At 36.9% G+C, this 142,023-nt stretch overlaps 14 protein-coding genes and 1 long non-coding RNA gene across 17 annotated transcripts; 4 read left to right on the forward strand and 11 right to left on the reverse strand.

The window, feature by feature from the left end:
* Window positions 1-947: 947 nt before the first annotated feature.
* Window positions 948-4,624, forward strand: LOC135634260 (uncharacterized). The gene is made up of 5 exons (XM_065144605.1): window positions 948-1,622; window positions 2,233-2,700; window positions 2,820-3,197; window positions 3,275-3,342; window positions 4,198-4,624. The coding sequence occupies exons 1-5, from the start codon at window positions 1,050-1,052 to the stop codon at window positions 4,403-4,405; spliced, it is 1,695 nt and encodes a 564-aa protein (XP_065000677.1). The 5' UTR covers window positions 948-1,049; the 3' UTR covers window positions 4,406-4,624.
* A 403-nt stretch (window positions 4,625-5,027) lies between these two features.
* Window positions 5,028-17,963, forward strand: LOC103979120 (protein PSK SIMULATOR 1). 2 transcript variants are annotated; one of them, XM_009395163.3, is made up of 14 exons: window positions 5,028-5,485; window positions 5,618-5,819; window positions 5,896-6,514; window positions 8,819-9,144; window positions 9,341-9,433; window positions 9,521-9,611; window positions 11,767-11,860; window positions 13,112-13,209; window positions 13,474-13,543; window positions 15,532-15,635; window positions 16,596-16,712; window positions 16,850-16,926; window positions 17,020-17,064; window positions 17,193-17,963. In XM_009395163.3, exons 3-14 carry the CDS (start codon window positions 6,194-6,196, stop codon window positions 17,701-17,703), a joined length of 1,947 nt encoding a protein of 648 aa, XP_009393438.2. In that variant the 5' UTR covers window positions 5,028-5,485; window positions 5,618-5,819; window positions 5,896-6,193; the 3' UTR covers window positions 17,704-17,963. The 2 variants fall into 2 exon arrangements, with proteins under 2 accessions (XP_009393438.2, XP_018679098.2); XM_018823553.2 differs by having other exon boundaries at window positions 5,028-5,819; window positions 6,004-6,514.
* A 57-nt stretch (window positions 17,964-18,020) lies between these two features.
* On the reverse strand, window positions 18,021-19,035 carry LOC135634261 (uncharacterized). Its single transcript, XM_065144606.1, has one exon. The coding sequence runs from the start codon at window positions 18,993-18,995 to the stop codon at window positions 18,402-18,404; it is 594 nt and encodes a 197-aa protein (XP_065000678.1). The 5' UTR covers window positions 18,996-19,035; the 3' UTR covers window positions 18,021-18,401.
* A 6,177-nt stretch (window positions 19,036-25,212) lies between these two features.
* LOC135633939 (uncharacterized) lies at window positions 25,213-28,048 on the forward strand. Its single transcript, XR_010495174.1, has 4 exons — window positions 25,213-25,954; window positions 26,151-26,243; window positions 26,401-26,491; window positions 27,518-28,048. It is a non-coding gene; the product is annotated as an uncharacterized LOC135633939 (long non-coding RNA).
* Window positions 28,049-29,227: 1,179 nt separating this feature from the next.
* Window positions 29,228-35,484, reverse strand: LOC135633938 (probable magnesium transporter NIPA6). Its single transcript, XM_065143962.1, has 9 exons — window positions 34,945-35,484; window positions 34,790-34,846; window positions 34,622-34,712; window positions 34,359-34,519; window positions 34,087-34,214; window positions 33,869-34,006; window positions 30,691-30,783; window positions 30,485-30,602; window positions 29,228-29,792 (listed from the first exon to the last, which is right to left on the reverse strand). The coding sequence occupies exons 1-9, from the start codon at window positions 35,099-35,101 to the stop codon at window positions 29,662-29,664; spliced, it is 1,074 nt and encodes a 357-aa protein (XP_065000034.1). The 5' UTR covers window positions 35,102-35,484; the 3' UTR covers window positions 29,228-29,661.
* Window positions 35,485-38,575: 3,091 nt separating this feature from the next.
* LOC103979118 (amidophosphoribosyltransferase, chloroplastic-like) lies at window positions 38,576-40,610 on the forward strand. The gene has a single exon (XM_009395161.3). The coding sequence runs from the start codon at window positions 38,635-38,637 to the stop codon at window positions 40,372-40,374; it is 1,740 nt and encodes a 579-aa protein (XP_009393436.2). The 5' UTR covers window positions 38,576-38,634; the 3' UTR covers window positions 40,375-40,610.
* A 1,918-nt stretch (window positions 40,611-42,528) lies between these two features.
* Window positions 42,529-48,785, reverse strand: LOC103972748 (putative disease resistance protein At3g14460). Its single transcript, XM_065143960.1, has one exon. The coding sequence runs from the start codon at window positions 48,428-48,430 to the stop codon at window positions 42,614-42,616; it is 5,817 nt and encodes a 1,938-aa protein (XP_065000032.1). The 5' UTR covers window positions 48,431-48,785; the 3' UTR covers window positions 42,529-42,613.
* Window positions 48,786-60,033: 11,248 nt separating this feature from the next.
* Window positions 60,034-66,153, reverse strand: LOC135633940 (putative disease resistance RPP13-like protein 1). Its single transcript, XM_065143963.1, is given in 3 exon segments — window positions 60,034-60,458; window positions 61,213-63,194; window positions 63,196-66,153. Coding segments are annotated over 3 exon segments (5,100 nt in total). The 5' UTR covers window positions 66,051-66,153; the 3' UTR covers window positions 60,034-60,195.
* A 7,225-nt stretch (window positions 66,154-73,378) lies between these two features.
* LOC103975192 (putative disease resistance protein RGA1) lies at window positions 73,379-79,095 on the reverse strand. The gene has a single exon (XM_009390100.3). The coding sequence runs from the start codon at window positions 78,923-78,925 to the stop codon at window positions 73,457-73,459; it is 5,469 nt and encodes a 1,822-aa protein (XP_009388375.3). The 5' UTR covers window positions 78,926-79,095; the 3' UTR covers window positions 73,379-73,456.
* A 4,044-nt stretch (window positions 79,096-83,139) lies between these two features.
* Window positions 83,140-89,215, reverse strand: LOC103975160 (putative disease resistance protein RGA4). 2 transcript variants are annotated; one of them, XM_065144689.1, is made up of 3 exons: window positions 88,738-88,876; window positions 83,919-88,565; window positions 83,140-83,366 (listed from the first exon to the last, which is right to left on the reverse strand). In XM_065144689.1, the coding sequence occupies exons 2-3, from the start codon at window positions 88,546-88,548 to the stop codon at window positions 83,290-83,292; spliced, it is 4,707 nt and encodes a 1,568-aa protein (XP_065000761.1). In that variant the 5' UTR covers window positions 88,549-88,565; window positions 88,738-88,876; the 3' UTR covers window positions 83,140-83,289. The 2 variants fall into 2 exon arrangements, with proteins under 2 accessions (XP_065000761.1, XP_065000760.1); XM_065144688.1 differs by having other exon boundaries at window positions 83,919-89,215.
* Window positions 89,216-94,374: 5,159 nt separating this feature from the next.
* Window positions 94,375-100,229, reverse strand: LOC135634359 (putative disease resistance RPP13-like protein 1). Its single transcript, XM_065144776.1, has 2 exons — window positions 95,132-100,229; window positions 94,375-94,620 (listed from the first exon to the last, which is right to left on the reverse strand). Exon 1 carries the CDS (start codon window positions 100,140-100,142, stop codon window positions 95,166-95,168), a length of 4,977 nt encoding a protein of 1,658 aa, XP_065000848.1. The 5' UTR covers window positions 100,143-100,229; the 3' UTR covers window positions 94,375-94,620; window positions 95,132-95,165.
* A 5,022-nt stretch (window positions 100,230-105,251) lies between these two features.
* Window positions 105,252-109,191, reverse strand: LOC135633242 (putative disease resistance RPP13-like protein 1). The gene is made up of 2 exons (XM_065142474.1): window positions 105,942-109,191; window positions 105,252-105,480 (listed from the first exon to the last, which is right to left on the reverse strand). The coding sequence occupies exons 1-2, from the start codon at window positions 109,085-109,087 to the stop codon at window positions 105,468-105,470; spliced, it is 3,159 nt and encodes a 1,052-aa protein (XP_064998546.1). The 5' UTR covers window positions 109,088-109,191; the 3' UTR covers window positions 105,252-105,467.
* An 8,637-nt stretch (window positions 109,192-117,828) lies between these two features.
* On the reverse strand, window positions 117,829-121,293 carry LOC135632917 (putative disease resistance protein RGA4). The gene has a single exon (XM_065141786.1). The coding sequence runs from the start codon at window positions 121,276-121,278 to the stop codon at window positions 118,033-118,035; it is 3,246 nt and encodes a 1,081-aa protein (XP_064997858.1). The 5' UTR covers window positions 121,279-121,293; the 3' UTR covers window positions 117,829-118,032.
* A 4,429-nt stretch (window positions 121,294-125,722) lies between these two features.
* Window positions 125,723-130,596, reverse strand: LOC135586327 (putative disease resistance protein RGA4). Its single transcript, XM_065142506.1, has 2 exons — window positions 126,555-130,596; window positions 125,723-126,061 (listed from the first exon to the last, which is right to left on the reverse strand). The coding sequence occupies exons 1-2, from the start codon at window positions 130,435-130,437 to the stop codon at window positions 125,958-125,960; spliced, it is 3,987 nt and encodes a 1,328-aa protein (XP_064998578.1). The 5' UTR covers window positions 130,438-130,596; the 3' UTR covers window positions 125,723-125,957.
* An 8,115-nt stretch (window positions 130,597-138,711) lies between these two features.
* LOC135632775 (putative disease resistance protein At3g14460) lies at window positions 138,712-140,587 on the reverse strand. The gene is made up of 2 exons (XM_065141546.1): window positions 139,327-140,587; window positions 138,712-138,884 (listed from the first exon to the last, which is right to left on the reverse strand). Exons 1-2 carry the CDS (start codon window positions 140,424-140,426, stop codon window positions 138,872-138,874), a joined length of 1,113 nt encoding a protein of 370 aa, XP_064997618.1. The 5' UTR covers window positions 140,427-140,587; the 3' UTR covers window positions 138,712-138,871.
* Between the last annotated feature and the right edge of the window lie 1,436 nt (window positions 140,588-142,023).

Raw genomic sequence — 142,023 nt, forward strand, 5'->3', positions numbered from 1 at the left:
TATGAATTTGATGGTGCAAGTTGGTTCAATTTGCTTGTATTTTATTTTCTAGCAGTTTTCATTTCATTCACAGAAGAATAATGGTGTGTAATTTATGATTTGGAGTTTAGTTTTCCCAGCTCAAAGAAGCATTGCTCATATTTGGATAAGGACAAAATAAAGTCAACCCATTGGTTGGTCAGATGATGAAGTCAAACCCTTTCATAGTGTTGACTAAGTGTTTGAGAATGCCACTGTGCTTTTATCGAACAACAACAGAGACAAAAAAGAATGGTGCATAACTTGTCATTAGATGAGTCGTTTAGTGCGCAATAGACATTTTTCCAGATTTATTTTTTGTGTTTAATGCCAAAGTGATAAGCATAGAGATCGATTAATATTTATGATAATACAAACATATTACATCATGATTCAATTTTACGGGATAATTAATTTATTAATTCGATAGCTCAAGCTGAGTCTTAAAATCTCTTTCACTTCAAATATAACAAGATCAAACCTGAGACACAATTTCACATCATTCTTTCTCTCATATCATTTGTTACGATCTGATCTGATGAGATTATCGTATAGCTTGATTAAGATCTTCTCCACATCATTGTGATCAAAACATTGGTGTTTCATATTCAATCCCAATTAAAATTTAGGCTATTCAATGGATTCACAAGCTTGATAGGGTTGGACTTATAGTACTTGGAATGGGTTTAAATCAACAAGAATCTAATTCGTATGCAATTTTAATTGGCAGGAATAAAATATTTAATTTTGAGAAAGGCTTTTCAAACCCAACACAAGAAAAGCCCACAAAAGATACCCAGATGATGATTGGTTTGGAATTAGGGATAAATGGGTAATCCAGTGGGCCCCAGTTCTCCTTCTCTTTCCTAATCGTACCTACGCGGCCATCGTGTCCGGAAACTAATAAATATTCCCAAAACCCTAACCCCGCCATTTCTCCCTAAAACCCTAATCCCACGTCCTCCTCTTCATTCTTCTCCTTCTTCTGCGTGTACGATTCTTCATGTACTCCAGTCGCAGGAGTGGCAGCTATGCAGAAGTTCTGTCGTGGAAACCCCGTCTTCTGCAACGCCGGCTGGTTTGAGCCACGTGCCGCCCGAGCCCTCTTTCTCTCTTCGTTGCCCGCCCTCCGCCTCCCACTTCGACCCTCCGCCGCTATCCTCTGCTCGGGCCAGTATGCCCGCTTGAAATACGCCCCCGTATACCACTCCGCTGACGATGGCTCGTTCCTCTTTCGGCGGGACCGAGTGCCGGCCTCGGCCCACTCTTTGCGCGATTGGTGGGCGAGGGGCTTTAGGGCGGTCGAAGCTCTGAGGAATCGGGAGAAAGGCGGGGACTTGGAGGGTTCCGTCGAGGAGGACAGCGAAGAAGAGGAGGAGGATGGGGTTGCGGGTGCGGAGAGGAGTAGTGAAGTTCAGCAGAGGGCTTCTCTGGCTGGTGGCAAGTCAGTGGAGAGGAGGGCAAGGAGCGGTGGTTCTAGTGCGCCTCCAGCACAGGGCTTAGAACTGTTGGCGATTCCGGGGGTTGGTCCTCGGAATCTGAGGAAGTTGGTGGATAAGGGTTTCGAGGGCGTGGCCCAGCTCAAACAGCTTTACGTGGACAAGGTATATGATTGTGTTCCTGCATTACCTAATTCTAGCACTTGCATTATTTTGTTTAGTTCTCAAAGTTACCTTGAATTAGCACATATATATGAAATAAAGGTTAAAGATTGAACTAGAACAGTCCCTTTGTCGTTATTATTCTTGGAGTTGGTGTAGGTAGAGACAATCATTTAACTAATTATCTTTTATTTTGGGTGCTGGAGTTGTGGTTGATGGAGATAGTAATTTAACTATTTGTATTAATTTTTATAGACAAGGTTCAGTTGTTTGTTAAGTGGTAAACGAGAGAAACGATTTGGAGATTTGGATTGGTGCCATTTCATTCTTTAATGTTCCTTCAACGGGTAATATATGCTCCAAATTCCTATTTGCTCTAGTATTGGCGCATATCATGGATCATGTATTTTTTTTAATGTTTCCTAAACTTTGTGTTAACATGTCCATTTGCATTCTTTTTGTTTGATGGATCATGCTACTGCACTCGTATCTGCGACTTTGTAAATTGCTATGACAAATTCTCCAAATTACATAATTGAATTTTACATTTCTGGTCTGTATATAAGTGGTACTTTTCCATTCTGATATGACTTTAATATTGGTCCCCTCACAGTTTGTTGGCAAATCCAGCGATAAGATGATTGAATACTTACAGAGCTCTGTAGGAATTATCCATAAAAGCCATGCAGAGAGTATAACCTCCTTTATCAAGGAACAAGTGGATGAAGAGTTAGAAGGGGATACCATGGAGTCTACCATGAAGCTTTCACAGAAGAATAGGCTTACATTTTGTGTTGAAGGCAATATCAGTGTTGGGAAGACTACGTTCTTACAAAGAATAGCTCATGAAACAATTGAATTACGTGATCTTGTAGAAATAGTTCCAGAACCTATTGACAAGTGGCAGGATATTGGTCCTGATCACTTCAATATACTGGATGCCTTCTATGCTGAACCACAGAGGTATGCCTACACCTTCCAGAATTATGTATTTGTAACTAGGGTCATGCAGGAAAGAGAGTCGTCTGGTGGAATCAAGCCTCTTAGGCTGATGGAAAGAAGTGTTTTCAGTGATAAAATGGTGAGCATATATTATAATAGATTACAAACATGGGCATAACTAGCTTCTCCATCACACAATGTTTTTGTTTGACATGACATTTGTGTAATTTCTCTGCTTTTTAATGTCTTTATATGCAGGTCTTTGTACGTGCTGTTTATGAGGCCAAATGGATGAATGAGATGGAAATTAGCATATATGATTCATGGTTTGATCCTGTCATATCATGCCTTCCAGGGTTAATCCCTGACGGGTTCATTTATCTTAGAGCTAGCCCTGACACTTGCCATAAAAGAATGATGTCACGTAATAGAGCTGAAGAAGGTGGTGTTAGCCTACAGTACCTGAGAGATCTACATGAGAAACATGAAAGCTGGTTGTTTCCTTCTCAACATGGAAACAATGGTGTACTCTCAGTCAGTCAGTTGCCTCTGCATATGGATAGCTCTCTGCATCCTGATATAAGAGAGCGTGTTTTCTTTCTAGGAGGCGATCACATGCATCCAACCATCCAAAAGGTAGCTTTTTCATCTTGGCCTTTCCTTAATTATAACGAATTCATTGTTAGACCTAAGTAAATTTTATTGATGATTAGGTTCCAGCTCTGGTGCTGGATTGTGAACCCAACATTGATTTCAGCAAAGACATTGAAGCTAAAAGACAGTAAGTTAAATAGTCTCGCCCTCTTCCCAAGGATACTGGCGGTAGCTAAATTTTTGCAGTGTAGTTATTTGATTTTTTGTGTTTGGGAAAGGGTATACTTGCATACTGTCCTTTTATCTGCTCTTATAGATTTTGTTTGATATCTTAATATTCTTGTCTTGTGCATGTTTTTTTTTTTGTAGTTCTGAACATTCTCTAAGGTTTAGAGCTGAATTGCATTCATTAAATATTCTTAGGATAATATCATCAACTTCCAGTTGATGGAATGTTGCTTACAAGATAATTGAGAATTCAAGTTGACTGTATTTGTAGTCTTACATCCACAATCAGTGAAGATCTTGATGTTCAAACTCTTGCCCTCGAGTTGAACATAGCAATCTTACCTTTGCACTGGGACCTCTCTATCTTATTTAGTAGCATGTGTAAGACTAAGGGACTTTGCTTGGGTGAGATGATTTGGTAAAAGAGCAAAAAGTGAGAATTGCATCTAAGCCCATGTTTGGTTGTCTAACTGTCTTGAATCGAAGTTGTATCTTCGGAAGTACTTATTAATAGATTGGACTAAGCTTCAGGGATTGCATACGATGGTGTGATGTATGCTGGCGTCCAAACTAAATCTGCATCGGTTGGGTTTGGTTCAAGCACATGGGTTTTGGATTGCTGTACGGCAAGCACACCCTTGTATAGCTCTGTTATGCTGGCTGAACAATAAAATTCATCACTTTAGGGTATCTCCCTAATGCATTCCCTTCTGAGATTATCAGATGATATTAAAATGCCCGACCGATAACAGGTGATTTGTTTATCTTACGTCTATAATTTCTCATCCTCTGATGGTCCATTGTTTATATCCAGGTATGCTCGGCAAGTCGCAGAATTCTTCGATTTTGTGAAGAAAAAGAAAGAAACTATGGCTGCAGAAAATGTTAATGACAGAAAGGGCAAAGACCCAAAGGTACTGCTTCCCCATGAAAGGGGTTTGTGGATTCCAAAAGGCAGTGGCTTCCCTGAATCCACCCCATCTCTGGACTTCAGAGGAGCAATGTCCTTCCTCCCGGGTTAGCTGCTATTTGACCAAAACCTTCAGCTGTGGGTATCTGAAGTCTTTTAAGGAGATGCTGATTCTCGCCTACCATTGTACTTAATCCTGCTAGTTTATGATGGCACAAATGCTTCTGACATGAACAAGAATTTAGAATGTTGTAGTTTTATTGTCTGTAAATTGCATCTGGATTACTACTCGCTCAAGAAATCTGTTTGAACAGCTGGTTGCAACGGTCAATGCCTCTGCTTCCATATTCTTCCTGTCTCCCGGAAAGCTTTCTTTGGTCCCTGTTTCTGAGATCAAACCTCTGTTGCTGGCTGGAGAAGCTATCGAGTGCTTTGACTATTTGGAGGCCAAAATCCTGTTTCTTGGGGATCCTCGTAAAAGCCATTACGTGACGCCTCAGCAACGCTGCATCCCAAAGGAGAAATGATGAACGAGTGGAATTGGCGGAGTCAACAAGTTGTTCTCTCTCTTTTCTCAGAAAAGAAATACTTTACTCCATATTAACCCATACATAACACGGCAAGATGATGTTCCGAAATAACACGTTATTGGACCGAGAATTGTCTATCGTCACATAGTTGTTATGAGAACAAATAATATAACTATAGATCTTGCATAAGACAAGTCTGGGTAAACATTGTAAAGTAGAGACTGATATATGAGATTCTAAGCTTTTGCAAGGTGAGTCAGCTCAATGCCGATGCTTATGGAAGCTATTGCATGATAAAAATGGAACCTTTTCCCAACCCTAATCAAATTTCTATCTTCTGGAGTAATTGCGAAAGCCAAAGTCAGCGGTAGGACACAGTAGGCGAGCTTATCAAGGAGGGGAATTTGATGGTGTGAGGTCGGGGAGGAGTAAAGAAGACTCGGAGGGTTGACCAGCTCCGCGGCAGCGGATGGGTTTTGGCTCGTGTGTTTTCCGGTGGTCGGACTCCTCACTCGGCTGTCGCAGCAAAGCATCACAGGGATGTATTTGTCCTGGGTCCTCCTGATGCCGTGGGAAGCATAAAGATTGGATCTTGATCTTCCGGTCGATACATCGATCGATCAGTCACTGGATCGCTCTCGCCGTTTTCTTGCAGACCGAAGGTGCGGCATTTTTTTCTTCCCCTTGGTGTATGGGATTTTTTCTAATATTAAGTGCTTGGAAAAAAAAAATCCAAGCTTCTTGGCCTTCTTGATCGTTTTTATAAGACTTGGAGGGTGTTTGGGTTTGACCAGCTCCACTTCAGTGTGGAATTTAGCTGTGTTTCCAGTGGTTTGTCTCTCTCCCTTTCTCTCTCTCTCGACTGCTGCTGCTGCGACGCATCGCAGAAACCTCTCCCCGGTCTTTTTGCCAGCTCCTGGTGCCGTGGAAGCGTAAAGATTGGATCTTGTCTCTCGCCATCTTCTTTTTCTTGCCGCTTCGGATCGGTCCGCAAAGGTGCGGTCTCTTTTCTCCCTTGATATTTTGGATGGTTTTCTGCTGTTAGGTGCTTGAGAAATCCAATCTTTTTTAGGCGTTTCTTGATTCCGCACCGGTTTGGTTTCGGATCCGGCGATTGTTTCGGGCTGGGATTTAGCATCAGATTCTAAATCCAGAAATTTTTTTTCCTTTATGTCGTTAGGAGCTGCAGTCGGTGTGTTCCATCTGCCAAAGCTGTGGCAGGTATTTAAATCGGATTTGCTTTTAATTCTCCACGAGATCGGTGTCCTTTGAAGATCGCATATTGTGGCAATATTTGTTGGAAAATTGACAAAAAAAAATGTGTCTGGAAAAGGAAAGGAAGAATTGAGATTTGATAAGCGTTCAGAAAAATGGGTGGGCTTTGCTCAAAAAGGTCAGCTGTGGATAAATCGCCCAGCGATACTCTCGATCCTAGTGGATTCAGGGGTCAGCCAATACCGAGTCAATTCCATAGTAAAAGGCAGGAGGATTTGTCTAATTCTCTAGCAGAAGAAGCTATGGAGAAGCGGCTGCAAGAACAGTCCTTTTCGTTCCGTGATTGCACAATAACACCCACTGGAAACTTTTCAGACGCTGCCGATGCCACTGAACTGCAGTTTTTCAGGGATATCTCACAAAATTCTAGCTCAACGAAGTCTAAACCCTCCTCTGGAAAGTCTGGAACTACGAAGGCAAGTTAGTTTTCTTGTTTTTGATTGAATGATAAGGAGTACTGGTGTGTTTCTTCTGGATTATATGAGTTTGGTGGGATTGCAAATAATGCAAAATACTTCACATGGTGGTTGGGCCATGATCACTCAGTTGAGATGAATCAGTCCAAGAATGTCATGAATGTAGTTGAATTTTGCTTTCTCATCACTCAATTTTCTATTTGGTGCTCTAGAACAAGTATATTGTTTAACTTCATGCTGAAGTTGTTATTGTGATTGCAGAAAATCTTAAAATGGTAGTGCAACATGGTACCACTGATCAACATGAGCCATGAAAGCTCCAAAGTCTGTATGAAGTTTATCCTTGCTTCATCCATCTCCAAACAAAAGCTTCTTTTAGAACCCAAAACTATGATATAAGTATCTTTCCCTTGTTTCTTTATTTATAGGATGATCCCAGCAGGCTAATATTGCAGAGAACTTGAACTGAAGGTAGGGAAAAATCAGGTTTGTTTGCCACATGTCAAAGGGTTACAAGCAATGGTCAAGTATCCATGTTGATGCTGGACTCATATGTAGGCATTTTCATACTGCCATTCACATCGCTGATGTGACATTGCATGGTTCACATGTATTGCATGCCCGATACTTTCTCAGCCAAAATACCAGCTTGTCTTATGTTGCTACATGTAGAATCATGAGGAAAATAAATAGTGTACTTATATAAATCAACTGCCATCTGGATGCACCACCAGAAGGATGCTAAGTTTTGGAACTCTTGGGAAAGACTAACTATTTAATGGAGTTTATAATTATACATATTTTGACAAGAAAAGAATTATTATTATTATTTGCAATTTGGTCACCTATGATGATATGCTGGAGCTATTCAGTCTTTGTTCTCAGTTTCATGATCATTATGTGCCCCATTAGTTAAAAACCTCATATGGGTTCCAATTTTATTTGTTTATAGGTAATAAGATGTGCCGTCTCATGTACCTCATTAATTCATAAGTTACTTTGGGCATATATGCGATGGAATCTGAATTTTATATGTTCTTACGAGCAGACACAATAAATTATTTGAATATACAAGGTTAATGCTGGTTGTCAACAGCTTCACTGTCATCTTATATAAGACATTTGGTGTTTTTTGTTTTTTTGTCGGTAGTTTTGATATTTGTATACCCCTTATTTTTTTCCTCATCACTTGAGTGGAATATCCTTGACGAGAAGATTACATGGGCCTTTAATCCGAATATATAACTAATCATTTTAAGCAATCTAGATTCCCACTTCCATGCCAGATTGACTGCCTCCATTCTAGTCATAGACTCAGTTCATGTTTAGATTATGACACATGCTATTAGCACATACCTTGTTTCTTTGCTATAAACTTCATTGCACCTCAAGGGTAAATGCTGATGCTATTAAAGCTGCATTGCATTGTGTGTCTCATAACAATGACAGCATAAACAATTTCATGAGAGCCTATTATATGTTTTGTTATTTTAAAATCAACTTCACAACATAAAAGAGGTTCATTTCTTGAATGAGAGAAACTTGACTGTCTAAGAAAGAAATTCAAGAGTGGCATACTGACTTGCCAGTGTAAATGGTTAGAATGCTTTTTAAACTTGTCATATATGTTTAACCACTATATTTTTTTCTTCATGGTCCCTAGTTATACTACATTGTTGCCATTTCACTTTTAGTTTATAATCGATATATACAGTTAGGACCTTCTCATTCATGGATTTTTAATGAACCAACTTTCATGTATCTGGTTATAGTTATATGCTTTCGAAACAAGTTTCATCAATTGTGCTAGCTTAGGCTAAAAATTCTGCAGTAGGAATATGATCTTTGTGTATAAAACTATGTGTTACTATAAACTTCACATCCCGGCTAGCATAACTGAATTTGTCACAGTTAAGCAATACATATTCTACTGATTTGATCGGTGAATTTTTAGTGAGTTGCAGAACACATGTTCCCTTCTAATGTTATATGGAAGTCTGTTTTAGGAGCAACGAAACAAAAATGATCTAGCTTCTTGCATAAGTAGACTGGACATATTGGTCTTTAATGATGGATATGTACTTTAAAACGGTTTTTGCTGTCTGCATTTAACTGTATAATTTTTGCTGGTTCAATTGATCCTTTAATTCCTGTAGTAGATTAATAGAAAATGTTGTACTTTTTGCACTGTGCTCCATATGTACATTGTGCTTTATATATGTGTCATGTTTCTCTTGCAACTCATTAACTGTAGACTTCTAACATGTAAACTAGGCATATTAATTGCAAGGTATTGTATTTCAGGTCTCCGAAGTGGGCTTGGTTTTGAGCAAGGCAGGTAGTGTTGGGCTCGGCAAAGCAGTTGAGGTATTGGACACACTTGGTAGTAGCATGACAAATTTGCACCTTGGTAGCAGCTTTGTATCAGGAGTGGCAACTAAGGGAAACCAAATATCTATTTTATCATTTGAAGTTGCCAACACAATAGTTAAAGGCTCCAATCTTATGCAATCACTTTCAATGGAGAACATAAAGCATTTGAAAGAAGTTGTACTTCCATCAGAAGGTGTGCAATACTTAATATCCAAAGACATGGATGAGTTACTAAAGATTTCTGCTGCTGATAAAAGGTCCTTATTCTGGAACTGCATAATTCATTCATTCAATCAATTGCTAAGTGAGAAATCATATATTTTTGATGGTTTCTGATATTTTTATCTGTTTAACAAATAAACCATATACAGAATTATGATAGCATTGATTGATTGAATATCAATATTTCGTTTTATAAATAAAGTGTGTCCTTTTTTGATGTCATTTCAACAGGGAAGAGCTGAAGGTATTTTCTAAGGAAGTCATTCGCTTTGGAAATCGATGTAAAGATCCTCAATGGCACAACTTGGAGCGCTATTTTGACAAGTAAAATTCCAAACTTTATTTTATAGAATTACCTAGATGAATTCAGTTGTCCACATAATTCATAGATCTTATGTTCATTAATGTTAGACTAGCATCAGAACTTACACCTCAAAGTCAGCTGAAAGAAGTAGCAAAAACAGCGATGGAGCAACTGATGACATTGGCTCAGTATACAGCTGTGGGTACTTATCTTCACTAGTTGATTGTTGTAGGAAGTATTCTTCTCTTCCTATTAGCATAATATGATAGTTATCATTTGTTATCATGTATGCAAATTAGCTATGCCAACTATCATGCTCATGTCAGGTAATGGTTTATGCTTATTATGCTTTAGGTTTTTGTGGACATGCTTGAGATTATGTGCTTTTTTGTAGTAGAGGAATTGTGCACCGAAAGTAGATGGTTTGGGAACTCAAGGATTGTTAACAATTAAAACCATGAGCAAATTAGGTTTTCCACATATTTCTTTGTTTATAAAATGAGAAGCTATCAGCCATACATCGTTCTCTCAAAAGGATATTTCTCTTGGACTTGGTGTTGTGGTACCAAAATCTTAAAACCGTAGTCCATCAGAAACTATGCCATTGTGCTTCTGAAGAAATAAGTTATATTTTTCAAGGTATGCCCCTACCAAGCATGCTATATTAGTTTGTTCAACTTTTGTCATGGAAATTTGCATGCCTGTGCTTGTGGCAATGCGATTGGCATGTATCAGTCAGCAGAGTATCTAGTTCTTGGGCATCAGTCATGCAAGACATTTTATGATATTGGTACACGAAACACGATGATTCTTGGTCCTTTCAACTTTTGTCATGGAAATTTGTGTGTACATGCTTCTGGCAATTCGATTGGCATGTATCAGTCAGCACAGTATCTAGTTCTTGGGCATCAGTCATCCAAGCCATTTTATGATATTGGTGCATGAAACATGATGATTCTTGGTCTTCCAAGAAATGTCATTGTGATTATATATTTTTCTTTGGTAGTTGAAGACACAATTTTTCACTTACAAGAAAGAATGGATATGGCCTGATCTTGATCCTCTTCCATCATCCTGGGTTATAGCCAAAGCCTGAAGGCTTGAAGATTATTATTCTTGATCTTATAAAAGGCTCAACTATGGGTCAGCATGGGACAGTCTGTGCAGCACTTCAATTTATCAATCTGGTAGAATTTAGTGCAGAAGAGTCTAGTCCAATGTGGTAAGTGTTGGTATACAATCCCTTAGTCAAAGGAGAACTCCTACATGAACTGACCAACTCAATCATTATAAAAAATGAGGGTAGAAAAGAGCTTCCCAATCCATTCCCTGTCAACTTCGATAAGGAGAGAGTGATTAGGCCTCCTAACCAACTTTAATAGTAATATGATAGGGTATTCTTTTATTTGCTGGTTTTCATCATTCTTTTTAGTATCTAATTTAATTAGTTAAAAGAGTCATGTTTTAAGTCTAATTGTAACACTTTGATTAGTCCCACATCAAAAGTGGGCAAGATTAAAATTGACTTATGAGGATCTGATGAGTGAATTACTATTATTTTTAGTTTAAGCATTTTGATCAGTAGTATAGGTTAAACGAAGTTGATAAGTTAGTTAGCCCATTACTCTCGGGTTGTGACACTAATCAACATCTTAAAGTCCTAAAGTGAGTATAGTGCAGGTTAAGCTAGTTATTTCAAAATTAGGTTTTATATTTTGAGAAGTCTAAATGTTTGGATAAGTTTTTCTTCCAAAACTCCTATAATAGATTTCTTTTTAAAGGAATTTTGAAGGGGTGATGAGACAAACTTTTCTACTCACAACTCATATATTACGAGATCATGTAAGCCCTTTTGGGATGGTTGAATGATGTTTCTCCTAGCCCCATATTAGCCTAGCTTCCTCTCTCCCTCTATGGTCTATTTGGAGGAACAGTTTGCATGAAAAAGGCTCTAACTAGGAGGAGAGAGATCCTATCAGCAGACAAACAAGAGAATGTTCAATTTATGTCTAATAAAGCAGCTCTATAGCGTAACAGGAATTAGCATTGTATGGGATCCATACACAACCTATGAAATTCTACTTGTGTTTGCTTGGAAGTTGATTGAGGAATGCATTTGAGTTTTGAATTCTTTCAACACTCAATTTGACAAGTCAGTACTGTTGTTAAAGTTTTTTTAAGGGGTACTGGATCAGTGATCTCTCTTATTGTTATAACAGATGAGCCACAATGTGTATCTAAATGATTTCTAACTTGTACAATATATTCATTTTTAGGTGAACTTGATTATTATGTTTAGGTTTCTGCTTGATTCTTGAAACTATTCTTGCTAATTTCATTTATGTTTGTATAGGAATTATACCATGAGTTGCATGCCTTGGATAGATTTGATCAAGATTATAGGAGAAAAAATCAAGAAGAGGGTAGCACAGGTGGAGTTCAAAGAGGTCTATTTCTCTTCTAAAGTGTCATATTCTCATTTATCTTTTTGTTGCTAGAATTTTCCTTTTTAGATGAACATTTGGACAAGCATAGCTATCTTTGGGAGTGTTAGGTAATTCTTTGAAATACAAATTTGATTCTTTTTATTGCTTCCATTCACAATATCCATCTTCGCTGGGTAAGGACTTTGTTTATCTAATTTCTGATTATGGTATATGTTTAATGGTGCTAGATTACTTAGAGGTACTTGTATGCATCTGTTTATTTAAAAAGTATGATAGTCATATTAATATTTTGGATAACAGAGGGGGTAGTAGATCCTTTTATTTTGTCTAACAAATTAGTTCAGATATTCTATGTAAGCCCTTCTATATATCCATTAATCTAAGTTCATGATTTTTTTATTTAACATCACCAATCTTACAACCTGCACTGATTGAAGAAGACCAATAGTGAACTTCCATTCTGCTGGCACTTTGTTCTACTTCTACCTAGCTGCTTCATCCTCTCGTCTAACATCAATTATTTCTCTGCTTACTCTCTTCTGGCAATCGAAGGTCAGTCGAGATACTATGGCAGCTCCTGATCTCTTATAATGTTACATCTAATTACTCAATTTTGCAGTCCAGAGAACCTTCACCAGATGTCTAACAGTAACTTTTTTATATCTAATTGCCTCCATCAAATTTGGTGCTCTGCTCTGCAGAGTCAAAGCTCCAGCTGCACCAGTAGCTATTGTATGGTAAAAATATATGCCATGTAAAATTTATTATAATGTCAAAGCTCCATCTTCATCTGCATCAGCAACTACGTTAAATATATTCAGTGTCAATATCACTTTAATTATTATAGGAAATTAACTGAGAGTTGCCATCATGCTGAGTAGCTGCACGTAACACAGAAACTTGTTTACATGTCAATCTTCTTCCTTGCTGTCGGACATCGAGGTTTGCTTAGATGCATATTATCTGGGAGTGTGCCTTAAGGGACATTTGACTGATATCAACAATGACAACAGGAGAAACATCTATCTTTTTAGTTGGCAATATTATGCCTCATCAAGTACTGCAAAAATCTGGCTGATTTGAGATAACCTGATGTTCTGTAAGAATCAGATGACTTGGTGTTTTTAACATTTATTTTATTCGTTGACTAATATTTGTGATGATAATGTTTGGAGATAAAACCAAAAATTTCACAGGAAATGCTATATTCATAACCACCATTTAAATGTCATTTTTTTAATGATTATGTAGGTGATACTCTCCAAATGTTAAGGCAAGAATTGAAGAGCCAAAGAAAGCATGTAAAATCATTAAAGAAAAGATCACTCTGGTCCAAGAATTTGGAGGAGGTAAGTTGGTACCATTGACATAATATTATCATGAATGATTGTCAGTGGGTAATGTTATTGCTTATTGGTGGTATATCATGTTTTTTTATAATGACACTATTCTCTGCCCATATAATATAAAGAACCAAAGTCTTTTTTGTGTTTGGGCATCCATCTGCATGTACATTGGTGATGCTATTAGGGAACAAAAATCTGATGTTTGTTGTAGATGTTAGAAGTTATGTTGCCCTTTTGGGGGAAAATTTTGACATTGTTCTATTGTAGGTGCTGGAGAAGCTTGTAGATATTGTCCATTTCTTACACTTCGTGATTCATGATTCCTTTGGAAGTGCTGGTACTTAAATTTAAAGTTGTCTCAGTTCCATTTTGTATTTCCCTTCACTAGCTTCGACATTATTAACTTGCTTATTTATTTATTCATAAATTCTCTTGTGAATTAATTGTAATCTTCAAAAACATAGTTTCTCATATCTTTTACACATCTGCAGTTTTGTGGTAGGCTTTACTATATTGGATTTACAGGTTGACTTACCCGTAATGTCCAATTTATCATTTTGGGTTCACTTAGATTTTGTTAACAGTGAATTGTAACTAACTGATATGTTTCAATTAACTTCTGGCATGACCCACTTGAAATGAGAACAAGAAATCAGACTTTGAATATTAGTAATCACTGGACCCTGCTTGGATCAGTATAATACAGATACTGTGTCAGCACCTGGATGACCAGTGATATGGCCAGTAAGCTGACAAAAATTAAAAAAAAAAGGTCCAAAATCAGGAAGAAAACAAGCTTTATTCTCCATGAGAAAATAAGGGTCTAAATAAAACCATATTAGTTCCTCTGCTACTGCAGCAGCAGGGTGGTCATGCTTGACAAGGAGGCTAGGTCTTTTTCTTTGGCCTTTGCATCTCAGATCCTAGCCACTCTTTAGGAGCTGGTTGGTGTGGTGGTGAGGGATCGCCAGGAATGAGAGGGGTCAATGGAATTTTGGGGCCCTGCTGAAAAATGAGAGCTTGTTTCAAATAGTTTTGTGGCTTTTGCCTGACTATGACCTAGTGTTGTTGATATGGGTGCTATGGCTGGTACCAACCAACATACACAGTTTTACTACCAATATTTAGGTGGTGGTATGAGCAAACAGCTTAGCATAGGCCTGCCATATTGGAATTTATTTGGCTGTTAAATACTGGCTGGTAAATATGTACCAGCTGGTATTTTTATAATTGATAAGAAGTAATACTAATTCTTTACTATATATAAGTTGATGAGTTTGTATTTATTTAATAGAGCTAGTCTTGCCCTTGGTTATTATTTTAATATGGAGGGATTTGTTTCAGTTTTTATTATGCTTTATCTTGGAGACTGAATTGCTATGAAATCTATATTAAGGAAGAAGTTTGCACCAAGGAAAAATCTTAACTTATTAGGTACAAGGCAATCATATCTGATGCAAAATTTGGAGGACTACCACAGAGCAATTAGAAGAAAATAAGGATGAAGACAGAGTAAACAAAGACTTGAATTCACAAGTAGGGAAGCAGGTTTGTTATGTTTATTTAAGGTGATAGCCCTGGCATTTTGCAATCACAAAACAAGTTGATTGCAAACCTACCCTAGGTTATCCATATGAACCTCCAATATTAACCTAAGTAGATTGCCAGTTGGACCTCAAAGTTTCCTTAACCATGATTGCTAGCTCTATGCATGCACACTTAATGTTGGGCAGTATGTCTAACCTTTCTTGTAGACTATAATGCCCAGAGCCTTACGCACTGAGTGGCATTTTGTCTTTTGACACTTCATGATGGATATTTATCTTGAACTTTTGAACTATTCTAATCTAAAAGTCTTGTGTGGATAAACTCTTGTTTTTCAAGGTGCACTAGACATCCTTATGATTCTCATATCCTGGTACCTGGATATTCAAGTTAAATGTATTTCTTCACCAATGAAAATATCTCTTGGAATATTAGTTATAATTATCAACATAACTTTTAATGCTTTAGCAAATAAACAATTTTCTGTTAATTGTGCAAATATTTCAGGATGTTGCTTTAAGCATCATTCCATTTATCAATCCTTTTTTGGTCATTATGCTTGAAGTATCAAGATTGCTGGCCTTAGTTTCATAGCACAATTCTTTTCAATTTTCATTACTTGTTCAAGTAACATAGATAAAAAGGTTCTTTTGCACTAGCAACAAAAGGCTAAAAGGATTTACGACACCACTACTTCTAGTTCATGTGAGGTTGGTTGTTACTTGTACATGCTAATTGTTTGCTCTTGCTGAATATATTTTTTTAATTATAAAACTTTAGATACTGATAAACCAACAGAAGAGACTATGAAGAATCAAGAAAGATTGGGACCTGCTGGCCTGGCACTACATTATGCAAATATCATCACTCAGATAGACACCCTTGTGAGTCATTGGCTTCATCTGGATTCCTAAGACATCCAATATTGCTTTTTCTGCTTTACACTTTTATTCGGTGCTTAACATTTTTTTATTACATGGAAAATGTATCATCCTTTAAGTTCTTTCTTGAAATATTTTTGAAGTTGCTTAGAATCACAGTTGCCTATCTAGACCAGTGTTTCTTAATCTTGATACAGTTATTTTGTCAAAAAAAAATTTCTTTGTATACTTCCAGTCCAGCCATCCATGTTGGCTGAACACCTAAATGGCACATATTGTCATGCCATGCCAACACTTGGCATGCAGTGTTATGCTGGCCCATTGGGAAGCAAAAAAATACAAAATGAGAAAGAACTGGTCAAGATGCATCAGCCCTTTGGTTCTCTCCTCTGATGCTCCATTCTCTCTTCCGTCACTGCCTTCATGGTCAGACAGGTCGTGCTCATGTTCTCTTGGGAAGTGAAGCAGTTGCAGGTTCTCAAAGCCTATACTCAACTTGTCTCAAGTAAAATTTGGAATGGACTATTTGGTTCAGCCTGGGAGAAACCTGGTTCAGTTCCTTTGGAACTTGACACTAAAGATACCACTATGCCCTGCTCAGTACCCCTAGTTTTTCATGTTGCAGGTGTCGGACTGAAGTGGTTCGACTCATGACTTTGGTAGTGTTGAGTTACCATGAAACTTTATTCCTTGTTCACCTCCCAGTAGCTTTTGTAGACTATGTTCAAAAGATGAATTCCCCACTACAATTATGGTTAAACCATTTAAACTTGTGAATAGCCTATGATAACTATCTCTGTTGTGAACTAGTAATTGCTGACAAAGCACCATTTATGGTGCGCAAGATCTGCATCACAAAAATCATGAGTGTTGAAATTATCTTTGACAAAATGCATATGAATGTGATAAATGTTTACATGTGTTTTTAAACCTTGGTATCTGCTAACCATTAGTCATAAGTAGGTCTCTCGGTCAAGCTGTGTACCAACAAATACAAGGGAATCACTATACCAAGGACTGCCCCCAACAATAAAACATGCTTTCCGTTCAAGGTTGCAATCATTTCAAATCAAGGAAGAGGTACTTGATTGTTAAAAATCTGTAGCTCACTCTGCTAAAGAATTCATTATTAATTTGGTGGTTAGGCAGTAATACAAAATTTAGTGAAGAAATTATATTTTTTGGTTGCATGCTCATGTTTTCTTTAACTTTTGCAGCTTACCATTCCTCAAATCAGAGCAGAGATGGAAATATCTTTGCGGTGGCTTGTGCCAATTGCCAACAACACAACCAAGTAATTTAGTTAACCATGCAATTAATCCTCCGACTTCTAAACTTTCCTAGTGATGTGTGCTTATATTTGCATTAATTGCTGCAACTTATACAGGGCTCATCATGGTTTTGGTTGGGTCGGCGAGTGGGCTAACACCGGGTAAGATTTCAAAGTGTGATTACTTCCATCTCTGGTTTCTTTTATCAGCTGATCAGTGCTGGCCTTGTGTTACACAATTTTTCTGGCTCCTCCATGTTGGAAAATTTAGATGATTGCATATCTTTCAGGTCCGAGGTAAACCGAAAGCCATCAGGTCTGATAGAGTTGACGCGGATGGAGACATTCCATCATGCGGACAAGGACAAGACTGAAGCCTACATTCTCGACTTATTGATGCGGCTTCACCATCTTGTCCGTCGCTCGAAGCCTGGGAGTGGAGGGATCAGGTCTCCGATCAAATCCCCAGTTTGTTCTCCGGCACAGCTCTTAACCACAACGTCGCCGGCCACAAAACCTAGTGTGCCATCTTCCATGCTCACCCAAGAAGACCAAGAAATGCTGCAGTGTGTGAACTTCAGGAAGCTAACTCCTGGAATCAGCAGGAGTCAGGAGTTTGACACGGCGAAGACGAAGCCAGGCAAGCACAGCAGGTTGAGCAAGAGCAACAGCCATTCACCAACCAGCTGCAGCAAGAAGGATTTCTTCGTGCCATGGTTGCTTCCTGTCATCGACTTCGACATCGACAAGATGAAAGCGCTCGATATGATCGATCGATTGGACGACATCAGAAAACCATGAAGTATCAGCAAAACATGATCCCACGATCAATGAGGCCGTCACAATCCACAGTGGCCAGATGTCATCGACACGGTGGCCATGCAATAGAAGACTCGCACCAACGACGAAGATGGCGAGTACAGTTAGGTGGTACCATCAGAGTCAAAAATGTTTGAATTGGTGTGATATATTATATATTACATTTACAACGCTTCTAAATGTTTCTTAAGGACAATCTTGTCGGGAATTCACATAATAAACAATAATGATTAATAACTCCATTCACCACCGACAGAATCAATGAACAGTGGATGACCATATCTGAGCCATGACAAGATGTGGTGTTAATGATCCGATCTCCGACAAACCCACCCCTTATCTTGTGTTGTACTGTCTTCTATATAAAAAGCTTACCAGGCTACCCAAATCAAACCACTCCACCAATGATCTCACAACATTGCAATCCGCTCGAGGAATTAAAATATATATACACACACACAGGAGCTAATTAGACTACAGACAACAACAACAGTACATCAATCATCATGTGTTCCCAGTGATCTTGATCTCATCTCATGTGTTGACGGTTCTTGTTAGGCCAACTTATTCCTTCTATATCATATTAAGTTCCTAGCTATAGAGAAAGGAAACAAAGGAAAACGACCGTGATAGGGACAATAACTATTAATCACACAGTACATTGCATGCCTCACGAAGCATTATTTCTTTGGACCGGGTCGGTGACTAATGGGCCGGCGGTTCAATGGCCCGTACGAAGCGCCGGTTCGGATCGCGGGCCGGGGGACGTGGACGGCCGACTCCGCCACGGCGCACGTCGCCTTGCACGAGGCGTGGAGACCGAAGAGACCGAGCCGGTCGGAGATGGACGACGACGCGGGGCCCCTTCGGGGCCGGTCCACGGACGAGGCTCTCCGAGAGAAGAGCTCCTCGATGGAGGGCCCCCGCGGGGCCTTGGCGCACTCCGCGAGCGCGGCCGCGAAGGGGTCGGGTGCGACGGCGGCGGTGGCGGGGGAGGCGATGGCGCGCTTCTTGCGGGAGCCGGCGGGGGTGGGTCGGAGAGGGGGAGGGAGGGGGAGGAGGGGGAGGAGGAGGAGGGGGGCCGACGAGCGGGCGGGGGTCTTGGGAATGCCCGGCCGGTGCTCCCAGGAGAACGGGACGGCGGAGGAGGAGGGGCGGAACGGGGAGGGCTGGCGGCTGGCAACCGTCACCAGCGTGCTTCGCCGTGGAAGCAGCCGACCGAAGGGCGGAGATCCGGCGTCCAGGTCCATTGAGGCCAAGGGCGGTGACCACATCGCCGCTAACGTTGAGAAGGTGAAGAGAGAGGTAAGGGTGCGAGTACAGTTGCAGGGAAAATGGAGTGGGTATATAAAGACGCGGAAGAGGGAAACTCTGCACGAATCATGACGCAGGACCTTCACGTCGACATCACGTGGCAGTCGTCCATTGATTCTGAAATGAAGAATTTTTGGGCCCCACATAAGTTAATAAGTGAGGAAACACTACGCACAGTGACTCGATTTCCACCCTATCGTACGGGTGGGGACGAACGTGCATGGAGGTGGGACCACAGGGTCGGTGCGCTTAGTGACTTGTGTCTTAAATTGGGTCCTGCCTCACCGGTACATACATATTTAAAGCCAAATTGCATGTTTGATACCTATAAACTCAATGTTTTATTTATTTATTTGTTTATTTATTTATTTATCCTTGTAAATTTAAATTTTATTATATTTCCTAATGTGTGATTGTAGTCCATCTGAGATAACTACTGTAAGTTAATTATTAGTTGAAATTTACATTATATGATGCTAAAAGTGTTAAAGATGTTTTGGTAGTATAATAATACCTAAAGAAATTGACATGTTATGATGGTTGAAAGATAATGAATACTTCATGAGTTTTAACTCATATTTTTAGATGCAATTGTTTCAAATGAAATTAAAAAATACACTTTTCTACTTATATAGATTTCAAATCTATGAAGGTCTAAATACTCTTAATTTAACTAAGGCTATGATTTTGATGAAATATAATGTCAACAAAGAATCAGATAGCTGATCCTAAATAGTTCAAGTTATTATGATGTTATTATTGTAACCATCTCGAACCCAATTAAGAAATACTTTATAAGCCAATTGAAAAGTCTATGGATAATATATCCAATTCACTATCATCCACACTCAAATATATTATTTTAATTATCTCGGTGTTAAGTGCATAAGTATCAAATTTCATCAATTTGTCAAAAAAAGTATAGAATCACGCCATCCATTATTACTCTTTTTTAGCAACCAATTTAAAGTTTAATATCTATTGATACAATTTTTATTTTTCCTCTTGAGTAAGTAATATAATATAATGTTGTTATTGTAGAAAGATAATGATGTAGGACAATGGATGGTTACTATGAAGAGAGAGACGGTTAGGTGGGTGACAAATAAAAATAATAAAACAGAGAGAGAGAGAGAGAGAGAGAGAGAGAGAAAAGGTACTAAAAATCTGATTTATAGAAATATTAATTTAAATAATAAAAAATAAAACTAGAATTCAATCACATATCAAGAGATTGGTTTATAAAAATAATGCCTTTCTAAATGACTTTCGAGATTGGTCATTTATAAATCTTTGATAGGTTAACTAAGGATGATAGAAGAGAAAGAATATAGGGGATAATCTTGAACTCATTTAAACTCCTCTAATTCAAAATTATAGCAAATAAACATGCAAATTTACTCCATCAAAGTGTTTTGAGTCTTTTGGACAAGGATGATGCTAGGGAGGCAACAAACATGCAAATGTACTCCATCAAAGTGTTTAGAGTCTTTTTGGAGAAGGATGATAGGAGGGAGGCACCACATTGAGCCACGGCTAATGGCTACTGTTGAGAGGGGGAGGATCCTTATCAAGCAATATGTCAAAAGGTCTTCCAAAAGTGGTGATAAAATAAATGACGAGCTTTATTTGAAAGAGACTCTTCCTTTGTTCTACACCTTGAGGAATATTAGAATGGGAAAAACAACAATTTATCATGATAAATGTGCTTTTTTCTTTTTGTGTTATTTGCTTAAGCCTAAAGGAACTTGTTCAGGATATTACTTTTCTTTCAAGGTATATATATATATATATATATATATATATATATATATATATATATATATATATATATATATATATATAGTCTTTCTTAATTAAATGATTCTAAAATTTTAGAGAGACACTACAACTATTGTTCAGATATAGAATTAAAGGGTAATTTACTAAAAGAAATCTAGTAATGAGCTTTTATAAAATCTCTATAATACTCTTTAACCGGGCTATTTCAAACTATAGATCCACATTTCAATCCAATTCGATCTAGATATTACAATTCGGGTTAGATCAATTGTTTTGGATAGAGTGAAACTTTATTGAATCTGCAAACAGTATAACACTAGTGTATGTGTAACTAAGGTAATTTTCTGGAACTAATAATGTATGATTTAGGATATTTAGTATCAATTTTTCTAATTTTCTATGATTTTATGATGAATAAATTGTTAAATAGAATATTTTTGGGTTAAATGATTGATTGAATGTAACTCATTGAATTTTAACCAAATCTATCCAAACTTCACATAGTATCAATTTTTTATTTTTATATAAATTTAGGATGATTAATTTATAAAATATAATTTTATTGTTGAACTTATGAATAAGTATAACTTAATTGTTACACGAGTGTAACACGAGTATATTTTATTAAATTTTTATTAAATCTATTCAAACTTCTTCTCGAAACTACTAGGATGACATGCTAATATATTTAATATTTTTTTAAAAAAATTATATAAATTTAGGATGATTATTTTTTGAAATAGGATATTTTTATGTTAAATTTATGATCGGGCATAACTCAAGTGTAATTCAAATTAATTTTTATCAAATTAATCCAAACTTCTAATACGTTATTCTAAGATATATGGCATTATTTTTTAATTTTTAATGAGTTTAGGATGGTTAAGTGTCCAAATAAGATATTTTTTGGTTGAATATATAATCAAGTGCAACTAGAGCGTAACTCCAGTTAATTTCCAACAAACCAGAACTTCTCCATAACTATTAATACATTATTATAAGATATCTAGCATCACTTTTTTTTATTTCTTATGAATTTAGGATGATTAAAATTTACACGTATGGTATTAGCCCTTGGATAATCTAATTACAAGGATATATAGGTGATACCATCGTTCATTTGAGAAATTATTTTTGTTGAATCTATAATTGAGTATAACTCGAATTAATTTTCATCAAACCAATCCAAACTTTTCAAAAACTACTTAGACACATTTCTAATTTATAATATATTAAGAATAATTTATATAAAGATTAATATATATTTTTAATATATAATGAGTGTAACTCAAGTGTAATGATTTTTTTGAGTAATTTAGGATAACTTTATATAAAAATTAGTATTTTTTTGGGATAACTTTGAGTTATTTAGTTTTATTATAAATTTAGGATTCTTTTATATTGAATGGGTATAATTAAGTGTAATGGCTAATATAGGTAAATTGTGAGGAGAAAGAGAAGGGGAGGAGAGATGGAGTGAAAGGAGGAGATGGGGTGGAAAGAGGAGGCAAACTATAGACAGAGGAGGTGTGGGGTAATTTAAAAAAATCAAGAGAGGCAATCTATGGTTTATTAATTAAATAATTAAAATTTAGTTAAATTGATCTGTTCAATTCATCTTAGAAAATAATTTAGTTCCTAAAAACTAAGTCAACCCTAGTCAAAAGGATATTCACTATATAGGGGTGTCATAAAATCCCTAGAGGCTTTTTTTGGTAAATTATCTTAGAATAAATATAGATTAAAATTTAAATTGGGATGCAAAATAATGAATGTTATTTAAATCAAATATATCATGGTTACCTAATTAAGATGCTATGTTAATTATATCAATTGTATTGTAAATAAGGAAAATATGTAAACAAATCTGGAAAATCAAGAAAGATGAGAAAATTGGAAATATATTATATATAAGAGCTATGAAATGACATATGACGACTTCATGTTTATTTAGGTAAACATAACAATTTAAGTGATATTGAGATAATGGTATTGTGTTTTACCAAGATTATGATAATATTTTCTAAGGTAAAAATATATTAGGAAAATAGAAACTTTCTATGATGATAGATTATAATGAACATTGGATTTGTGTTGCTAATTATATATTAGAGTACCTAATATAACGATATCTCGATTTCTATACTTTTAAAAATATCATAAGTAAAATATTTAAGCTCGTTCTCTTTACGTCTATTCTACTAACAAAAATACTATACTTGTTTAGTGATAAATCGAAGTGAAGCAAAATCAGCACGTACTAAATTATAAATCCTATGATATTTTCGGCAACCGAATCACAACATGAGGAGAAACAAAATTAAATGTTTTACTTGTATAAGTATAAAGATCATAATGTAACTTTAAAAAAAATAAAAATATTAAAATTAATCAATTACAGAAAATAATTTATAATTAACTCTCAATAGAGGGTACATGACAGAATGTATAATCTTACAGTAACATCAAACCTACCCTCATGTGCACATCGTTATAATATAGATAGACAAGTACTCAAATAGGACCACATCATCTTGTCAGCCACCGAAGCTACAGGAATCACTGTAGATATTTTCCTTTGGTGATGGTAGGTGAATCCAACCCGATGCTCTTCCGCCACAAATAAAGGTTGCATGAGGATACGTTGGCTCCACCGAGAAGGAACTCAGAGAACAAAGTAATTGCTCGTTGCCATGGAATTTAATATCCAGCTAGATCATGCTCATGTTGTACCTGTCTCTGTGCTCTGTAAATTTCATTCGTCCCTCCCTACAAAACCAATAAGGGACGATGAGGAATTAACTGTATCTGCCTCTTTAATTTATGGTCTGATTGATGTCACATCTCTGTTTTTTATCTCCAGTTAACTAAAATTGTATTTAGAAAAGAAGAAATTGTTAATGTCACAAACCATCCGATAGGTAATTCGATTAATCTGAATATTTTAAATCTAAATTAATGATAATATATCTAAATAGTCATTTTATGTCCATTCAAATCTTATCTCAATTTCAACATGGGAGTAATTCGAGATGTTACGGTACTCTAATATTATTTGTCGAATCTAAAACTTTTACGGTTCGATCGAAATAAGATATTATAACGCTCTGATATCGTTTGTCATGATTCAAACTATTTAATTCCAAATTGATGATAATATACTTATTTAACCCTTACAAGTTTATTCGAGGTTTCTCCCACTTCCAATGTAAAACTACTGAGAGATTAAAGGGATTTTTTTTGAGACTACTGCTCCTTTAAAAGTTACAAGTCAATAGCTGAGACTCAATTTCCTCAATAAAGTTAATTTAGGAGGAATACTGAGTCTCCAATCCTTCAGCTAAGACAAAATCTATGCTTGCAAGCACTCTCAGCGCTTCAGTTGCAGTGGACAGCAGAGAACTGTTCTTCCTTTGTCTAGGCTATCGGACAGCAGAGAGTTGGATGTCTACAACTTAAATACCTTAATTCACAATCAATGAGATCATCCCTCAAATTTCTTATTGCAAGTCACTAGAAAACCTGAGCTTAGATTCATAGGCCATCTTGGGGAAGCTGCTGGGTTTTCCCTATTTAAATTCCATGTTGACCTTTAGTTGAATGGCTTTGATACAGAAATTTAGGGAATTGATTGGTTAAGAAACTTATAGTTAAATGGCTTCGATACAATATTTAGACAATTGATTGATTAAGAATTTATAGTTAAATGGCTTTTGATACAGTTGAGAAATTTGTATTCAAGTTTCCAATTAATTACACAACTAAGAATCCTGTGAAATTTTCGGAGCAACCTTTATCGGTTTTCTTTCTTTTAAAAAGTAGTAATCAAGATTGGGTTAATTTCTTGTCATTATCGTACAAAAAGGCCTTCCAATTAAAATTTAAGTGTTTGAAAGAATAATGAAAACAAGAGCAGATTAAAGTCCACAATTGCTTACTGGCAGAATTGTATTCCTAGTGAGGAAGCATTTGGAACATTTAGCACCTTTCTGATGTCTGTTCTATCAAAAAGAACTGTTTAATGTCAGCAAAATGATGAGATTTCTTCTATAGCAGCTTCTAAAGCAAACTTGTTGAGGGTCATGTATTGATGTGATATCCCCTAAATGTCACCAAAAATATGTCTTTCTTGCATGAAAACCCATGAAAATTAGAAATGGTCATCAGAATACAGCAAACACAAACTGGATGAACAAGAAAGAACAGCTGCTGATGCAGTTCATTCCACGAGTACTTTGAGTTAAAAAGCAGCAGCATTTAATTTGAGTTAATTCAACAGCTGAAACAGTTTATGGACTAAAACTGAAAGATCTATATCCCTTTGGAAATACTAACTAATATATACTTCAGATAAGAATCTTGGAATGTGAGTGATGACAGGATGCATGGTGTGTGTTCTTCACAATAGTTTTTGAGTGATAAAGATGTAACATTTTATCATGAGAATCATTAGTTAAAGATTAACCAACATAAAAAATGACAGAAATTGCAGAACCTCATTTATATTCAATGAGAGGTTAGGTGAATCTGAAAGCTGATAGACCAACAACCAAAGTCAAAGCTGATGGCAAATCAGAAACTGAAGCCACTAGCACAGCCAAAGTTTCTACAAAATTCAGGCTTTGCTTCTCTCAGATGATCAACTTGCTTCAATTAAATATGATTGATATGTTGTTCGATTTGTTACTTGTCTTGATCTTGAAAATTCTATGTCTCAGTGAACAAATCAAATTCTCATGTTAGAATTCTCCATCACAAACCATAAAGAAGACTCCTTTCTGATCTAAGGAAACCGGAACAGGTCTACTATGGAAAATGTAGGTAGAAAGAAAGAAAAATCCAACAACACGCATTTGACTAGTTCAAGGTCAGACATGCTCAGGCATGTGCAAAGAAGTAGAAATCCTGACGATGAAATTTTCAGGCATGCTAAGAAGACTTTCGAGCCCAACTGCACAGTATATATTGCCATGCTGCTGCCACGAAATATCATGAACAGTTCCGTATACTAAGAACTCTTTCAAACAAGGATCAGAAGAACTTACCATGAAGTTGAACCTTGTTCGTGCCTGCCGCATCCTCCTGATTGCAGTTGCCATCCTCCTTTGTCAGTTCTACTCGTCTGAAGCTCACAGAGGTGAGGTTTCTTTCTCCATTAAGCTCACCTCAAATGTTACTCTTCTAGCTCCAAAATGATCCTGACACAAGAAAAGGAGTTCTATGAGTTGACAGAAGTGAGGATTAGGATCAAATGGAGGAGGGATGGGAATCATGCTCTCAGACCAGGAAAGTATCGTCCAACTTATTAACAGAGCTTTTTCTTGTGCTTACAGGATTGTTAGTACATGAATTAAGAGCACCATACCGATCTCCACCGCCGCCACCAATTCGGAGACCACCAATCATCCCGTACTACAGTTATACCCGTAAGTTTCGCTAGATTTCATATCCTGATTCATGGCCTTCTAATATACCATATTTAGAGTGGATGTGGGATTCATGGCCTTCACTAGCTAAATTAGTTGCCGTCTCAATCCTAATTTAGTGGCTCCTCAATTATAAGTAGGATATTGTTATTTACAGGACGATCAGTAAATGAAGAAAGAGCACCATACAAATCTCCACCGCCACCACCTCTTCCGGCACAACCAAGTAAACCCTAAAATTAATGGAGGTAAGCTTCTTCTCTATGAGATAGTCTTGAGATAATGACTCATCACCATCTAATACGCTAATTAAAAACGTGAAGGTGCAACTCAATCCCAAGTCCTAATTACTAGCAAAGTAAGTAGACACCTCATTCATACTATCGCCTTCAATAATTTTTTTGGTTTCGTTCTCACCTTCAACGGAAGTTTTAGGTTGACAATTTAAACCCTTAGTCATAATTTGATGAAAGCAAATTTGATCATAAGATCTTACTATTAATAACAAGAAGTGCATAAAGATAATTGATAATGCTATCGAACATCCAAACTTCTACCAATTAAGATAGTCTTCAATACCAATTCGGATAGTTCGATCCGAAGCATTAAAAAAATTTTATTCAAGAACCTTTTTTGCCTCCAAACAACTCGGATAGTTCGATGGATATGCTTCCTCTTCTTCTTCCTCTTGAAACATCAGTACACACCGATGTATTATACATCGTGTGTTGGGACACAAGTCCAACATGCAAAGCAGTGTTCATTGCTAAAATGTGCATAAGAATAATTGATAATGCTATCAAACATCAAAACTTCAATCAATTAAGATTGCTGGTATCTTCACTTGATTTTTAAATAACATATGAATGAGTGATAAAGGTAATAGTCAAGAATTATGCTCTTTGTTCCTATGATGATATCTTTCAATCTTTACTTCTAGAGTCATCTGAAACTATTCTTGGTAGTTTTGCTAGACACAAGCATCGTGGCAAATCAGATATCAAAACAAAAACAATTGGAAGAACAGAAACTGAAACCAAATGGTTTACAACAGAAGAAAAATTAATGATTCAACTTTAGTTACCTTAATCCTCACTGCAAAGTTTTGATCCACAATGATCACTGTAACACTTGGGACACAACAAATTACACTCGATCAGCCAACTAACAGGCAAGACAATTGCTCTTCAAAATTATAACAGTGGTGCAATAGTACATACAATCTCTATTTTTGTGCATCTGCTTCATTCAACTTTCTTTTCCGTTTCTTTCAGCAACAGGATGAATCACATTCAGCAAAGAACCTCCCAGATTACAGGGTAAGATAAAATGGCATGATATGAGGAGTCAAGCATATGCAGACGGGAAAGAAAAGATCCATCCATTACCAACAAATACAAATACTACTAAAGAGAACTCTGCTTCTTTTCCTGATAAATTGTAATCAGTTAACCATGTTGCAATAAAGTTACACATTCTTAAAACTTTTGAGAGGATGATTTTTAAAATATCAGATAACATAATTTACCTAATCCACATTCAATGAGGCTAGCTTTGTTGATCAAGAAATCATGCATCAAGGCCTTGAATATTTTAGGATCTATTGATCCTGCAAGATGATTTCCAAGTCAGAGACACAACAGCAAAAATTGGTCCATACATAAGATCCAGAGAGATGATTTCTAGTCATAAGATCAACTCAACTGTTGAGGATGAATGGCATCAGTCCATGGAACTCTCTATAAGTGCCTGGACATGAAAGAGTCATGGTTTGCACAAACTCACGCACAAGAAAGAAGCATGCAAGTTCATCTCAAGAGAAATGGGTACTCAAGGTTTTAGTGACTTAGCAAAATTTGATGACTAAATGCCACCCTTGTTGTGCAACTAGTTACTGGAAACAATAAATTTCAATATATTTGCGGTTCAACTGTTCAAATGCACTGCAATGCAGTTTACTAAAATCCAATATGAAAACACAGTTTCTCAATGTGAAAAAGTACCAGGGCATTAAAACTGGATGAACAACATGAAACAGAAAAACAGTATGGGAATATCTTAAAATATCAAGTACTACATATCCTAAATAAGGATCCTGGAGTAAGAAGAAAAGGCTCACGCACAATAATCATTAAACCAAATGCGAAATCGATAATCCAAAGTATGAGAATACTAATCATGGTTACAACATTTGACATGATCTACAGATGGAAAACAGATTCCCTGTCCAAAAAGTTACCTTTGATCTTCTTTGTATTCTTCTGAGAGCTTGCATTAATTATCCTAAATACGGATTAAGGCCAAGTAAGCAGACATCAGAGCAAAACAAGTTCAGAATACAGTCAGCTTATACACAAAGTACTTCATTCTAATCACATAAATGACTTTGATAATAAAACAAACTAATCCTTATCCAACAGAGTTAATTGCAAGTCTAAATGCAAGAAGACTACATGTGGATTAGCATGTATAGCTTCCAGTCAATTTAAGATCAACCAGCCACATCACCACTTGCATATACCATCTTTCATGGCATTTACATATATATCCTGTTTGGAAACAGTATTTCCTCCAAATTTGATATTACATATCCCTCCAAAAGTTCAGATTTTTATATATATCCCTCCAAAAACTCAAAATCTTTTATTTCTGTCATCCCTGATAACATCAACCCAATAAACTCGAGTTAATTACTACTAATCATTGTTATCACTAAATTTGAATAATTCTGATTACCTAAAATGCCCTTTGTTACTCCTGTTCAATTAGATGATTCCTTATATCCACTAACATTTTTTAATGAGATATTAATGTCAATTTGAGTTTCAACCTCATTATATTAATGCTCAACTGACAGATTAACTACAATGACATACAAGTTTTCGAGCTTTGCTTAAGTTAAGATAAGGAACCATGAAAACCACCAACTTTGGAGAAAGATATATGTATGCAATTTTCTCTAAAAAAATTTAGGGATGCATATATGAAATAAATTAAGGAACTTCCATGATAAAGCTAAAGAAAATGAACTGTACAGTAGAATACACCAAAAGACCTGCAATCACCATCCTCTCAGTACATCCAGGGCTAAACCACATCCACAATACAGCCATTACCAACTAAATGGAAAACCAAGACTTGCATGGCTGCAACTATTAGCAACAAAAGACTCGAAGAATAATAGCTTACAGAACTAGAGCATGGAGCATGGAAGCATCTCCCAGATGACCATATGAAATGGGAACCACAACCAGAGAACATCAGCAATTTTGGTCCACTATATAATCTACAAAACTTCTATTCGATCTCCAGCCATCAATCATCAAGTTGTGTTTTGCATACGCCTGGCATCACATAATCAAAGGCAATCATGAAGCACATGAGCTCGTAAAATGATGCCAGGTATTATCCCCATTGCCTAAACGAAATAATCCTGTCGAACCACAGCAACAAATTCCCCAGACAACAAATCATCGTCCTTGAGCTTTCCCAGATCACCATTTCCTTGGATGTGCCAATATATTTTAGGAGAGAGTGGTGCATATAAATCTGCAAGGTTGCATAACAAACTTATATGATGATAATGAACTAAGAAAAAAATGTATTATGATTATACAGATTTCCGTCATCACAATCAGCATACAAATAAATGAGCATATATAACAATAACTACAAAAGCTCAATGTTTCTCTTTATGCAGGGAAAATGTTTGTGACCAGTTATACTGGGAAAGCTTGTGGTTCTCATATCTCAGCAATGTTTAGCACCAGAATCATGAGTGTATCAAAAACACAGATAATTATACATGACATAAAGAATATGATATATGTAAATGAAGAAAACAAAGAAAGTACAAGACTACAAGTCAGATGGGCTTCTCTCGCTGTCAAATGCTTAACTCATTTGATCAATTGGATTACAGTGACAACCTCCTCAATGTTTCAGAATATCCACTTATGGAAAATATCCAAGTGATTGAAAATACTAGTAGATGGAATTCAACAATCACCTAGAACATTTTTATGTTATATTTAACAGAAGTACTGTGAATATAAATACTCCCAAAAATGAGACAGAAACTTCACATATAATTGAGTATAATGTATATCCTGATATTCCATTCAAGTTTGAATCCTACGACTGTTTACTTCCCATGAAATTAACAGTGAAAAGAAAATTTTCTCACAGGCTGAAGTCACAATCATTGACGCCCATGGTGATCTTAGATGGCTTTGATTTACCTGAAGAGGAAGGTGGATCTGGTTCTCTTGTAGAATGTAACACTGTAGTCCCAGAAATTACTGTAATAAGCCCACAAATCTCTGATGCAATATTACTTGCACTCTGCCCAGACCAATCCTGTGCATGTACAAAGAAATTACCTCTAGACAAATATCAACATAAGAATAGAAAACTGAACATTGTTAATCATTTCTGTATTCAGTACCTTGAACATAATGGCACTTGCTAATATTGTAAGAATTGTGAACATGGCATAGTAGACGGGAGAAACAACTGCAGTATTGAAAGTATCCAATGCCTGGAGAGGGAAAAAAAAGAAAAACAGACAATAAGAAACATTCAGGGCCTTGAATTTGTTTTGGAAAGCCATTAAGTCGGGTAAGAGATAAAATAAAATAAAAAATTCTTGGTTAGCTCTTCCATTAACCTTAAAATCATTAATCCATGTGTAGCTAATTTCGACACAGAATGATAGGTTAAACTTAGCAAACTGACATACATGTAATCGTGAAACATGATAAGAAAGTGATTTTCAATGTGCATTAACCGAATAATTTGTCTCCAACAATGATTTTAATGATAACACCTGTCACAAAAATAATGATCTATTACTTCTGCTTCCAAACATTCTTTGTAATTTTAGAATATTAACTATTTGGCACAAGCATTTCAAAAATGCCAACCTGCCAGGAGACGAGTCATTGACCATATCTTGCCCTGGACAGCAAAATCGGGTCATTGGGAATCTTTATAGGAGCCAACAGCCCTACCTAACAGAGAAAGCGAGCGATATTCATGCTAACCATTCTCCCCAAGCAAATGAACAAGCAGGCTTTCTATTACAGTTTGGCCAAGGCTAAGAGAGGGCTAGGCACTTTCATAAACAATAGAAGATTATTAGCAAAGTTTACTAGTATATTTTATTGTATTATCAGCATAGCAATACTATATATAATTACAAAGTCTAAATAAGTAGATTTCAGATAAAATTATGGGGGGAAATAGTAGCCCTATAAAAGAAGCATCTTGAAAGGCTTTAAGAATGCTTAAATATTATTTCTATCTTTTTCAACAACAAAGTTAGATCAGTATAGTCTCATAGCACTTGGCAGGCTTTTCCTCTATCTCGAATCAGAGAGGCGCTTATTAATGGCAATACTCTAACAATTAGCCTAATGCAGTTTAGGAATGGGCATTGTACACCTCTGTGCGCATGAAGTTGGCTATTTTATTAGAACTTTCAGTAATACAACCCTACAAACCATCCAATCCTGGCCCACCTAAATTGACTGGAACACAATTTTCTGATGCAAACTTAGCAAGTTATAAGCCACAGTAATAAATCATTTAACTGGAAGTTTGAACCAACAACAGTTAATCTCCTTGTACTTTCATAAGAAGATAACAATCTAGCAAGTCAGCATACAACTAAAGTGTACTTCTCAGTGGAAAAGAAGTAACTGGAGATAGATAGTAAGCGGCACAATCCTTAAATAAAAGAGAAGACTTTGTTGCAATTTGATGATTATAAGTTCTTTGTCCCTAATAAAAGAGAAGAGAAGACCAGATCTCTATTGATGCAGAACTAATTAGTTTATCCTTTATTTAAATAAATTTAATTAGTTTAGTGATATTTTGCATATGTAATAAGTTGTCATATATCGGTATCTACTCAATAACAAGGAAAAAGGAAGCAAATGCAGAAAAGATGGAAGACATTAAATTTGTTTTTTTATTGAAGATCACAAATCTTGATTGAAGATTCATCTCTACAAAGATGAAAATCTATCAATCAAGAATATCATCAAGAGAGGAAGATTATTGCTCAAATCAAATTAGAAATATTACCTTCTTCAAAGGAAAAAGAATATCATACATCTGATTTGATGTGATTGTAATTTTTTTTTATTTCTGTAATTTTCTTTTTATTCTTGTACTTGAGCCTATAAAAAGGGGCAAGAACATTGGCATGCATGAATGAGAAATGGATTAATGAATTAAGTCCTTTCCCACCTTGTGTGTAGATGGTGCAAGGTCACAATTATGTTTCTGATGGTATGATCCCACCATCCCACCGTCTACATGCGAGACGTGTAGAGGTGCGAGGCCTTCATCCTAAGAGTTAGCTCCTAGAGCCAGAGCAAGTCTGGTAGTTATTCAAGCTTTTTCTATTATCTTTCAATTATTATATTTCTCTTCTTCCTTTCTATTCTCCATTTGTTGCTCATCCTACATCATCTATATTCCTCAAAGGCCATATCTAGAGAATGTCCATATAAAATCACACATCATAAACTCTATTTAACCCGATTGCTAGAAGAGACAAAGAAAAGATCATAACCACAATACTGAACAAATCTACATAAAGTTATTCTGAGGCCCAAGTTCACATTTGTCTTTTAAAAGGAACTGACACTGATCTTCCTATTTCTGGAGACAAATCCCACTTCTCTATTTCTGCATCTCCTAGATTAGCTAGGTTTTATTTACGAAATGTGACAACTACAGCTATCCCAGTTGCATGCAGCTTCCACTAACAAATACTTTAAGGAAACAAAATGAAATTTTCAATCAAATATACTTGTACAATTGTATTTAAAAGACAAACCTTTACTTGTTAAAAGCTATGTTATCAATTTCACAAAAGCTAGTCTTGAAGCCATTGCTGAAGCTATGTTATCAACATCACAGACAATAAACTATATTGAACAAATATAATATTCTAGGAACCATGAGCATGAAAGACTCATGTAATAGATCAAAGAATTAAACATACAAGTATGCTGTATCAAGAAGCCCAAAAAGGAATTCTCACATAGTTGAAGATAACTATAAATACCAGAAAGAGGAAAAGATAGAAACCTACCTTGATTGCACACTATTGTTTTTTATTTCGTTAGCAAACACAAAACATGTTCAACAATTATGGGAATTGGGATACAACAAATTTTCTTAACATAATTATTCAGAACCCAAGCAAAACTCATATTAAACAACTGTAGCTTTGAACTCCTAGAAACCTACCTTGATTGCACGCTATTGTGATTTACTTCATTGGCAAACCAAACATGTTCAAAGATCATGGCAACTGAGATGCAACAAAGTTTCTAAAATAAGTTATAAAGCAAAACTCATATAAAACAAGTGTAGTTTTAAAACTCTAAGAAAAAAACATTACATAATTGCAAAAGAACCTATATGCTATAACACACACACACACACATAAAATGGTAACTAATATGTTAGAAAAATAAATATGCATCTAATTGTGAATATTGCAGGATAGTGAAGTTGTAGCATCTCTCTGGGATATCCAGAAACAGGCAGCACCATAAGACACCTATGGAACTGCACTGCAGTTCAAGTTTGCTCAAGTCGCTAACCTTGTTCAAGTAGTTCAATTGAATTATGATGCAGGATATTGCCACCATCACAAATACCCATGTCTGGAAGTAACCAGCTTGATTGATGCCCTCCATTGTAAGCTTGATTGCAATTCCTACGGCCTTAATACTCATCACCTGAACAGTTGATAAATATAAGAGATAACAAGAGCAGAGCATTAACGGAAACAAACACACCATCATCACAACATCATTACCGTCAAAGATCCAATTACAGAGCATATGCCCAAGTACACCATTATGTTTGTCTGCCCAAACCGTGGAGAACAATGCAACATAAGCACCAGAGATACTGCAACTGCTGAAGCCGCATACAAAAGAAAGGCTGACAAACGCACATCAAGAAATAAATAACACGCATCAGAAACAAGATGACCAAGCAAGTTGATTAACTGAACAAAATCATGAATGAAAATGAATACGCCTCAAATGCACTAAATGAACTCAAGAATAAGCCATCATAGAATACCTGGCTGTGTCGCTAGATCCCATATCTGTTCAACAGAGCTCGGGGTCCTCTCCTCTGGTGCATGGAGCACGATAACTGTTGAACCCACCATGCAAAGCACGCAGCCCAACACACCCATCCTCTGCAATCTCTCTTTGAGAATAAAATGGGCCAAAATGGCACTGCAGTCACCATTTCTCAGCATTAAAACCAGTTAAAAAGACAAAATTTTGACTATTATATAAAATCTGCATCCAGCAAACTTTCAGATGCACACCTCTTACCTAACAATGATACTCAAAGCACCCAGCGGAGTGACAAGAACAGCTGGGGCAAACATGTAGGCCACAAAATTCGCAATTTCACCAACAATCACTGCAACAAATTCAACTTTCCTTCAGGATTCAAAAGACAAAAGAAATAGTAAATGAATCGACCAAAAAGGGGCTTACTTGTGACCATCCCGATCCACCACAGAGGCTCCAGTAAATATCCGTACCCACCTATGCCTGGAGAACCAAACAAAGCAAGCTATTCTCTTTGAACACAATTTGAGATTAGGGCTAGGGCAAGGAGGAGAGAAGGGGAGGGCGAAGGGGTGACGTACCGGCGCGGGAGCCGCAGGCTCCAGCGCGCTTGAGGCCCTTTTTCTTGATGATGAAGCTGGCTCCGATGAAGGCGCTGGAGGCGACAGCGAGGAGGAAGCCCTTGAGGTTGTCGGCGAAGAGGTGGGCGGACCGCGCGTCGGCCGGAGCTTGCTCCATCGGTCGGGCGGCGTCCTGCCGCTGCTCATCTACCAGCCCGCGGGCCTCATTCGAAGGCCTCGTGAAAGGCGAGAGGGAGGGAGGATGGAGGGGCGAAGAATAAGAATAAACATATACAATAAAGTAAAGTGCGAAGCTTTGTCTACAAATGGGACGGGCGGAGGTGAGAGAAGGTAAAACACATCATATTTCTCCTCAGAAATAGGATGATAGCAGTAAAAATAACAAAAAAGAACAATTTTTAATGCGGATTGGCCCTGAAACGAGGCCCCAATAACCAGTTATAACGAGCCACAGCCTCTTTGAACAACGGCTTCACCCGAAGACTGGGACCGAACTGTGTCTTCGTCTTCCTCCACCGCCACATATTAATTGCAGTATGTTTCAAACAGATACCTCTCGATTACAAGCGACCTAAAAAATGTTGGATCGGGTTGGCAACAAGCAATTATACGATACAAAACTCCAAAAGCCATCGACTTGTCTAAGGTCAGGAGCTTACTAGTCAAATTAACAAACAGCTTACGGGACGAGCTGGTGGTCCATAGTCCACGAAAGGAGGGCGCGGGCAGCGCGTCCCACGCTGTTGGGGACGGCGGGCAGGTGCAAGTTGTGTTCAGATCCCAAGCAGAAACGGATTGGAACGGGGGATGAAAAGGGCAAACCAACAGGAAGCAGGAGGGGCTGCGTCGCTCTCCGACTTTTAAATTGGCTGTCGGGGCATGGCAGGCATCTCGACACGCAGCAGCTTCGCATCTCTCTATCTGCTTCGCAAATCGGAGCCGTTCGATGGATGCTTTGACGCGTGTGGTCTTGTCAGAACAAGAAGAATACGAATTGAAGTGTGCCTTCTCAGGCAGCAAGAACAATCCACGACCCATCTTTGACCCTTCATTCCATCTGGAACTATGCTTCCGCGGAACGAAAACGAAAGTTGATTGTGTTTTGCGCTTTCACCGATCCGTCTTCTCCCGAGCTGGATCATATTTCGAAAAGGTTGATCTTTGGGAAATAGATATCACAATGACGTTGTGCGGTTTAGGTAAGATTAATTCGTGAATACGATCGTACTAACATTAGTGCATCGGATCGCATGAGAATTCTAAGGTTAAACGTGTGTGATAAGAATTATACTGAAAAAGATGCATTGGAAAATTGGGGGAAAAAAAAAAGAAAAAGTGCTTTCTTAGTGTAGAAGAAAAGAGTGGATCTCTTACCATTTCTTCTAGTTTGTGACCATGTAATTTGTTTCAAATGATTCCTTTCATCATTTAATTGTGAGGCCCACATGAGCGAATGGGTTAGCCACTTGTTCCTCTCTATCCTATTCATTTAAATTAAATTAAAAAATTTTATTAGTTATAAAATAAGTTTTAAAAATAGGATGATTAAAAAAATTCTTTATTTTTTTTCTAATTAGCATCTCATTTTTCATTTATTCTCGTAGAGCATTCTTATGTTTTAAAGAATAAAATTATCTCTGGCCTTTGCTCTGCTACGCTCACACGCTCTCATCCTTGTCATCATTTTTCCTCATGCGCTCTTGCTCTTATCGTCATCCTAACTCGCGTATTCTCACCCTTATCATCATCCTTATTGTTTTCAAGTACAAAATTAGAAGTGGGAGTATATGAATGAGGACAACAATAAAATTGTATAAAAGATGAGATTTGAAGAGTTATATGACAATTTTCTACTGGCAATCGAACTTGATCGGATTACACAATGTACTAAGTAGGCGTATCATATCAACATAATACAATAATAATAACAATAAAGTCTAAAGTTTTAACTATTTGGAATCAATCACATGCATAGATCCATATTTATGAGATTTAATATAGTTTTATATTGATTGTTAGTGTAAATTGTATCTGTAAACCTAAAAATAAGTAATGGATGGATTAGATGAGGATGGATCAGAGCTCAATCCAATGTCACTACCTCTCATAAGAGAGATCAACGCATGGACGCCTTGACGATGACCGGAAGCAACAGATGAGGCACAGAAGTCTTCGTTCCCAAGACGATGTCTCATCCTCCGAGCTTCGCCATGGCCACCACATCACAAACAAAGCCATCATCCACTTGCAGGTCAAAATAGCGCGTACGAACAAGAAGAGTCCAAGACAGTATATTCTCCGGAGTGGGCTGCCCTGCCCTCTCCATCACATGGTGGAGCCGGCGGCCGAACAAGATATCGGAAAGCCCCCCATATCCACTTCGCGCCGCCTCCACCTCTCCTTTCTGTGGAGGCCAAACGGCGGTCCAGATTGGGCTGTGTGGGTGGGTGGTCACAAAACCCCTAATCTATCTTCCTTTATTCTTTTTCCTTCCAAACCCCTCCTTTTTATTTTCTTTATGGATAATGATGACGATAATAATAATAATAATAATAATATGACGAATTTTTCATAAAAATATTTTTTTCTTTTTTTTTCCTCAAGAGAATGGCCCCCTATTCGATTTTTCTCCATTTAACAGAAATAATCATGTGGCAATTTTTTTCATTTAAATCCTCTTTTGAATATGATCTACAAATTATGAAGCATTTTAATACTATTAAAAAAATAGATATTATCTCGGTTAAGACATCTAGCAATAATATACTTTTAAAGTAGCATTTAAATCATCTCATGTTTAATACATTTGTGAAAATTATATACCATATTTAATGTAATATTTTTTTATTTTTTGAAATTAAGATGTTCTACTATACACTAAAAAAATATAGATTCTCTTAAGAGAAAAAGAATTATTTTATGAATTCAATATATAATATTAAACAATAATAATACAGCCTTTTTATTTTCTTTATTAATACACAATGAAAAATGATTATAAGGCAAATTTTTTAATTTTTTCTTTAAAGCGTCCCTTATTTTAAATATCTTATAGAATGCCTCTATTTTTTTATTTATAAAAATATCTGTAAAATGAGAGGTATTTTGACATCATTAAAAGAATGGGACACTCCGTGAGAATTTAAAAAAATCGAGGGTTATAATAAAAATTAGTCAATAGTGATAAATAATGATAAAAATAATGATAATTTGACCATGGCTGGCAAGTAATGCCACCACTTAAAGCAGATGCAGCCTCCACACTCCATGTTTGGTGGGCACAGATTCTTGGAAAGATTTATTTAGGTTTTGTTTTGACTAACTCGGTGCACGGCGGCAACGCCTCCGGCCGGAGGCGGTGTAGGCCGCTGACCCAAAACGGAAATAAAATTTTGCAGGTTTGTTTCCCTTTCTTAACTTCATGACTACAATTCTTTCCAAATTTAGAATAATCAAACGGTTTCTTTGGGGAATGCCTTGGAATTATATTCTCATAACACCTGAAAGATATGTTAACCTCCATTCTGGATCTCATGTTGTATATTGTGGCTATGGATTCGTAAGGTGCGGCTTTTAATGCTCTCGAGATATAGGAGATACCGTTGTGTGGATTCGATACATCGGTTCGTACACGCATCCCTAAAATGCACTCTTGATAGATTACTCGTCAATTTTACCTATTCGAGTCGGATGTTATCGGAATCTATAAAACCCCTGACCGTATCTTTCGTCGTCAACCACGCGCGCGGGTTTCGAGCGCCTCTCTGCTTTTGCCTTGCCTTCCCTCCTCTAATGGCTGCTGCCACATACCGCGCCACCGCTCGCCATCCATCCTCCTCCCCTGTGTCCTCTCTCTGCCCCTCCAAAGCCTCCCCCTCCTCCCTCCCGTTTCCCCTTAGACCATGCCCCAATCAGCCCCTCCTCCGCTCCCACCTCCGCCTGTCCTCTTCCGCATCCGTCGCTGCTGCTTCCTCCTTCGCCGACCTGCCTTACCCTTCGTCTGACGATGTTTTCGCCTTTGACGACAAGCCCCGCGAGGAGTGCGGCGTATTCGCCATCGTCGGCGACCCAGAGGCGGCCCAGATGTGCTACCTGGGCCTGCACGCCCTCCAGCACCGCGGCCAGGAGGGCGCTGGAATCGTCTCCTCTGACGGCGCGTCGCTCCACTCCTGCACCGGCCTTGGCCTCGTCTCCGAGGTCTTCTCCCACACCTCCAAGCTCGAGCCCCTCGTCGGTTCCGCAGCCATCGGCCACAACCGCTACTCCACCGCCGGCGCAACCTCCGCCCTTGCCAACGTCCAGCCCTTCGTCGCCAGCTACCGCTTTGGCCAGCTCGCCGTCGCCCACAACGGAAACCTCGTCAACTACCACTCGCTTCGTTACGAGCTCGAGTCCAGAGGGTCCATCTTCAGCACCACCTCCGACACCGAGGTCATCCTCCACCTCATCGCCACCTCCACCACCCGCCCCCTCCTAGCCCGCATCATCGAGGCCTGCGAGTCCCTCGAGGGCGCCTACTCCCTCGTCTTGCTCACCGCGGACAAGCTCTTCGCCGTCCGCGACCCCCATGGCTTCCGCCCCCTCGTCATGGGTCGCCGCCCCAACGGCGCCATCGTCTTCGCCTCCGAAACCTGCGCCCTGGACCTTATCAGCGCCGAGTACGTGCGGGAGGTGAACCCCGGGGAGGTGGTCGTCGTCGACGGCCACGACATGTCCATCATCACCTCCTGCCTCTTGCCCAAGAAACCCCGCAAAGGTTGCGTCTTTGAGCATGTCTACTTCGCCCTCCCCAACTCCGTCGTCTTTGGTCACCCGGTCCACGCTTCGCGCTACAACTTCGGTGCAGCGCTTGCCCGCGAGTCCCCTGCACCAGGCGCCGACATCGTGATTCCGGTCCCGGACTCCGGATTCTTCGCTGCGCTTGGCTTCGCCGAGGCCTCCGGCTTGCCCTTCCGGCAGGGCCTTATTCGCTCCCACTACGTAGGCCGCTCCTTCATCGAGCCAAATCAGGAAGAGCGCAACCTCGCCGTCAAGCTCAAGCTCGCACCGGTCTATGGCATCCTCGAAGGCAAGAGCGTCGTCGTCATCGACGACTCAATTGTGCGGGGAACCACCTCGTCCAAGATCGTCCAACTCATCAAGAACACCGGAAAAGCTCGGGAGGTCCATATGAGGATCGCCAGCCCACCCATCATCAGCTCCTGCTACTATGGCGTCGACACACCGAGGGCCGAGGAGCTGATCTCCAATCGTTTGGACGTCGAGGGTGTGAGACGAGCAATAGGGAGTGATTCCCTCGCCTTTCTCTCGCTCGAGAGCTTAAGGGTAGCATTTGGGAAGGAAGGCCACATGTTCTGCGATGCGTGCTTCACTCGCAGATATCCAGTGCTTCCAAGGGAGCACGAGGCTACGAACGTGGCAGAAGAGTGAGGCTTTCCGCTTCTCTGTTGAGATACCGATTCTATCCGAAGTCATACATCCAATATGGAAGAAGCTCAAAAGATTTTGATTTACTTACATTTTCTTTTGGTTTTAGTTTTCTTCTTCTACTCTTTCTATCTGTTCAATTCGAATATGATATATTGGCATTATAGTTCGAAGGGAATGGAACAATTCTTTAATGTTAGTTTCAAATCATCAAAGTAATTTAGTGGATTGAAGAGGAATTCTACTAGTCAAACAATTCTTTCCTCTGTTTTCTTTAATGCTTTACATGTGAGATCAGCTGAGTTTTGACTTGGTTTCAACACTGCAACTTTCTTTTAGGGGTTTGCTATGTTTGTTGAAGCTTAGCTATTCTGTTGATGACATTAGGCTTCCCAATTGTTATGCAGAACATGGTGGATTACAGGATGTCAAATACTTGACAAGGACTGCTTGTGTTGCAGTCTTGCTGGCCAACTACTCTGTTCATTTTTAAAATCATATACTGTAGGTTGTGTCTTCCACAATGGAACCTTGTGGTGTTTTAGAACTCGTATATGAGTCAGTCCATATCTTTTATCATTTTAAATGCATGGAAGAATAGAAAGATGGTTTTAAAAGTCAAGATGATTTGAAATTTACGGATTAAGCTTTTGCTCTGTATCCAAATTGTATTCTTAGATTCTGCCAAAGTTCAAGTTTCTTGATGCATCACATTTCAAAATTGGACCATGAGGGCACATAAGTGTATCATCTGTACTTACATGTCATTGCTTCTGAGCCTGTTAATGGTCTTGTTTGTAATACAGGGCTACAATACTGCTGCAACTCTGTTTACATTCTACAGAGAATGCATTTTGAATCAGTGAACAATGTTCTGTGAATGCAAATTTATCTACTTGAGATGTAATGGTTTCCAAAATATGTTTTCTGTTCATGTACAGAGTCTTGAAATGCTTTCTAAGTATGATGAAAGTAGTCGATCTATAGTCAGACTGCTATCTTCCTCTGGTTTCTTGCTGGTTAAAATATCTCTGCTTTCATCTCTGATCATCTTATGTTTTTGACATGCATAAAATGCAGGGTATTAAATCACTATTGGATGTCTTTGAATGTAGCAAAATAATACATGAAAACCGTGTTTTTTTCTACTTCTTTGGGTATTGGAAGAAAATTTTCCTTGATTTCTTATGATCGTAAAACTCTCAACCTCTGTTTCTTCTTCTGCACTGTGAAGTAAGTACGAGCTAATCGGGCATTATTACCTCCTTAGGATTCGTGCATCCATCTGATCAATGGTGCGTATATAGTGGAGGGCTGCGGTGCGTTGATCCTAATCTGTTCGTTCATCTCTGATGGCCCCGCTCCCACTTGAAATCTGACCCGTCCAAGGCTTCCCCATTGTTTAAAATGGAGAACATCCGCCACCCTGGACGTTCGTGTCGGCAGTCGTCTGCGGTGAGATTCATCTGCATTCATCGCTCGAAAGGTTTAGATCTTTTCATTTGCGCCATTTGATCTGCGGGTTTTGTTCACCGTCTCGATTTCTTTGCATTCGACTTGTTGTTTTCAGGCTTTGATTCTGATTCTTTATTACCAATTTTCATCCAAGATATATGGCGAGCGAGACATTCAAGTGCTTTGTTTTCGTGTTTTGTGGAATGGAGTGTGCCGGATTTCTAGTCGTAATCTAATGGGGAAATAGTTGGCGTTATTAATTGGTCGATTAATATGGTTATCGAGCTCATTCTTTTAATTTGTTGATAGAACTTAGTATATAGTTTGGAACTGATCGATAAGATGAGTCAATTGCGTTCTTTTTTTTTTTTTTTGGAATGTATACATCAGATCGACACTGTAATATGCAATTTCAGGTATGAATTATGAAATGAATTATACACCAACCTGCTCGAACATGTCAACTGCCTCTATTGATTATATCCATTTTTCTAACTTTTCGGATGTATGCTTGTCAACTTTAACAATATCTTGACCGAAATCAATGCAATTTTTTCCTATTTTACTTTGAAAAATTATTTAAACTTGTTTGCTTATAAATGTCAAATAGAAATCAAGCTGGACCTACTTATAGAGCTAATTTATATGGGCTGGGAATCACATTTTGAGTTCTGTAGAGCTGATATTAACACAATGTGTATCTACTCCGCTGAACTTCAAGAATGAGGTTAATTAATAAAAAGAAACCTAATATGATAGAGGAGAAATAATTGATAATACAACAGTTTTATGATATCTCATCAAGTAGTTGGAGAGATGGGAGATCATAATGGTCAACATCCAAAAATCGATCCGAACTCTTCATCTCGGCCAAGTGCTTTTGCAGCTGCTCCGTCAGCCTCGGATGGCAGTCTTCGAAATGTAGATTCCTGAGGGACGTCGGCAGCCCCTTCTCAGGTAGCGCCTGAATCTCCGGACATCCAATTATTGCTAGAATCCGGAGGGAGGGAAGGGCATGCAACTCTCTCGGTAGCGATTGTAGATTCAAGCAATTGAAGAATTCTAGCCATCCGAGAGCTGTGAGGCTTCCCAACAACTGCCCCTCCTCATCAGACATCGTCGCTCGACGAAAGTTTGAGATTTTGAGAATACGAACGGATGGAAGTGTCCTTCTTAAGAGCGGTAGTTTGAACAGGGCTGTGTCGTCAATGTATAATTCAGTTACTGACGAACCCTCCACTTGCTCATTCCCTTCATTCAGCAACAGCTTGGGACATAATTTGATGGTCAATTCCCTGAGGGATTCCAGAACTCGCAACCCGTCTATTGATCTCAACTCATCACAGTGCCAAATGCTCAGAGATTGAAGTCGTTTCAGGTGAAGCAGCGACGTTTCTGGAAGAGATTCTATGGACGGGCAGTCGCCTATTTCCAATCGAGTGAGTGAGGTCAAGTTGTGCAGGCAGCCCAGTAGCAATTTTCCCAGATTCCCACAGTCAGACAGCACTAGTTGCTTGATCGGGGGTGGAAGGAGGATGTCATTGTCCCCATCTCGCGTCATGCTCAAGAGATTCGGGCAACTGCGGATTGACAATGCCACAAGGGAGGTGAGTTCTTTAAACCCCTTCACCGGCTGCCACATGAGTTCCGCACATTCCGCTATCTCAATGTCACGGATATTTGGTAAGCTGTGCGATAGCAACCCTTCTTCCAGATTTCTTAGATTTGGACATTTTCGTATTGTCAATGTTGAAAGAGAAGCAGTTGTGCAACTGCCGCCTCCATGGATTCCTTCCCATAACCCTGGCAGTTCTGTCAATCCGACATCATCTATTTCTAATGTTTCAAGTGGAGGAGGGAGGGGAGGCAACCTCTTAAGCCTCGGGCATCTTTCAATTTCAAGTTTTCTCAAGCAGGGAAACAGCTGTCGGCCATCAGCCCAAGACCACTCTTCCCATTCTCGCATGTTCCTGAACGTGAGCTCCTCCAAGCTAGGAAAACACTTGTCTTGGTATCTAGAACCAAAGAATTCATCGCCCAACTTCTTCACTGCTGGCATTCTCTCGATGCGAAGAACCTTGAGATACGGCAGTCGTCCAAGACAAGGGAGTCTCTCACATTCTGGGATGTCCATCAGCTCGACCCTTTCAAGACTAAATTCTGTAAAACATGCAGTCATACTGTTGCTACTTCCGTCGATTCCTTCCCATAACCCTGGCAGTTCTGTCAATCCGACTTCATGTAAATTTAATGTTTGAAGTGGAGGAGGGAGGGGAGGCATCCTCTTAAGCCTCGGGCATCGTACAATTTTAAGTTCTCGCAAGCAGGGAAACAGCTGTCGGCCATCAGCCCAAGACCACTCTTCCCATTCTAGCATGTTCCAGAACGTGAGCTCCTCCAAGCTAGGAAAACACTTGCCTTGGTCTCTAGAACCAAAGAATCCATCGCCCACCTTCTTCACTGTTGGCATTCCCTCGATGCGAAGAACCTTGAGACTCGGCAATTGTCCAAGACAAGGGAGTCCATATTCTGGAACAGTCATACTGCTACTTCCATCGATTTCTTCCCATAATCTTGGAACTTCTATCGACTCGACTCGACATAATGACAGTGATTCAAGTGAAGGAGGGAGGGGAGGCAACCTCTTAAGCCTCTGGCACTGTACAATTTCAAATTTTCGCAAGCAGGGAAACAGCTGTCGGCCATCAGCCCAAGACCACTCTTCCCATTCTGGCATGTTCCTGAACGTGAGATCCTCCAAGCTAGGAAAACACTTGCTTTCGTCCCTAGAACTAAAGAATCCATCGCCCACCTTCTTCACTGTTGGCATTCCCTCGATGCGAAGAACCTTGAGACTCGGCAATTGTCCAAGACAAGGGAGTCCATATTCTGGAACAGTCATACTGCTACTTCCATCGATTTCTTCCCATAATCTTGGAACTTCTGTCGACCCGACTTGAGATAACAACAGTGACTCAAGTGAAGGAGGGAGGGGAGGCATCCTCTTAAGCTTCGGGCAACTTTCAATTTCAAGTTTTCGCAAGCAGGGAAAAAGCTGTCGGCCATCAGCCCAAGACCACTCTTCCCATTCTGGCATGTTCCTGAACGTGAGCTCCTCCAAGCTAGGAAAACACTTGCTTTCGTCTCTAGAACTAAAGAATCCATCGCCCACCTTCTTCACTGTTGGCATTCCCTCGATGCGAAGAACCTTGAGACTCGGCAATTGTCCAAGACAAGGGAGTCCATATTCTGGAACAGTCATACTGCTACTTCCATCGATTTCTTCCCATAATCTTGGAACTTCTGTCGACCCGACTTGAGATAATAACAGTGACTCGAGTGAAGGAGGGAGGGGAGGCATCCTCTTAAGCTTCGGGCAACTTTCAATTTCAAGTTTTCGCAAGCAGGGAAAAAGCTGTCGGCCATCAGCCCAAGACCACTCTTCCCATTCTGGCATGTTCCTGAACGTGAGCTCCTCCAAGCTAGGAAAACACTTGCTTTCGTCTCTAGAACTAAAGAATCCATCGCCCACCTTCTTCACTGTTGGCATTCCCTCGATGCGAAGAACCTTGAGACTCGGCAATTGTCCAAGACAAGGGAGTTCCTCACATTCTGGGATGTCCACCAGCTTGATCTCTTCAAGACTATATATTTTCAATTCTGAAACGATCATACTGTTGCTACTTCCATCGATTTCTTCCCACAATCTTGGAACTTCTGTCAACCCGACTTTACATAATGACAGTGATTTAAGTGGAGGAGGGAGGGGAGGCAACCTCTTAAGCTTCGGGCATCTTTCAATTTCAAGTTTTCGCAAACAGGGAAACAGTTGTCGGCCATCAGTCCAAGACCACTCTTTCCATTCTGGCATGTCGATGAACGCGAGCTCCTCCAAGCAAGGAAAACACTTGCCTTGATCTCTATAACCAAAGAACCCGTGGCCCACCTTCGTCATTGTTGACATTTGATCGATGCGAAGAACCTTAAGACACGGCAGTTGTCCAAGACTCGGGAGTTCCTCCAATGCCACCATGTTCTCCAGCACTAGCTCTTCCAGATTAGGCAAGAACTTGCTCTCTGTACTTAATCCATGACTTATTTGTTTCACTGCAGGCATTCCCTTCACGGAAAGTTTCTTGAGATTCTGTAGCTGTCCAATACATGAAATATCCTCCCATGCTTTGCAATTTTTCAAACCAAGAGTTATCAGGTTCGCTAACAATTGTGCCTGCAGCCAACTGGGTGATCTGACACCAGTGTACCCTCTGATCGTCAAACGTTTGAGAGCCTGATGTGGTTGGAGACCTTCCAGTACCTCCTTCGACATAATTAATTCATTGCCGTCATCCGATGTCCATTCTAAGACCAGTTTTTCAAGATACTGTTTGTTGTTCAGATTAGCCTTGCTTGCTTCTTGTTTACTCTCAACGTTCTCGAGGTTGGTAATTCGAAGTTGTCCATGAAGTTGTTTCAGACTGCCTAATTGGGCAACCTCGTGTCCCTGATCCTTGAGTACTTTAAATGAACACAGTTCTTGAAGAGAAGTCAGCTTCCCAACATCATTTATCTCGGAAATTATTTTGTCTTCTGCATTAAGATGCATCAAGTTGATCAACTTACCCATGCCGTGCGGGAAACCCTGTAGTTCACAGAACCACAGATCCAGTACTCGCAAATTGTAAAGACCACATAATGACTCCGGCAACCTCCTAATGTAACGGTTGTAGGATATGTCAAGGTAGCGGAGGTGTATCAAGCCACCAATTTTCTCATGCAACTCCCGCAAGCCACAGTTCTGCAATATCAACACTCGAATGTTTTTTAATTTTTCAAACTGAATGAACAAAGGGCTCTTGACTCGAAAGTCAAACCAAAAACTTTTGGAATTGATCTCGAGGGTCCGCAATTTATCATAACAGGAGAGCTCCATTAACTTAGTTCCATCGGTTAATGTTGCTGATAGATGACGAGTCGTATTAGGGATCTCTTTCGACTCATCATCATCGATCCTGCAAAACTCTCCCTTTGAAATAAACCGAGCAAGATCGTGTATCAAATCATGCATCACATATGTCGATCCCCACGGAGCTTCCTGAAAGAAAGACCTCTTCACTAAGTCAAAGAAGTAGCGGCTTCCTGTATCCTCCATCGTCATATTGTTGTCTTGAGCAATGTAGCCTTCTGCCATCCAAAGCCGGACCAAGTGCTCTCCATCAAACCGATGATCTTTGGGGAAAAGGGAACAAAAAACAAAGCACCGCTTAAGGTGTGGGGGAAGCCATTGATAGCTCAATTGTAGGACTGGCAGGACACCCGGTTCGTCTTGCTGTAGTTGCCAGATTTCACTTTCTGCGATGATTCTCCAGTGCTCCTCATTCATCCCGTCCTTCAACAACCCGCCTACCATCCTTGCCGCAAGTGGCAACCCCTTCAACCTGCTAACGATCTTCTTTGCTATGTCTTCTAGCTGTGGACATTCACCGGCGTATTCGGAACCAAATGCATATTTCTTGAACAATTTCCAATAGCTGGCCTCATCCAGAACTCCTAGAGGGATCGGATTGCCAACCATATCTGCAATATTTTTAGAGCGAGTTGTAACCAAAATCTTGCTTCCTGATACTCCGTACCACAATGGTGCACGAAATGTTGTCCATTTCTTGCTGTCCTCGTTCCACACATCGTCGAGGACAAGAAGGAACCTTTTTGAGGTCAAGTTCTTCTTAAGAACCTCTTGAAGTTTATTAAGGTTGCTGAGATCACACTTTTTCTCGGTTATGGATTCTATGATCTCTTTGGTAAGCCTCTCCACGTTGAAGTTGTCGGATACACAGACCCAGACCTTATGATGAAAATAGTCCTTCACCCTCTCGTGGTGGTAGGCATGCTGAGCAAGAGTAGTCTTTCCGACCCCGCCGATCCCAAAAATAGTCAAGGTAGAGATGCTTCTGTTGCTGGATCCGGATCCATCGGCCGGTTTCATCAACCGTTCCAGAAGGTGATTCAGCTGTTCGTCTCGTCCGAATACTTGAGTTTCTATCGGAAAGGAAGTGGTGGTTCGAGGCACTACTGACGTTATCATCTGTTTCTCATCATCATGTAAGTTATCAATGAAATGCTTGATCTCAGTAGTGTATTCATCTAACTTACTCTGATTTTCCCTCACTCTATCCACATCATCTTCTCTACCGAAGAGGCGACCGACACGTTCATGAAGTTTTCTTCTTTTACTCGGAGGGAGATCAGAAGAAAAAGATGATTGGTTACTTGCCTCATACCCCTGAGCTCTTTGTTGCTCGATCTGTCGCTTCAGAACCCGGAACTGGATCTTATCAAGCAAGTCGTCAGCGTCATAAACAGTGTCCTTCAGTTTCATCAGCAATTCCTTCAATCGCTTTTTCGTGCCTTCATCTTTAATCCACATGTTCTCGACTTCGCCGATGGTGCGCTCAGTCCTCAAAAGAGTGTCCTTCAGCTTGTGGAGGTCAGCGACTCCGGGATCCTTCGAAAATTTTTCGATCAGACAGTCGGTGATCTTACTGATCAAGCTCCCGATGAGGGACGATCCGAACGATCCCAAGCCTGCTAGTATCCACGACGACATCTCAGTGCAGGGCTGATCCTTCTTTCTCCAAGCACAAAGGTTAGAGGATTCTCAGAGAAGAAGGATATTTTCAGCCACAACAACAACTCCTCAAGAGGCAGCCCTCAAAAGTGCGGTTGGCAGCATCAAGTATTGGAGGCTGCACGTGCTACGCAGCAAACTTCTTCACTAGTCTGATCTAAGCCAATTCTCCACCACTTGGCTTTCTGGGAGTGTTTGTTTATTCCACCAGCTGTAGTTTGGCCTTTCGACGAAGCGAAAGCCAATCCCACCAATTTAGCCATCTCACCATCGAGAATCAGATGCCTGATATGATAACAACTTTTGTCTCCTCGTGAAATCTGATGAGAGTTTTTTCCGGTCGTCGACACAAGAATTAGTTTTATTTTCTGAAATGAAACTCAACTTTAGGACAAGAAACACATAAATAAATACATTTCTTAGATGGAAAGTCTTTTCTTTTATTTTATCTAAAAGTATGCAAATACTATGCTATATGAAAGAATTAAAATCCTAGCCAAACGTATTTGACAAGATTGTTTGAATTGAAAGATAAATTTTAACTGAATTAGTTCTGTGACTCAAATTTTACATATAGTATTCAGTGTCATCTATGTGCTTAGTCCTTTGGACATTATCTCACAACATAAAATGATATTAATATTTTATAATTTAATTTTAGATAATTAATTTTATCATGCATTGCTTTTAAGCTTCAACGATAAACTTCAATGTCTTGGAATAGGAATATTCCTCTACTTGCTATTGTGTATCGTACTTTACTTTTTCGATGCCATGGAGGTGTTTGACAAAGAAGTTTCTGTCCAAACCTCTTCTACCAAAAATTGAAACTTGTTTTGGCATTTTAATTTCTTTTAATGCTTCTAATTATATATCATCATTAACTCTTTGATCACACGTCCAATCTTGCACACGCACTTACGGGTAAAGAGAATGTAAATATCCTGTAATTATTTTCGACACTAATAAGATAAACATATTGTCTGAAATCAATTGTTATGCCCATGTGATTTTTTTATTTATAGTAAATCGTTCTTTTGTCATGCAGGTGAAACATTTGTTATGTGCTAAAAAAAGAAAGATGTGCTACGAGATATATATAGAAAAACTAATCTTTGTGTCACTTAAATGCAAAGTATGGTGGCGGCATAGAAGAGTGTGTAGCATCAAATTCTATTAATATAGTAAGTGGCACATGACAAAGTAGAATTATTATACATTGCATAATTGTTCCCAAAGCTTGAGAATCCTGATGAGTCAGACCAAAAGCTAAAGCTATTACTGATGTGAGATGTCTACTAGGAGTCCTTTGGATTGTGATCAGATGCCGACAATGGAAGCATACTCGTGCTGTCGAGCAACTCGAGGATTCGCCCGGATGCACTCATCTGTTTCTACTATTGAAGTTGGTGCAGAATATTGTGGTCATGTGGAAACATGACGTGGACCCTCTTGTTCACCATGATCAAAGCCCACGTGACTCAACGAGTCATGATCACCTAATATTATTAAAGTTATTTCAATATTTTGTACATTATGATTTAGTTTCAAATTTCTATAGATTACTAATATCATAAAAAAATTTCATATCCCAAATAGATGGAGATGTTATTGTATGATGTGTCTTATTTCTTCGAGGCTATGGAGGTGTTTGAATTAGTCATCTATGGATGGCCATAAGAAGTAGAAGTTTCTACCCAAACCTTTTTTAGTTTAGGATCAAAAACTGAAACTTGTTCTGGCATTTTAATTTCTTCGTGTGCTTCTAATTATTTAGCATCATTAACTCTTCAGTTTGATCACACGTTCCACACGCACTTACACGGGTAAAGAGAATGCAAATGTCCTGCAATTATTCTCGACACCAATAAGTTAAACACATCTTGTAAACATATTTTCTGAAATCAATTGTTATGTCAATGTGATTTTTTCTTTTAGTAAACAGTTCTTTTATCATACAAGCAAAATATTTGTTATGTACTAAAAAAGATAGATGTGATGTGCTACGAGATATACATAGGAAAACTTTGTGTAACCTAAATGCAAAGTATGGTGGAATAGAAGATTGTGTTGAACCATATTCCATTAATGTATTAACTGGCATATGACAAAGTAGAATTATACCTTGCATAATTGTTCCTAAAGCTTGAGCATCATGAAGATTGAGAGCAAAAGCTTGAGCTCGTTTTCGTAGTTATCCTCCGAGCTATTGCTGATGCTGAGATCTCTACGGGTAGCCCTTTTGATTGTGATCAGGATGCTGACAAAGAAACCACACTCGTCCTGTCAAGCAACACTAGGAAACGTGATTAGTTTTTCTATAATTAAAATATCTCACCGCGATATTCCCGGACGCACTCATCTTTTTCTACTATTGATGTTATGGTGGTGATTCTGGATGATGACGAGCCTTCTTTGAAGGTTCCCTATCCTGAAAAGTAGATCTCTTCTTTTATGATATGTTGACCAATGCTAGCGTAAGTCGATAACTAAAGGATGGCCACTCGTTTTGCACTAAAGAGGTGTCGGCTTTCGGTTCTTTAGCATCCAAATATTCTCAAAATGCCCACGCCATGTTATCGTTCCTCTACAAGCTTGGGGTAAGCACGATGCAGAATATTGTGGTCATGTGGAAACATGACGTGGACCCTCGTGTTTACCATGGAAATTCTTTAGTCTTCTGCTTTAAACTGCATCAAGTTGATCAACTTGCTCATTCCACGTGGGAAACTCTATAGTTTACGGTCCCGCAGATTCAATACTCGCAAATTGTAAAGACCACATAATGACTTCGACAGCCTCTAAATCTAATTTGACAGGCAACTCCCGCAAGTCACAGCCCCGTAATATCAACACTCAAATACTTTTTAATCTTTCAAACAGAACAAAAGGTAACAAAGATCCCTGCACTCTAAACCCATAACAATTTTTTTTATTGAGAGTCTGTAATTTGAGAACTCCATTAACTTAATTTTATCGATTAATATTGCTAACAGATGATGAGTCGTATTAGGTATCTCTTTGGACTCTATCATCATCGATTCTGCAAAGCTCCCCCTATAAAATAAATTAAGCAAGATCGTGTATATGGTCATGTATCATATATGCCCATCTTAAAGGAGCTTCTTGAAAGAAAGACCTGTTCACTAATTCCATCATTATATTGTCCCGAGCGATGTAGCCTCCTGCCATCTAAAGCTGGATCAAGTCCCGTTCATCAAACTGATGATCTTTGGAGAATAGGGGAACAAAATATAAAGTACCACTTAAGGTGTGTGTGAAGACATTGATAGCTCAGTTGTACGACTCGGAGAACACCCTCTTCGTTTTGCGATAGTAACCAGATTTCACTCTGAACCTTCAATAACATGTGAAAGAAAGGGAAGATGATATGCAAGTATAATCTTCTCTCAAATATTAATAATAAGGTACTAATCAAATTAAATAAAAAATTTATTAAACTTCAGAAAAACATCTTGAATAATTCTTAGAGTTAACTTGAATGCTTGAGGCTTAAATTAATTGATCTACAAATACCATCTATTTATAGATATAAAATATAAGAGTTCCTAATCTCTACAACTTTATCTACTCTTATTTAAAAAAAAAAGATATCAATTAAAAAAAATTAAAATATATTTTAACTTTTTAAAATTAAGAATTTCTGATCGCTACAAATCTATCTAATCTTATTTTAAAAGATAAAATATTAATTTATAATCTTTCAAAATATATTTTAATTTCTTAATATTACCCGTTAAAATATATTTTTGGAGATAACTCTAAGCTTTGATTCTGATTCTATACTATCATTTTTCATCAAAGATAGATAGCGAGAGAGACATTAAGTTATTTATTTTCGTCTTTTGTGGAATGGAGTGTAAGATTTCAAGTTGTAATCTAATGGGGAAATAGTTGACGTTATTAATTCGTTAATTAATATGGTTATCGAGCTCATTCTTTTATATACAAGAAAAAACATCTCTTTTCTGTTGAATTTATTGAAACTATTGCATTTAGGAATTGTTGATATTTCAAAATGTCAAAACCCTATTTAATCTATCAACTCAAATTTTTTATAAAATGGAAGTGGCGTAAAACTAAAGAGGTGTTCGCTGCTGATTAGGGCTCTCTTCATGCCATATGCTATATACAAGAGAGGAAGGCTCCCTTCTGGTTTCTTGTACGGGTTTAAGTAAAGAACATGAGATGATATTAGCAAAAAGTGTGTTTTTGAAGGGTCTTCTGAGTTGTCTTGATTGGTACGTACATAAAAAACACTTGTGTTATGAGGTATTGTGATTAGACAACAATATGGGTCATCTCAAGGGCAATATTTAATTTGTTGATAGAACTTAGTATATAGTTTGGAATTGAACAATAAGATGAGTCAATTGCATTTTTTTTTTTTGGAATATATACATTAGATCGACATTGTAATATGCAATTTCGGCTATAAAATGAATTCTACACCAACCTGCTCAAACATGTCAACTGTCTCTATTAATTAGATTCATTTCTCTAACTTTTCGGGTGTAGGCCTGTCAACTTTAATATTACCTTGACCAAAATCAATGCAAAAATTTTCTCTTTTGCCTTGAAAATAATTTAAACTTGTTTGCTTATAAATGTCAAATAGAAATCAAGCCGGACCTACTTATAGAGCTAATTTATATGAGCTGGGAATAACATTTTGAGTTTTCTAGATCTGATATTAACAATGTGTGTATCTACTCCATTAAACATTAAGAATGAGGTTAATTAATAATAGCATTAAGGAGAAAGAGCCCTGAATCACTGTCCACCAAAATCTTTTGCGATTGTCTAGATGATCTTTTTTATCTCATTGATGTATGTTGCTGTATTACAGAAGTCATGAGGAAAGATATATCTACTTGGTATTGGTTTATCATGGATACTATTAAATAACTCACTATAAAGGTTTACAGTGGCAGTGTCGTAGGAAATTTAGTTAATCATTGTGCTCCAATGTGAACTCAAGCATACAAGAGAAGTTTTCACAAAGATACCGGTCTCAGTTTGTGAAGCAAATGTGAAGTTCATGGATCACTCCTATAGCTAACAGTTGGGGAAGTGTTTGTTTCTGAGCCAACGGACCAATCTCTTATTCCACTCACATGTGTGCAGGAGGGTACGATAAAGAGACAGTCCACTCACCAAGAGAGAAGACCACACTCAGTAGACGAAGCTCGAACCTAACCCGATCCGATGCTCATTTCCACTAGAACATTCACGTGGGTAACCTTATGCATTCGAGATTGAATCGAGCTATGCTAATACTTCGGCCATGGCATAAAGGTTCGTATGATTAGAACTGATGTCCCTAATGGTCATGCTTGATCTATATGTTTTTAGATAAAGGCATGGAAAGGTCCATTGTTTTTTTATACTTATGTGTTATCAGATCAAAATGTATTTGATGCTGTTAAAACTATGCTTTCTTCTTTTTTTTTTGTTTACTTAATTCTTCTGTTAGAATATTTTGAAAATTATGATTTTTTTATTTCTAGACATTATAAATGTTGCAGATCATGTAAAGTTGAGCTGATATTTAATTTAAAGCTTCCATGATATATTTATAGATGTTAAGACTTAAAGCCTGTGGCCATTATTCTCTTGAAATATACACACATCAGCTACAGATTTTTGTTCTTTTATTTGCAACACTTTTTGTACATTTGATGTTTTGCAACAAATTAACGGTCAGACTTTACCAAATAATATTATCAGAGACATTGGAGTTTAGCTATACAACAACAATAAAATTGTAAATCATAACTATTTGGAGTCAACGATCTTTTATCGTCATTAAGGTAAAAAATCATATGTTATTTAGTTAAGTTCAAAGTGCTTAAATATAGTTTCTATTAAAGTCTTCTTAGGTCTTCTTCTATCTCTTTCTTCTATCTCTCCTGGAATCACTAACAAAAATTATTTTATCTCTTTTGACTATAGTAATATAATAACATAAAAAAAATATAATCATAATCATGATATTTGTTGATCTTATAGTTATAAAAAATAAAATTGAGAGTCGTTTTTGGATATTTTACAGTTACTCTGGTTCATGATGATGTCAGGTAGCAGCAATGTTGCATATTGTAAGTGATTATTTTTACAAATTTAAATTTAGCGGCATACATGCGGAAACACATTTTAAGTAGAAATAATAGTTAAGATCTCTTTTCAGTGTTTTGCACAAAACTATCATGCTAATTAGCATCATGCTTCTTTAATTGATGTTCATTTCTTGGAATGTAACCAACTTAGTTATGTAAGAAAATGGCAAAAGGGTACTACCGTATTAGAAATTTTTCTAGGAAATGTGATCTAATGGGTTTATCCTTTACCTTTCCTTTTTCTTGTGTTCCTGATGAACTGGCCTTTGGCTCTACTGAAATTGGTCCATTGTGATTGGGCTTCAATTTTGAGTTTCGAAAACAGTGTCACCATTCTCACATTAATAAGAGCCTCAAGTATCAGGCTCTGTTTCCCATGTTATGATGTTTAATCAACCATTTTATATTGTGTTTAAGGACTAAACACAATTAATTGCTTTTATCAAACTGTCATTTATTAGTTCCGACAAGTGCTTTTCTTTTGTAAGTTAAGGAGACATCCACTTTCTTCAGGATTGCTTTGTCCTTTTTTAACAGGTTTCACCTATAATACTTTCAATAGTTTTAATGTGGCATGAGGTGGTGTTTTTCTTTTTGATATGCATGCCACAGTTGCTTTATCTCTTGGTTGTAAGAAAAAGAATTGTGGTTGTATATGGTTCGTTATGCATTTAAATGCTTTGTACTCAAAAGTTTAAATTGGATTTCTTGAGTTCATGATCGAAGCAAAATAAATTACTTTTTCCCTCCAATAATTAAGGTAAAAGATTTCACCGTTTGGATCTTCAAACTGACTAGCACTATCGTTTACCATTTATTACGTGTCAATTATGTCAGCTGAAATATGATCTTAGTTTCTGTAACTGATGAATACATGTAAGAAATCAGAATGGACAATTATAGAATTGCAAGTAGGTCATCATTACCAAAAAGAGTTTGCTGCTTGTTTAGTAATTGTTATGTCTAAAGAGTTTGTGTTATCAGGAAATTGTATTATGCAGGTATGGGATTCTGGATTTGTCCTTCAGCCATGCAGATGTCCCCTCTGCCATCATCCTATAACTTTACTTATACCCGGGGCCTCATTAGATCAAGGCCATGATTGGGTAGCTTATCAAGTACTTCAAAAAATTGAGAATTACAATCGTCGATTTGGCAGAGTGCCAAGTGGCTTTATTCAGGTATATTTCCTACAAGTTTTTTGATATTAATGGAGTCCCCAAGGAGTTTCTTGTTTTCCAATTGCCTGTTGTTTGCTAAATATTCATTCATGTCTTGTAACTTATAAAATGCTTTCTAAGTGGTGTACATTCTGCTTTTACATTTCTCTTTTTGATACAAAACCATGCTTTAGAAAGATTTTAGTATGCTATCCTGAAATCAATTATCATTTATTATCTAATCCATATGTTGAGATAAGTGTGCAGAATTAACTATGATGGAAGTAAGACATGCAGGAGTTGCGTCGGAGTCAAGACTATGATTACGTTGGGAGTTCGAGAGTTCGACGGAAGTCCGGACGGTCGTCGGAGGTTCTGTAGGAACAAATCCGAGAAGTCCAGGAGCTTGCCAAAGAAGCTCGTCGGAACTCACCAAGTTGATCGTCGCAACTCCAGGAGTTTGTCGAAAGTCCGTCGGAGCATCGCTGAGGGTTCGTCAGATGTTCGCCGGAAGAAGTGATTAACGCACCGAAGCAAGTTACAGTATTAATGTCTTAAAATATCATAGTTTGCATGATGATTAAGTTAGGAATGAGAGATGATCCCATTAACTTAATTTGGGGGCAATTGGGTCCTTGACAGACCCAAATTGGGTCGAATGGATCAGCCCATTCGGACCCAGAATTCCTGGTCGACGGTGGCACCACCTAGGAGCTCAGTCTCCTAGGCTGGGTGGTGGTACCGCCCCTGTCAAGTGGTGGTATCGCCTGAGCTCGGTCTCCGAGCTCTGCCAAGCGGTAGTACCGCTAGGACCCCGGAAATCCGGGAGATGATGTTTCTGAGCTCCAAATTCAAACCAGTTTGAGGCCTATATAAACCCCATCCTTTCCTGCATGAAAGTGCACCGAAATCTTGATCTTATTCTGTAAATTTTAGAACTCAAAAGTATTGTAACGACCAAAAGTTCTTCTCCATCTTTTCTTCTAAGTTTTGATCATTCAAGAGATGAGTGAAATTCTCTAAGGGTTGTCTCCTAAGCCCGTCAAAAGGAGTAGAGCTGTAAAAGGGTGGTTGGCCTTCGCTTATTGAAGGAAGGCCTCTAGTGGATGTCGATGACTTTATCGGAGGAGGAAGTCAAAAGTGAATGTAAGTCAAGATTGACCGAACCACTCTAAATCTCGATTTGCATTTACATTATGCTCTCTATCTTAACTGCAAACTGTCTCAATTACTTTACTTCAACTGTACTTCGCTTGATCTTGAGTTAAAAAACTTTCCGAATCAGCTTTCGCATCGAAATCATTTTTTATCGTACGAATACAGCTTTAATCGTCGAAAGTTGATCCTAACAATCTCATCAGTCTAGTTCGCGAAATTAACCATACGCATTATGTTCATATCTACAAACATTTGGGTGATAGTAGTTATACTAATTAACTGTTATAAATCATGATGTTTGTTAACCAAATATCTGGCTTTGGGAAGTTTTTGACTACTAATCTACCGTCCATCCTGTGGATATATATATATATATATATATATATATTATAAATGATTTATATTTTTACAAAAGTGGTGTGTCAAAGATCTCAACACTGCTTCATGTTTTTCAGACATTAAAGGACCTTCCATTCTTCCTCAAAAGGTTGTGGAGAGAACTGATGGATCATGAGAGAACACTTCTCCTTGCCTTTATGGCACGAACAATTTTGTCCCTAAGTTCCGTCATTTAATATCCAGTGATCTTCTTGGTGTATTGCTTGCATGATTATTTTTACATTTTATCAATTTAACTGATATTTTTGGTTCTCTTTTTATGTTGATAGTCATGGTCAGAAAATTTATATCATATTTAATGAAAAATAGTAATCTTGGTCTTATATGAAAACGATGACTTCATTATTATGCTTTCCTAGTAACTTGGCGCCGACTTAAACATTTTGAGGTAAATATACTAGTTTCATTTGTTATCACTCACCCGAACTATAACTTCTGTGAAGCCAAATTTTTTGTTCAATATTCTTGTTTCTTTAACTCTATAAATGTTGCTCATATGTGTTGATTGTAAGAGATGTGAAGGTGTTTACATATTTGTGCTAAACAGGTTAATATTCCCATTTTTCTCTCTCAATGAGACAAAAAAAGAGGCAATCTTTGATGTACATCCAAGAGTTTCACCTGGAAGGACAAGACATAAATGGCTTAATATCTCATATGTACATTTGCTAATTAAATGGAGAAGCGTTTGTTAGAAAACTAAAGTTTGATAGGATAGTGAAAATAATTAACTACTTTAACTCTGTTTCTTGTGTCTATATTGCCAATGAGTTTTTAGCAAGTATATTCAGTTTATACTGTTTTTAAAGTACTTTAAGCTTCACATTGTAAATTGAGAATAATTCGTATCCAAGGGCATGGGTCATTCCTTACCTATGACCAGTATTTTAAGCTTTCACGATCTTGTTTCTTAACAAAGCGTTTCAATGTATAGAACATAGTTTTTATAATGGCAAACATTTTGGCTCATGGTGCATGTCTTTGAGTATGTATGCCACTAATCTTGGTTCATGTTACATGGGTCGGATTAATTGTTTCAATTGCTTACTAGCTCTTGTTCTTGTTGTTCATATATTATGGTATGAATATGGATAGAATAAATTTTCAAATTAGAAAATTAAATTATGTTGTTCTGCTGTCTCATAAATCACAAATTTTATAACTTACTTGGGACTTGGTAATTAAAAAAGATTCATCAGCATGATCATTAAATCATTGTTTTACCTGGATCAACTAATTTTCTTTACATGGACACATGAATATTGGACCACAGTAGCTTGACAATTAGGTTTTACCTCTGAATTGAAGCTATATAAATATATATAAATATATATATATATATATATATATATATATATATTTGTGTGTGTGTATTATATATAAATAAAAATAAAAATAAATAAATATGTATATATATATGTATATATGTGTGTATATATACATATTATATATATATACATATATATATATATATATACATATATATATATATGTATATATACATATATATACATACATATATATATATATATATATATATATATATATATATATATATATATATATATATATATATATATATATATATATATATATATATATATATACATACACACACACGCATATATTTGGAGGCTTCCACACTCTTCGATGATGCTATTTGGAACAATATAAACAAAATATCTGTTGGAACAATTATACTATATTAAAATGTGAATGGCCAAATTTGCTATTTCCAAACTTTAAAAGGAAAGGAAATACTTGTAAGTTTCTATACAAACCTCATACTTTAAAGCAGCATAAATTATGATCAAATAGAGTGGGAAATGAGAGAATATAATGCAAGGCAGATCATAGTCTAGACCTAGGTAAGTCAAGATTTAGTTGAACTAGGTTAGATTCAGTTATATTTGGGTACTAGTCTTTTCTTCCTTTCCTTTTCTTCTCTTATTTTTCTATTATTTTCTCCTCTTTTGAATCATGTTGTCGTTGTAGTTTTCTTACCCTATTGTTGTAATTTTTTGCCAATTTTTATAATACTACACTCTCCTTATTAAATCTAGGATTAAGTTAAAAGAGGGATAAGGTATGAGTTGTTAAAACCTACTATAGACTGAACTTGTCGGTTTATACAAATTTTTGGCCAACAGGTTACTTTATTACTTTAAGTTTATGCGCCTACTCTTATCATGCTAATATGTGTTCATAATTGGTACTAAAACATTATGAGTGATTTGTTTTATGTTTATCTTTTTCGTTTTAGAAATTTATAAAATAATCTTTTCATCATAAAGTGCAAAGTAGTGAATGACATTTAAATTCTAAAGGATGCAGGAAATATTTTGAACGATTTATATAGTTACATTGTTAACTCTTATAACACTTGAAATATGTCAAAACATCTAACTTTCAATAATTCTTACATATTATTTTAAAAATAAAAATAAATATATAGAATGCCGTATATGATGGTCACATATAAACTTTGACGTCGGTTCTATCACTTGTGCATAATACACTCATCAATCATATGCCTCTGTTCTTAACCAAGACGGTTTCTACATATTGCTGTAAAACAATTATATTTAGTAGAAAGCTTGCGTTGGTCGAACATAACAAAGTAATAAATTATTCTACAGAAATATAAGATAAAAAATATAAACAAATAAATTTCATATAACATTTATTACATATTTCATTCTATAATCAATCCACTCACAACACATACAACAAATTCAATAACTCCTTAAAAGTTCATAATATTCAAGTCGAAATAGCACATCAAATTCAATAACTTCTAAAAAGTTCATAATATTGATCTCTAAATAGCACATATACAAAGTAATCTAAATGTACAATACTGTTACTTGGACAATTCCTCTTCTTGTTACTCGGACAATTCTTCTTCTTCTTCTTCTTCTTCTTCTTCTTCTGAATAGTTCTTCTCTGAATAGTTCTTCAAGACATATCTAGAGCTACTCCTTTTATCTGAAAATTCTTCTTCTTCTTCTTCTTCTTCTTCTGAATAGTTCTTCAAGACATATCTAGAGCTACTCCTTTTATCTGAAAATTCTTCTTCTTCTTCTTCTTCTTCTGAATAGTTCTTCTCTGAATAGTTCTTCAAGACATATCTAGAGCTAATCCTTTTATCTGAAAATTAAAAAAAATATTATATGAGCAAAGAAAACATTGTAACTCATATATAGACAAAATTTACCATAGTTAAGTATTTTTTAAAATAAGAATTTTTTAAACATTCAGTGCATGCGTCCTAAAATATACATAAATATCAATTTTTTATACATATATAATTTACAAAACTTAAACTTTATATTTATTTTAAATGTTAAATAAAATGCTTATCATACTTTTTCTTAAAAGCAACATATATTTAAATATATTTTCATAGCATAAGAGTAATACAAGTAAACTCATTATAGTATAAAGAATTGCCAATAACAAGTCATAAAAACATAAATATAGTGAAATAAATTGTGCCTTTTACAATTAAACCCTTACTAAGTCTTGTATTTAGTTTTATGTGTTGGGTTCGTGGGCTTGGATAAATTGGGCCGTTTGAGTCCAAATCAAAGAAAGTAAAGAGAGAGAGAGAGAGAGAGATAGGGTTGTGAGGAAGAGAAAGATTAAAGCGTGCAGCTGGAGGGCACAAAGAGGAGAGAGAAATATTAGGTTTCTAAGTTTTGACGATCGGCGTCAAACGTTGTCAGTTTTAATCTAAATTTTATGTGAAGAATCCTTGAAGAAAAAAAATATTCTGATTTAACAGATTTTTTTTCAACATTATGTTCTTAGATAAAAAATCTAGCTATTCCAGAGTCGTAGAGACCACTCTGTAATAGCCAATGGTATCGATGCGGAGAAGCAATGGTTGGATGTGATGTACCTTCATGTATCTCCAATCGGTCAAGAGCCAAAAATCGACCCGAGCTCTTCATCTCGTCCAAGTGCTTTTTCAGCTGCTCACTCAGCATGGGATGGCAGCCAACGAAAATTAGATTCCTGAGGGACGTCGGCAGCCCCTTCTCAGGTAGCGACTGAATCTCCGGACATCCAATTATTATTAGAAGACAGATGGAGGGAAAGGCATGCAACTCTCTCGGGAGCGATTGTAGATTCTTGCAATCCTCGAATTCTAGCACTCTGAGAGCTGTGAGGCTTCGCAACAACTGCTCCTCCTCATCAGACATCGTCGCTCGATGAAAGTTTAAGATTCTGAGAGCACGGACGGATGGAAGTGTCCTTCTTAAGAGCGATAGTTTGAACAGGGCTGTGTCGTCGATGCATAATTCAGTTACCGACGAACCCTCCACTTGCTCATTCCCTTCATTCAGCAACAACTCGTCTTTTGATCTCAGCTCACCACATTTCCAAAATTTCAGATATTGAAGTCGTTTCAGGTGAAGCAGCGACGTCGCTGGTAGAGACTCTATGCACCGGCAGTCGCCTATTTCCAATCGAGTGAGTGAGGTCAAGTTGTGCAGGCAGCCCAGTAGCAATTTTCCCAGATTCCCACAGTCAGACAGCACTAGTTCCTTGATCGAGGGTGGGAGGCAGATGTTAATGTCCCCATCTCTCGTCATGCTCAAGAGCTTCGGGCAGCTGCAGATTGACAACTTCTCAAGGGAGGTGAGTTCTTTAAACTCCTTCACCGGCAGCAACACGAGTTCCGCGCATTCCAATATCGCAATGTCACCGATATTTGGGAAGCTGTGCGATAGCAACCCTTCTTGCAGATTTCTTAGATTTGGACATTGATTTATTTCCAATGATGAACGAGAAGCAGTTACACAAATGCCGCCTCCATGGATTCCTTCCCGTAACCCTGCAACTTCTGTCAATCCGACTTCACATAATCTTAATGTTTTGAGTGGAGGGAGGAGAGGCATCCTCTTAAGCCTCGGGCATCTTTCAATTTGAAGTTTTCGCAAGCAGGGAAACAGCTGTCGGCCATCAGCCCAAGACCACTCTTCCCATTGTGGCATGTCCCTGATCGTGAGCTCCTTCAAGCTAGGAAAACACTTGCTTTGGTCTCTAGAACCAAAGAATCCATCGCCCACCTTCTTTACTGTTGGCATTCTCTCGATGCGAAGAACCTTGAGACTCGGCAGTTGTCCAAGACAAGGGAGTCCCTCACATTCTGGGATGTCCTCCAGCTTGACCTTTTTAAGACTATATATTTTCAATTCTGAAACGGTCATACTGCTACTACTTCCATCGATTTCTTCCCATAATCTTGGAACTTCTGTCAACCCGACTTGAGATAATAACAGTGACTCAAGTGAAGGAGGGAGGGGAGGCATCCTCTTAAGCTTCGGGCATCTTTTAATTTCAAGTTTCCGCAAGCAGGGAAACAGCTGTCGACCATCAGCCCAAGACCACTCTTCCCATTGTGGCATGTCCCTGATCGTGAGCTCCTTCAAGCTAGGAAAACACTTGCTTTGGTCTCTAGAACCAAAGAATCCATCGCCCACCTTCTTTACTGCTGGCATTCTCTCGATGCGAAGAACCTTGAGACTCGGCAGTTGTCCAAGACAAGGGAGTCCCTCACATTCTGGGATGTCCTCCATCTCGACCTTTTTAAGACTATATATTTTCAATTCTGAAACGGTCATACTGCTACTACTTCCATCGATTTCTTCCAATAATCTTGGAACTTCTGTCAACCCGACTTGAGATAATAACAGTGACTCAAGTGAAGGAGGGAGGGGAGGCATCCTCTTAAGCTTCGGGCATCTTTTAATTTCAAGTTTCCGCAAGCAGGGAAACAGCTGTCGACCATCAGCCCAAGACCACTCTTCCCATTCTGGCATGTCCCTGAACGTGAGCTCCTCCAAGCTAGGAAAATACTTGCGTTGGTCTCTAGGAAAATACTGGCATTCTCTCGATGCGAAGAACCTTCAGACTCGGCAGTTGATCAAGACAAGGGAGTCCCTCACATTTTGGGATGTCCTCAAGAACTTCTGTTAACCCGACTTGACATAACGACAGTGATTTAAGTGAAGGAGGGAGGGGAGGCATCCTCTTAAGCCTCGGGCATCGTACAATTTTAAGATTTTGCAAGTAGGGAAACAGCTGTCGGCCATCAGCACAAGACCACTCTTCCCATTCTGGCATGTCCTTGAACGTGAGCTCTTCCAAGCATGGAAAACACTTGCCTTGGTCTGGCATTTCCAGATTATGCAAGAACTTGCTTTCTGTACTTAATTCATGACTTATTTGTTTCACTGCAGGCATTCCCTCCACATAAAAGTTCTTGAGATTCGGTAGCTGTCCAATGCATGAAAGATCCTTCCATGCTTTGCAGTTTATCAATCTAAGAGTTGCCAGATTCGTTAACGATTGTGCCTGCAGCCAACTGGGTGATCTGACACCATTATACCCTCTGATCGTCAAACTTTTGAGAGCCTGAAGTGGTTGGAGACCTTCGAATACCTCCTCCAACACAACTAATTCATTGCCATCCAAACTGGAGCCATCATCTGATGTCCATTCTAAGGCCAATGCATCAAGGTACTGTTTGTTGTTCAGATTAGCCATGCCTGCTTCTTGTTTACTCTCAACGTTCTCGAGGTTGGTAATTCGAAGTTGTCCGTGAAGTTGTTTCAGACTGCCTAATTGGGCAACCTCGTGTCCCTGATCCTTGAGTACTTTGAATGAAGACAATCCTCGAAGAGAAGTCAGCTTCCCAACATCATTTATCTCGGAAATTATTTTATCTTCCGCATTAAGATGCATCAAGTTGATCAACTTGCTCATGCCGTACGGTAAACTCTGTAGTGCACATTCCAACAGATTCAGCACTCGCAAATTGTAAAGACCAAATAATGACTCCGGCAACCTCGAAAAGAAAATGTTATGGGATATGTCAAGGTAGCGGAGATGTATCGAGCCACCAATTGTCTCGGGCAACTCCCACAAGCCACAGCTTTGTAATATCAACACTCGAATATTTTTTAATCTTTCAAACCGGAGGAACAAAGAGCTATCGACATACCAATGAATTTTATAATTGATCATAAGGGTCCGTAATTTTTCATTACAGTAAAACTCCAGGAAATTAGTTCCATCGATTACTGACAAATGACGAGTCGTATTAGGGATCTCTTTCCACTCATCATCATCGATCCTGCAAAACTCCCCCTCTGAAATAAATTGAGCAAGATCATGTATGAGATCATGCATCACATATTTCGATCCCACAGGAGCTTCCTGAAAGAAAAACCTGTTCACTAAGTCGAGGAAGTAGCGGCTTCCTGTATCCTCCATCGTCACATTGTTGTTTTGAGCAACGTAGCCTTCTGCCATCCAAAGCCGGATCAAGTCTCGTTCATCAAACGGAAGATCTTTGAGGAAGAGGGAACAGAAAACAAAACACTGCTTAAGGTGTGAGGGAAGACATTGATAGCTCAATTGTAGGACTGGCAGGACACCCTGTTCGTCTTGCTGTAGTTGCCAGATTTCACTCCCTGCGATGATTCTCCAGTGCTCCTCATTCATCTGCGTCTTCAACAACCCGCCTACCGTCCTTGCCGCAAGTGGCAACCCCTTCAACCTGCCAGCGATCTTCTTTGCTATGGCTTCTAGATGTGGAAATTCACCGGCGTCTTCGGAACCAAATGCACATTTCTTGAACAATTTCCAATAGCTGGCTTCAGCCAGACCTCCTAGAGGGATCGGATTGCCAACCATTTCTGCAATCTTTTTAGAGCGAGTTGTAACCAAAATCTTGCTTCCTGGTTCTCCGTACCTCAATGGTGCACAAAATCTTTCCCATTTCAGACTGTCCTCGTTCCACACATCGTCGAGGACAAGCAGGAACCTTTTTGAGGTCAAGTTCTTCTTAAGAACCACTTGAAGTGTATCAAGGTTGCTGAGATCACACTTATTCTCGGTTATGGATTCTATGATCTCTTTGGTAAGCCTTTCCACGTTGAAGTTGTCTGATACACAGACCCAGACCTCATGCTGAAAATAGTTCTTCACCCTCTCGTGGTTGTAGGCTTGCTGAGCAAGAGTAGTCTTTCCGACCCCGCCGATCCCAACAATAGTTAAGGTAGAGATGCTACTGTTGCTGGATCCGGATCCGTCGGCAGATTTCATCAACTGTTCCAGAAGGTGATTCAGCTGTTCGTCTCGTCCGAATACTTGAGTTTCTATCGGAAAGGAAGTGGTGGTTCGAGGCACTACTGACGTTATCATCTGTTTCTCATCATCATCTAATTTATCAATGAAATGCTCGATGTCAGTAGTATATTCATCTAACGTCATCTGAATTTCCCTCACTCTAATCACATCATCTTCTCTACCGAAGAGGCGACCGACACGTTCAGAAAATTTTCTTTTTATACTCGGAGGGAGATCAGAAGAAGAAGATGATTGGTTACTTGCCTCATACCCCTGAGCTCCTTGTTGCTCGATCTGTTGCTTCAGAACCCGGAACTGGATCTCATCAAGCAAGTCGTCAGCCTCATAAACAGTGTCCTTCAGTTTCATCAGCAATTCCTTCAATCGCTTTTTCGTGTTATCATCTTTAATCCACATGTTCTCGACTCTGCCGATGATGCGCTCAGTCCCCGAAAGAGTGTTCCTCAGCTTGTGGAGGTCAGCGACTCCGGGATCCTCCGAAACTCTTTCGATCACATAGTCGCTGATCTTACCCATCAAGCTCCCGATGAAGGACGATCCGAGCGATCCCAAGCCTGCTAGTATCCACCGCGCCATCGCAGTGCAGGGCTGATCCTTCTTTCTCCAAGCACAAAGGTTAGATGATTCTCAGAGTAGATGGATATTTTCAGCTGCAACGACTTCTCCTCCTCAAGAAGATGGTTTCGAAAGGGCGGCTGACGGCATCAATTATTGGATGCTGCACGTGCTACGCACATGAGGAGGGGTGCAGCATCAATTATTGGAACCAATTTTCCACCACTTTCGCTTTCTGGGAGCGGGAGTTCGACCAGTTGTAGAACTTCCGAGGATGAGAAAGCAATTCCACCAAATTTTCTTCTGTCCACTTTAGCCATCTCACTATCAAGAATCAGATGGCTGATACGAGAACAAAGTTTTGTCTATAAGAGTCGTTTTGTTTTCCGGTCGTAGACACAATAATTAGTTTTATTTGCTGAAATTAAACTCAACTTATAGAAAATTATCACTTTGATGTTTATTATGATAATTTAATGTGTCTTGTTATTATTTGGCGTAGGTGCAATCAAGGTCTGCTGTATCGTACCGTACCGACGTTTCGACCCGGGCTTGGTACCGGTACGGTACTGTGTACCGAGCACTGTAGCACTGCTTCAGTGCGGATCGGTACCGGACGGTCCGCGTACTGTTGGCCTGTCGGACCGGTACGTACCGCCCGTATCGGACGGTACGATTCGATATGACAAACCTTGGGTGCAACAATAAAATAAATATCCACTAAAATAGATGGTACACTCTGAATGAATACCTTTTTAGGATGTAATAAAACGATTTGCATGTAAATTATAACTTAAGAGGGATCAATATAAATTATTAGATTATTTCTCTTACAAAAATTATTTTTCATTATCTCATACCAAGTGTATCATAGATTTTTTCCCTTATACTATCTATTCTTTTATAAAATATGAAAATACCTTTGATATTGACCTAGCCCTATAAAAAAAATAGTTGGGTCAATAGTGGTTAAAACAAAACAAAAAAATCAGTTCAAAGTAAATCGATTCTTTTTTTCTCTCTCTTCTCTTGTTGATGAATCAATTTGTCGATATCTCTCTTTCTCCAAACCTTATTAAGTCAATTTTATCTTTTTCTTTTTATCTTAATTTTTGCCTTCTCGCAAACCGTCTCGATGAAAAGACTCCCACAAGGAATCCTTTTGAAGTTCTCTTTACAAAAAGTATCTATAAAATATTTATTATAATAATTTAATATGTGATACTATTTGGTATTTTTGTAGAGTTAAAAATAAAATAAATGATTACTAAAATAGATGATATGCTCTAAATGCTTTTTAGGATGTAGAAAATGATTTATATGCAAGTTTAAACTTTGGAGGGATGAATATAAATTTTTAATATGAATTATTGGATGAGTTCTCTAAAAAACTATTTTCCCTTTTCTTAATAAAGTGTCTCATGTTTTCTTTTCCTCATATAACACTTCTTCTTTTATAAAATACAAATACTCTTGACACCGGTCTTACAAAGAAAATGACTGAGGCTCTCTCGATGAGATATGCCATAATGATAATAATTCTTCTTTTTAATTTTTTAAATTAGAAAAAAAATTCAATTTAAAGTGAATCGATTTGATGCGATTTCTCATTCTTCACGCGCTAATGATAATAATTCTTCTTTTTAATCCTATCAATTTTGTCTTTATCTTTATATCTCTAGGTGCATACCCGAAAAAAACTCTCCTGAGGCTCTCTCGATGAGATATGCCCCATAAGAAACTCTCTAGGTTTTCATATTGTTTCCTATAATCTTATATTGATCACTTTCTAATACTTTTTGAAGCACTTCAAATAATATTTTTATCAAAAATATAAATTTATCTTATAAGTATTTCTGTTCAATAGATATTTCAAATTTAAAATTTTTAGGATTTGATCTATTCTCCAATGAAGGCTTAATTTAGAATTACATTGATTGTTTAGACGATAAAAAAAAACTTTCCGGAAAGGTACATAATGAAAATCTACCTTCTAATATATTTTTCTAGCCATTTGTTTGTGAAAAAAAATAAATATTTTTGTTAGCTTGCTTGATGTGAAAAACAGAAAATTTGTTGTTTGGTTAGAAATGAAAAAAATTGGGGTTACAATGATTGCTTAGGATGGAAAACTTTATAGAATTCTCTCATGTTCTTATCTCATGCAATTGAAATTATTTTTGATCTCAAAATATTGAGAATGGGCTATGAAGTGAATTTTGAGCACTTTTTTGTTCATTTAAATTAGGAATTAATAATTATTTGATTTAATTTAAGACTGATATTAGTAAATTATTGGTTTTTGGGTCAATTAGTGTTCTATTTTCCTCTTCATTTTACTCTGACAATGTTTTCCTATGAGGCTAGATGATTTTTAAAAAAAAAAAATAGGGTCTCAACTACACTGATTTTCCACAAGATTATATTGATTTGTTTAAAATCAAGAAAATCTTATTTAAAATTAGAGTAAATCAAGCCTTTTTTTTTACTAACTCACCCTCCAATCACCTTTAAACTTTGAGAATCAGTTAAGCGAAATTTGATCACATTTTTTCTTTTTTATTTATTTAAAATGTGAATTGACAATTATTTGATCCCACTTAAGGTTGAAATTTTTTTTTTTTGGTCAAATAATGCTTTGTATACTCTTTTTTTCCCTCAAAAACCTTGTACTTTACATTGATATCCAATAAATCTTGATGATTTTTAAAAAAACTTGAGTTACACTGATTTTTTCTTTTACATGGTTAACATTATTTCTGGTCCTTTATTAGAAAGCAATATAACCCTATTCAAAATAGTATAACTCATGTATCAAAAAAATTATTTTTTTTTCATGTTAGAAAGCAATATAAACACATCTTGTAAACAACATTTTTCTGAAATCAATTGTTATGTTCATGTTATGTATTTTTTATATATAGTAAATGGTATAGGCAAAATATTTGTTATGTGCTCAAAACGCAAGATATAGAAAAACTTTGTACAAACTTAAATGCAAAGTATGGTGGAATAGAAAAGTGTGTCGAATTACTATTACACATTGCATAATTGTTCCCAAAGCTTGAGCATCTTGATGAGTTAGAGCAAAAGCTCAATCTTATATGTTGATAATGGAAGCGTACTCATCCTGTCGAGCAACTCGAGGAAACATGATTAGTTTTCCTACAATTAAAATATCTCACCTCATCTTTTTCTACTATGGATGTTGTGGTGGTGGTTGGATGGTTGCAGGCCTTCTTTATGATTAGTTTATGCTACCTCCTCCTCTCACAATGCAGATGATAATTTCATTATGATTTTTGACATGATATATTATGTTCATTGAAAAGTTCTATGATACAGTGCTATAGTATCAACTTCATAATCAATTACATGCTTAGAGATCATGTTGCGTGTTCTGAAATGTTCCACATTAATAAAGAATTTTGATTCGTAAGAACAAAAGACAAATTCTTATGAGAACCTACTTAAGTTTTATGACAATTATTCTATAATTAGAATAATAACGGTTTCCCTAATTAAAGCTTTTATTGGACAAAAGATAGATATAGGAACTTAAAATTGACGACATACCATACCAAAATATCTAATTTTCAATAGTTTCTACATTCTACAATAAATTCAATAACTCCTTAAAAGTTCATAACATTCAAATCCAAATAGCACATTAAAAAGTAATCTAAATGTACAACACTGTTAAAGGTACAATCCTCTTAAATAGTTCTTCAAATGATTTCCAGAGCTACTCCTTTTATCTGAAAATTAAAAAAATATATATATGAGCAAAGAAAACATTGTAACTCTCATACAGACAAAATTTATCATAATTAAGTTTTTTTTTAAAACATAAGAATTTTGTAAACATTCAATGCATGCGTTCTAAAATATACATAAATATCAATTTTTCATACACATATAATTTACAAAACTTAAACTTTATATGTGTTTTAAATGCTAAATAAAATGCTTCTCATACTTTTTCTTAAAAGCAACATATATTTAAATATATTTTCATAATAAAAGCGTAATACAAGTAAAATAATTGTAGTATAAAGAATTGCCAATAACTAGTCATAAAAAACATAAATGTAGTGAAATAAATTGTGCCTTTTACAATTAAACCCTTACTAAGTCTTGTATTTAGTTATATGTTCTTGGATAAAAATCTAGCTATTACCGAGTGGTCTCACAGACTAGGAAGGAAAACCATCCGAAAACAACGAAAAACCAATGGTATCGATGCGGAGAAGCAATGGTTGGATGGGAGGGATATGTACCTTCATGTATCTCCGATTGGTCAACAGCCAAAAATCGACCCGAGCTCTTCATCTCGGCCAAGTGCTTCTCCAGCCGCTCCGTCAGCCTCGGAAGGCAGCCCAGCCTTCGACATGTAGATTCTTGTATGGGTTCAAGTAAAGAACATGAGATGATATTAGCAAAAAATGTGTTTTTGAAGGGTCTTCTGAATTATCTTGATTGGTACGTACACAATTAGGAGGTTTTGTGGATCGATAAGATGAGTCAATTGCGTTCTGTTTTCTTGGAATATATACATTTGATCGACATTGTAATATGCAATTTCAGGTATGAAATGAATTCTACACCAACCTGCTCAAACATGTCAACTGTCTCTATTGATTAGATCCATTTTCGGGTGTGGGCTTGTCAACTTTAACAATGCAAAATTTTTCTATTTTACCTTGAAAATTATTTAAACTTGCTTGCTTGTAAATGTCGAATAGAAATCAAGCTGGACCTACTTATAGAGCTAATTTATATAGGCTGGGAATCACATTTTGAGTTTTGTAGAGCTGGTATTAACACATTGTGTATCTACTCCACTGAACTTCAAGAATGAGGTTAATTAATAATAGCATTAAGGAGAAAGAGCCCTATATATATATACATATATATATATATACATATAAATAAATAAATAAATATATATATATATATATATATATATATATATATATAGTAATTGATATTTGGAGGCTTCCACACTCTTCAATGATGTCATTTTATTAGTCTCCAATTTTTCTAATATTTGATATCGTTCTTCAAAAATTATTTTATTTCGATGTCATGAGAGGGTAAGTGAAAAAGAAAAAAAAAGAAACCTAATATGATAGAGGAGAAATAATTGATAATACAACAGTTTTGTAGAAATTTAAAAATTTTATATATTTTTTAATTCAGACTAACAGTAATTTGGTCTTATTAGATTGATGTCAATGGGAGTAACATAGGTGGAGGAACAAAATATATCGGAACATTTATGCTATATTAAAATGTGTATGGACAAATTTGTTATTTCCAAACTTTAAAAGGATATATATGTAAGTTTGTATACAAAACTCATTCTTTAAGGTAGCATAAATTATGACCAAATAGAGTGGGAAATGGGAGAATATAATGTAAGGTAGATCATAGTCTACACCTAGATAACTAAAGATTTAGTTGAACTATGTTAGATTCTACCAAATTTGGGTCCTAGTCTAGATCAGTGTTATTATTATTATTTTTGTATGTTCTTGTGCTTCTTGGGGGAATTGCTTTTTATACATTTTTATGTAGTAAAACATGGTGAAATACCTTTTTTTTTACTGAGTTTGTGAATGTAAAGGTTTTTTTTTTTTCTATTAAGGAACAGATATAGTCTAGTTGAATTAATGTTAAAATCAAAGTTGATTGGATTCAAATGGCAGAAGAAGAATAATAAGAAACACGTAGGTGAGAAGTCTTCTCTTTCCTTGTATCTAAAAGTATGTAAATATTATGTTATATGAAAGAATCGAAATCCTAGATAAATATATCTTGAAGGATAAACTTTAATTAAATTAGTTCATATGATATGACTTAAAAATTTACGAATAATAATTAGTGCCATTTATTTATTTAGCCCCTCGGACATTATCCCATAAAATGATATTAACACTTTATAATTTGATTTAGGATAGGTGATTTTATCATGCATTGCTTTCAAGTTTCAACAACAAACTTCAATCTCCTCTTACCCTTAGTTGTGTTTCTCCACTTTATTACTGTATATCGTGTTTTACTTCTTCCACTTCAAAGTGGTGTTTGAACTATTCATCAATGGATAGTCATAAGAAGTGTGAACTTCTTTTTGCATTTTAATTTCTTTTAAAGTTTCTAATTATTTAGCAACATTAACTCTCTTCAGTTTCATCATATGTCCCAGCTTTCATCAATGGATAGTCATAAAAAGAATGCGAATGTCCTACAACTGTTCTTCACACTGATCAAGTAAACATGTCTTGTAGATATATTTTCTGAAATCGATTGTTATGTTCATGTGATGTCTTTTCTAGTAAACAATTTTTTTGCCATACAGCAAAATATTTGTTATGTGCTTTTAAAAGAGAGATGTGGTATGAGATACATAGAAAAATTTTGTGCAAATTAAATGATAAGTATGGTGGAATGGAAGAGTGTGTTGAACCAAATTATATTAATATATATTAACTGCTATACCTTGTGAGTTCATATTAATATATATTAACTGTGTTCATAATTGTTATGAACACAGTTAATATGTGTTCGTAGCGTATGACAGTCGCTTGTGCACAATACAGTGACCAATCGTATGTCCCAACAGAGATGATTTCTACATATTACTATAAAACAATTCTATTTATAAAAACAAAAACAATTGTGTCAATCAAAAAGGGAAGTTATAACAACATCCAAGCTAGTAGAAAGCTTGCATCAATGCACCGTCACAAAGTTATAAATTTTCCTACACAAATATAAGATAAAAAAATCTTATTTATTACATATTTCAATCTATAATCAATCCACTCACAACACATACAACAAAATCGATAACTTCTTAAAAGTTCATAACATTCAAGTTCGAATAACACATATACAAAATAATCTAAATGTACAATATTGTTCAATACAAAAGACTCTTATATCTTTCTTCAAATCATATCCACAAATGAGTTACTTCTTCAATCTGCAATTAAAAAATATATATATGAGCAAAGCAAACATCGTTAACTCACATACAAACAAAATTTACATAATTAAGTATGTTTTTTTTAAAACATAAGACTCATTTAAACATTCAATGCATGCGTTCTAAAACATACATAAATATCAATATTTTGTTTACATATAATTTACAAAAGTTAAAATTTATATGTATTTTAAATGCTAAATATAATGCTTATCATACTTTCTTTTTTTCAAGCAACATATATTTAAATATATTTTCATAATAAAAGCATAATACAACTAAAACCATATATCATATCATAAATCATTATAGCATAAAGAATTGTCATTAACTAGTCATAAAAAAAACATAAATATAGTTGAGGATTCAGCGTAGAGAAATAAATTGTTCCTTTTACAATTAAACCCTTGTATTTAGTTTTACTATTAGAGTGGTCTCAGAGACTCGGAGGCAAAACCAACCGAAAACAACGAAAAACCAATTGCGTCGATGCGGAGAAGCAATGGTTGGATGTGATGTACCTTAATATATCCCGGTGGGTGACATTCGAAAATCGACCCGAACTCTTCATCTCGGCCAAGTGCTTTTCCAGCTGCTCCGTCAGCATCGCATCGCAGCCTTCGAAACGTAGATTCATGAGGGACGTCGGCAGCCCCTTCTCCGGTACCGACTGAATCTCCGGACATCCAATTATTGTTAAAAGCCAGAGGGAGGGAAGGGCATGCAACTCTCTCGGTAGTGATTGTAGATTATTGCAATTCTTGAATTTTAGCGATCTGAGAGCTGTGAGGCTTCGAAACAACTGCTCCTCTTCACCAAACATCGTCGCTCGAGGAAAGTTTGAGATTGTGAGAACACGGACGTATGGAAGTGTCCTTCTTAAGAGCGATAGTTTAAACAGGGCTGTGTCGTCGATGCATAATTTAGGCACCGACAAACCTTCCACTTGCTCATTCCCTTCATTCAGCAACAGCTTGGGACATAGTTTAATGTTCAATTCTCTGAGGGATTTGAGAGCTCGCAACTCGTCTATTGATCTCAACTCACCACATTTCCAAATCTTCAGATATTCAAGTCGTTTCAGGTGAAGCAGCGACGTTTCAGGAAGAGACTCTATGGACGGGCAGCCGCCTATTTCCAATCCAGCGAGTGAGGTCAAGTTGTGCAGGCAGCCCGGTAGCAATTTTCCCAGATTCCCACAGTCAGACAGCACTAGTCCCACGATCGAGGGTGGGAGGCAGATGTTAATGTCCCCATCTCGCGTCATGCTCGAGAGATTCGGGCAACTGCGGATTAACAATGCCTCAAGGGAAGTGAGTTCTTTAAACCCCTTCACCGGCAGCCAAACGAGTTCCGCACATTCCGCTATCTCAATGTCACGGATATTTGGTAAGCTGTGCGATAGCAACCCTTCTACCAGATTTCTTAGATTTGGACATTTACGTATTCTCAATGTTGAAAGAGAAGCAGTTATTAAATTGTCGCCTCCATGGATTCCTTCCCATAACCCTGGCACTTCTGTCAATCCGACTTCATCTATTTCTAATGTTTCAAGTGGAGGAGGGAGGGGAGGCAACCTCTTAAGCCTCGGGCATCTTTCAATTTCAAGTTTTCGCAAGCAGGGAAATAGTTGTCGGCCATCAGCCCAAGACCAATCTTCCCATTCTGGCATGTCCCTGAACGTGAGCTCCTCCAAGCTAGGAAAACATTTGCCTTGGTCTCTAGAACCGAAGAATCCATCGCCCACCTTCTTCACTATTGGCATTCCCACGATGCGAAGAACCTTGAGACTCGGCAATTGTCCAAGACAAGGGAGTCCATATTCTGGAACAGTCATACTGCTACTTCCATCGATTTCTTCCCATAATCTTGGAACTTCTATCGACTCGACTCGACATAATGACAGTGATTCAAGTGAAGGAGGGAGAGGAGGCATCCTCTTAAGCTTCGGGCAACTTTTAATTTCAAGTTTTCGCAAGCAGGGAAACAGCTGTCGGCCATCAGCCCAAGAACACTCTTCCCATTGTCGCATGTCGCTGAACATGAGCTCCTCCAAGCTAGGAAAACATTTGCCTTGGTCTCTAGAACCGAAGAATCCATCGCCCACCTTCTTCACTGTTGGCATTCCCACGATGCGAAGAACCTTGAGACTCGGCAATTGTCCAAGACAAGGGAGTCCATATTCTGGAACAGTCATACTGCTACTTCCATCGATTTCTTCCCATAATCTTGGAACTTCTATCGACTCGACTCGACATAATGACAGTGATTCAAGTGAAGGAGGGAGAGGAGGCATCCTCTTAAGCTTCGGGCAACTTTTAATTTCAAGTTTTCGCAAGCAGGGAAACAGCTGTCGGCCATCAGCCCAAGAACACTCTTCCCATTGTCGCATGTCGCTGAACATGAGCTCCTCCAAGCTAGGAAAACATTTGCCTTGGTCTCTAGAACCGAAGAATCCATCGCCCACCTTCTTCACTGTTGGCATTCCCACGATGCGAAGAACCTTGAGACTCGGCAATTGTCCAAGACAAGGGAGTCCATATTCTGGAACAGTCATACTGCTACTTCCATCGATTTCTTCCCATAATCTTGGAACTTCTATCGACTCGACTCGACATAATGACAGTGATTCAAGTGAAGGAGGGAGAGGAGGCATCCTCTTAAGCTTCGGGCAACTTTTAATTTCAAGTTTTCGCAAGCAGGGAAACAGCTGTCGGCCATCAGCCCAAGAACACTCTTCCCATTGTCGCATGTCGCTGAACATGAGCTCCTCCAAGCTAGGAAAACATTTGCCTTGGTCTCTAGAACCGAAGAATCCATCGCCCACCTTCTTCACTGTTGGCATTCCCTCGATGCGAAGAACCTTGAGACTCGGCAATTGTCCAAGACAAGGGAGTTCCTCACATTCTGGGATGTCCACCAGCTTGATCTCTTCAAGACTATATATTTTCAATTCTGAAACGATCATACTGCTGCTACTTCCATCGATTTCTTCCCACAATCTTGGAACTTCTGTCAACCCGACTTCACATAATGACAGTGATTTAAGTGAAGGAGGGAGGGGAGGCATCCTCTTAAGCCTCGGGCATTTTTCAATTTGAAGTTTTCGCAAGCAGGGAAACAGCTCTCGACCATCTGCCCAAGACCACTCTTCCCATTTTGGCATGCCGTTGAACCTGAGCTCCTCCAAGCAAGGAAAACACTTGCCTTGATCTCTATAACCAAAGAACCCGTGGCCCACCTTCGTCATTGTTGACATTTGATCGATGCGAAGAACTTTAAGACACGGCAGTTGTCCAAGTCTCGGGAGTTCCTCCAATGCCACCATGTTCTCCAGCACTAGCTCTTCCAGATTAGGCAAGAACTTGCTCTCTGTACTTAATCCATGACTTATTTGTTTCACTGCAGGCATTCCCTTCACGTAAAGTTTCTTGAGATTCGGTAGCTGTCTAATACATGAAATATCCTCCCATGCTGTGCAGTTTTCTAGTTCAAGAGTTATCAGGTTCACTAACAATTGTGCCTGCAGCCAACTGGGTGATCTGACTCCATTGTACCCTCTGATCGTCAAACGTTTGAGAGCCTGATGTGGTTGGAGACCTTCCAGTACCTCCTTCGACATAATTAATTCATTGCCGTCATCCGATGTCCATTCTAAGACCAGTTTTTCAAGATACTGTTTGTTGTTCAGATTAGCCTTGCTTGCTTCTTGTTTACTCTCAACGTTCTCGAGGTTGGTAATTCGAAGTTGTCGAAGTTGTTTCAGGCCGCCTAATTGGGCAACCCTGTATCCCTGATCCTTGAGTACTTTGAATGAAGACAATCGTTGAAGGGAAGTCAGCTTCCCAACATCATTTATCTTGAAAATTATTTCGTCTTCTGCATTAAGATGCATCAAGTTGATCAACTTACTCATGCCGTGCGGTAAACTCTGTAGTTTACATTCAGACAGATCGAGTACTCGCAAATTGTAAAGACCACATAGTGACTCCGGCAGTCTCCAAATCTGACGGTTGTAGGATATGTCAAGGTAGCGGAGGTGTATCAAGTCACCAATTGTCTCAGGCAACTCCCGCAAGCCACAGTTCTTCAATAGCAACACTCGAATGTTTTTTAATTTTTCAAACTGAATGAACAAAGGGCTTTTAACTCTAAATCTAAACCAAAGATTTTTTATACTGATCTTGAGGGTCCGTAATTTATCATAACAGGAGAGCTCCATTAACTTAGTTCCATCGGTTAATGTTGCTGATAGATGACGAGTCGTATTAGGGATCTCTTTCGACTCATCATCGTTCCTGCAAAACTCTCCCTCTGAAATAAATTGAGCAAGATCGTGTATGACGTCATGCATCACATACATCACATATTTCGATCCCCAAAGAGCTTCCTGAAAGAAAGACCTATTCACTAAGTCAAGGAAGTAGCGGCTTCCTGTATCCTCCATCGTCATATTGTTGTCTTGAGCAACGTAGCCTTCTGCCATCCAAAGCCGGACCAAGTCATCTCCTTTATAAAATCGATGATCTTTGGGGAACAGGGAACAAAAAACAAAGCACCGCTTAAGGTGTGGGGGAAGACATTGATAGCTCAATTGTAGGACTGGCAGGACACCCTCTTCATTTTGCGGTAGTTGCCAGATTTCACTTTCTGCGATGTTTCTCCAGTGCTCCTCATTCATCCCGTCCTTCAACAACCCGCCTACCATCCTTGCCGCAAGTGGCAAACCCTTCAACCTGCTAACGATCTTCTTTGCTATGGCTTCTAGCTGTGGATATTCACCGTTGTATTTGGAACTAAATGCACATTGCTTGAAAAATTCCCAATAGCTGGCGTCATCCAGAACTCCTAGAGGGATCGGATTGCCAACCATTTCTGCAATCTTTCTAGAGCGAGTTGTAACCAAAATCTTGCTTCCTAGTACTCCGGAATTCAATGGTGCACGAAATCTATCCCAGTTCTGTCTGTTCTCGTCCCACACATCGTCGAGGACAAGAAGGAACCTTTTTGAGGTCAACTTCTCCTTAACTTCCTCTTGAAGTGTATTAAGGTTGCTGAGATCACACGTCTTTCGGGTTAAGGATTCTATGATCTCTTTTGTAAGCCTCTCCACGTTGAAGTCGTCGGATACACAGACCCAGACCGTATGATGAAAATAGTCCTTCACCCTCTCGTGGTGGTAGGCATGCTGAGCAAGAGTAGTCTTTCCGACCCCGCCGATCCCAAAAATAGTCAAGGTAGAGATGCTACTGTTGCTGGATCCGGATCCATCGGCCGATTTCATCAACCGTTCCAGAAGGTCATTCAGCTGTTTCTCTCGTCCGAATACTTGAGTTTCTATCGGAAAGGAAGTGGTGGTTCGAGGCACTACTGACGTTATCATCTGTTTCTCATCATCATGTAAGTTATCAATGAAATGCTTGATCTCAGTAGTGTATTCATCTAACTTACTCTGATTTTCCCTCACTCTATCCACATCATCTTCTCTACCGAAGAGGCGACCGACACGTTCATGAAGTTTTCTTTTTATCCTCGGAGGGAGATCAGAAGAAGAAGATGATTGGTTACTTGCCTCATACCCCTGAGCTCCTTGTTGCTCGATCTGTTGCTTCAGAACCCGGAACTGGATCTCATCAAGCAAGTCGTCAGCGTCATAAACAGTGTCCTTCAGTTTCACCTGCAATTCCTTCAATCGCTTTTTCGTGCCTTCATCTTTAATCCACATGTTCTCGACTTCGCCGATGGTGCGCTGAGTCTCCGAAAGAGTGTTCCTCAGCTTGTGGAGGTCAGCGACTCCGGGATCCTCCGAAACTCTTTCGATCAAACAGTCGGTGATCTTACGAATCAAGCTCCCGATGCAGGACGATCCGAACGATCCCAAGCCTGCTAGTATGCACGACCACATCGTAGTGCAGGGCTGATCCTTCTTTCTCCAAGCACAAAGGGCGGAGGATTCTCAGAGGTGAAGGATATTTTAGGCTACAACGACTTCTCGTCAAGAAGCAGCCCTCATAAGTGCGGTTGGCAGCATCAATAATTGGAGGCTGCACGAGCTTCGCAGCAAACTTCTTCACTAGTCTGATCTAAGCCAATTCTCCACCACTTGGCTTTCTGGGAGTGTTTGTTTAGTCCACCAGCTGTAGTTGGCCTTTCGACGATGCGAAAGCCAATTCCACCAATTTAGCCATCTCACCATCGAGAATTAGCTGCCTGATATGATAACAACTTTTGTCTCCTTGTGAAATCCGATGACAGTTGTTTTCCGGTCGTCGAGTTTTATTTGGTGAAATGAAACTCAACTTTAGGACAAGAAATATATAAATAAATAAATTTCTTAGATGGAAAGTCTTTTTTTTATATTTTATCTAAAAGTATGGAAATACTATGCTATTTGACAAGATTGTTTGAATTGAAAGATAAATTTTAATTGAATTAGTTCTGTGACTCAAATTTTACATATATTATTCAGTGTCATCTACGTGCTTAGTCCTTTGGACATTATCCCACAACATAAAATGATATTAATATTTTATAATTTAATTTTAGATAATTAATTCTTTTATCCGAAATGTAATCTAAATGTACAATACTATTAAACGTACAATCCTCTTAAATAGTTTTCAAATGATATCCAGAGCTACTCCTTTTATCCGAAAATTAAAAAATATATATATCAGCCATTTGTTTGTGAAAAAAGAGTGAATGTTTTAATCAGCTTGCTTGATGTGAAAAACTGAAATTTTGTTGTTTGCTAAGAAATGAAAAAAATTGTGGTTACACTATTCTCTCATAGAATTCATAGGATGTAAAAACTTCATAGAATTCTCTCATGTACTTCTGATACTTGTTTCATGTAATTGAAATGATTTTTGACTTAAAAATATTTTAATTTCAGTTTAAATTAACTAAAAAAGGTAAGATGACATGAAGTCAGTCTTTTAAAGATTGAATTCACTTAAACTACCTAATTTACAAGAGTTAAAAATAGAAAAGAGGTTCTTTTTTTAGAATTCACCCTAGAATTACCTCATATCATTAAGAATGGGTTATGAAGTGAATTTGACCACTTTTTCAATATTTTTGTTCATTTAAATTAAAAATTTATAATTATTTGATTCAATTTATGATTGATATTAGTAAATTATTGGTTTTTGGGTCAGTTAATGTTCCATTTTCTTCTTCATTTTACTTTGACAATATTTTCCAATAACCCTGTATGACTTTTTTTAAACATAGGGTCTCAGTTATACTGATTTTCCATATGGATATACTGATTATCTATGATCCATTATTTAAAATCAATGACATCTTATCTAAAATTAGGGTAAATCAAGTCTTTTTTTTACTAACTTTTCTTTGAATCACCTTTAAACTTTGATAATCAGTTTAGTGAATTTTGATTTATTTTTAATTTATTTAAAATATGAATTGATAGTTTTTTTATCCCACTTAAGTTGAAATTGTTCACTTTTTTAATTTTTGAGTCCAATAATGCTTTGTTTAATCTTTTGACTCAAAAACCTTGTACTTTACTTCGATAATGTGTTCCCATGACTCTTCGTGATATGAAAGAAAAAACTTAAGATACGCTAATTTTTTTTTATACAGGATTACATTATTTCTGCCCATTATTAGAAAGCAATATAACCCTATTCAAAATAGTATAACTCATGTATCAAAAAATTTATTTTTTTTTAAAACCCTAGTGAACTTTATCCCATGTATTTAAAGTCATTTTTGGCCAAAAACAATCTTTAGGATTTCAACTTAGATAGGCCAAAAAACAGAAAACGGTAAAAGAAATTTAACTTTTTAAGTGTTGATTTCATTGAAATCCAAATTCATATATAGAGATATATGGTTACTCACTTTTATATAAATTTATATTAATGATGATTATGTCTATTTTATTGATATTATGAATAATTTTTATTTATCTTGTCAAAATATATAGATCCGATTTTTGCCTTTTATTTCCTTTATAGCTCATACCATTATCGATTCGGACGTAATAGGTTAACTAATTTATTAATTTATTTTACTCAAATCATTAGTCAAAATACTGAGGTTAATTGTAATATACTCATCAGACTATTATAAGTTAATCCTAATCTTAGTCTAATATATGACTAATTGGAGTGTTACAATCATGTTTCTCGAAAGTAATAAGTTGTAATCATCTTTATATTATATCCAATGTTATTTATTTGTAGTGAAAAGTATTTTATCATTGTAAGTATTATTATATGTTTCAATTGTATAATATTTTTCATAAAATGAAAATGAATTAGTATTTTTATACCTAGTAGTAACCATGGCATGAAAGCTAAAATTCTATAAATATCAAAACAATGACATAAAGAATTTTTTTCTCAAAGCTACTATATGATCTCTAAACTTGTAATTCATTGTGGGAGTGAGGAAAATTATCATAGTCCCTTCTCCTTCAACTTATTTATATGATAGTTGATAAAATATATTTTCATTCGTGAGCTACTTGACAATAGATGTATAACTATTTGATAATTTTTCTTCTTATCATTTTAATCATATAAATAATAGGTGCCATGAGTATACTTTACTAATGAATTTATATTTTTTCAATCCATTTGTTATAATTATGATATGCAATATTGTTGCTTATTTCTCTTTCTTTAAGTCTAGATATGTAAGAAAAACTATTTTTTAAAAATATTTTTTGCTAAATTTTTGCATGTATCTATATGGTAGTGGCTTTACAATAGTCCAGGTAGTTGCTAAATTTTTTGCATGATCAATTTTTCTTTTTTGTTTATTTAAAATGTGAATTGATTTGGTTGAAATTATTTATTTTTTTAAATTTTGAGTCAAATAATGCTTCGTTTGCTCTTGTTGACTCAAAAACCTTGTAATTTACTTTGATAATGTGTTCTGATGACTGTTACACTGACTTTTTTTTTTACAGGGTTACATCATTTCGAGTCCTTTATTAGAAAGCAGTATAACCCTATTGAAAATTGTATAGCTCATGTATCAAAAAAAATAATTTTTTTCAAAACCTCATAGAACTTTATCCCACTTATTTAAAGCCATTTTTGGCCCCAAAAATCCTTACCATTTCAACTTAGATAGGACAAAAAAAAGAGAAAAAGATAAAAAAAAAAAATCAACTTTTAAAGGGTTGATTATATATATATATATATATATATATTGTAATTGATATTTGGAGGCTTCCACACTCTTCAATGATGCCATTTTATTAATCTCCAATTCTTCTAATATTCGATATTATGGGCAAATTTGCTATTTCTAAACTTTAAGAGATATACGTATAAGTTTGTTTACGAACCTCATCCTTTAAAAGAGCATAAATTATAACCAAATAGAGTGGGAAATGAGAGAATATAATGCAAGGCAGATCATAGCCAAGATTTAGTTGAATTAGGTTACATTCAGTCATATTTGGATACTAGCTTAGAGCAGTGTTTTCTTTGGTACGTTCCTGTGCTATTTTTTCACAGTCAAAGCAATAAAAGGTTACAAAAGCAAGAAGAATTCATCAATTCATATGTTTATGTAGATTTTTGTCCCACACATTATTTTATTTCTTCAAGTATATGCTCCTACTCTTATCATGCTAATATGTGTTCATAATTGGTACTAAACATTAGGAGTGATTTGTTTTATGTTTGTCATTTTTCTTTTCAGAAAATTTCAAAATAATATTTTCATCATCTATCTTCTGGTAGTGGATGAAGTACAAAGTAGCGGATGACATTTAAATTCTAAAGGATAAAGGAACTAATTTGAACGATCTGTATTTGCACTGTTAACTCTTATAACACTTGAAATGTGGGGGCATAAATTAAAAATAAATGATTCTTCATTGTCTGATTATTTCTCCACATGCAAATTTTACATGTTATTTTAAAAATAAAATAAATAATTTAAATGACATATAAACTTGAACGTGAGTTCTATCATTTGTATATAATACATTGACGAATCGGATATCTTAACACAGACAATTATTATATATTACTGTAAAATATTTTTATTTATAAAAAGAAAATAATTTATCAAGCTAGTAGAAAGCTTGCATTTGTCCAACATTTTGTGATAAATTTTCCTACAGAAATATAAGATGAAAAATCTAAACAAATAATTTTCATATAATATTTATTACATATTTCAATTTACAATCAATCCACTCACAACACATACGACAAATTCAATAACTCCTTAAAAATTCATAATATTCAAATCCAAATAGCACATATACAAAGAAATCTAAAAGTGCAATGCTGTTTGACGTAACTTCCATCTTGCAAGCTTCTTAAAACCATAACCCAAGCTACTCCATGTATCTGAAAATTAAAAAAAAATTATATGAGCAAAGAAAACATTGTAACTCACATACAAACAAAATTTATCATAATTAAGTATTTTTTTAAACATAAGAATCATTTAAACATTTCGATGCATGCATTCTAAAACATACATAAATATCAATTTTTTGTTTATATATAATTTACAAAAATTAAAATTTATATGTATTTTAAATGCTAAATAAATTGCTTATCATACTTTTTTTTTCAAGCAACATATATTTAAATATACTTTCATTATAAAAGCATAATACAACTAAAATCATATATCACATCATAAATCATTATAGTTTAAAAAAATGTCATTAACTAGTCATAAAAAAATAAATATAGTTGAGGATTCATTGTAGAGAAATAAAATGCACGTTTTACAATTAAACCCTTACTAAGTCTTGTATTGAGTTTTATGTTCTTGGGTAACAAAATCTAGCTATTACGGAGTGGTGTCAGAGACTCGAAAAGAAAAGCAACCGAAAACAACGAAAAACCAATGGTATCGATAAGGAGAAGAAATGGTTGGATGTGATGTACCTTTACGTATCGCCAATTGGTGAAGAGACAAAAATCGACCCGAGCTCTTCATCTCGGCCAAGTGCTTCTCCAGCCGCTCCGTCAGCATCGCATGGCAGCCTTCGAAATGTAGATTCCTGAGGGACGTCGGCAGCCCCTTCTCAGGTAGCGCCTGAATCTCCGGACATCCAATAATTGTTAGAAGACAAAGGGAGGGAAGGGCATGCAACTCTGTCGGTAGCGATTGTAGATTCTTGCAATCCTTGAATTCTAGCCATCTGAGAGCTGTGAGGCTTCGCAACAACTGCTCCTCCTCATCAGACATCGTCGCTCGAGGAAAGTTTGAGATTGTGAGAACACGGACGGATGGAAGTATCCTTCTTAAGAGCGATACTTTGAACAGGGCTGTGTCGTCGATGCATAATATAGGCAGCGACAAACCCTCCACTTGCTCATTCCCTTTATTCAGCAACAGCTTGGGACATAGTTTGATGGTCAATTCTCTGAGGGATTTTAGAGCTCGCAACTCGTCTATTGATCTCAACTCACCACATTTCCAAATGCTCAGAGATTCAAGTCGTTTCAGGTGAAGCAGCGACGTTTCAGGAAGAGACTCTATGGACGGGCAGCCGCCTATTTCCAATCGAGCGAGTGAGGTCAAGTTGTGCAGGCAGCCCAGTAGCAATTTTCCCAGATTCCCACAGTCAGACAGCACTAGTTCCTCGATCGAGGGTGGGAGGCAGATGTTATTGTCCCCATCTCGCGTCATGCTCGAGAGATTCGGGCAACTGCGGATTGACAATGCCTCAAGGGAAGTGAGTTCTTTAAACCCCTTCACCGGCTGCCACATGAGTTCCGCACATTCCGCTATCTCAATGTCACTGATATTTGGTAAGCTGTGCGATAGCAACCCTTCTTCCAGATTTCTTAGATTTGGACATTTTCGTATTGTCAATGTTGAAAGAGAAGCAGTTATGCAACTGCCGCCTCCATGGATTCCTTCCCATAACCCTGGCACTTCTGTCAATCCGACTTCATCTATTTCTAATGTTTCAAGTGGAGGAGGGAGGGGAGGCAACCTCTTAAGCCTCGGGCATCTTTCAATTTGAAGTTTTCGCAAACAGGGAAACAGCTGTCGGCCATCAGTCCAAGACCACTCTTCCCATTCTGGCATGTCCCCGAACTTGAGCTTCTCCAGGCTAGGAAAACACTTGCCTTGGTCTCTAGAACCAAAGAATTCATAGCCCACCTTCTTCACTGCTGCCATTCTCTCGATGCGAAGAACCTTGAGACTCGGCAGTTGTCCAAGACTCGGGAGTTCCTCACATTCTGGGATGTACTCCAACTCGACCTTTTCAAGATTATATATTTTCAATTTTGAGACGGTCATACTGCTGCTACTTCCATCGATTTCTGCCCATAATCTTACAACTTCTGTCGCCCCGACTTCACATAATGACAGTGATTTAAGTGAAGGAGGGAGGAGAGGCATCCTCTTAAGCCTCGGGCATCTTTCAATTTGAAGTTTTCGCAAGCAGGGAAACAGCTGTCGGCCATCAGCCCAAGACCACTCTTCCCATTGTGGCATGTCCCTGAACGTGAGCTCCTCCAAGCTAGGAAAACACTTGCTTTCGTCTCTAGAACCAAAAAATCCGTCACCCACCTTCTTCACTGCTGGCATTCTCTGGATGCGAAGAACCTTGAGACTCGGCAGTTGACCAAGACAAGGGAGTTCCTCACATTCTGGGATGTCCTCCAGCTTGATCTCTTCAAGACTATATATTTTCAATTCTGAAACGATCATACTGCTGCTACTTCCATCGATTTCTTCCCACAATCTTGGAACTTCTGTCAACCCGACTTCACATAATGATAGTGACTCAACTGAAGTAGGGAGGGGAGGCATCCTCTTAAGCCTCGGGCATCTTTCAATTTGAAGTTTTCGCAAGCAGGGAAACAGCTGTCGGCCATCAGCCCAAGACCACTCTTCCCATTGTGGCATGTCCCTGAACGTGAGCTCCTCCAAGCTAGGAAAACACTTGCTTTCGTCTCTAGAACCAAAAAATCCATCACCCACCTTCTTCACTGCTGGCATTCTCTGGATGCGAAGAACCTTGAGACTCGGCAGTTGACCAAGACAAGGGAGTTCCTCACATTCTGGGATGTCCTCCAGCTTGATCTCTTCAAGACTATATATTTTCAATTCTGAAACGATCATACTGCTGCTACTTCCATCGATTTCTTCCCACAATCTTGGAACTTCTGTCAACCCGACTTCACATAATGATAGTGACTCAACTGAAGTAGGGAGGGGAGGCATCCTCTTAAGCCTCGGGCAACTTCCAATTTCAAGATTTCGCAAGCTGGGAAACAGCTGTCGGCCATCAGCCCAAGACCACTCTTCCCATTCTGGCATGTCCCCGAACTTGAGCTTCTCCAGGCTAGGAAAACACTTGCTTTCGTCTCTAGAACCAAAGAATTCATAGCCCACCTTCTTCACTGCTGGCATTCTCTCGATGCGCAGAACCTTGAGACTCGGCAGTTGTCCAAAACTCGGGAGTTCCTCCAGTGCCATCATGTCCTTCAGCACTAGCCTTTCCAGATTAGGCAAGAACTTGCTCTCTGTACTTAATTCATGACTTATTTGTTTCACTGCTGGCATTCCCTCCACGTAAAGGTTCTTGAGATTCGGTAGCTGTCCAATACATGAAAGATCCTTCCATGCTATGCAGTTTATCAGTCTAAGAATTCCCAGATGCACTAACAATTGTGCCTGCAGCCAACTGGGTGATCTGATACCAATGTACCCTCTGATCGTCAAACGTTTGAGAGCCTGATGTGGTTGGAGACCTTCAAGTACCTCCTCCGACACAACTAATTCATTGCCGTCCAAACTGGAGCCATCATCTGATATCCATTCTAAGACCAGTTTATCAAGGTACTGTTTGTTGTTCAGATTAGCCTTGCTTGCTTCTTGTTTACTCTCAACATTCTCAAGGTTGGTAATTCGAAGTTTTCCATGTAGTTGTTTCAGACTGCCTAATTGGGCAATCTCGTGTCCCTGATTCTTGAGTACTTTAAATGAACACAGTTCTTGAAGAGAAGTCAACTTTCCAACATTATTTATCTCGGAAATTATTTTGTCTTCTGCATTAAGATGCATTAAGTTGATCAACTTGCTCATGCCATGCGGTAAACTCTGTAGTTCACATTTAGACAGATCAAGTACTCGCAAATTGTAAAGACCACATAGTGACTCCGACAGTCTCCAAATCTGACGGTTGTAGGATATGTCAAAGTAGCGGAGGTGTATCAAGTCACCAATTGTCTCAGGCAACTCCCGTAAGCCGCACCTCTGCAATATCAACACTCGAATGTTTTTTAATTTATCAAATTGAATGAACAAAGGCCTCTCGACTCCAAAGTCAAACCAATGACTTTTGGAATTAATCATGAGGGTCCGTAATTTATCACAACAGGAGAGCTCCATTAACTTAGTTCCATCGGTTAATGTTGCTGATAGATGACGAGTCGTATTAGGGATCTCTTTCGACTCATCATCTTCAATCCTGTAAAACTCTCCCTCCGAAATAAACTGAGCAAGATCGTGTATGAGGTCATGCATCACATATTTCGATCCCAGAGGAGCTTCTTGAAAGAAAGACCTGTTCGCTAACTCACGGAAGTAGCCACTTCCTACAGCCTCCAACGTCATATTGTCTTTCATATTGTCTTGAGCAACGTAGCCTTCTGCCATCCAAAGCCGGACCAAGTGTTCTCCATCAAACCGATGATCTTTGGGGAACAGGGAACAAAAAACAAAGCACCGCTTAAGGTGTGTGGGAAGACATTGATAACTCAGTTGTAGGACTGGCAGGACACCCTCTTCGTTTTGCGGTAGTTGCCATATTTCACTCCCTGCGATGATTCTCCAGGCCTCCTCATTCATCTCCGCCTTCAACAACCCGCCTACCGTCCTTGCCGCAAGTGGTAACCCATTCAACCTGTAAACGATCTTCTTTGCTATGTCTTCTAGCTGTGGACATTCACCGGCGTATTCGGAACCAAATGCACATGTCTTGAAAAATTCCCAATAGCTGGCGTTATCCAGACCATATAGAGGGATCGGATTGCCAACCATTTCTGCAATCTTTCTAGAGCGAGTTGTAACCAAAATCTTGCTTCCTGGTACTCCGGACCTCAATGGTGCACAAAATCTTTCCCATTTCAGGCTGTCCTCGTTCCACACATCGTCGAGGACAAGCAGGAACCTTTTTGAGGTCAAATCCTCCTTAACAACCACTTGAAGTGTATCAAAGTTGTTGAGATCGCACTTATTCCGGGTTAAGGATTCTATGATCTCTTTGGTAAGCCTCTCCACGTTGAAGTTGTCGGATACACAGACCCAGACCGTATGATGAAAATAGTCCTTCACCCTCTCGTGGTTGTAGGCTTGCTGAGCAAGAGTAGTCTTTCCGACCCCTCCGATCCCAACAATAGTTAAGGTAGAGATGCTATTGTAGCTAGATCCGGATCCATCGGCAGATTGCACCAACAGTCCCAGAAGTTGATTCAGCTGTTCGTCTCGTCCGAATACTTGAGTTTCTATCGGAAAGGAAGTGGTGGTTCGAGGCACTACTGACGTTATCATCTGTTTCTCAGCAGCATCTAATTTAGCAATGAAATACTCGATGTCAGTAATATATTTATCTAACTTCATCTTAATTTTCCTCACTCTAATCACATCATCTTCTCTACCGAAGAAGCGACTGACACGTTCAGAAATTTTTCTTTCTATCCTCGGAGGGAGACCAGAAGAAGAAGATGATTGGTTACTTGCCTCATACCCCTGAGCTCCTTGTTGCTCGATCTGTTGCTTCAGAACCCGGAACTGGATCTCATCAAGCAAGTCGTCGGCGTCATAAACAGTGTCCTTCAGTTTCATCAGCAATTCCTTCAATCGCTTTTTCGTGTCTTCATCTTTAATCCACATGTTCTCGACTCTGCCGATGATGCGCTCAGTCCCCGAAAGAGTATTCCTCAGCTTGTCGAGGTCAGCAACTCCGGGCTCCTCCAAAACCCTTCCGATCAAATAGTCGCTGATCTGATCCTTCACTCTCCCGATTAAGGCCTGTCCGAGAGATCCTAAGCCTGCTAATATCCACGACGACATCGCAGTGCAGGGCTGATCCTTCTTTCTCCAAGCACAAAGGTTAGAGGATTCTCAGAGTAGATGGATATTTTCAGCTGCAACGACTTCTCCTCCTCGAGAAGAAGCCTTCGAAGGGGCGGTTGGCGGCATCAATTATTGGAGTCTGCACGTGCTACGGACATGAGGAGGGTGCAACATCAATTATTGGAACCAATTTTCCACCACTTTGGTTTTCTGGGAGCGTGACTTCGACCGGTTGGACTTTCGAGGATGAGAAAGCAATTCCACCAAATTTTCTTCTGTCCACTTTAGCCATCTCACTATAAAGAATCAGATGCATGATATGGTAACAAGTTTTATCTATAAGAGTCGTTTTCGGTCGTAGACACAATAATTAGTTTTATTTGCTGAAATTAAACTCAACTTATAGAAAATTATCTATTTGATGTATGTTATGATAATTTAATGTGTCTTCTTACTATTTGGCGTAGGTCGAAAATAAAATAAATATCCATCAAAATATATGGTACACTCTGAATGAATACCTTTTTAGGATGCAATAAAACGATTTGCATGTAAATTAGGCATCAATATAATTTTTCTAATATAAATTATTAGATTATTTCTTTTAAAAAAATTAATTTTCATTATCTCATACCAAGTGTCTCATATTTCTCTTTTCCCATATACTATATATTCTTTTATAAAATATGAAAATACATTTAATATTGACCTCTCTTGTTGAGTCAATAGCGGTTAAAGCAAAAAAACAATCAGTTCAAAGTAAATCGATTCTTTTTTTTCTCTCTCTTCTCTTGTTGATCAATCAATTTGTCGATATCTCTCTTTCTCCAAACCTTACTAAATCAAATTTATCTTTATCTTTATATCTTAATTTTCACCTTCTGCATACCTCTAGGTGCAAACCCTCATGATGAGAAGACCCCCACAAAGAATCCTTTTGAAGTCCTCTTTACAAAAAAGTATCTATAAAATATTTTTTTATAATAATTTAATATGTGATACTATTTGGTATTTTTGTAGAGTTGAAAATAAAATAAATGATTACTAAAATAGATGATACACTCTAAATAATTTTTAGGGTGTAGAAAAATGAAATACATGCAAGTTTAAACTTCGGACAGATGAATATAAATTTTTTAATATAAATTATTGGCTGAGTTCTCTAAAAACATTATTTTCCCTTATCTTAATGAAGTGTCTCATGTTTTCTTTTTCTCATTTAACATACAAATACTTTTAACATTAACATAACCTTACGAAGAAAATGACTTAGGTAAATAGTCATTAAATTAGAAAAAAAATTCAATTTAAAGTGAATCTGTTTGATGCGATCTCTCATTATCCATACCCAAAAAGAACTCTCCTTAGGCTCTCTCACTGAGATGTGCCCCACAAGAAACTCTCTAGGTTTTCATGTCATTTCCTATAATCTCATATTGATCATTTTCTAATACTTTTTGAAGTACTCCAGATAATATTTTTGTCAAAAATATAATTTTTTATAATAAGTATTTTTGTTCAATAGATATTTCAAATTTAAAATTTTTAGGATTTGATATATTCTCCAAACAAGGCTTAATTTAGAATTACATTGCTTAGATGGTAAAAAAACATTTCCAGAAAGGTACATATTGAAAATCTACCTTCTAATATATCTTTCTAGCCATTTGTTTGTGAAAAAAAGTAATTTTTTTTTGTTAGCTTGCTTGATGTGAAAAACAGAAAATTTGTTGTTTGTTAAGAAATGAAAAAATTTGTGGTTACACTGATTGCTTAGGATGTAAAAACTTCATAGAATTCTCTCATGTACTTCTGATACTTGTTTCATGTAATTGAAATTATTTTTAACTTAAAAATATTTTAATTTAAATTTAAATTAACTAAAAAAAAGTAAGATGACATGAATGCAGCCTTTCAAAGATTGAATTCACTTAAACTACCTAATTTACAAGAGTTAAAAATAAAAAAAAATATTTTTTTTTTAAGAAATCAGCCTAGAATCACCTCATATAATTGAGAATGGGCCATAGCCTAGATTGAATTCACTTTATTTTGAGAATGGGTCAAAATAAAGTGAATTTCGAACACTTTTTTATTTTTTTTGTTCATTTAAATTAGGAAATTACAATTATTTAATTCAATTTAAGACTGATATTAGTAAATTATTAGTAAACTATTTTTCTCTTCATTTTACTTTGACAATGTTTTCCTACTACGCTAGATGAATTTTTTTAAAAATAGGGTCTCAACGACACTGATTTTCCACATGGTTATACTGATTTTGATCCTCTGTTTAAAATCAAGAAAATCCTATTTAAAATTAGAGTAAATCAAGCCTTTTTTAATTAACTCACCCTCCAATCACCTTTAAACTTTGAGAATCAGTTAAGTGAATTTTGATCCATTTTTTATTTTTTATTTATTCAAAATGTGAATTTACAGTTATTTGATCCCACGTAAGGTTGAAATTGTTTTTTTTTTGGGTCAAATAATGCTTTGTTTACTCTTTTGCCCTCAAAAACCTTGATGATTATTTTTTTTATTTTTGGTCAAATAATTGTACTTTGCATTGATATCCAAGAAATCTTGATGATTTTTTAAAAAAATTTGAGTTACAATGATTTTTTTTTTACAGAGTTAATATTATTTCTGGTCCTTTATTAGAAAGCAAAATAACCCTATTCAAAATAGTATAACTCATATATCATAAAAAATATTTTTTTTCATGTTAGAAAGCAATATAAACACGTCTTGTAAACAACATTTTTCTGAAATCAATTGTTATGTTCATGTTTTGTATTTTTTTTATATAGTAAATAGTATAGGCAAAATATTTGTTATGTGCTCAAAACGCGAGATATAGAAAAACTTTGTGCAACTTAAATGCAAAGTATGGTGGAATAGAAAAGTGTGTCGAGTTATAATACATTGCATAATTGTTTCGGAAGCTTGAGCATCGTGATGAGTCCGAGCAAAAGCTCAAGCTTGTTTTCCTCGTTATCCTCTCATCTTTTACTGATATGAGATCTCTACGATTAATCCTTTAGATTGTGATCAGAATGCTGACAATGGAAACGTATTCGTCCTGTCGAGCAACTCGAGAAAACATGATTAGTTTTCCTACAATTAAAATATCTCATCTCATCTTTTTCTACTATTGATGTTGTGGTGGTGGTTGGATGGTTGTAAGCCTTCTTTGCATGTCCCCCCTACCATGAAAAGGAGAACTCGCTCCCTGTGATGGTGTAGACTTAAATGTGAGCCTCAGATCTTTTCTTTTATGATCTGTTGACCAATTCTTCGTAAGTTGATAACTCAAGGATGGCCACTCGTTTTGTAATAAAGAGACATAAGCTTTCGGTTCTATAGCATTAGGTGCATCCAAATATTCTCAAAATGTCGATACCAAGCTGTCGTTCCTCTGCAAACCACGGTGCAGAATATTGTGGTCATATGGAAACATGACGTCGACACTAATGGTCACCATGATCAAAGCCCACGTCCGACTCAACGAGTACTAGTCACTATCACCTAATATTATTAAAGTTATTTCAATATTTTGTACATTATGATTTAGTTTCAAATTTCTATACATTGCTAAATACCATAAAAAAAATTATCATATCCTAAAAAGCTTTCCGATTTACAATTATTAAAAGTTACTAACAAATTAAGATAGTATCACTACATAAAATTAATACCACTATCTTCGGATTCAAATTTAAAGTCTTAGTGACAATACTAGTTTTTTAGACTTATTATCATCGACAATGAAGATATAAAATTTATTTTAAAAAATGATATTAGTGTACCTTGGTGCATGTATGTTGAAAAAGAAGAGTGTTTTTTATAGTGAGATTATTATTGTCAACAGTGATTTATCGGTTGTTGTTTAAGACGAAAAGTCAGACTCCAATGTATGCGTGTGCATGTTATGCAAAATTATTCTTACCTCTTGGATGATAAGAAATTTAGAAGATATTTGATATATCCTTATATGTCTTGATTTTTTTTTTATAATGTATGTATATAGAAAAAGGAATGAGACTACTAATTGACCGACCACATATGTTATATTATATAGAAATATATATTATTTAGAGAGAAGAGTAGTTCTCTCAGCTAATTAATTTTTTATGCAATGTTCTATAGAGCTCTTTTGCTAACTCTCCATTTTAACTAATAAATTGTAGTTTTAGAACAAAGAAGTGGACTATTTGGTGTCAGTTTGGTTCTTGGCATTTTATGATTAGTGAACAAGTTCAAATAATTGAAAGATTGGTGGGTAGATCTCATATACTTTATGGACAAGATGCGAATCACCTAATTAAGGGTGATTTAGTACATGTAGCTCGTGCCAATGCATAATCTAAGGGTCAATGTTTTTTTTTTTTTGCTTCTTTCTGTTATTTTTGTATTCTAAAAAATATTTTCTACCATACAAGCATATGCTCCATGACTTGTAAGTTATAATTAATATGGTAAGTACTTTATGATCATCCTTACTTCTTTTTTGCGTCAAACCACAAGTAAGTCGCTTTATTTGTAGAGATGTCTGCTAAAACAAAAAAGAGTTGCCAGCCCCATGTGGTATGACTTTAAGAGGTGAGTTTAGATGCAAAATCCATCTCAAGAAACAAAAAAGAGGTAAATGAGATTGACAAGATGCTCCTAAATCTCCATAAAATGACCATGAGATAAGTTACGTCAGCATGCTACCTCCTCTCACAATGCAGATGATAATTTCATTATGATTTTTGACATGATATATTATGTTCATTGAAAAGTTCTATTGTGTCAACTGAAACAGTGTTATAGTATCAACTTCATAATCAATTGATCAATTACATGCTTAGAGATAGCTTAAAATCATGTTGCGTGTTCTGAAATGTACCACATTAATAAAGAATCTGATTCCTAAGAACAAAAGACAAATTCTTATGAAAACCTACTTAAGTTTTATGACAATTATTCTATAATTAGAATAATAATGGTTTCCCTAGTTAAAGCATTTATTGGACAAAAGATAGATACAGAAACTTAAAATTGACGACAGACCATACCAAAACATCTAATTTTCAATAATTTCTACATCCTGTCTTAAAAATAAAATAAATATTTATAATGATATATATGAACTTCAACATGAGTTCTATCACTTGTGCATGATACATTAATCAATCGAATGTCTCAATATATATATATATATATATATATATATATATATATATATATATATATATATATATATATATATATATATATATATATTTGCCTATAGAAATATAAGATAAAAAAATATAAACAAATAATTTTCATATAAAATTTATTACATATTTCAATATATAATCAATCCACTCACAACACATACAAAAAATTCGATAACTCCTTAAAAATTCATAACATTCAAATCCAAATAGCACATAAAAGTTCATAGCATTCAGATCCAAATAGCACATATAAAAAGTAATCTAAATGTACAATACTGTTAAAGGTACAATCCTCTTAAATAGTTCTTCAAATGATATCCAGAACTACTCCTTTTATCTGAAAATTAAAAAAAATTATATGAGCAAAGAAAACATTGTAACTCTCATACAGACAAAATTTATCATAATTAAGTTTTTTTTTAAAACATAAGAATTTTGTAAACATTCAATGCCTGCGTTCTAAAATATACATAAATATCAATTTTTCATACACATATAATTTACAAAACTTAAACTTTATATGTATTTTAAATGCTAAATAAAATGCTTCTCATACTTTTTCTTAAAAGCAACATATATTTACATATATTTTCACAATAAAAGCGTAATACAACTAAAATCATATATCAGATCATAAATCATTATAGTATAAAGAATTGCCATTAACTAGCCATAAAAAACATAAATATAATGAAATAAATTGTACCTTTTACAATTAAACCCTTACTAAGTCTTGTGTTTAGTTTTATGTTCTTGGATAAAAATCTAGCTATTACCGAGTGGTCTCACAGACTAGGAAGGAAAACCATCCGAAAACAACGAAAAACCAATGGTTGGATGTGATGTACCTTCACGTATCTCCAATGGATCAACAGCCAAAAATCAACCCGAGCTCTTCATCTCGGGTAGCCCCTTCTCAGGTAGCACCTGAATCTTCGGACATCTAATTATTTTTAAAAGCCGGAGGGAGGGAAGGGCATGCAACTCTGTCGGCAGCGATTGTAGATTCTTGCAATCCTTGAATTCTAGCGATCTGAGAGCTGTGAGGCTTCGCAACAACTGCTCCTCCTCATCAGACATCGTCGCTCGAGGAAAGTTTGAGATTGTGAGAACACGGACGGATGGAAGTATCCTTCTTAAGAGCGAAAGTTTGAACAGGGCTGTATCGTCGATGCATAATTCGGTTACCGATGAACCCTCCACTCGCTCATTCCCTTCATTCAGCAACAACTCGTCTTTCGATCTCAGCTCACCACATTTCCAAATCTTCAGATATTCAAGTCGTTTCAGGTGAAGCAGCGACGTTGCTGGAAGAGACTCTATGCACCGGCAGTCGCCTATTTCCAATCGAGTGAGTGAGGTCAAGTTGTGCAGGCAGCCCAGTAGCAATTTTCCCAGATTCCCACAGTCAGACAGAACTAGTTCCTTGATTGAGGGTGGAAGGAGGATGTCATTGTCCCCATCTCGCGTCATGCTCAAGAGCTTCGGGCAACTGCGGATTGACAATTTCGCAAGGGAGGTGAGTTCTTTAAACTCCTTCACCGGCAGCCACACGAGTTCCGCACATTCCGCTATCTCAATGTCACTGATATTTGGTAAGCTGTGCGATAGCAACCCTTCTTCCAGATTTCTTAGATTTGGACATTTACGTATTGTCAATGTTGAAAGAGAAGCAGTTATGCAACTGCCGCCTCCATGGATTCCTTCCCATAACCCTGGCAGTTCTGTCAATCCGACTTCATGTAAATTTAATGTTTGAAGTGGAGGAGGGAGGGGAGGCATCCTCTTAAGCCTCGGGCATCTTTCAATTTGAAGTTTTCGCAAGCAGGGAAACAGCTGTCGGCCATCAGCCCAAGACCACTCTTCCCATTGTGGCATGTCCCTGAACGTGAGCTCCTCCAAGCTAGGAAAACACTTGCTTTCGTCTCTAGAACCAAAAAATCCATCACCCACCTTCTTCACTGCTGGCATTCCCTCGATGTGAAGAACCTTGAGACCCGGCAGTTGACCAAGACAAGGGAGTTCCTCACATTCTGGGATGTCCACCAGATTTATCACTTCAAGACTATATATTTTCAATTCTGAAACGATCATACTGCTGCTACTTCCATCGATTTCTTCCCACAATCTTGGAACTTCTGTCAACCCGACTTCACATAATGATAGTGACTCAACTGAAGTAGGGAGGGGAGGCATCCTCTTAAGCCTCGGGCATCTTTCAATTTGAAGTTTTCGCAAGCAGGGAAACAGCTGTCGGCCATCAGCCCAAGACCACTCTTCCCATTGTGGCATGTCCCTGAACGTGAGCTCCTCCAAGCTAGGAAAACACTTGCTTTCGTCTCTAGAACCAAAAAATCCATCACCCACCTTCTTCACTGCTGGCATTCCCTCGATGTGAAGAACCTTGAGACCCGGCAGTTGACCAAGACAAGGGAGTTCCTCACATTCTGGGATGTCCACCAGCTTTATCACTTCAAGACTATATATTTTCAATTCTGAAACGATCATACTGCTGCTACTTCCATCGATTTCTTCCCACAATCTTGGAACTTCTGTCAACCCGACTTCATATAATGATAGTGACTCAACTGAAGTAGGGAGGGGAGGCATCCTCTTAAGCCTCGGGCAACTTCCAATTTCAAGATTTCGCAAGCAGGGAAACAACTGTCGATCATCAGCCCAAGTCCACTCTTCCCATTCTGGCATGTCCCAGAACTTGAGCTCCTCCAAGCTAGGAAAACACTTGCTTTCGTCTCTAGAACCAAAAAATCCATCACCCACCTTCTTCACTGCTGGCATTCCCTCGATGTGAAGAACCTTGAGACCCGGCAGTTGACCAAGACAAGGGAGTTCCTCACATTCTGGGATGTCCACCAGCTTTATCTCTTCAAGACTATATATTTTCAATTCTGAAACGATCATACTGCTGCTACTTCCATCGATTTCTTCCCACAATCTTGGAACTTCTGTCAACCCGACTTCATATAATGATAGTGACTCAACTGAAGTAGGGAGGGGAGGCATCCTCTTAAGCCTCGGGCAACTTCCAATTTCAAGATTTCGCAAGCAGGGAAACAACTGTCGATCATCAGCCCAAGTCCACTCTTCCCATTCTGGCATGTCCCAGAACTTGAGCTCCTCCAAGCTAGGAAAACACTTGCTTTCGTCTCTAGAACCAAAAAATCCATCACCCACCTTCTTCACTGCTGGCATTCCCTCGATGCGGAGAACCTTGAGACACGGCAGTTGTCCAAGACTCGGGAGTTCCTCCAATGCCACAATTTTCTCCAGCACTAGCTCTTCCAGATTAGGCAAGAACTTGCTCTCTGTACTTAATTCATGACTTATTTGTTTCACTGCTGGCATTCCCTCCACGTAAAGGTTCTTCAGATTCGGTAGCTGTCCAATACATGAAAGATCCTTCCATGCTTTGCAGTTTATCAATCTAAGAGTTCTCAGATTCGCTAACAATTGTGCCTGCAGCCAACTGGGTGATCTGACACCATTGTACCCTCTGATCGTCAAACGTTTGAGAGCCTGATGTGGTTGGAGACCTTCGAGTACCTCCTCCGACACAACTAATTCATTGCCGTCCAAACTAGAGCCTGATGTCCATTCTAAGACTAGTTCATCAAGGTACTCTTTGTTGTTCAGATTAGCCTTGCTTGCTTCTTGTTTACTCTCAACGTTCTCGAGGTTGGTAATTCGAAGTTGTCCATGAAGTTGTTTCAGACTGCCTAATTGGGCAACCTCGTGTCTCTGATCCTTGAGTACTTTGAATGAAGACAATCCTTGAAGAGAAGTCAGCTTCCCAACATTATTTATCTTGGAAATTATTTCGTCTGCTGCGTTAAGATGCATCAAGTTGATCAACTTGCTCATGCCGTGCGGGAAACTCTGTAGTTCACAGCCCTGCAGAAACAGTACTCGCAAATTGTAAAGACCACATAGTGACTCCGACAGTCTACAAATCTGACAGTTGTAGGATATGTCAAGGTAGCGGAGGTGTATCAATTCACCAATTGTCTCAGGCAACTCCCGCAAGCCACACCCGTGCAATTTCAACACTCGAATGTTTTTTAATTTTTCAAACTGAATGAACAAAGGGCTCTCGACTCGAAAGCCAAACCAAAAATTCTTGGAATTAATCATGAGGGTCCGTAATTTATCATAAAAAGAGAGCTCCATTAACTTAGTTCCATCGGTTAATGTTGCTGATAGATGACGAGTCGTATTAGGGATCTCTTTCGACTCATCATTGATCCTGCAAAACTCTCCCTCTGAAATAAATTGAGCAAGATCGTGTATGAGGTCATGTATCACATACATCGATCCCCAAGGAGCTTCCTGAAAGAAAGACCTATTCACTAAGTCAAGGAAGTAGCGGCTTCCTGTATCCTCCATCGTCATATTGTTGTCTTGAGCAACGTAGCCTTCTGCCATCCAAAGTCGGATCAAGTCTCGTTCATTAAACGGACAATCTTTGAGGAAGAGGGAACAGAAAACAAAGCACCGCTTTAGGTGTGAGGGAAGACATTGATAGCTCAGTTGTAGGACTGGCAGGACACTCTCTTCGTTTTGCGGTAGTTTCCATATTTCACTCCCTGCGATGATTCTCCATTGTTCCTCATTCATCTGCGCCTTCAACAACCCGCCTACCGTCCTTGCCGCAAGTGGCAACCCCTTCAACCTGCCAACGATCTTCTTTGCTATGGCTTCTAGCTGTGGAAATTCACCGGCGTCTTCGGAACCAAATGCACATTTTTTGAACAATTTCCAATAGCTGGCTTCATCCAGACCTCCTAGATGGATCCGATTGCCAACCATTTCTGCAATCTTTTCAGAGCGAGTTGTAACCAAAATCTTGCTTCCTGGTACTCCGTACCTCAATGGTGCACAAAATCTTTCCCATTTCAGGCTGTCCTCGTTCCACACATCGTCGAGGACAAGCAGGAACCTTTTTGAGGTCAACTCCTCCTTAACAACCACTTGAAGTGTATCAAAGTTGTTTAGATCGCACTTATTCCGGGTTAAGGATTCTATGATCTCTTTGGTAAGCCTCTCCACGTTGAAGTTGTCGGATACACAGACCCAGACCTTATGATGAAAATAGTCCTTCACCCTCTCGTGGTTGTAGGCTTGCTGAGCAAGAGTAGTCTTTCCGACCCCGCCGATCCCAACAATAGTCAAGGTAGAGATGCTACTGTTGCTGGATCCGGATCCATCGGCAGATTTCATCAACTGTTCCAGAAGGTGATTCAGCTGTTCGTCTCGTCCGAATACTTGAGTTTCTATCGGAAAGGAAGTGGTGGTTCGAGGCACTACTGACGTTATCATCTGTTTCTCATCATCATGTAAGTTATCAATGAAATGCTTGATCTCAGTAGTGTATTCATCTAACTTACTCTGATTTTCCCTCACTCTATCCACATCATCTTCTCTACCGAAGAGGCGACCGACACGTTCATGAAGTTTTCTTCTTTTACTCGGAGGGAGATCAAAAGAAAAAGATGATTGGTTACTTGCCTCATACCCCTGAGCTCCTTGTTGCTCGATCTGTTGCTTCAGAACCCGGAACTGGATCTCATCAAGCAAGTCGTCAGCGTCATAAACAGTGTCCTTCAGTTTCATCAGCAATTCCTTCAATCGCTTTTTCGTGTCTTCATCTTTAATCCACATGTTCTCGACTCTGCCGATGGTGCGCTGAGTCCTCGAAAGAGTGTTCTTCAGCTCGTGGAGGTCAGCGACTCCGGGATCCTCCAAAACTCTTTCGATCACATAGTCGGTGATCTTACCTATCACGCTCCCGATGAGGGACGATCCGAACGATCCCAAGCCTGCTAGTATCCACGACGGCATCTCAGTGCAGGGCTGATCCTTCTTTCTCCAAGCACAAAGGGCGGAGGATTCTCAGAGGTGAAGGATATTTTCAGCTACGACGACTTCTCGTCAAGAAGCAGCCCTCATAAGTGCGGTTGGCAGCATCAGTTATTGGAGGCTGCACGTGCTATGCACCAAACTTCTTCACTAGTCTGATCTAAGCCAATTCTCCACCACTTGGCTTTCACGGAGTGTTCGTTTATTCCACCAGCTGTAGTTGGCCTTTCCACCAATTCCACCAATTTGTCTCCTTGTGAAAGCTGACGCGAGTTGTTTTCCGGTCGTCGACACAAGAATTAGTTTTATTTGGTGAAATGAAACTCAACTTTAGGACAAGAAATATATAAATAAATAAATTTCTTAGATGGAAAGTCTTTTTTATTATATTTTATCTAAAAGTATGGAAATACCATGCTATTTGACAAGATTGTTTGAATTGAAAGATAAATTTTAATTGAATTAGTTCTGTGACTCAAATTTTACATATATTATTCAGTGTCATCTATGTGCTTAGTCCTTTGGACATTATCCCACAACATAAAATGATATTAATATTTTATAATTTAATTTTAGATAATTAATTCTTTTATCCGAAATGTAATCTAAATGTACAATACTATTAAACGTACAATCCTCTTAAATAGTTTTCAAATGATATCCAGAGCTACTCCTTTTATCCGAAAATTAAAAAATATATATATCAGCCATTTGTTTGTGAAAAAAGAGTGAATGTTTTAATCAGCTTGCTTGATGTGAAAAACTGAAATTTTGTTGTTTGCTAAGAAATGAAAAAAATTGTGGTTACACTGATTGCTTAGGATGTAAAAACTTCATAGAATTCTCTCATGTACTTCTGATACTTGTTTCATGTAATTGAAATAATTTTGGACTTAAAAATATTTTAATTTCAGTTTAAATTAACTAAAAAAGGTAAGATGACATGAAGTCAGTCTTTTAAAGATTGAATTCACTTAAACTACCTAATTTACAAGAGTTAAAAATAGAAAAGAGGTTCTTTTTTGAGAATTCACCCTAGAATTACCTCATATCATTAAGAATGGGTTATGAAGTGAATTTGACCACTTTTTCAATATTTTTGTTCATTTAAATTAGGAATTTACAATTATTTGATTCAATTTATGATTGATATTAGTAAATTATTGGTTTTTGGGTCAGTTAATGTTCCATTTTCTTCTTCATTTTACTTTGTATGACTTTTTTAAACATAGGGTCTCAGTTATACTGATTTTCCATATGGTTACACTGATTATCTATGATCCTTTATTTAAAATCAATGACATCTTATCTAAAATTAGGGTAAATCAAGTCTTTTTTTTTACTAACTTTTCTTTGAATCACCTTTAAACTTTGATAATCAGTTTAGTGAATTTTTATTTTTTTAATTTATTTAAAATATGAATTGATAGTTTTTTTATCCCACTTAAGTTGAAATTGTTCACTTTTTTAATTTTTGAGTCCAATAATGCTTTGTTTAATCTTTTGACTCAAAAACCTTGTACTTTACTTCGATGATATAAAAGAAAAAACTTAAGATACACTGATTTTTTTATATACAGGATTACATTATTTCTGCCCATTATTAGAAAGCAATATAACCCTATTCAAAATAGTATAACTCATGTATCAAAAAAATTATTTTTTTTCAAAACCCTAGTGAACTTTATCCCATGTATTTAAAGTCATTTTTGGCCAAAAATAATCTTTACGATTTCAACTTAGATAGGTCAAAAAAAAAGAAAACGGTAGAAGAAATTTAACTTTTTAAGTGTTGATTTCACTGAAATCCAAATTCATATCTAGAGATATATGGTTACTCACTTTTATATAAATTTATATTAATGATGATTATATCTATTTTATTGATATTATGAATAATTTTTATTTATCTTGTCAAAATATATAGATCCGATTCTTACCTTTTATTTCCTTTATAGCTCATACCATTATCATAATTCAGACCTAATAGGTTAACTAATTTATTAATTTATTGTACTCAAATTATTAGTCAAAATACTTAAACTGAAGTTAATGATAATATACTCATCAGACTATTATAAGTTAATCTTAGTCTTATTCTAATATACTACTAATTGGAGTGTTACAATCATGTTTCTCGAAAGTAATAAGTTGTAATCATCTTTCTATTATATCCGATGTTATTTACTTGTAGTGAAAAGTATTTTATCATTGTAAGTATTATTATATGTTTCAATTGTACAATATTTTTCATAAAATGAAAATGAATTAGTATTTTTATACCTAGTAGTAACCATGGCATGAAAGCTAAAATTCTATAAATATCAAAACAATGACATAAAGAATTTTTTTCTCAAAGCTACTATATGATCTCTACACTTGTAATTCATCGTGGGAGTGAGTAAAATTATCATAGTCCCTTCTCTTTCAACTTATTTATATGATAGTTGATAAAGTGTATTTTCATTCGTGAGCTACTTGACAATGGATGTATAACTATTTGATAATTTTTCTTCTTATCATTTTAATCATATAAATAATAGGTGCCATGAGTACACTTTACTAATGAATTTATATTTTTTCAATCCATTTGTTATAATTATGATATGCAATATTGTTGCTTATTTCTCTTTCTTTAAGTCTAGATATGTAAGAAAAACTTTTTTAAAGTATTTTTTGCTAAATTTTTGCATGTATCTATATGGTAGTGGCTTTACAATAGTCCAGATAGTATTTTTTTTTCTTGTACATCAGTCATAGTATTTTTTTTAAAGATGAATCATACAATAATCATAATTTATTTTTGGAAAGATCTCCTTCACAATTTTATTAAAAAAAATCATATATATGGTTTATACCTAACCAATGAAAAAATCATTTGAAGCAAATTTATCACCTTCACTATAATAAACCAAGATATATAACAAGAAAAATATCATCTTGAAGACCATAGTTTTCAACCTACATTCCTTCAATATTATTATCATAATATTCTCACTTAAGATAGCTTGCTCACTAACAACATCAAATAAAGTATAAATATTAGGATCAATGTTACCTTTCTTCAATCAATCCATTTTCAAACACATCATCACTTTTATCATCTATCGTCATAACAAATGAGTTATTTAAGTCTAAGTTGTAATTGTCAACCCATGAGATATCTGACATATCATTTTAGCCTAGTCTTGATATCTCACCTAATGTTTGGTTAACAATGCCATCATGAATAACAAAAACTGCTTAGTAAAGAGGAGCATCCTATAACGAGACCATTAGAACAATAATAACAACAACAAGGATTATAAGCTTAAATTTAATAAAATACAAGCCATAAGTGTCATAAATCTAAAAACATTTATAAAAAAAAATCACATTCTTGAGTTTCATAAAACATCAAACTATAGTATACCATTTTAATCATTTTATAATATCCCTGACAAAACAAAAAATAGTGATTACTAGAAGATGAAACAAATCTTTTCACTTTGAATCAAAGTTTTTCTTTAATCTCATTGATGAGCTTCACGCATAAGTAAAAAGGATGAAATCAATAAACCATATTCAATAACTAATAAAACAATAAAAGGAATGTCCAAGTCTATCAAAAAAATATTTCTAATACTAATAACCTCATAAAACCTCTATATATATTTTTTTATAATTCTTAATAAATAACAAGGACTAATAACAAGTAGGGAGGTATATTTAACTATAATTTCTCATATATACTTAGATAAGAAATATCAAATGTAGCTCATAAAAAACAGTAAGAGAAAGAGAAGGATAATGATAGGATGAAGTAGGAGAATGAGAGGCAAGTCTCCCTTTAGTTCGAGAAGAAGCACAATAGCCACACCTCACACCACCTTTGAACCCATTTTGAATCAGAGCAAAAGAATTCTTATAGAGCCAAAGTGAACTCATGAGACTGGTGGTCAATTAATTAGCCATTGTTTGTGCAGAAAAATAAAGCACACTATAAGTAAAACCGTAAAGTAAGAAAAAAATAGTATATATATATATATATATATATATATATATATATATATATATATATATATATATATATATATATACATGGAGGCGTTCTTCCTGAAAAGAGGATTTTGTTTGAAGGAAATCTCCATATTTACTATCTATATTATGATGCATATAAAAAAAAAAAATTTCACTATCTCCTAATTAATAATTTTTTTATGTATTCTTCTATCATTTTATTGTTCGGTCTTTGTGAAACCACTCGGTCCATGGAGGAGTGGTGGAAAGCTTCTCCGTCGCGAGACGGTCATGGCGTCCGCCTTCAAGTGGGATCGGCTCCCCTATGATCTCCAACGTTCTAGTTGATCGGTCTTGAAATGTCATTATGTAAATACAGGACAATCTTTTATTTATTGTGGAAAGCTTTTATAAACTTGAAGCCTATTTCATGTGTATTTTGATTCTGCTATGCTTAAACCCGATGACTAGCTTCATTCCCTTATATGTTGTTTAGTGCAATTTGAAGAAGCATCTTAATGTTCTTTTCATCCGTCACTCTTCAGATTTTTACTAATTGATAGCATAATTAAAGGATTGATGGAACAAAAATGGGCAATAGGGTTATTTGTTTCTTGCTTTAAGGCCAAGCTGGCCACTTTAGGCTTTCTACACTTCCTTCTTTATCACATATCCTCTCCTCTGTCCCATTAAAAATTAACCTTGCGAACTCTACTCCCTTGTCGTAGACCAATAGGTTAATTGTAGCCACCAGCCCACTTACAAATAAAAAGCTTTACCTTGGAAGCACTCAAAGCTGTATACACAAATGTCATTTTTAATGGATATGCCTTCTTTGATCATTTTGATCTCTGTGCAATGCATCAACCAGACTTATAAGAAAGCACATTCAAATTTATTAGATAAGCAACAGCATACAAACTCAAATATCTCTTATGCACAATAAAAATCATTTCTACATATTATTATAATTTTTTTTATAGATAAAAAATAATTTGTGTCAGTCAAGAGGGGAAGCTATAACGCCCTTTAGCTAGTAGAAAGCTTGCATCGGTCCAACATCACAAAGTTATAAAATTTCCTACAGAAATATAAGATGAAAAATCTAAACAAATAATTTTCATATAATATCTATTACATATTTCAATTTATAATCAAGCCACTCCCAACACATACAACAAATTCAATGACTCTTTAAAAGTTCATAACATTGAAGCCCAAATAACACATACAATTTAATTTAAATGTACATTACTGTTCGATGCACAATACTCTTAAATCATTCTTCAAATCATATCGGCAAATGAGCTACTCCTTTGATCTGAAAATTAAAAAAAAAATGATATGAGTAAAGAAAATATTGTAACTCACATAAAAACAAAATTTATCATCCTTAAGTATGCTTTAAACATTCAATGCATGCATTCTAAAATATACATAAATATCAATTTTTTTATATGGATATAATTTACAAAAGTTACACTTTATATATTTTTTTAAATGGTAAATAAAATGCTTATCATTCTTTTCTTAAAAGCAACATATATTTAAATATATTTTCATAATAAAAGCATAATACAACTGAAACCATATATCAGAACATAAATGATTATAGTATAAAGAATTGCCAATAACTAGTCATAAAAAACATAAATATATAGTGAAATAAATTGTGCCTTTTACAATTAAACCCTTACTAAGTGTTGTACTGAGTTTTATGTTCTTGGATAAAAAATCTAGCTATTTCAGAGTGGTCTCAGAGAGTACGAAAGGAAAACCTACCGAAAACAGAACAACGTTGCTTCTGTCAATCCGACTTCATCTAATCTTAATGTTTCAAGTGGAGGGAGGGGAGGCAACCTCTGAAGCTTCGGGCATCTTACGATTTCAAGCCTACGCAAGCAGGGAAACAGCTCTCCGCCATCAGCCCATGACCACTCTTGCCATGCTGGCATGTCGCTGAATTTGAGTTCTTCCAAGCTTGGAAAACACTTGCGTCGATCTCTACAACCAAAGAACTCGTGGCCTACCTTCGTCACTGCTGACATTCTCTCGATGCGAAGAATCTTAAGACACGGCAGTTGTCCAATACAAGGGAGTCTCTCACAAGCTGGAATGTCCTCAAGATGTACCTTTTCTAGCCTAGGTAACCAATTCTTGTCTATGTGATTAAAGAATCCATGTCCAATCTCTTTCACTGCTGGCATTCGCTCGATGTGAAGAACCTTGAGATTTGAAAGTTGTAAAAGACTCGGGAGTTCCTCCAATGCCACCATGTTCTCCAGCACTAGCTCTTCCAGATTAGGCAAGAACTTGCTCTCTGTACTTAATCCATGACTTATTTGTTTCACCGCAGGCATTCCCTTCACGTAAAGGTTCTTGAGATTCAGTAGGTGTCCAATACATGAAAGATCCTCCCATGCTGTGCAGTTTTCTAGTTCAAGAGTTATCAGGTTCGCTAACAATTGTGCCTGCAGCCAACTGGGTGATCTGACACCATTGTACCCTCTGATCGTCAAACGTTTGAGAGCCTGATGTGGTTGGAGACCTTCGAGTACCTCCTCCGACATAACTAATTCATTGTCGTCCAAACTGGAGCCATCATCCGATGTCCATTGTAAGGCCAGTGCATCAAGGTACTGTTTGTTGTTCAGATTAGCCTTGCTTGCTTCTTGTTTACTCTCAACGTTCTCAAGATTGGTAATTCGAAGTTCTCCATGAAGCTGTGTCAGACCGTCTAATTGGGCAACCTCGTGTCCCTGATCCTTGAGTACTATGAATGAAGACAATCCCCGAAGAGAAGTCAGCTTCCCAACATCATTTATCTTGGAAATTATTTCGTCTGCTGCATTAAGATGCATCAAGTTGATCAACTTGCTCGTGCCGTGCGGGAAACTCTGTAGTGGACATTGAAACAGATCCAGTACTTGCAAATCGTAAAGACCACATAATGACTCCGGCAGCCTCCAAATCTGACGGTTGTAGGATATGTCAAGATAACGGAGGTGTATCAAGTCACCAATTGTCTCAGGCAACTCCCGCAAGCCACAGTAGCGTAATATCAACACTCGAATGTTTTTTAATCTTTCAAACATGATACTAGGGAACAAAGAGTCCTCCACTCCAAAGCCATACCAATGACTTTCGTAATTGATCACGAGAGTCCGCAATTTCTCATAACAGGAGAACTTCATTAAGTTAGTTCCATTGGTCAATTTTGCTGATAGATGACGAGTCGTGTTTGGGATCTCTTTTGACTTATCATCATTGATCCTACAAAACTCCCCCTCTGAAATAACTTGAGTAAGATCGTGCATGAGGTCATGCATCACATACCCCGATCCCAGAGGATCTTTCCGAAAGAAACACCGGTTCACTAACTCGAGGAAATAGCCGTTTCCTACATACTCCATCGTCATATTGTCCTGAGCAACAACGAAGCCTTCTGCCATCCAAAACCGGATCAAGTCCTCTTTATCAAACTGACAATCCTTGGAGAACAGGGAACAAAAAACAAAGCACCATTTAAGGTGTGCTGGAAGACATCGATAGTTCGGTTGTACGATTGGCAGATCATCCTCTTCGCAATTAGGTAGTTGCCATATTTCACTCTCTGCGATGTTTCTCCAGTGCTTCTCATTCATCTGCGCCTTCAACATCCCGCCTACCGTCCATGCCGCAAGTGGCAACCCCTTCAACCTGCTAGCAATCTTCTTTGCGATGGCTTCTTGCTGTGGAAATTCACCGGCGTCTTCGGAACCAAATGCACATGTCTTGAAAAATTCCCAGTAGCTGGCGTTATCCAGACCATATAGAGGGATCGGATTGCCAACCATTTCTGCAATCTTTTTAGAGCGAGTTGTAACCAAAATTTTGCTTCCTGGTACTGCGGACCTCAATGGTGCACAAAATCTTTCCCATTTCAGGCTGTCATCGTTCCACACATCGTCGAGGACAAGCAGGAACCTTTTTGAGGTCAACTCCTCCTTAACAACCTGTTGAAGTGTATCTAAGTTGTTGAGATCACACTTCTCCTGCTTTAAGGATTCTATGATATCTTTGGTAAGCCTCTCCACGTTGAAGTTCCGGGATACACAGACCCAGACCTTAAGCTGAAAATAGTCCTGCACCCTCTCGTGGTTGTAGGCTTGCTGAGCAAGAGTCGTCTTTCCGACCCCTCCGATCCCAACAATACTTACGGTAGAGATGTTACTGTTGCTGGATCCGGATCCATCGGCAGATTTCATCAACTTTTCGAGAAGGTGATTCAGCTGTTCCTCTCGTCCGAATACTGGAATTTCTATCATCTGTTTCCCATCGGCATCAAATGTGCTAATGAGATCCTCGATGTCAGCAGTGATTTTACCTAACATCGCCTGAGTTTTCCTTACTGTCACAGCATCGTCATCATATCCTCTACCGAGTAAGCGACTGATAACCTCAGGTGCCGATTTTTTTCTCTTTTTCCTCGAAGGGAGACCAGAAGAAGAAGATGATTGGTTACTTGCCTCACCCCCCTGAGCTCCTTGTTGCTCGATCTGTTGCTTTAGAACCCGGAACTGGATCTCGTCAAGCAAGTCCTCAGCGTCATAAGCAGTGTCCTTTAGTTCCATCAGCAATTCCTTCAATCGCTTTTTCGTGTCTTCATCTCTAAGCAACATGTTCTCGACTTCGCCGATGATGTGCCTAGTCCTGGTAAGAGTATTCATCAGCTCGCCGAGGTCATCTCCGACTCCGAGCTCCTCGATCGCAGAGTCTCTGATCTTATCCATCAAGCTCCCAATGGACTCTCCGAGCCATCCCAAGCCTGCATCGACTCCGAGCTCCTCCAAAAGCCGTTGGATCAAATAGTCGCTGATCTTATCCTTCAAGCTCCCGATGAAGAACTCTCCGAGCCATACCAAGCCTGCTAGTATCGACGACGACATCGCAGTGCAGGGCTGATCCGTCTTTCCCCAAATAGAAAAGGGCAGAGGATTCTCAGAGTAGATGGATATTTGCAGCGACAAGGACTTCTCCTCCTCAAGAAGAAGTCTTCTTCGAAAGCGAGGTTGGCAGCATCAATTATTGTAGGCTGCACGTGCTACGCACATGAGGAGCGTGGTCAAAAGCCACGCGCAACACTCTCACACAGCAGCTTCACATTTCTCCTCCTCGGAAACTGTGTCCCAACGTCTTCGTGAGACTGATCTGAACCACTTTCTGCACGACTGACTTTTCGCTTTCTGGGAGCGTGTATTCAACAGCTGTAGGACTTTCGAGGATGCGAAAGTAATTCCACCAATTTTTTTTCTGTCCTCAGTTGCCTGATATGATAAATAAGTTTTGTCTCCGTGTGAAATCTGATCAGAGTTATTTTCCGGTGGTAGACACAAGAATTAATTTTATTTGTTGAAATGAAACTCGACTTATAGAAGAAAATTATCTCTTTGATGTTTATTTAATGTGTCATACTATTTGGTGTTGGTGCAGAAGTAAAAATAAAATAAATATCTACTAAAATAGATGGTACATTATGAATGAATACTCTTTTAGGGCATAGAAAAACTATTTACACGTAAATTACAACTTCAGATGGATCAATATAAATTTCTTAATATAAATTATTAGATTATCTCTCTTAAAAAATCTTATTTACCGTTTTCTCATAAGAAGTGTCTCATATTTTTTCTCTCGTATAGTATATATTCTTTTATAAAATATGAAAATACCTTTGATATTGGCCTAGCCATATAAAGAAAATGATTGAGGTCGATAGTGGTTAAAACAAAAAAAAAAGTTCAAAAAATGGTTTATTTTCTTTTTTCTTCTTTTCTTGGTGAATTGGTTTGTCACTATCTCTTTTTCTCCGAACCTTATTAAGTTGATTTTATTTTTTCTTTATATCTTTATTTTCGTCATATCTCTAAGTAACCCTCTCTCCCTCACAAGAAATTCTTTTGAAGTTCTCTTTATAAAAACTATATATAAAATATTTATTATAATAATTTAATACGTGATACTATTTGATATTTCTGCATAGTTCAAAATAGAATAAATGTTTACTAAAATAGATGGTACATAAATTATTGGATGAGTTATCTAAAAAAGAACATATTTTCCCTTATCTTATATAAAGTGTTTCGTGTTTCTTTTATCCCATATAGCACCCCTTCTTTTATAAAATATAAATACCCTTGATAGTAACAGCTTAGTAAATAATAGTGAAACTAAAAAAAGTTAAATTTAAAATGAATTGATTTGATGTGATCTTATATTTTCTATGCCCTACTGACATAAATTCTTCTTCTTAATCATATTAACTCGATTTTATCTTTGTCTTTATATCTTTGTATTTGATATATCTTTAGGTACAAGCCCTCTCAACGAAGAATTCACTAAAAGAAACTCTCCTAAAGCCCTTTCGATGATAAGTACTTTAAAAAAACCCTTCTAAAACCCTCTTGATAAGAAGTCCCACACAAGAAAATTTTCCGAAGTCATCTTAATAATTTTCACACTAAGTTTTCATGTTATTTCCTACAATCTAATGTTGGTTACTTTTCGCACTTCATATTAATTCTTTTTTGTCAAAAACATGAATTTCCCTATTAAGTATGTTTTTTTCAATAGGTAATTCAAATTTAAGATGTTTAGGATTTGATACATTCTCCAAGGCTTAATTTAGAATTACATTGATTGCTTAAGATGGCAAAGAAAAAACCTTACCGAAAAGGTACATATTGAAAATCTACCTTCTAATATATCATTATAGCCATTTGTTTGTGAAAAAAAAATAAATATTTTTGTTAGCTTGCTTGATGTGAAAAACAGAAAATTTGTTGTTTGGTTAGAAATGAAAAAAATTGGGGTTACAATGGTTGCTTAGGATGGAAAACTTTATAGAATTCTCTCATGTTGTTGTCTCATGTAATTGAAATTATTTTTGACTTAAAAATATTGAGAATGGGCTATGAAGTGAATTTTGACCACTTTTTTGTTCATTTAAATTAGGAATTAATAATTATTTGATTCAATTTAAGACTGATATTAGTAAATTATTGGTTTTTGGGTCAATTAGTGTTCTATTTTCCTCTTCATTTTATTTTGACAATGTTTTCCTATGAGGCTAGATGAATTTTTTTAAAAAAAAATAGGGTCTCAACTACACTGATTTTCCACAAGATTATATTGATTTGTTTAAAATCAAGAAAATCTTATTTAAAATTAGATTAAATCAAGCCTTTTTTTTACTAACTCACCCTCCAATCACCTTTAAACTTTGAGAATCAGTTAAGTGAAATTTGATCACATTTTTTCTTTTTTATTTATTTAAAATGTGAATCGACAGTTATTTGATCCCACTTAAGGTTGAAATTGTTTTTTTTTAATTTTTTGGTCAAATAATGCTTTCTTTACTCTTTTTCCCTAAAAAATGTAAACATTGATATCCAATAAATCTTGATGATTTAAAAAAAAAAACTTGAGTAACACTGATTTTTTCTTTTACAGGGTTAACATTATTTCTGGTCCTTTATTAGAAAGCAATATAACCCTATTCAAAATAGTATAACTCATGTATATAAAAATTATTTTTTTTCATGTTAGAAAGCAATATAAACACGTCTTGTAAACAACATTTATCTGAAATCGATTGTTATGTTCATGTTATGTATTTTTTTATAATAAATTGTATAAGTAAAAATATTTGTTATACAAATACTTAAATGCAAAGTATGATAGAATAGAAAAGTGTGTCGAATTATTATACATTGCATAATTGAGCGTTGAGTCAAATCAAAAGCTCAATCTTGTTTTCCTGGTCATCCTCCAAGCTATTACTGATGTGAGATCTCTACGTGTAGTCCTTTAAATTGTGATCAGAATGCTGATAATGGAAGCGTACTCATCCTGTCGAGCAACTCGAGGAAACATGATTAGTTTTCCTACAATTAAAATATCTCACCTCATCTTTTTCTACTATGGATGTTGTGGTGGTGGTTGGATGGTTGCAGGCCTTCTTTATGATTAGTTTATGCTACCTCCTCCTCTCACAATGCAGATGATAATTTCATTATGATTTTTGACATGATATATTATGTTCATTGAAAAGTTCTATTGTGTCAACTGATACAGTGCTATAGTATCAACTTCATAATCAATTACATGCTTAGAGATCATGTTGCGTGTTCTGAAATGTTCCACATTAATAAAGAATTTGATTCGTAAGAACAAAAGACAAATTCTTATGAGAACCTACTTAAGTTTTATGACAATTATTCTATAATTAGAATAATAATGGTTTCCCTAATTAAAGCATTTATTGGACAAAAGATAGATATAGGAACTTAAAATTGACGACATACCATACCAAAATATCTAATTTTAAATAGTTTCTACATTCTACAATAAATGCAATAACTCCTTAAAAGTTCATAACATTCAAATCCAAATAGCACATTAAAAAGTAATCTAAATGTACAACACTGTTAAAGGTACAATCCTCTTAAATAGTTCTTCAAATGATATCCAGAGCAACTCCTTTTATCTGAAAATTAAAAAAAAAATTTATTTGAGCAAAGAAAACATTGTAACTCTCATACAGACAAAATTTATCATAATTAAGTATTTTTTAAAACATAAGAATTTTGTAAACATTCAATGCATGCGTTCTAAAATATACATAAATATCAATTTTTCATACACATATAATTTACAAAACTTAAACTTTATATGTATTTTAAATGCTAAATAAAATGCTTCTCATACTTTTTCTTAAAAGCAACATATATTTAAATATATTTTCATAATAAAAGCGTAATACAAGTAAAATAATTGTAGTATAAAGAATTGCCAATAACTAGTCATAAAAAACATAAATGTAGTGAAATAAATTGTGCCTTTTACAATTAAACCCTTACTAAGTCTTGTATTTAGTTATATGTTCTTGGATAAAAATCTAGCTATTACCGAGTGGTCTCACAGACTCGGAAGGAAAACCATCCGAAAACAACGAAAAACCAATGGTATCGATGCGGAGAAGCAATGGTTGGATGGGAGGGATATGTACCTTCATGTATCTCCGATTGGTCAACAGCCAAAAATCGACCCGAGCTCTTCATCTCGGCCAAGTGCTTCTCCAGCCGCTCCGTCAGCCTCGGAAGGCAGCCTTCGACATGTAGATTCTTGTATGGGTTCAAGTAAAGAACATGAGATGATATTAGCAAAAAATGTGTTTTTGGTACGTACACAAAAATTTTGTGTTAGGAGGTTTTGTGGATCGATAAGATGAGTCAATTGCGTTCTGTTTTCTTGGAATATATACATTTGATCGACATTGTAATATGCAATTTCAGGTATGAAATGAATTCTACACCGACCTGCTCAAACATATCAACTGTCTCTATTGATTAGATTCATTTCTCTAACTTTAACCTTACCTTGACCAAAATCAATGTAATTTTTTTCTCTTTTGCCTTGAAAATTATTTATTTCTTGCTTATAAATGTGAAATAGAAATCAAGCTGGACCTACTTATAGAGCTAAGAAGTGTCTCATATTTTTTTTTCTCATATAGTATATATTATTTTATAAAATATAAAAATACCTTTTATATTGGCCTAGCCCTATAAAGAAAATGATTGGGGTCGATAGTGGTTAAAACAAAATTAAAAAAGGTCAAAATGAATCGATTTATTTTTTTATTTTTCTTCTTTTCTTGGTGAGTTGGTTTGTCCCTATCTCTTTTTCTCCAAACCTTGATTTTATTTTTTCTTTATATCTTTATTTTTAACTATATCTGTAAGTGCAAACCCTCTCCATGATAAATCCGTCACAAGGAATATTTTTGAAGTCCTCTTTACAAAAGTTATCTATATAATATTTATTATAATAATTTAATATGCGATAATACTATTTAGCGTTTCTACATAGTTCAAAATAAAATAAATGTTTACTAAAACAGATGGTACATAAATTATTGGATGAGTTCTTTAAAAAAGAATCTATTTTCCCTTATCAGTGTTTCATGTTTCTGTTGTCCCATATAGCACCCCTTCTTTTATAAAATATAAATACCCTTAACAGTAACATAGTCCAATGGAGAAAATAACCTAGGTAAATAGCAGTCAAACTAGAAAAAAAATTAAATTTAAAATGAATTGATTTGATGCGATGTTTCATTCTCTATGCCCTATGTCCTACTGACATAAATTCTTTTTCTTATTCCTATTAACTCGATTTTATCTTTATCTTTATATCTAGCATATCTTTAGGTACAAACCGTCTCAACCAAGAATTCACGGAAAGGAACTTTCCTAAAGCCCTTTGAAATGAATTGAGAAGTGCCTTACAAAAAATCCTTCTGAAATCCTCTCCATACATAGTCTTGTATAATTTTTTTTTCTAAAGTCATCTTGATAATTTTCACACTAGGTTTTACGTTTTTTCCCACAATCTTATGTTGGTCACTTTCTAATACTTTTCAAAGCACTTCATATTATTTTTTTTATCAAAAACATGAATTTTTTTATTAAGTATTTTTTGTTCAATAGGTAATTCAAATTTAAAATGTTTAGGATTTGATATATTCTCCAAGGCTTAATTTAGAATTACATTCATTGCTTAAGATGGGAATGAAAAAAACTTATGGAAAAGGTACATATTGAAAATCTACCTTCTAATATATCATTTTAGCCATTTGTTTGTGAAAAAAAAGTAAATATTTTTGTTAGCTTGCTTGATGTAAAAAACAGAAATTTTGTTGTTTGCTAAGAAATGAAAAAAATTTATGGTTACACTGATTGCTTAGGATGTAAAAACTTCATAGAATTCTCTCACGTACTTCCGGTACTTGTTTCATGTAATTAAAATTATTTTTAACTTAAAAATATTTTAATTTCAGTATAAATTAACTAAAAAAAAGTAAGATGACATGAATGCAGCCTTTCAAAGATTGAATTCACTTAAACTACCTAATTTACAAGAGTTAAAAATAGAAAAAGGTTCTTTTTTGAGAAATCACCCTAGAATCACCTCATATCATTGAGAATGGGTTGTGAAGTGAATTTTGACAATTTTTTCAATTTTTTTGTTCATTTAAATTAGGAATTTATAGTTATTTGACTCAGTTTAAGACTGATTTTAGTAAATTATTGGTTTTTCAGTCAATCAATGTTCCATTTTCCTCTTCATTTTACTTTCACAATGTTTTCCAATGATGCTAGATGAATTTTTTTAGAAATAGGGTCTCAACTACTCTGATTTTCTATTTAAAATCAATGAAATCCTATTTAAAATTAGAGTAAATCAAACCTTTTTTTACTAACTTACCCTCCAATCAACTTTAAACTTTGAGAATAAGTTAAGTGAATTTTGATCAATTTTTCTTTTTTATTTATTTAAAATGTGAATTGATTTGGTTGAAATTATTATTATTATTTTTTTAATTTTTGGTCAAATAATGCTTCGTTTGTTCTTGTTGACTCAAAAACCTTATACTTTACTTTGATAGTGTGTTCCGATGATTATTACACTGACTTTTTTTCTTTTACAGGGTTACATCATTTCGAGTCCTTTATAAGAAAGCAATATAACCCTATTGAAAATTGTATCGCTCATGTATCAAAAAAAATATTTTTTTCAAAACCTCATAGAACTTTATCCCACTTATTTAAAGCCATTTTTTGCCCCAAAAATCCTTACCATTTCAACTTAGATAGGCCAAAAAAATAGGAAAAAATTTAAAAAAAAATCAACTTTTTAAGGGTTGATTATATATATATATATATATATATATATATATATATATATATATATATATATATATATTGTAATTGATATTTGGAGGTTTTCACACTCTTCAATGATACCATTTTATTAATCTCCAATTCTTATGTAAATTTGCTATTTCTAAACTTTAAGAGGATATACATTTAAGTTTGTTTACGAACCTCATACTTTATAAGAGCATAAATTATAACCAAATAGAGTGGGAAATGAGAGAATATAATGCAAGGCAGATCATAGTCAAGATTTAGTTGAATTAGGTTACATTCAGTCATATTTTGATACTACCTTAGAGCAGTGTTTTCTTTGGTACGTTCCTGTGCTATTTTTTCACAGTCAAAGCAATAAAAGGTTACAAAAGCAAAGAGAATTCATCAATTCATATGTTTCCGAGTATTATATGTTTATGTAGATTTTTGGCTCACACATTATTTTATTACTTCAAGTATATGCTCCTACTCTTATCATGCTAATATGTGTTCATAATTGGTACTAAACATTATGAGTGATTTGTTTTATGTTTGTCATTTTTCTTTTCAGAAAATTGCAAAATAATCTTTTCATCATCTATCTTCTGGGAGTGGATGAAGTACAAAGGAATTAATTTGAACGATTGGTATTTGCATTGTTAACTCTTATAACACTTGAAATGTGGGGGCATAAATTAAAAAATAAATTATTCTTTATTGTCTGATGATTTCTCCACATGCAAAATTTACATGTTATTTTAAAATAAAATAAATATTTTAAAAGACATATATGATGCTCACATATAAACTTGAACGTGAGTTCTATCATTTGTATATAATACATTGACGAATCGGATATCTTAACACAGATAATTATTATATATTACTGTAAAATAATTTTATTTATAAAAAATAATAATTTATCAAGCTAGTAGAAAGCTTGCATTTGTCCAACATTTTGTGACAAATTTTCCTACAGAAATATAAGATGAAAAATCTAAACAAATAATTTTCATATAATATTTATTACATATTTCAATTTACAATCAATCCACTCACAACACATACGACAAATTCAATAACTCCTTAAAAATTCATAATATTCAAATCCAAATTACACATATACAAAGAAATCTAAAAGTGCAATGTTGTGTGACCTAACTTCCGTCTTAAAAGCTCCTTAAAACGATAATCCAAGCTACTCCATGTATCTGAAAATAAAAAAAAATTATATGAGCAAAGAAAATATTGTAACTCGCATACAAACAAAATTTATCATAATTAATTAATTTTTTTAACATAAGAATCATTTAAACATTCAATGCATGCATTCTAAAACATACATAAATATCAATTTTTTGTTTACATATAATTTACGAAAATTAAAATTTATATGTATTTTAAATGCTAAATAAATTGCTTATCATACTTTTTTTTTCCAGCAACATATATTTAAATATATTTTCATTATAAAAGCATAATACAACTAAAATCATATATCATATCATAAATCATTATAGTTTAAAAAAAAATCATTAACTAGTCATAACAAAATAAATATAGTTGAGGATTCATCGTAGAGAAATAAAATGCACCTTTTACAATTAAACCCTTACTAAGTCTTGTATTGAGTTTTATGTTCTTGGATAAAAAAATCTAACTATTACGGAGTGGTGTCAGAGACTCGGAAGGAAAAGCAACCGAAAACAACGAAAAACATTCAATGCATGCGTTCTACAATATACATAAATCTCAATTTTTCATACACATATAATTTACAAAACTTAAACTTTATATGTATTTTAAATGCTAAATAAAATGCTTCTCATACTTTTTCTTAAAAGCAACATATATTTACATATATTTTCACAATACAAGCGTAATACAAGTAAAATAATTGTAGTATAAAGAATTGCCAATAACTAGTCATAAAAAACATAAATGTAGTGAAATAAATTGTGCCTTTTACAATTAAACCCTTACTAAGTCTTGTATTTAGTTATATGTTCTTGCATAAAAATCTAGCTATTACTGAGTGGTCTCACAGACTTGGAAGGAAAACCATCCGAAAACAACGAAAACCCAATGGTTGGATGTGATGTACCTTCACGTATCTCCAATGGATCAACAGCCAAAAATCAACCCGAGCTCTTCATCTCGGCCAAGTGCTTTTCCAGCTGCTCCCTCAGCATCCGATGGCAATAACTGAAAATTAGATTCGTGAGGGACGTCGGTAGCCCCTTCTCAGGTAGCACCTGAATCTTCGGACATCTAATTATTTTTAAAAGCCGGAGGGAGGAAAGGGCATGCAACTCTCTCGGTAGCGATTGTAGATTCTCGCAATTGAAGAATTCTAGCGATCTGAGAGCTGTGAGGCTTCGCAACAACTGCTCCTCCTCATCAGACATCGTCGCTCGAGGAAAGTTTGAGATTGTGAGAGCACGGACGGATGGAAGTGTCCTTCTTAAGAGCGATAGTTTGAACAGGGCTGTGTCGTCGATGCATAATTTAGGCAGCGACAAACCCTCCACTTGCTCATTCCCTTTATTCAGCAACAGCTTGGGACATAGTTTGATGGTCAATTCTCTGAGGGATTCCAGAACTCGCAACCCGTCTATTGATCTCAACTCACCACATTTCCAAATCTTCAGATATTCAAGTCGTTTCAGGTGAAGCAGCGACGTTTCTGGAAGAGATTCTATGGACGAGCAGCCGCATATTTCCAATCGTGTGAGTGAGGTCAAATTGTGCAGGAAGCCCGGTAGCAATTTTCCCAGATTCCCACAGTCAGACAGCATTAGTTGCTTGATTGAGGGTGGGAGGAGGATGTCATTGTCCCCATCTTGCGTCATGCTCAAGAGCTTCGGGCAACTGCGGATTGACAACTTCTCAAGGGAGGTGAGCTCTTTAAACTCCTTCACCGGCAGCCACACGAGTTCAGCGCATTCCAATATCGCAATGTCACGGATATTTTGGAAGCTGTGCGATAGCAACCCTTCTTCCAGATTTCTTAGATTTGGACATTGAATTATTTCTAATGATGAAAGAGAAGCAGTTATACAACTGCCGCCTCCATGGATTCCTTCCCGTAACCCTGCAACTTCTGTCAATCCGACTTCATCTAATCTTAATGTTTCAAGCGGAGGGAGGGGTGGCAACCTCTTAAGCCTCGGGCACCGTACAATTTCAAGAATTCGCAAGCAGGGAAACAGCTGTCGGCCATCAGCCCAAGACCACTCTTCCCATTGTGGCATGCCCCTAAACTTGAGCTCCTCCAAGCTAGGAAAACACTTGTCTTGGTCTCTAGAACCAAAGAATCCATCGCCCACCTTCTTCACTACCGGCATTCTCTCGATGCGAAGAACCTTGAGATACGGCAGTTGTCCAAGACTCGGGAGTTCCTCCAGTGCCACCATGTTCTCCAGCACTAGCTCTTCCAGATTAGGCAAGAACTTGCTCTCTGTACTTAATCCATGACTTATTTGTTTCACTGCAGGCATTCCCTTCACGTAAAGTTTCTTGAGATTCGGTAGCTGTCCAATATATGAAAGATCCTTCCATGCTTTGCAGTTTATCAATCTAAGAGTTCTCAGATTCGCTAACAATTGTGCCTGCAGCCAACTGGGTGATCTGACACCAATGTACCCTACGATCATCAAACGTTGGAGAGCCTGATGTGGTTGGAGACCTTCAAGTACCTCCTCCGACCCAACTAATTCGTTGCCGTCCAAACTGGAGCCATCATCCGATGTCCATTCTAAGGCCAGTGCACCAAGGTACTGTTTGTTGTTCAGATTAGCCTTGTTTGCTTCTTGTTGACTCTCAACGTTCTCAAGGCTGGTAATTCGAAGTTCTCCATGAAGATATTTCAGACTGCCTAATTGGGCAACCTCGTGTCCCTTATCCTTGAGTACTTTAAATGAACACAGTCCTTGAAGAGAAGTCAGCTTCCCAACATCATTTATCTCGGAAATTATTTTGTCTTCTGCATTAAGATGCATCAAGTTGATCAACTTACTCATGCCGTGCGGGAAACTCTGTAGTTCACAGCCCCACAGATCCAGTACTCGCAAATTGTAAAGACCACATAACGACTCCGGCAGCCTCCTAAAGTAGAAGTTGTGAGATATGTCAAGATAGCGGAGGTGTATCGAGCCACCAATTGTCTCAGGCAACTCCCGCAAGCCACACCTCTGTAATATCAACACTCGAATGTTTTTTAATCTTTCAAACTGGAGGAACAAAGAGCCCTCGACTCCAATGTCATGCCAATGACTTTTATAATTGATCATGAGGGTCCGTAATTTCTCATAACAGGAGAACTCCATTAACTTAGTTTTATCGGTTAATGTTGCTGACAGATGACGAATCGTATTAGGGATCTCTTTCGACTCATCATCATCGATCATGCAAAACTCCCCCTCTGAAATAAACTGAGCAAGATCATGTATCAGGTCATGCATCATATATTCCCATCCCACAGGACCTTCCTGAAAGAAAGACCTATTCACTAAGTCAATGAAGTAGAGGCTTCTTGTATCCTCGATCGTCATATTGTTGTCTTGAGCAACGTAGCCTTCTGCCATCCAAAGCCGGACCAAGTCATCTCCTTCATAAAATCGATGATCTTTGGGGAACAGGGAACAAAAAACAAAGCACCGCTTAAGGTATGGGGGAAGACATTGATAGCTCAATTGTAGGACTGGCAGGACACCCTTTTCGTCATGCTGTAGTTGCCAGATTTCACTCCCTGCGATGTTTCTCCAGTGCTTCTCATTCATCTGCGGCTTCAACAACCCGCCTACCGTCCTTGCCGCAAGTGGCAACCCATTCAACCTGTAAGCGATCTTCTTTGCTATGGCTTCTAGCTGTGGACATTCACCGGCGTATTCGGAACCAAATGCACATTGCTTGAAAAATTCCCAATAGCTGGCGTCATCCAGACCATCTAGAGGGAACGGATTGCCAACCATGTCTGCAATCTTTTTAGAGCGAGTCGTAACCAAAATCTTGCTTCCGGGTTCTCCGTGCTTCAATGGTGCACAAAATCTTTCCCATTTCAGGCTGTCCTCGCTCCACACATCGTCGAGGACAAGCAGGAACCTTTTTGAGGTCAACTTCTCCTTAACTACCACTTGAAGTGTATCAAAGTTATTGAGATCACACGTATTCCTGGTTAAGGATTCTATGATCTCTTTGGTAAGCCTCTCCACGTTGAAGTTGTCGGATACACAGACCCAGACCTTAAGCTGAAAACAGTCCTGCACCCTCGCGTGGTTGTACGCTTGCTGAGCAAGAGTAGTCTTTCCGACCCCTCCGATCCCAACAATAGTTAAGGTAGAGATGCTACTGTTGCTAGATCCGGATCCGTCGGCAGATTTCATCAACAGTCCCAGAAGTTGATTCAGCTGTTCCTCTCGTCCGAATACTTGAGTTTCTATGGGTGAGGAAGTGGTGGTTCGTTCATCTGATATGAACAATTTATTAGTTATACAAATACTTAAATGCAAAGTATGATGGAATAGAAAAGTGTGTCGAATTATTATACATTGCATAATTGAGCATTGAGTCAAATCAAAAGCTCAATCTTGTTTTCCTGGTCATCGTCCAAGCTATTACTGATGTGAGATCTCTACGGGTAGTCCTTTAGATTGTGATCAGAATGCTGACAATGTTGTGGTGGTGGTTGTGGATGGTTACAAGCCTTCTTTGCAGGTCCCCTACCATGAAAAGGAGAACTCGTTTCTTTTATGATCACATATGGTGTAGACTAAAAGGTGAGCCTCAGATCTTTTCTTTTATGATCTGTTGACGAATTCTACGTACGTTGATAACTCAAGAATGGCCACTCATTTTACAATAAAGAGGTGTAGGCCTTTAGTTTTTTAGTATTAGGTGCATCAAAATATTCTCAAAATGCTCACACCAAACTGTCGTTCCTCTATAAACCACAGCGCAGAATATTATGATCATGTGGAAACATGACGTCGACACTCATGTTTACCATGATCAAAGCCCACGTCCGACTCAACGAGTCATTATTAAAGTTATTTCAATATTTTGTACATTATGATTTAGTTTCAAATTTTTATAGATTACTAATACCATAAAAAGTTATCATATCTCAAAAAGCTTTCCAATCTACAATTATTAAAAGTTACTAACAAATTAAGATAGTATCACTTTTAGGAAAGCAATCAGCACTAAGAGGGGGTGAATTAGTGCAACCGTAAAAACTACGTCGATTCAAAAAACCTTCGTACGATAAAAGTCGTTTACGCTGAAAATCAATTTTGGAAAGTTAATAACATGGAAGCATAGTGACTATCTAAGTAGTTTGTAGTAAGTAAATGACAAGAATAAAATGCAAACCAAAGAAGACGATAGTTTATAGTGGTTCGGTCAACCGTGACTTACATCCACTCATCTGATTCCTCTTCCGTCGAGGCTACCGGCATCCACTAACGATCTTTCTTTACTAGGCGAAGATCAACCTCCTTCTTACACCCCTCTTCTCCTTTTATCGGGTTTAGGAGATAACACTTATAAGTACTCACTCTCTTCTTAAGCTATTCTAACACTTAAACTCAAAGAGGTGGATTCTAAAGAAATTATAGTAGAGTTTTCTCACTTTTAAATGCTCTGTGCTTGTATGCTTTAACCAGGGATGAGAGAGGTATTTATAGGCTTCAAGTTGATTCAAACTTGGAGCCTAAAAACATCTCATCCTGGGTTCCCCGGGCATGGGTGGTACCATTGCCCAGTGTCAGTTTGGCGGACACTGTCATGGGTGGTACCACCACTTGGGAGGCTATGCTGGACGGTACCACCACCTAGCACCTTGCCCGGTACAACAGTCCAAACTGGCAATACCACCGCCTGACATAGTCTCAAAGACTATGCCATGACGGTGAGAATTCTTAGGACACTGTTTGGGCTTCTTATTGGGCCCAACACAGTTCTTACATGGGCCTAGCTGGCCCTTAATTGGGTTGGCCTAAATCCAAGTCCAATTATGTGCTAACTACGATTCCTAAGACATGTTCTAAGCTAAATATGTCCGTTAGTCTTGGTTCTTTCTATGAGCTTCCGACGATCTCTCGGCAATGTTCCGACGGACTCTTGGCAAGCTCCTAGACTTCACGACGATCTTCTTGGCGAGTTCTGACGAGTTTCTTGCAAAGCTCCGTGACTTCTCGGCTGGTTCTGCTAGAACTTCCAACGAACATTTAGACTTTCGACGAACTCTCGAACTCCCAACGATGTCGCGTCCTTAACTCCGGGACTTCATTTTGCTTCATGCCTAGGTCTCATAGTTAATCATGCACATGTAAAAATACACTTTGATCTAGACAATTAATACTAAGCATTAATCAAGTTGTTTGGCATGTCATTGGTCTCTCGACGTTTTATCCGATTCTTCGACGCATCGTCCTCTTTTGCGGCCTATTGCCCAATCGACAAGTTGACTCCGCAACTCCGATATCCTTGGCGCAATATTCACTCTTCTTAGCCCGATGCCCGAATACATGGCCCAAAGTCTTCTATCGATACGTCGACCGATCCACCGGTCCAACGCCTTATCTTCTGATATGTTCCTCTGACCCAACGTGATTTTTTTGTTTTAATTGTCTCATTCTGATCGAAGCATCCTGCGTCACTCAAAACACAGATTAAAATATTAATACTTATCAATTGGTTTCAACAATCACTATATAAAATTAATATCACTATCTTCCTGTTTAAGTTTAAAGTCTTAGTTACAACATTCATTTTTTTGACACTTAATTATCATCGTTAATAGAGATAAAATTTATCTTAAGAAATGGTATTGATATACTTTGTTGCATATATGTTGAAAACGAAGATTATTTTTTATTGTGAGATTATTATTGTCAAGAGTGAATTTGTTGTTTAGGATGAAGTCAAAATGATTTATGTGAAGTGAGAAGTCAGACTCAAATGCATGGGTGTGGATCTTTTGCAAAATTATTCTTACCTCTTAGATGATAAAAGAAATTTAGTTGAAGATATTTGACATATCTTTATGTGACTTGATTTTTTTTTATAATGTATGTATATAGAAAAAGGAATGAGACTACTAATTGACCGACCACATATATTATATTGTATAGAAATATATATATTTTTAGAGAGAAGAGTAGCTCTCTCAGCTAATTAATTTTTTATGCAGTTCTATAGAGCTCTTCTTCTAATTCTGCAGTTTAACTAATAAATTGTACTTTTAGAACAAAGAAGTAGACTATTTGGTGTCAGTTTGGATCTTTTATGATTAATGAACAAGTTCAAATAATTGAAAGATTGGTGGGTAGATTTCGTATACTTTATGAACAAGATGCAAATCACCTAATTAAGGGTGATGCATAAAATAAAGGTCAATGTCTCTCTTTTTTTTTTATTACAACTATTTTTGTATTCTAAAAAATATTTTTTACCATACAAGCGTATGCTCCATATGACTTGTACGTTATAATGCCAATGATTAATATGGTTAATACCTTATGATCATCCTTACTTCTTTTGTCTCGATGGAAGACACAACTTTAGGGGCCCATCCAAACCACAAGTAAGTAGCTTCATTTGTGGAGAAATCTGCTAAAATAAAAATAAAAATTAAGGGTTATCAGCCCCATGTGGTATGACTTTAAGAGGCTGAGTTTAGATGCAAAATCCATCTCGAGGAACAAAAGGAGGTAAATGGGATTGACAAGATGCCCCTAAATCTCCATTCAAATGACCATGAGATAAGTTATGTCAGCCTGCTACCTCCTCCTCTCACAATGCAGATGATAATTTCATTATGATTTTTGACATGATATATTATGTTCATTGAAAAGTTATATTGTGTCAACTGATACAGTGCTATTGTATCAACTTCATAATTAATCAATTAGAGATAGCTTAAAATCATGTTGCATGTTCTGAAATGTACCACATTAATAAAGAATCTGATTCTTAAGAACAAAAGCCAAATTCTTATAATCTGAAATGTACCACATTAATAAAGAATTTGATTCTTAGGAACAAAAGACACTCTTATGGGGACCTACTTAATGTTTATGGCAATAATTCTGTAATTAAAATAATTATATTATCAACCAAAGAATCTTCATTTGGTACATGGGAAAATTCATTGTTCTTGCTTCTGATTACTATGATGTTTTTACTTGCGTGACACGTTTTTTATGTTTGTTGAGGATCCTAATACCTATTTTTTCACGGGAAATGCAATAAAATGTTACAAAAGCAAGAAGAATTTATCAATTCATATGTTTCCTTAGTATTATAAGTTTGTGGTTTTTTTGGCCAACACATTACTTTATTACTTTAAGTTTATGCGCCTACTCTTATCATGCGAATATGTGTTCATAATTGGACTAAAACATTATGTGTGATTTGTTTTATGTTTATCTTTTTCGTTTTAGAAATTTATAAAATAATCTTTTCATCATCTGTCAGTGGATGAAGTGCAAAGTAGTGAATGACATTTAAATTCTAAAGGATAAAGGAAATATGCTGAACGATATATATAGTTACATTTTGTTACCTCTTATAACACTTGAAGAAATATGTCAAAACATCTAACTTTCAATAATTCTTGCGTATTATTTTAAAAATAAATATAAATATATAGAATGACGTATATGATGCTAACATATAAACTTTGACGTCAGTTCTATCACTTGTGCATGATCCACTCATCAATCATATGTCTCTGATCTCAACAAAGACAGTTTCTACATATTGCTGTAAAACAATTATATTTAGTAGAAAGCTTGCATTGGTCGAACGTAACAAAGTAATAAATTATTCTACAGAAATATAAGATAAAAAATATAAACAAATAAATTTCATATAACATTTATTACACATTTCAATTTATAATCAATCCATTCACAACACATACAACAAATTCAATAACTCCTTAAAAGTTCATAATATTGAAGTCCAAATAGCACATCAAATTCAATAACTTCTTAAAAGTTCATAATATTGATGTCTAAATAGCACATATACAAAGTAATCTAAATGTGCAATACTGTTACTCGGACAATTCTTCTTCTTCTTCTTCTTCTAAATCAGACAATTCTACTTCTTCTTCTTCTTCTTCTTCTTCTGAATCATATCTAGAGCTACTCCTTTTATCTGAAAATTAAAAAAAAATTATATGAGCAAAGAAAACATTGTAACTCATATATAGACAAAATTTACAATAGTTAAGTATTTTTTAAAATAAGAAATTTTTAAACATTCAATGCATGCGTTCTAAAATATACATAAATATCAATTTTTTATACATATATAATTTACAAAACTTAAACTTTATATGTATTTTAAATGCTAAATAAAATGCTCATCATACTTTTTCTTAAAAGCAACATATATTTAAATATATTTTCATAATAAAAGCGTAATACAAGTAAAATCATTATAGTATAAAGAATTGCCAATAACTAGTCATAAAAAACATAAATATAGTAAAATAAATTGTGCCGTTTACAATTAAACCCTTACTAAGTCTTGTATTTAGTTTTATGTTCTTGGATAAAAAATCTAGCTATTACAGAGTGGTCTTAGAGACCACTCTGTAGGAGCCAATGGTATCGATGCGGAGAAGCAATGGTTGGATGTGATGTACCTTCATGTATCTCCAATTGGTCAACAGGCAAAAATCGACCCGAGCTCTTCATCTCGTCCAAATGCTTTTTCAGCTGCTCACTCAGCATCGGATGGCAGCCAATGAAAATTAGATTCCTGAGGGACGTCGGCAGCCCCTTCTCAGGTAGCGACTGAATCTCCGGACATCCAAATATTGCTAAAAGCCGGAGGGAGGGAAGGGCATGCAACTCTGTCGGTAGCGATTGTAGATTCTTGCAATCCAAGAATTCTAGCGATCTGAGAGCTGTGAGGCTTCGCAACAACTGCTCCTCCTCACCAGACATCGTCGCTCGAGGAAAGTTTGAGATTTTGAGAGCACGGACGGATGGAAGTGTCCTTCGTAAGAGCGATAGTTTGAACAGGGCTGTGTCGTCGATGCATAATTGACTCACCGACGAACCCTCCACTTGCTTATTCCCTTCATTCAGCAACAACTCGTCTTTTGATCTCAACTCACCACATTTCCAAATCTTCAGATATTCAAGTCGTTTCAGGTGAACCAGCGACGTTTCAGGAAGAGATTCTATGGACGGGCAGTCGCCTATTTCCAATCGAGTGAGTGAGGTCAAGTTGTGCAGGCAGCCCGGTAGCAATTTTCTCAGATTCCCACAGTCAAACAGCACTAGTTCCTCGATCGAGGGTGGGAGGGGGATGTCAATGTCCCCATCTCGCGTCATGCTCAAGAGCTTCGGGCAACTGCGGATTGACAATTTCTTAAGGGAGGTGAGTTCTTTAAGCTCCCTCACCGGCAGCCACACGAGTTCCGCACATTCCAATATCGCAATGTCACCGATATTTGGGAAGCTGTGCGATAGCAACCCTTCTTCCAGGTTTCTTAGATTTGGACATTGACTTATTTCCAATGATGAAAGAGAAGCAGTTATACAACTGCCGCCTCCATGGATTCCTTCCCGTAACCCTGCAACTTCTGTCAATCCGACTTCATCTAATCTTAATGTTTCAAGTGGAGGGAGGGGTGGCAACCTCTTAAGCCTCGGGCATTGTACAATTTCAAGAACTCGCAAGCAGGGAAACAGCTGTCGGCCATCAGGCCAAGACCACTCTTCCAATTCTCGCATGTCCCTGAACTTGAGCTTCTCCAAGCTAGGAAAACACTTGCCTTGGTCTCTAGAACCAAAGAATCCATAGCCCACCTTCTTCACTGCCGGCATTCTCTCGATGCGAAGAACCTTGAGACTCGGCAGTTGTCCAAGACTCGGGAGTTCCTCCAATGCCACGTCCATCAGCACTAGCCTTTCCAGATTAGGCAAGAACTTGCTCTCTGTACTTAATTCATGACTTATATGTTTCACTGCAGGCATTCCCCCCACGTAAAGGTTCTTGAGATTCGGTAGCTGTCCAATACAAGAAAGATCCTTCCATGCTTTGCAATTTTCCAAACCAAGAGTCATCAGGTTCGCTAACAATTGTGCCTGCAGCCAACTGGGTGATCTGACACCAATGTACCCTACGATCATCAAACGTTGGAGAGCCTGATGTGGTTGGAGACCTTCGAGTACCTCCTCCGACACAACTAATTCATTTCCGTCTAAACTGGAGCCATCATCCGATGTCCATTCTAAGGCTAGTGCATCAAGGTACTGTTTGTTGTTCAGATTAGCCTTGCTTGCTTCTTGTTTACTCTCAACGTTCTCAAGGTTGGAAATTCGAAGTTGTCCATGAAGCTGTTTCAGACCGCCTAGTTGGGCAACCTCGCGTCCCTGATCCTTGAGTACTTTGAACGAAGATAATCCTTGAAGAGAAGTCAGCTTCCCAACATCATTTATATCGGAAATTATTTCGTCTTCCGCATTAAGATGCATCAAGTTGATCAACTTGCTCATGCCGTGTGGGAAACTCTGTAGTTCACAGCCCTGCAGATCCAGTACTCGTAAATTGTAAAGACCGCATAATGACTTTGGCAGCCTCCTAATGTAACGGTTGTGGGATATGTCAAGGTAGCGGAGGTGTATCGAGCCACCAATTGTCTCTGGCAACTCTCGCAAGCCGCAGCTCTGCAATATCAATACTCGAATGTTTTTTAATCTTTCAAACCGAGGGAACAAAGAGCCCTTGACTCCAAAGCCATACCAATGACTTTTGTAATTGATCATGAGAGTCCGCAATTTATCATAACAGGAGAGCTCCATTAACTTAGTTCCATCGGTTAATGTTGCTGATAGATGACGAGTCGTATTAGGGATCTCTTTCGACTCGTCATCATCGATCCTGCAAAACTCTCCCTCTGAAATAAATTGAGCAAGATCGTGTATGAGGTCATGCATCACATATGTCGATCCCCAAGGAGCTTCCTGAAAGAAAGACCTATTCACTAAGTCAAAGAAGTAGCGGCTTCCTATAGCCTCCAGCGTCATATTGTCTTTCATATTGTCTTGAGCAACGTAGCCTTCTGCCATCCAAAGCTGGATCAAGTCTGGTTCATAAAACCGACAATCTTTGGGGAACAGGGAACAGAAAACAAAGCACCGCTTAAGGTGTGGGGGAAGACCACGATAGCTCAATTGCAGGACTGGCAGGAGACCCTCTTCGTCTTGCGGTAGTTGCCAAATTTCACTCCCTGCGATGTTTCTCCAGTGCTTCTCATTCATCTGCGCCTTCAACATCCCGCCTACCGTCTTTGCCGCAAGTGGCAACCCCTTCAACCTGCCAGCGATCTTCTTTGCTATGGCTTCTAGCTGTGGAAATTCACCTTCGTCTTCGGAACCAAATGCACATTTTTTGAACAATTTCCAATAGCTGGTTTCATCCAGACCTCCTAGAGGGATCGGATTGCCGACCATTTCTGCAATCGTTTTAGAGCGAGTTGTAATCAAAATCTTGCTTCCTGGTTCTCCGTACCTCAATGGTGCACAAAATCTTTCCCATTTCAGACTGTCCTCGTTCCACACATCGTCGAGGACAAGCAGGAACCTTTTTGAGGTCAAGTTCTTCTTAAGAACCACTTGAAGTGTATCAAGGTTGCTGAGATCACACTTATTCTCGGTTATGGATTCTATGATCTCTTTGGTAAGCCTTTCCACGTTGAAGTTGTCTGATACACAGACCCAGACCTCATGCTGAAAATAGTCCTGCACCCTCTCGTGGTTGTAGGCTTGCTGAGCAAGAGTAGTCTTTCCGACCCCTCCGATCCCAACAATAGTTAAGGTAGAGATGCCACCGTCGCTAGATCCGGATCCGTCGGCAGATTGCAGCAACAGTCCCAGAAGTTGATTCAGCTGTTCCTCTCGTCCGAATACTTGAGTTTCTATCGGAAAGGAAGTGGTGGTTCGGGGCACTACTGACGTTATCATCTGTCTCTCATCAGCATCTAAAGTAGTAATGAGATCCTTTGTGCAAGTAGTGATTTTATCTAACTTCATCTGAATTTCCCTCACTCTATTCACATCATCTTCTCTACCGAAGAAGCGACTGGTAAATTTAGGAACCGAAATTTTCATCTTTTTCCAAGGAAAGTGACCGGAAGAAGAAGAAGAAGATTGGTTACTTGCCTCATCACCCTGAGCTCCTTGTTGCTCGATCTGTTGCTTCAGAACCCGGAACTGGATCTCGTCAAGCAAGTCCTCAGCGTCATAAGCAGTGTCCTTCAGTTCCATCACCAATTCCTTCAATTGCTTTTTCGTGTCTTCATCTTTAATCCACATGTTCTCGACTCTGCCGATGATGTGCTTAGTCCCGGTAAGAGTAGTCTTCAGCTTGAGGAGGTCAGTTCCGTCTCCGGGCTTAGCTCCGATTCCGAACACCTCCGACAACCTTGGGATCGCATCGTCGCTGATCTTTTCTATCAAGCTCCCGATGAAAGCCTCTCCGAGCGATCCCAAGCCTGCTAGTATCCACGACGACATCGCAGTGCAGGGCTGATCCTTCTTCTCCGAGCACAAAGGGGCAGAGGATTCTCAGAGTAGATGGATATTTGCAGCGGCAAGGACTTCTCCTCCTCAAGAAGAAGTCTTCTTCGAAAGCGAGGTTAGCAGCATCAATTCTTCTCGGAAACTGTCTCCTAACTAATTCGTTAGATTGATCTGAACCAATTCTGCACCACTTTCTGGAAGTGTGCATTCAACCATCTATAGGACTTTCGAGTATTTCCACCAAATTTTCTTTATAAAAAATATTAAATAATTATACTATTAAATAATTTTTTAAAAATTATATTTTCTATTATCTCCTGAGAAATATCTCTTTTTTTTTTCCCATGTAGTATTACTTCTTTTATAAAATATAAAAAATATCCTTGATATTGGCCTAGCCATACAAAAAAAATGACCAGGGTCAATAGTAATTAAACTAAACAAAAATATATCAATTGAACATGAATCAATTTGATGCAACCTTTCTTTCTCCATGTCCGATTTTGTCTTTTTCTTTGTATCTTCACGATTTTGTCAATTTGATGCAAGTCTTCTCAACAAAAAGACCCCCATAAGGAATTCTTCTCAAGTTCTCTTTATAAAAATTATTTATAAAATATTTATTATAATAGTTTAATATATCATACTATTTGGCATTTGTGCAGAGTTAAAAATAATATAAATATTTACTAAAATAGATGGTACACTCTAAATGCTTTTTAAGATATAGAAAAACGATTTACATGTAAGTTTCAACTTTGAATATAAATTACTAGATAAGTTATTTAAAAAAAAACTTATGTTTTCTTATCTCACACGAAGTGTCTCATGTTTTCTCTTTTTGGCATAACACTTTTTTTTTATATAAAATACAAATACCCTTAACATTAACATAACCCTATGAAGAAAATGGCTCAGGTAAATAGTAGTTAAATCAGAAAAAAAATCAGTTTAAGGTAAATCGATTTGACACGATCAATCATTGTTTATGTCCTACCAATATGAATTGTTCGTCTCAATCTTATTAAGCCGACTTCATCTTTGTCTTTATATTTTTGCCTTTGTCTTTAATACTTCTCGAGGTACAAGCTTGTTTGACTAAAAATTCTCTGAAAGAAACTCTCTCTAGGTCCTCTAGATAAGAAGTGTCCCACAAGGAACACTTCTAAAACCCTCTTGATAAGAAGTCTCCCGTAAAGAATCTTTCCGAAGTCAACGGGATAACTTTCCCATAGGGTTTGTACGTTGTGTTTCACAATCTCATGTTAGTCACTTTCTAATGCTTTTTGGAGCACTTTAGATTCTATTAAGTATTTCTATTCAATAGGTATTTCACAGTTAAAATGTTTAGGATTTGATATATTCTCCAAACAATGCTTAATTTAGAATTACACGGATTGCTTATGATGGCAAAAAGACTTTTGGGAAAAGTATATATCGAAAATCTGCCTTCTAATATATCGGCCATTTGTTTGTGAAAAAAGAGTGAATGTTTTAATCAGCCTGCTTGATGTGAAAAACTGAAATTTTGTTGTTTGCTAAGAAATGAAAAAATTTGTGATTACACTGATTGCTTAGGATGTAAAAACTTCATAGAATTCTCTCATGTACTTCTGATACTTGTTTCATGTAATTGAAATGATTTTTGACTTAAAAATATTTTAATTTCAGTTTAAATTAACTAAAAAAGGTAAGATGACATGAAGTCAGTCTTTTAAAGATTGAATTCACTTAAACTACCTAATTTACAGGAGTTAAAAATAGAAAAGAGGTTCTTTTTTTAGAATTCACCCTAGAATTACCTCATATCATTAAGAATGGGTTATGAAGTGAATTTGACCACTTTTTCAATATTTTTGTTCATTTAAATTAGGAATTTACAATTATTTGATTCAATTTATGATTGATATTAGTAAATTATTGGTTTTTGGGTCAGTTAATGTTCCATTTTCTTCTTCATTTTACTTTGACAATGTTTTCCAATGACCCTGTATGACTTTTTTTAAACATAGGGTCTCAGTTATACTGATTTTCCATATGGTTATACTGATTATCTATGATCCTTTATTTAAAATCAATGACATCTTATCTAAAATTAGGGTAAATCAAGTCTTTTTTGTTTTACTAACTTTTCTTTGAATCACCTTTAAACTTTGATAATCAGTTTAGTGAATTTTGATTTATTTTTAATTTATTTTAAATATGAATTGATAGTTTTTTTATCCCACTTAATTTGAAATTGTTCACTTTTTTTAATTTTTTAGTCCAATAATGCTTTGTTTAATCAAACATTGTACTTTACTTCGATAATGTGTTCCCATGACTCTTCGTGATATAAATGAAAAATCTTAAGATACACTGATTTTTTTTATACAGTATTACATTATTTCTGCCCATTATTAGAAAGCAATATAACCCTATTCAAAATAGTATAACTCGTGTATCAAAAAAAATATTTTTTTTCAAAACCCTAGTGAACTTTATCCCACGTATTTAAAGTCATTTTTGGCCAAAAAAAAAAAATCTTTACTATTTCAACTTAGATAGGCCAAAAAAAAAAAGAAAAGGGCAAAAGAAATTTAACTTTTTAAGTGTTGATTTTACTGAAATCCAAATCCATATCTAGAGATATATGGTTACTCATTTTTAAATAAATTTATATTAATTACGATTATATCTTTATTATTGATACTGTAAATAATTTTTATTTATCTTGTCATAATATATAGATCTGATTCCTGTCTTTTATTTTCCTTATAACTTGTTCCATTATCATAATCCGGACCTAATAGGTTAACTAATCTATTAATTTTATTTTACTTAATATTTTAATCAGAATACTTAAGTTAAAGTTGATAGTAATATACTAATCCGTCTTTTATAAGTTAATCTTAATTTTATTTTAATATATGACTAATTGAGGTGTTACAATCGTGTTTCTCTAAAGTAATAAATTGTAGTCATCTTCTTCTCATATCCAATATTATTTACTTTTAGTGAAAAATATTTTATCATTGTAAGTATTATTATATGTTTCAACTGTATAATATTTTTCATAAAATGAAAATAAATTGAGAGCCAAAATTCTATAAATATCAAAACAATGACATAAAGAATTTTTTTCTCAAAGCTGCTATATGATCTCTACACTTGTAATTCATTGTGGGAGTGAGGAAAATTATCATAGTCCCTTCTCCTTCAACTTATTTATATGATAGTTGATAAAGTATATTTTCATTCGTGAGCTACTTGACGATGGATGTATAACTAGTTGATAATTTTTCTTCTTTATCATTTTAATCATATAAATAATAGGTGCCATGAGTATACTTTACTAATGAATTTATATTTTTTCAATCCATTTGTTATAATTATGATATGCAATATTGTTGCTTATTTCTCTTTCTTTAAGTCTAGGTATGTAAGAAAAACTATTTTTTAAAATATTTTTTGCTAAATTTTTGCATGTATCTATATGGTAGTGGCTTTACAATAGTCCATATAGTATTTTTTTCTTATACATCAGTCATAGTATTTTTTAAAAGATGAATCATACAATAATCATAATTTATTTTTGGAAAGATCTCCTTCACAATTTTATTCGAAAAATCATATATATGGTTTATACCTAACCAATGAAAAAATCATTTGAAGCAAATTTATCACCTTCACTATAATAAACCAAGATATATAACAAGAAAAATATCATCTTGAAGACCATAGTTTTCAACCTACATTCCTTCAATATTATTATCATAATATTCTCACTTAAGATAGCTTGCTCACTAACAACATCAAATAAAGTATAAATATTAGGATCAATGTTACCTTTCTTCAATCAATCCATTTTCAAACACATCATCACTTTTATCATCTTCCTCATAACAAATGAGTTATTTAAGTCTAAATTGTAATTATCAACCCATGAGATATCTGACATATCATTTTAATATAGTCTTGATGCCGCACCTAATGTTTGATTAACAATGCCATCATGAATAACAAAAACTGCTTAGTAAAGAGGAGCATCCTATAATGAGATCATTAGAACAACAATAACAACAACAAGGGTTATAAGCTTAAATTTAATAAAATACAAGCTATAAGTGTCATAAATCTAAAAACATTTATAAAAAAAATCACATTCTTGAGTTTCATAAAACATCAAACTATAGTATACCATTTTAATCATTTTATAATATCCTTGACAAAACAAAAAATAGTGATTACTAGAAGATGAAACAAATCTTTTCACTTTGAATCAAAGTTTTTCTTTAATCTCATTGATGAGCTTCACGCATAAGTAAAAAGGATGAAATCAATAAACCATATTCAATAACTAATAAAACAATAAAAGGAATGTCCAAGTCTATCAAAAAAATATTTCTAATACTAATAACCTCATAAAACCTATATATATATTTTTTATAATTCTTAATAAATAACAAGGACTAGTATGTCTTGTTAGGATCGAGAGCACTAAGAGGGGGGGGGGGGGTGAATTAGTGCAGCGGAAATCTTACAGCAATTTAAAAGCTAAAGCTGCGTTCGTCCGATAAAAAATGATTTTGATATAAAAGCAGAATCACAGTGCAGTTTGCGTCTAAACACAGTTTGCGTCTAAGCACAGTTTGCGTCTAAGCGCAGTTTGCGTCTAAACTCAATTTTACGTCCAAACGCAGTTTTACGTCAAAACGCAGTTTTACGTCAAAACGCAGTTTTGTGTCTAAACGCAGTTTTACGTCTAAACGCAGTTTTGCGTCTAAACGCAGTTTTACGTCTAAACGCAGTTTTACGTCTAAACGTAATTTTACGTCTAAATGTAGTTTTGCGTCTAAAAGCAGTTTTGAACCTTGAAAAGCGTTTTACGTAGAAAGCAATTTGCAGTTATAAATGGAATCCGAATGTAAGCGTAAATTGCAGTGTGAAGATCGTACGAAAACACGATTTACGTTTGAATGCAGATTCTGAAAGATCAGAGCTTAGAAACTCGTTCGTAAAGGCGCAGAGGGCAGTAGCAATGTAGGAGGTTTGCAGTAATGATAAAGTGCTCAAGGTAAAAGCAAACCAGAGATTTAGAGTGGTTCGGTCAGTCTTGACCTACTCCACTTTTGGCTTCCTCCTCCGACGAGGTCACCGACGTCAACTAGCTGCCTTCCTTCAATGGGCGAAGGCTAACTGCCCTTTTACAGTTTCTCTCCTTTTGACAGGCTCAGGAGACAACCTTTACAGATCCTATCTCTCCTCTCTTTACAACTCAAGACTTGAAGAACAGAAGGAGGAGAACTTTAGGACTTTACACAAATTTGAGCTCTTAGAATCACTGAAAAGATCAAGAATTCGGTGTGAATCTATTGTCGATTCAGTGTTGAATGGGTGGGGTATTTATAGGCCCCAACCCAATTCAAATTTGGAGCTCAAAACGATCAAATCCCGGAATTCCGGGATCAGGCGGTTGCACCTCTTGACTGGAGAGGTGGCACCGCCTGGCAGAGCTCGAAGACTGAGCTCAGGCGATTGCACCTCTCTGCCAGAGCTCGAAGACTGAGCTCAGTGGTTGCATCGCCTGGCAGAGCTCGAAGTCTGAGCTCGGTGGTTGCATCACCTGGCAGAGCTCGAAACTGAGCTCAGGCTGATGCACCTCTCTGCCAGAGGTGGTTGCACCTCTCTGCCAGAGCTCGAAGACCGAGCTCAGGCGATGCATCACCTGTCCAAAGAGGTTGCACCTCTCTGCCTAGAGCTCGAAGACCGAGCTCGGTGGTTGCACCTCTTGGCAGAGCTCGAAACTTGAGCTCTGGCGGTGCTACCTCTTGACAGAGGAGGTTGCACCGCCCAGTCTCGCCTGGAGACTGAGCCCTGGGCGGTTGCACCTCTTGGCTGGGGCGGTTGCACCGCCCAGTCCCGCTGGAAGACATGGCCTGGGCGGTTGCACTGCCTGGCTGGGGCGGTTGCACCGCCCAGTCCCGCAGCCCAGGCGGTTGCACCTCCTGGCCTAGGCGGTTGCACCTCCTGGCCTAGGCGGTTGCACCGCCTGGTGCAATCAGGGTCCGAATGGTTCGCTCCATTCGGCCCAATTTGAATCTTTTCAGGGGCCCAATTGCCCCAAGATTAAGCTAATGGGATCACCTCCCATTTTCAAGCTTAATCATCGTGCTAACTACGATTAACTCTAAGACAACTCCTGCAGCTTTGCTCCGATGCGTCAATCGCTTCTTCCGGCGAGTTTCCGGCGAACTTCCGTCGATCATCCGATAAACCCTCGGTGATCCTTCTGCGGACATCCGGCATACTCCTGGACTTTGCGACGATCCACTTGGCGAGTTCCGACGAGCTTCGCTTGGCAAGCTTCTGGACTTCTCGGATCTGTTCTCGCTGAACCTCCGACGACCGTCCGAACTTCCGTCGAACTCTCGAACTCCCAACGTGATCATGATCTTGACTCCGGCGCAACACCTGCTGCTTGTCTTACTCTCATCGTAGTTAATCCTGCACAACAAATCAAAACTTCGATCGAGACAATTAATCCTAAGCAATTAACCAAGTTGTCCGACATGTCATTGGTCTCTCGACGCTTCGTCCGATTCTTCGGCGCATCGTCCTCTCCTGCAGCCTATTGCCCAATCGGCCAGTTGACTCCGCAACTCCGATATCCTTGGCACAATACCCGCTCTTCTTGGCCGAATGCCCGAGTTCACGGCCCGAAGCCTTCTGTCGATACGTCGACCGATCCATCGGCCCGACGTCCAATCTTCTGACATGTTCCTTCGGCACAACATGATTTTCCTACTTTAATTGTCTCATCCTGATCGAAGCATCCTGCGTCACTCAAAACGCAGATTAAATCATAAACATATATCAAGTAGTTTTATTATCAAAATACGAGATTCAACATGTTTAACTATAATTTCTCATATATACTTAGATAAGAAATATCAAATGTAGCTCATAAAAAACAGTAAGAGAAAGAGAAGGATAATGATAGGATGAAGTAGGAGAATGAGAGGCAAGTCTCCCTTTAGTTCCAGAAGAAACACAAAAGCCACACCTCACACCACCTTTGAACCCATTTTGAATCAGAGCAAAAGAATTCTTATAGAGCCAAAGTGAACTCATGAGACTGGTGGTCAATTAATTAGTCATTGTTTGTGCAGAAAAATAAAGCACACAATAAGTAAAACCGTAAAGTAAGAAAAAAATAGTCCATATATATATATATATATGGAGGCGCTCTTCCTGAAAAAAGGATTTTGTTTGAAGGAAATCTCCATATTTACTATCTATATTATGATGCATATAAAAACTTTCTTTTTCACTATCTCCTAATTAATATTTTTTTTATGTATTCTTCTATCATTTTATTGTTCGGTCTTTGTGAAACCACTCGGTCCATCGAGGAGTGGTGGAAAGCTTCTCCGTCGCGAGACGGTCATGGCGTCCGCCTTCGAGTGGGATCGGCTCCCTGATGATCTACAATGTTCTAGTTGATCGGTCTTGATATGTCATTATGTAAATACAGGGCAATCTTTTATTTATTGTGGAAAGCTTTTATAAACTTGAAGTCTATTTCACGTGTATTTTGATTCTGCTATGCTTAAACCTGATGACTAGTTTCATTCCCTTATATGTTGTTTAGTGCAATTTGAAGAAGCATCTTAATGTTCTTTTCATCCGTCACTCTTCAGATTTTTACTAATTGATAGCATAATTAGCGGATTGATGGAACAAAAATGGGCAATAGGGTTATTTGTTTCTTGCTTTAAGGCCAAGCTGGCCACTTTAGGCTTTCTACACTTCCTTCTTTATCACATATCCTCTCCTCTGCCCCATTAAAAATTAACCTTGCGAACTCTACTCCCTTGTCGAAGACCAATAGGTTAATTGTAGCCACCAGCCCACTTACAAATAAAAAGCTTTACCTTGGAAGCACTCAAAGCTGTATACACAAATGCCATTTTCAATGGATATGTCTTCTTTGATCATTTTGATCTCTGTGCAATGCATCAACCGGACTTATAAGAAAGCACATTCAAATTTATTAGATAAGCAACAGCATACAAACTCAAATATCTCTTATGCACAATAAAAATCATTTCTACATATTATTATAATTTTTTTATAGATAAAAAATAATTTGTGTCAGTCAAGAGGGGAAGCTATAACGCCCTTTAGCTAGTAGAAAGCTTGCATCGGTCCAACATCACAAAGTTATAAAATTTCCTACAGAAATATAAGATGAAAAATCTAAACAAATAATTTTCATATAATATCTATTACATAATTCAATTTATAATCAAGCCACTCCCAACACATACAACAAATTCAGTGACTCTTTAAAAGTTCATAACATTGAAGCCCAATTACACATATACGATTTAATTTAAATGCACAATACACTTAAATCGTTCTTCAAATCATATCCGCAAATGAGCTACTCCTTCGATCTGAAAATAAAAAAAAAAATAATATGAGCAAAGAAAATATTGTAACTCTCATAAAAACAAAATTTATCATCCTTAAGTATGTTTTAAACATTCAATGCATGCATTCTAAAATATACATAAATATCAATTTTTTTATACGTATATAATTTACAAAACTTAAACTTTATATATATTTTTTAAATGCTAAATAAAACGCTTATCATACTTTTTCTTAAAAGCGACATATATTTAAATATATTTTCATAATAAAATCGTAATACAAATAAAATCATTATAGTATAAAGAATTGCCAATAACTAGCCATAAAAAACATAATTATAGTGAAATAAATTGTGCCTTTTACAATTAAACCCTTACTAAGTGTTGTATTGAGTTTTATGTTCTTGGATAAAAAATCTAGCTATTTCAGAGTGGTCTCAGAGACTACGAAAGGAAAACCTACCGAAAACAGAACAACGTTGCTTCTGTCAATCCGACTTCATCTAATCTTAATGTTTCAAGTGGAGGGAGGGGAGGCAACCTCTGAAGCTTCGGGCATCTTACAATTTCAAGCCTACGCAAGCAGGGAAACAGCTCTCCGCCATCAGCCCATGACCACTCTTGCCATGCTGGCATGTCGCTGAATTTGAGTTCTTCCAAGCTTGGAAAACATTTGCCTTGATCTCTACAACCAAAGAACTCGTGGCCTACCTTCGTCACTGCTGACATTCTCTCGATGCGAAGGATCTTAAGACACGGCAGTTGTCCAATACAAGGGAGTCTCTCACAAGCTGGAATGTCCTCAAGATGTATCTTTTCTAGCTTAGGTAACCAATTCTTGTCTATATGATTAAAGAATTCATGTCCAATCTCTTTCACTGCTGGCATTCGCTCGATGTGAAGAACCTTGAGATTTGAAAGTTGTGAAAGACTCGGGAGTTCCTCCAATGCCACCATGTTCTCCAGCACTAGCTCTTCCAGATTAGGCAAGAACTTGCTCTCTGTACTTAATCCATGACTTATTTGTTTCACTGCAGGCATTCCCTTCACGTAAAGGTTCTTGAGATTCGGTAGGTGTCCAATACATGAAAGATCCTCCCATGCTTTGCAATTTTTCAAACCAAGAGTTATCAGGTTCGCTAACAATTCTGCCTGCAGCCAACTGGGTGATCTGACACCACTGTACCCTCTGATCGTCAAACGTTTGAGAGCCTGATGTGGTCGGAGACCTTCGAGTACCTCCTCCAAAACAATTAATTCATTGCCGTCTAAATCAGAGCCATCATCCGATGTCCATTCTAGGGCCAGTGCATCAAGGTACTGTTTGTTGTTCAGATTAGCGTTGCTTGCTTCTTGTTTACTTTCAACGTTCTCAAGGTTGGTAATTCGAAGTTCTCCATGAAGCTGTGTCAGATCGTCAAATTGACCAACCTTGTGTCCCTGATCCTTGAGTACTTTGAATGAAGATAATCCTTGAAGAGAAGTCAGCTTCCCAATATTATTTATCTTGGAAATTATTTCCTCTGCTGCATTAAGATGCATCAAGTTGATCAACTTGCTCATGCCGTGCGGTAAACTCTGTAGTGAACAGCACCACAGATCCAGTACTCGCAAATTGTAAAGACCACATAATGACTCCGGCAACCTCCTAATGTAATGGTTGTAGGATATGTCAAGGTAGCGGAGGTGTATCAAGCCACCAATTTTCTCAGGCAACCACCGCAAGCCACACTTCTGCAATATCAACACTCGAATTTTTTTTAATTTTTCAAACTGAATGAACAAAGGGCTTTTAACTCGAAAGTCAAACAATGACTTTCGGAATTGATCTCGAGGGTCCGTAATTTATCATAACAGGAGAGCTCCATTAACTTAGGGATCTCTTTCGACTCATCATCATCGATCCTGCAAAACTCTCCCTTTGAAATAAACCGAGCAAGATCGTGTATCAAATCATGCATCACATATGTCGATCCCCAAGGAGCTTCCTGAAAGAAAGACCTATTCACTAAGTCAAGGAAGTAGTGGCTTCCTGTATCCTCCATCGTCATATTGTTGTCTTGAGCAAAGTAGCCTTCTGCCATCCAAAGCCGGACCAAGTGTTCTCCATCAAACAGATGATCTTTGGGGAACAGGGAACAGAAAACAAAGCACCGCTTTAGGTGTGACGGAAGACATTGATAGCTCAATTGTAGGACTGGCAGGACACCCGGTTCGTGTTGCTGTAGTTGCCAGATTTCACTTTCTGCGATGTTTCTCTAGTGCTCCTCGTTCATCCCGTCCTTCAACGACCCGCCTACAATCCTTGCCGCAAGTGGCAACCCCTTCAACCTGCCAACTGTTGGGCTGATGGCCCATATTCAGTCCATGTGGGTTTTATCAGTCTACAGCCCATACCCCCTTTTAACCTAACCCTAATTAAGATTAGGGGGTATAATAACTACGTTTTAGAGGTAGATTAAAGCTATAAAAAGGTAGCAACGAGGTAGATCTTTGGTGCTAACGAGATTCCAAAAAGAAGAAGGAGAACAAGACAGAAAAGGAAGAGAAAGAAAGGGAAGAAGACAAGGACAAAACAGAGAGACTGTTCACAATCATCTAGCAGTGTTCTCATCTCAGGTTAGATCAAATCTACAGTAGACTGTTACTGTGATTACTTGGGGAGGTTTTAGATATTGTGGGCAGTGACGTGATCCTTGTATCCCATTTATTCTCTTGTGGTTGTTGCTAGGGTTTTGGGCAAGAGATTGAGATTTGTATATTCATTATTCTCATAGTGGATTATCTCTAGTTTGCCCCGTGATTTTTACCCTTCACATTCAAGGGGTTTTCCACGTATATCTTGGTGTTCTATTTGGTTGTGTTTCCATTTTATTCCGCTGCGTATTTTGGTCTTCTAGTATTTGTTCCTATACAAAAGTTATTCCTCTTTATATCCCCATCAACTGGTATCAGAGCGGGGTTTTGGTGATTTAATTTTTTTGTATTTGAACATGGAAGCTAGTAATATTTCTCGTATGATTAGTTTGAATGGAAACAATTGGATGATATGGAAACCAAGAATGGAAGATCTCTTGTATTGCAAAGATTTGTATGGACCTTTGCAGGGGGATAGTGCAAAACCTACAACTATGACTGATGATAAGTGGAAGAGGTTAGA

Source organism: Musa acuminata, chromosome BXJ3-3, assembly GCF_036884655.1.
Source record: "Musa acuminata AAA Group cultivar baxijiao chromosome BXJ3-3, Cavendish_Baxijiao_AAA, whole genome shotgun sequence".
Taxonomy (NCBI): domain Eukaryota; kingdom Viridiplantae; phylum Streptophyta; class Magnoliopsida; order Zingiberales; family Musaceae; genus Musa; species Musa acuminata.

Coding starts and splice junctions, on each gene's coding strand:
- LOC135634260 (XM_065144605.1), top strand. CDS start 1,050: ATGCAGAAGTTCTGTCGTGGAAACCCCGTCTTCTGCAACGCCGGCTGG. Junction 3,198..3,274: donor TGCATCCAACCATCCAAAAG/GTAGCTTTTTCA, acceptor ATTGATGATTAG/GTTCCAGCTCTGGTGCTGGA. Junction 3,343..4,197: donor GACATTGAAGCTAAAAGACA/GTAAGTTAAATA, acceptor GTTTATATCCAG/GTATGCTCGGCAAGTCGCAG.
- LOC103979120 (XM_018823553.2), top strand. CDS start 6,194: ATGGGTGGGCTTTGCTCAAAAAGGTCAGCTGTGGATAAATCGCCCAGC. Junction 6,515..8,818: donor GAAAGTCTGGAACTACGAAG/GCAAGTTAGTTT, acceptor ATTGTATTTCAG/GTCTCCGAAGTGGGCTTGGT. Junction 9,145..9,340: donor ATTTCTGCTGCTGATAAAAG/GTCCTTATTCTG, acceptor TCATTTCAACAG/GGAAGAGCTGAAGGTATTTT.
- LOC135634261 (XM_065144606.1), bottom strand. CDS start 18,995: ATGTGGTCACCGCCCTTGGCCTCAATGGACCTGGACGCCGGATCTCCG.
- LOC135633938 (XM_065143962.1), bottom strand. CDS start 35,101: ATGGAGCAAGCTCCGGCCGACGCGCGGTCCGCCCACCTCTTCGCCGAC. Junction 34,520..34,621: donor GCTTTGAGTATCATTGTTAG/GTAAGAGGTGTG, acceptor TGGTGACTGCAG/TGCCATTTTGGCCCATTTTA. Junction 34,215..34,358: donor GGATCTAGCGACACAGCCAG/GTATTCTATGAT, acceptor TGCGTTTGTCAG/CCTTTCTTTTGTATGCGGCT.
- LOC103979118 (XM_009395161.3), top strand. CDS start 38,635: ATGTTATCGGAATCTATAAAACCCCTGACCGTATCTTTCGTCGTCAAC.
- LOC103972748 (XM_065143960.1), bottom strand. CDS start 48,430: ATGTCGTCGTGGATACTAGCAGGCTTGGGATCGTTCGGATCGTCCCTC.
- LOC103975192 (XM_009390100.3), bottom strand. CDS start 78,925: ATGTGGTCGTGCATACTAGCAGGCTTGGGATCGTTCGGATCGTCCTGC.
- LOC103975160 (XM_065144688.1), bottom strand. CDS start 89,070: ATGTCGTCGTGGATATTAGCAGGCTTAGGATCTCTCGGACAGGCCTTA. Junction 83,367..83,918: donor CCAATTGGCGATACGTAAAG/GTACATCACATC, acceptor TTTAATTTTCAG/ATACATGGAGTAGCTTGGGT.
- LOC135634359 (XM_065144776.1), bottom strand. CDS start 100,142: ATGCCGTCGTGGATACTAGCAGGCTTGGGATCGTTCGGATCGTCCCTC.
- LOC135633242 (XM_065142474.1), bottom strand. CDS start 109,087: ATGTCGTCGTCGATACTAGCAGGCTTGGTATGGCTCGGAGAGTTCTTC.
- LOC135632917 (XM_065141786.1), bottom strand. CDS start 121,278: ATGAAATCTGCCGACGGATCCGGATCTAGCAACAGTAGCATCTCTACC.
- LOC135586327 (XM_065142506.1), bottom strand. CDS start 130,437: ATGTCGTCGTGGATACTAGCAGGCTTGGGATCGCTCGGAGAGGCTTTC. Junction 126,062..126,554: donor CCAATTGGAGATACATGAAG/GTACATCACATC, acceptor TTTAATTTTCAG/ATAAAAGGAGTAGCTCTAGA.
- LOC135632775 (XM_065141546.1), bottom strand. CDS start 140,426: ATGAGCAAGTTGATCAACTTGATGCATCTTAATGCAGCAGAGGAAATA.